The sequence below is a fragment of the Lissotriton vulgaris genome, chromosome 10 (genome assembly GCF_964263255.1).
Source record: "Lissotriton vulgaris chromosome 10, aLisVul1.2, whole genome shotgun sequence".
NCBI lineage: Eukaryota > Metazoa > Chordata > Amphibia > Caudata > Salamandridae > Lissotriton > Lissotriton vulgaris.
The window spans coordinates 31,824,997-31,936,239 of record NC_141698.1 but is presented as its reverse complement, the minus strand read 5'-3'; the positions used below and the strand labels follow the sequence as shown (position 1 = coordinate 31,936,239).

General features: G+C 47.7%; 1 protein-coding gene across 1 annotated transcript; it reads right to left on the bottom strand.

The window, feature by feature from the left end:
- Positions 1 to 19,075: 19,075 nt before the first annotated feature.
- On the bottom strand, positions 19,076 to 85,868 carry SUV39H1 (SUV39H1 histone lysine methyltransferase). The gene is made up of 7 exons (XM_086940346.1): positions 85,679 to 85,868; positions 60,102 to 60,341; positions 56,255 to 56,400; positions 50,212 to 50,877; positions 22,605 to 22,751; positions 22,069 to 22,198; positions 19,076 to 21,112 (listed from the first exon to the last, which is right to left on the bottom strand). The coding sequence occupies exons 1-7, from the start codon at positions 85,695 to 85,697 to the stop codon at positions 20,979 to 20,981; spliced, it is 1,482 nt and encodes a 493-aa protein (XP_086796472.1). The 5' UTR covers positions 85,698 to 85,868; the 3' UTR covers positions 19,076 to 20,978.
- Positions 85,869 to 111,243: the final 25,375 nt, after the last annotated feature.

Sequence of the window (111,243 nt, the reverse complement as noted above, 5' to 3'; positions counted from 1 at the left end):
CAAACTCAGCAGTTGAATATGTGTCTTCTTTTTTTGTTATGAGCTTCAACCACCATTTGATGGTAATTACATCTCCCTGTGTGACTTCAGAAAGCATCCCAGAAGTGTGATCGCCATCTTCAGATCGGTTTCTTTTCCTTCATTCTATCTATATTTTTACTGTTATTTCCCTTGGCTTGAAGTGTTGTTCGCCTCACCTGTTTGCTTTTTCCAACATTTCTAGGGAGGAAGGAAGGTTGCATGTGAATCTAGAACATTCTTCAGGCTGCAAAACTACTTTTACTGGTAAGTAACCATTTCACTTTGCAGCATGAATCTTTTTCTGGATTCGCACGCTGTGCATCTGATTACAGTGGCATTTTGTTTCTTGGGTAGGCCAGGTTGAATTGAAATGTGGGTGTGTTGCAGTACTATGTGCAATCTGTACTTGTTCGCCTGGAAGGTCCACAGAGTAGTGTTTGGTGAAGGTGTATGGGGATGACCAAGCCACAGACCTGCAGATGTCATCAATGGGTAAATTTGCTAGAAACACAGGGGTTGCACCCAATTGTTCACTAGTGCACCGGTGTTCCCTTGCATGCCTGCTCAGACAAAGGCTTGGCTTCCTTTCCGCAATGTCTTTGTCTCCTGCCATAGTACATTAGTTCTTTTCACACAACCATTGTGTGAGACACCTTCTTGGCCCACAACTCTGATTCCCTGAAAAAAGGCCAGTAGCTGGATGCTTTGGTTGACATGGAATTGAGATACACCTTTAAGAATTGTGGATCCATTTGTAGGACAACCTTGTCCTTGTGAATTTGCAGGTATGGTTCTTCTATTGTCAATGCTTGTTTGCTGGTAGCATGCTGACTCTGCATAGAGACTTACTCACTATTAGGAAAGCGGTCTTTAGGATCAAAGACTTCAAGTCCAGCTTTTGCATTTGTCCAAAAGGCTCCATCGTCATATTGTGCAAGAACCATGTGCAGGTTCTCGCAGGAATCTTTTTACCGCCAGGAGCATGAAGAAACTGTTCCCTATGGTACCTCTAGTGAACACCACTATTGCAGCCATGTGGACCTTTAGAGATGCCACTTTCTGGTAGGTTAGTACAGTCATGTACTCTGTCCTCACTTCTTTCTTCTTGTTGTTGTTGTTGTCCCTGCTCCAGTTTCTGTACCGGCTCCACTTCTCTGTGTAGCACTTCGTGTTTGGTTTTCTATCCTACCTCAAAATTTCAATTGTCCTGGGAGGTAGGTGTACAAATTCAGGGTATTCAGGAACTACACTGCTAGGTGGAGTGTGGCTGGATCTAGAGGGCACACTTTTCCATTTTGTATGGTTAGCAGGTCATATGTTGCCCTTCGGACACATCCAGCAGGTCTGACTAACATGATTGTCTGGCCTATTGTGGGTTTATGAGAACAAGCGAGGTCCCTGGTAGTCTGGTTTGTCCTTTGTGCTTGCAATTAGAGGAAATTCGTGGAAAGGCATGTCCAAACCTCCCCGATGAACAAGTTACTTACCTTGGTAGAGACATGATCTAGCCACAGATTCCTTACCTTTAAAATTCCCAGGTGTCAGACTGGATCCGGAAGATTTTTCAAGCAATACATCCCACACCAGTAGGTGGCATCAGTCAGCTCCGCATGAGTTTATCAGTGCTGTAGTGACAACTGCATTATCTATATAGGCACCACCTCAGCACGCAGATGTCCGATACTTTACCGACTTTCCACACCAGCTTTCCACACCAGAAGCGCTGAGCCATGAAGTGCACTGGCAGTTTCTTAAACAACTAGGGACCAAAAAAAGATAAGCCCAAACACAGAAACCTGTCCAGTGGAGGAGGGGTAGGTCGGTAATTAATCTGCCGCTAGGTCATGTCTACAAGAGATTACCAACAGTAAGTAACTAGTTCATCTGATCTAGCTGCAGATTCTTTACCTTTGAATAGCTACCCAAGCAATACTATCCCTGGAGGAAGGACTGCTGACAAGTTGAGGCTAGTAAGTTCTGTAAGACAGAACAACCAGAGCGGTATTCCCTGCAGATCTGACCGTTGAGGCAGCAATTCTTGGTAAATGTGTGCAGGAATGCCCACGTTGTTGCCTGACAAATGTAGATGCCTGGAACTCCACGATGCAGCCTTCGCTCTGGTGCAATGACCTCTTAAGCCTTTAGGAAGATGTTTCTAGCCAGAGTGTAGCAAATCTATATGCAGAGGACTACCCATTGTGAGATCATCCTCTTCTGCACCGCGCAACCTTTATTTGACCCAAAGAAGAGTTTGTCGTCCACCCAGAACTCTTTTGTGCGGTCAATGTACAACAACAACAATGCTCTTTTGATCCAGGCAGCGAGTCGCTCCTCTTCCTTAGAGGAACACGGCAGAGCATAGAAAGTGGACAAGGAGACAGATTGCCCCATTTGGAATGGTGTTACCAAGTTTGGAAGTAAAGAGGCCCTAGTACAAAGCACCAACTTGTCAGGGAATATGGACAGTTAAGGTGGTTTGGATGACAGAGCCTGCTATTCGCTCACCCTCCTGGCAGATGTGACTGCCAGTAAAAGGGCAGTTTTGATGGGAAGCAACCGGAGGGGGCAATTAACAGAGGTTCAAAATGCACAACTTCAGGAAGGTGAGAACAAAATTAAGGCCCAATAAGGCATAATGAAAGGGGGAAGGTGTACAAGTCCTTCGAGGAATCTATTTAAAATGGGAAATGTAATTAATGTGTTGGTCTGGCAGCCTCAAAAAAGGCAGACAGGGCTGAAAGTTACCCTTTTAAGAGTGTCCAAAGCCAAGCCCTGCTGGACTAGGGTTAAAATAAAAAGCAAATCATCAGAAAGAGGGTTAGTCTTTTCTCTACAATGTACTGCAAATGTGATCCATCGGCAGGCTTATACAGTCTTGGTGCAATGACACCTGACTGCCAAAATAACATTAGACTTCATGAGGTTGTTTCCACACAGCCTTATTTTGAAGGCTTGGAATGGAATAAGATTTGGAGGGGTCATTGGAACCTTTAGAAGACCAGCCTGACCATGATAGACTTGTATGAGAAATTGTGTGAGGCCAGCGGACTGGATACCTCTCCAGATTATGGCCAGCCTTCTTCCCCCCTACTGTGGTTACAGAGGAGAGCGCTTCTCATACTGTGGTAGTGTGAAGGGCAGCTGAGGTCGTAGACCGCCAGCTCCCTTCAATGGCAGTCAAGTCTAATATCTTGACAGAGGTCCTACAGCCAAGTGTCTCCTCTTCGGAATCCTTGCTGCCCTTTAATGTGCGCCTCTACCTCCCATGGCGTGTTCCCTTCTTCCTCCGGACAGGGAATCCAAGAGGCTGGGCAGTTGGAGTGAGAATTTTTGTGGTTGGCTGCATGCTTATTTGGCCGTAATTCCTGTACCCTGCGGGAAACAGGTGTAAAAGTGTTGCCACAGGTCACAGAGAAGGCCCGGGCCATCCTTTCCCAAGCAGTTTCCAATGGGATGGATGCAGCAAAGTTCACCATTCGCTGTGGTCTCAACTTGATTGGCTTGCTGGGCAGAGCGAATTCATCAATGGTGGCTGTTCACCATCACACCTGGTTAAGAACAACAGGCTTTCCAGGGGCTGTCCAGTTAGTAATAGATTCCTTACCCTAGAATAGATACCACCGTAATAACAGCACCGGAGGCGGATCTGCAAACTTAGTTCACACCAAAAAGTCCTGGAGAACAAAACGGCCAAAGAAGACATCTCTCCAGACTTGGCTGTACAGGCAGTAGTGTTTGGTGAACGTGTACAGCAATACCAAGTAGCTGACTGACAGTTGTCATGTAGGGGGACACCTCGTCCCATAACAGTAGTAGCCCCTGTCGCCCTGGTGGAATGGGCACGAAGCCCCACTGCAGGCTACTTCTTTGCCAAAAAAAAAGCATGCTTTGATGCACAAAATGACCCACCCAGAGATGGTCGGTTTCTACACAGCACAACCTTTCTTAGCGCCCCCGTAACCAACAAAGAGCTGGTAGTCCACCCAGAATAGTTTGGTGCGATCCAAGTAGAAAGAAAGCGCACGTTTTGGATTCGGACAGTGGCGCCTTTCTTCCTCTTTTGAAGGATGTGGAGGCCGAAAAAAAGTGGGTAAAGTGTTCGTTTGGCCAATGTGGAAAGAAATCACCACCTTGGGAAGAAAGGAAGGTTTAGTTCTAAGTGCAACCCTATTTGGATCGACAGCCAGAAAGGGAGGCTTGGCAGAAAGAGCGTGTACCTCAATCACCCTGCTTGCAAATGTGATGGCCACCAGAAAGACAGTTTTCAAAGTGAGAAGTCTGAGAGGACAGTTCTGTAGCGGCTCAAAGGAAGCACACAGATATGCAAGAACCAAGTTCAAGTCCCACTGGGGCATTACAAAGGGAACAGGAGGAAATGGGTGAGTAATGCCCTTAAGCAATCTATTTACAACAGGGGACCTGAAAAGAGAAGGCTGATCAGTAAGCCTAAGGAAGGCTGAAATGGCCAAGAGGTAGCCCTTTAGGGGGCCTAGAGCAGAGCCCTGCTGGGCCAAAGAAAGGAGGATCAAGAGAACCTCAGAAAGCGGGGCAGACCGGGGATCCACAGCCTTTGCTGTGCACCATGCCACACATTTGTTCCAGCGGCAGGCATATATGGTCTTAGTGGAGGGACTCCTGGCTGCCAAGATAACATTGCAGACTTCGGGATACAGGTCGTATGACAACTGCCTCCGATCAATCTCCACGCAAGGAGGTGGAGACTGGACAGGTTCGGGTGGAAGATAGTCCCCTGCTGCTGCGACAGAAGATCCTCCCGAAGAGGCAGTCGGATCAGAGGGTCGATGGCCATGCTGAGCAGCTCGGGATACCAGACTGTTTGTTCCCAATCCAGAGCCACAACAATGACTTTGGCCCAGTCTCACTCGATCTTCTTCAGCACTCTAGGCAGAAGTGGTATAGGCGTATAGAAGACCGCAACTCCAGTTCGACAAAAGGCATCACCTAGCGAGTGCTGCCTTGGAAATTCCAACGTGCAGAACTGCAGACATTGCTCGTTCTCTTCGGTGGTGAATAGATCTAACCAAGGCCCCACTGCTGAAAGCGACCTTGCACCATCACAGAGTGATGGAGCCATTCGTGTGTTTTGCTGTTCGCCCTATGTGGGAAGGGTATGCCCAGACGTGGGTCCCATGCTCACTACGCCACTGGAGTCAAGATATCCTGACTGATAGCCAGAAACCGGTCCTAGGATGCTTGATTCCGGTCCACAAAAGACATGGCTTGGCAGTTCAGGCTGGACTGTACCCATGAGGCACAGGGTCAAGAATAGAAGAGTATTTCTATAGCGCCTAACTACCCGGAGGCCTCGTAGCGCTGGTGGAACAGAAAAGCAGCACAGCATCAGTCCGCAGAGCTAAGGAAGCATTCCAAACAGATGTGTTTTTAACAGCTTGCAAAAGGTCAGCAGGTTGTTGCTCCCCCGCAGAACTTGGGGAAGGGAGTTCCACAACTTAGCAGCAGTGGATGAGAAAGAGCGTCCTCTCCATCTCACCTTCCTTGTTTTCTTAATGGTGGCCAAATATAAGGAACTGGAGCGTAGAGTCCTATGCGGAACATATGGTGTTAATAGTAGGTGTAGAATGGGTGGACCAGTCTTCCATATGGCTTTGTGTGCCAGACACATAGCTTTAAATTGTATCCTGGCAGCAATTGGTAGCCAGTGTAGCTGTCGCAGAGCTGGCCTTGCGGATTGCCAATGTGGAACCTGCAGAAGCATCCGTGCAGCACAATTCTGAACTACTTGCAGTTTATTTATTGTGGCCTGGGGGGGCTTCCAAGTACAGAATATTCCCATAGTCCAGGCGGGACAATATAAGAGCTTGGACCATCATCCTTCTTGCCTAGAAGGGGAATAATTTTGCGAAGCATTCTCATCAATCCATAACAGATTGATGAGAGCACAGTAGCTTGATACACAAAGTTGAGGGAGCTGTCGAGCCACATGCCAAGGCTCTTAATTTGTGGCTTCGGGGATGGTGCAGGACCCAGGCAGGACGGCCATATGGGGACAGAGATTGTGGGTGATGAATTTCCCAGCAGCATAATCTGTTTTGTCCCCGTTGAGGCAGAGGTAGGAGAGCTCCATCCATCGCTCCATCCATCCATCCATCCATCCGGCCACTGCTTCAAGGCAGGGCGCTAGGTGAACCCTTATCGTGGTGTAGGGTCCCACTAACTGGGTATCATCTGCATAGCTGCTGATCTTGATGCCAAATGGGTGGATTATCCCTGCCAATGTTGAAATTGTCCTACCCAGTGAGTTGGCAGTGTCTAGTCCACAGCAGATGGTAACAAATATGCTACTTACTAGTATGCATCTGTTCTTGGCATGTAGGGCTGCTGACATTCATATCTGTGCATAGATCGCCGCCGAGTGTTGGATCCGGATGATTGCACATTGTTGTCCTGGAAGAGTCTTCGAAGTATCACGAGATAAGTGGCTCCTCCCCTGGACTACAGTGCGCATGGGCATCAACTCCATCCCCAGATTGTTTTTAGCCATTGTGGCCAAGATGGAGTGAAACTCAGTGAATGATGACCATGCCATGAGTATATATGTGAATACTGCAGCTGCTACAGGCGCCGGGGAAGAGGGCGGGCGATATGAATGTCAGCAGCCCTACATGCCAAGAACAGATGCATACTAGTAAGTAGCATATTCGGTTCGAGGCATGTGGGCTGCTGTATTCATATCTGTGCATAGAATACATAGCAGTCCCTCCATCAACGGCGGCCGCCCGTGCCAGCTGCAGCAGTTTGGAAAAGTGTCTTGAGAACAGCCTGCCCTACAGCTGCCTGCTGTTTGGAGTGCACATCAACACAGTAATGCTTAGTAAATGTGTGTGTGGTAGACCATGTGGCTGCTCTACATATGTCCTCTAATGGAATATTTCCAAGGAAAGCCACAGAGGCCCCCAACTTCCTGGTGGAGTGGGCTCTTGGTGGAATGGTAAGAGTGTGTTTTGCTTTTGCATAGCAGATCTGGATACATTTAACGATCCACCTAGCAATACCAGCCTTGGAAATAGGGTTACCTTTGTGGTGTGGCGCAAAGGCGACAAAGAGTTGTTTAGTCTTTCTAAAATCCTTGGTCCTATCAATGTAATACAATAGGGCCCGCTTAACGTCAAGGGTGTGGAGCATCCGCTCCGCCAGTGACTCAGGATTTTGAAAGAAAACAGGTAATTCGATTGTTTGGTTGATGTGGAACTGAGACACAACCTTGGGCAGGAACTTAGGGTTAGTGCGGAGCACCACCCTGTTGGAATGAATTTGGATAAATGGCTCTTGGATTGTGAGGGCTTGCAATTCACTGATCCTCCGTAGCGATGTAATTGTAACGAGGAAAGCCACTTTCCACGTCAAGAACTGAATCTCGCAGGAATGCAGTATTCAAAGGGAGGACCCATCAGTCTGGTAAGAACCACATTGAGGTTCCACTCAGGAGCTGGTGGAGTCCGTGGCAGAATGACTCGCTTGAGTCCTTCCAAAAAAGCTTTGATGGCAGGCACCTTGAAGAGCGAAAGGTGCTGTCTATTTTGGAGATACGCGGCCATCGCAGACAGATGAATGCGAATGGAAGTATAGGCCAGATTACACTTGTACAGATGGAACAGGTAACAGATGATGTCTTGAATGGAAGCATCAAGCGGGTTAATGTTGTGGTTTGCACAATAAATGGCAAACCGCTTCCATTTTGCCGCGTAGCAGGCTTCCTTGCCAACCAAATGATGTCCATGCAATTGGGAGGTAAGTTTAGGTAGCCAAACTCTAGGACTTCAGGAGCCAGATCGCCAGGTTGAGCTGTTGCGGATCTGGGTGCTGAATGTCGCCATGGCTCTGCGTCAGAAGGCTGGGTGTGAGACGTAGCCTCTGATGCGGTACCACGGAGAGTTCCAGAAACGTGGTGTACCATGGTTGACGAACCCATGTTGGAGCAACCAGGATGAGAGTCATCGAGTGTTGCCTGAGTTTGCGTGCCACCAGCGGTATCAGTGGTGCTGGGGGAAAAGCGTACGCAAATTTGCCTGACCAGTTCATCCATATCGCATTGCCCTGCGACAGTGGGTGTGGGAATCTGCCGGCAAAGCTTTGGCATTTTGCGTTCTCCTGAGTGGTGAACAGGTCGATCTCTGGATGACCCCACCTTCGGAAGTACAACTGGAGTACTGATGGATGTATCTCCCACTCGTGCATTTGGTGGCTGTGCCTGCTGAGCAGGTCCGCCATCTGATTGTCTTTGCCTGGGAGATGCTCCGCCATGAGGAAGCTGTTCCTCTGAATGGCCCACTTCCACATGCTCTGAGCCAGATGAGACAGCTGCGGAGAGTGTGTGCCTCCCTGCTTCTGAATGTAGTACATCGCAGTCATGTTGTCCGTCCGGATCAACACAACCTTGTTGCATAGATGTACTTTGAAGGCCTTTAGTGCCATGAAGATTGCCATCAGTTCCAGAACATTGATGTGCATCTTCCCCTGTTGCTGTGTCCATAGTCCCTGCACAGTGTATTGGAGTACATGCGCTCCCCATCCCTGGAGAGAAGCGTCCGTTGTCAGGATAATCTGTGGCACAGGCTCCTGAAACGGTCAGCCCTTGCAAAGGTTTTGTGGATTCCACCAATGCAGAGAGTTGTATGCCCGACCGCTCACCAACACTAGGTCTTTCAACTGGTTGTGAGCCTGAGTCCACTGACGTGCCAAGTACTCCTGAAGCGGACGCATATGTAGTCTCACGTGCGGGACAATGGAGATGCAGGAGGCCATCATGCCTATCAACTGCATAACCACTCTCGCTGGAAGCGAGTGTTGAGGTCTGAATCTTTGGATCAGCGATTGAATGCTGTCGACTCTCACTGAATTCGGCTGTGCTGTGGCCGCCAGAGTGTTTATAGTCGCACCCAGATACTGCCGTATGTGGGCGGGCTGGAGATGGGATTTTGGATAATTCAGCGAGAAACCCAGATCGTGCAGAAGATGGTGTTGGACACGTGGTCGGCACACTGCTGGGCCGACTTCGCCTGAATGAGCCAGTCGTCCAGATAGGGGTAGACGTGAATGTTTTGACGTCTGAGATGTGCCGCCACCGTCACCAGGCCCTTTGTGAAAACCCTGGGTGCCGTGGTGACCCCAAAAGGCAAAACCTTGAACTGGTAGTGCTGGTCTTGTATGGTGAACCTGAGGTATTTTCTGTGTGAAGGATGAAGTGGAATGTGGAAGTACGCATCCTTCAGGTCCAGAGTTGCCAGGAAGTCCCCCTGTTGAAGCAGTGGGAGAACCTGCTGCAGTGTGAGCATGTGGAAATGCTCTGATAGGATGTAAAAGTTGAGGGGCCTGAGATCCAGGATGGGCCTGAGGGATCCGTCCTTCTTTGGAATAAGAAAGTACAGGGAGTAAACTCCCGTACCTCTTTCCTGCACGAGCTCTATTGCCCCTTTTTGCAGCATGACTGTGACCTCCTGCTGCAATAAGTGCAAGTGCTCGCCGGACATAGGACGGTGCCTTGGGGGTATGTTGGGTGGAGTGGATGTGAGCTCCAGACAATAACCGAATTGGACAAGTGTTCTGACCCACCTGTCCGTGGTGATGGACTTCCACACGGGCAGGAACTGCTGGAGTCTCCCCCCGACCGGTGTTGCGTGGTCGGGGGGCAGTGACAAGGCGTCACTGTTTGTTGGCGGTGGAGGACCTGGAGCTGGAGCTGCTGTTGCCACGTCCTCTGCCCTTGGTGTTGTTGCCGCAGTAACCACCTCGACCCTTGATGTTATAAGAAGTTTGGGTGTTGCTTTTGTAGAACTGCGCTGACTGCGAGATTTGACCCCCTTGAGGTGCCCCTAGTATTAGAGCGACGAAAGGACCCACTCCGAAACAGCTGGGATTGCAAGGCACCCATAGATTTTGCCGTGTCGGTGTCCTTCTTCATCTTTTCAAGGGTGGTATCAACCTCAGGGCCAAACAGGTGATCTGGGTTGACCGTTTGGTTCAAGATGGTAGTTTGAATGTCCGGCTTGAACCCAGATATCCTTAGCCATGCATGTCTACGAAGCATAACGCTAGTGTTAATTGCGCGTGCGGCGGTGTCAGCCACGTCCAGTGCGCACTTTATGGAAGCATTGGAGATAAGCTTCCCCTCCTGTATTAACATTTCTGCTGCTTCCTTATATTGATCGGGCAAATGCTGTAAAAGGGTCTCTAGAGTATCATAGTGTGCCCTGTCATAACGCGCTAGTAGCGCCTGCGTGTTGGATATGCGCCACATATTGGCTGCCTGCGCTGCCACCCTCTTCCCTGAAGCCTCAAAGACTTTTGATTCCTTGTCTGGGGAGGAGCATCACCCGTAGTCTGCGAGTTGGCTCTTTTGCGGACATTGGAGACAACCAGGGAATCCAGAGGCAACTGTCCCTTAATATAAGTTGGATCAGTGGGCGCCGCCTTTTACTTCTTGTCGATTCTTGGACTGATGACCCTCGCCCGGGTGGGCTCTTTGAACACCTCAGCCGCGTGCTTCAAAACACCCTTCAGCATTGGCAGAGTCTTTACAGAGACCAAAAAGGTGTCAAAGAGGAAGTCGACGTCCACCGGGTCAGCATGGAGCTCGACGTTGTGATTGGCTGCTGCCCTCTCAATGAGGGCATTGAAAGCCGCAGAGTCCTCAGTGGGTGAAGTTTTGGCTGAGAAAAGCTGAGGCTCCTGTCCAGAATGCGGGTCCCCAGGATCGCCACCAGCAGACCATGGTTCAGTCACATCCTCTGGGTCTGTGTAGATGGGATAGCTGTACTCATCCTCGTCGTCGCCTTCACCTGCCTCGACATTGAAATGAGTGGGCGAGAGTTCGTGAGCCTGTGGCGAAATGGGCTCTATCAAGGCAGAAGTACCAGCAGAGTCCATCTTCCTTTTGAGTGGAATCTTGTACGACTCCAATTGTGGTTCAGGGGTGATTTTCCTCTTCAGGAGGGAAAGTCTGCCCGTGTTGGCGTCGATGAAATGCTCCTGACGCTCCTCCTCTGCAAGTGGTCGTTGCCGTGGTCCGGGGACCACCAACGACTGTTTCGGCGGCGAAGACACCTTCTCGGGCACGCCGGCCCCCAGTTTAGCCGCGAAAGCCTTCGGCGCCGTCTTAGGCGGCAAGGTGAAAAGGATCGGCGTGGGCGCCTTTGCCGGTTTCTCCAGAGGCCTGGGCGGCACAGGGTCCTTCGGCTCGACTGCTGCGGCCCCTTCCCTGATTCGTTGTAGGGACTCCGTAACCTTTTTAGTGAATGAGGCGGATGGACGCGCCTGTTCGACAGAGTCTTTAGCGGCTGGTTTTGGAGCGGAGACCGACGATGCACCCTTCGGAGTCGACACACTCGGCGTTGCCCCCTTGGTCTTGTCGAGTGGAAGCGAGGCAGAGAGGGACTTCGGGTCGTCCTGCCGCTTCTTCGGGTCGAGAGTGGACTTCTTGAGGTCGACGACCGTTTTCTTGTAATCAAGTCGACCCTTGCCGGCGTCGACCATCTTCGGCGCCGAAGCAGCTGCGTCGGACCCCTTAACCTTTGATGTAGTAGCCTTCGGGTCGGCCATTTTGGCGTGGCTCTTCGGCTCGACGGCCATTTTCGATTTCTTCAGCGCCGAGGCCTCCGAAGTCTTCGACCCGACCAGCGCGATCCGCGGTTTCGATATCTCTGGCGTCGAGACCGTAGGTTTCACTTTCGGTTTCTGAGGTACCGGGAGTGATTCGGTATTAATGTCCGTGGCCGGGCGGCAGAGCCGTGGAACGTACATCAAGGTCTCGGGTAAGGCCCGAAGGCGATCCCTCGACCTGGGCCTCATGAATTTGGACGGCCCCGGAGCCAGTCAGAGGAAGCTCCTCGTCCGAGCTATCCTCTACGGTGGCAAGGGCCCCGTCGTCGTCCCCTACCTCCTCGACGACTTCATCGAAATCCTCGGCCTCTGCGTCGTAGTCGTCCTCCGACGCGGGGTTAGATTCCGTGATCTCCTGGATATCGTCGTCCTCGACATCCCCAGCATCGAAGATGTCTGTAGGCAGTGGTGCAGATTGCTGGGCCTCCAGGCGCGCAGCTCGACGGAGCTTGAGTGTTTTTTTGGACCGGAACCTGGAACAGGCCATACACTTGGCCTCGTCGTGGTCCGGTGACAAGCACTTGTTGCACACCGGGTGTACATCGATATGTGGGTACTTCGAGGCACACACCGGACATAGTTTGAATGGACTTCGTTCCATGATGTGAAGAGGCTGGAGCGTCGACAAGGCCCCTCCGCGCCGAAAGCACACGGAAGAACAATGTCGGTTCGGAGCCGAGAAGTTACGAACCTGAACGAAAGACAATACTGACGCAAGTCCTAGAGACCTTTTGGTCTCAAGCAAAGTTAAGAACTATCGATTCCGACAGGAGGGAACCGAACACATCCGAACCCAATGGCGGAAAAAAAACAATCTGGGGATGGAGTCGATGCCCATGCGCACTGTGGTCCAGGGGAGGAGCCACCTATCTCGTGATACTTCGAAGACTCTTCCAGGACAACAATGTGCAATCATCCGGACCCAACACTAGGCGGCGATCTATGCACAGATATGAATTCTAGCAGCCCACATGCCTCGAACACTACGCTACGTCTCTCTCCTCTGGCAACTGCACGGACAGCATGGCCCGGGCCTCCTCCGGGCACTAGAGCAGCACTGCGCCACTGTGTCCCACAGAGTGGGAATAACGGCCCAACAAACATGTGGTGTTTACCAACCGCAGTCCCTAGCTGGAGGAAGAAAACATTTTCTTCCCAGGTTGGTCCAGCTTTTTTGGATACCCCATCGAATGGAGCGTTGGGGAATGCGCCTTTGGATGTCAAATCTTTGACCACCAAGGTCTCAGGGGAGTGGTGTCGCCCAGGCCGGGCAGTGGCGTCAGGCAATCATCCTATCCACAGGAGGCCCTGTGTTGGTCCTTGACCAGGTGCCCAAAAGGATGTCGGTTAGGGCTTCATTGAACAGCAGCAGGGACTCCCAAGAGCTCGCTGCCAGCTGAAGCACCTGTCAGGAGGTTAATCCAACTGCCACCATAGGGAGCACAAGGTGGAGAGCCTTGGTTGCCCTACGTACCACCACAGAGTAAGACGCTCCCTTCTCCGTAGCCACAGTAGGAGGAGACAACATGCCACGGTCTGGTGAAGTATCCAGAACACTGGCATCCCCCAGTTTCCAGTCAGGATCATAATCCAACTGGTCGGTCAAAGGGTCGCCAGCTCCCTCCCCGTCTTACTCACCCTCCTCTGTCTGCCAATCTGGCTGAAAAGGGCCAATGTGGAACACAAGTACAAATGGACCCATCTTCACCGGATCCGGCGGTGGTCCGGCTCAGTGTCCACATCGGGGCAGAAGCCGACTGGAGGTCCAGCCCGAGTCTGCTGCGGACGTGGAGCCGGTGGAATCTGCACCAAGAGAGGCGTGATCAGGTCAACCGGTGCCAATTGGGATTCCAGGCCTGGATCCAAGGGGTCCCTGCGGTGCCAGAGCCATCAGCGTAGAAGGCCATGGGCCCCCAGCCAAGTCTGCGGGCCCCGAAGGCGCGCCAGCGGAGTCAGGCTGCGCAAAGATGGCATGCATCTCTTCGTAAAACTGACGAAGTTGGGCAGGAGTTGCTTCTGGTCCCGTGAAGGGAAGGAAGCCCAGAGTCGACCCTGTGGGCTCCGCAAGCAGAGCCGCAAGAGAGGCACCACCCGCATCCTTCGTCACCTCTGCAGAGGAGAAGCCGAAGAGCAACAATGCTTCGCCACCTTCTTGCGCTTTTACTTACCTGACCCCAAGTGCGAAGACTTGGAAGAGGAATGATGATGGCGACCGGTCCCTGGATCTCCCACAGGACCTAGAGTAACGCGGAGCCGACTGCCAGGCCTCAAGTAGCTTTCGGGACCCCTCCTGCAAAGACTTTGAGACATGATCCAGCAGTCGGAGCACGACTTTGGGTTATGGTCGCTCTCCAGGGAGTGGAGGCACACGTGGTGCGGATCTGTCCCTGACATCAGTCAGTCACAGGAACTGCAGGCCTTTAGGCCAGGCATCCCTCGTGCACCAGGAGTCGATGGACTCAAAAAAAGTCGAGAAAAAGTCAGTCAAAAAGCGACTGGAGGTACCGCTCTCTCCAGATCTGCGCTTGCTGGCATGGAAAAAGAAAACTGATTTCAGCGCATGAGGGCGGTGTCTATGTAGCTACAGTGATGTCATCCCAGCGACCGGAACGCGTTGTCGACATACGCCACCTTCCAACACGCAGGGGTACTGCTGACAAAAGTTTCCGGATCAAGTCAGACACCTGGGGTAATTTATAACTGTTTCTTTCAGATAGTTGGTTTCATGGTGTTCGTGGGCCTCCAGAGTCCTGAACAGTCTCCCTATCCCCACATTTGTCAGGTTCCACCATTCCATTTCCTTTTGCAAGCTTGCTGTGACAACAACTAAATCCCATCGATTGCAGATCCATTCTTGTACGGGGCACATGTGCAGTCTTGCATGTGGTATGAGGGGAATACATGATACCATTATGCCCATCAATTTAACAACAGTCCTCACGGTCAGACTAACCCTACTGGTAAAGGGAATTTGCTCTAGAATTACTGCAGTTCTGTTGGTGGCTGGGTATACCCATTCAGTTCTTAATTTTGGGTCCCTACTAGGAATACTTTCACCTATTCTGGTGAAGATTTCTCATGGTTTATGGTGATCCAAAGGTGTTGTACCATTGCAATTACTGCTTGTAAGTCTTGGAAGCGTTTTGACTTTGCTTTAACCAGCCAGTCATCTAGGTATGGGTAGACATGGATGTCCCATCTTCTCAGTTATGATGCCAATGCCGCTAGATATTTTGCAAACACTTGGTGCATACGTTATGCCAAATGGTAGCACTCTAAATTGGTAGTGTACCCTGTCCAGGACGAATCTGAGGTACTTCTTGTGGCTCTGGTTTATTGGTACATGCAGGTAGGCATCCTTAAGATCCAAGGTGGCCACGTAATCTCTCCCTTAGGAGTGGTGTTACCTCTTGTCGCAATGTCATTTTTAAGTGTCGAGTCAATCGAACAAACTTTATTTGGTTTTCACAAAAGCAACCATCAAAGTATTCTACAATACCATACACAATAAAAACAGCTAGATTGGGTTGATTGAGTCAATATGAACTTGTTTAGATGTCTAGGGTTGGCTTCCCTTTTAAGTTTCGTTTTAGTACCAGGCAGTATGTGAGTAGATCCCACTGCCTGCCTCCCTCGGGGGGGGGGGGGGGGGGGGGGGGGGGGGGAAGTGGCACGTTTGTTGCTCATTTTCAGGATGTTCACTTTCATAATTGTGCAATTTCCTGCACCCTTTAGGTTTTTGTTTTACTCGTGGAGGGGCGTTTGGGGAGTTCTATTTAGTAAACACACAAGGTGAAGGAGGAATGCGTGCACTTTGTCTAACCACTGGCAACTGCTCGGTGTAGCACTCCACTCAAGCACTTACTCATCATGCCACCTCAGTGTGGACCCAGCCACACTCAATCATGTTTGACCCTTCTCTGCAAAAGAGCAATCCAGCATGAGCTTCCGCCAGGACCTTCGTGAACTGGAACACAAGCAACCCAGGAATGGTTTTCCCCTAGATGTGGTCTCATCACCCGGGTACAGCTTGGTTCCAGTGAGCACGGGACATACCCATGCCACTCAAGGCAGCATGCGAAACAAAAGGTGATGGTGTGAAAGCTTGCAATTTGTCTAACGACTGGCATTCACTCAGAGTAGCATCCAAACCCACTCTTCTTTTGCTCACCATATCACCTCAGTTTGGACTCTGGCATGGTGAGCAAAAGAACGATTGGTTGGGATGCTACCACGAGTGATTGCCAGTGGTTAGACAAATTCCTCTCATCACCTGTTGTGCTTAGAGTGCTATGCAGTAGCCGTGTCTTATGAATCCAAGACAATTGCCTGAGGCAATTGATCTCCACTCCTGGAAGAACCCTCCTATTCTGCCCAGCCTAGTGTTTCGTGGTGGGGCTGTGTGGCAAATGAATCACCTATTGTTGATCCTCCTCCCCGGAGTGGGTCTGGCCTCTTCCACTTGGCCTTCCCTCAAAAGGGCTGCCTTGCTGGATGCTGCCACTGCTGGTGTGCCTGTCGTGATAATTGATGAGTGAGGCTGTTGTTGCGGGCACCGTTCGGTTGGAAAGCCTACCCTACACCTGTTAAGTCTTAGGCGGTCATTCATCTGCAAAAAAGATCTTTTGCACTGCAGTGGTCCTTTTGCAGTGTCTTTATTTAATTTTCATTTGTTGCACCGCCTTATCTGCTTGTCCAAATAGGGTTTCACCAGTGAAAGGCATACAGATGACTGAAGTCTCCGCTTTCGGTTTGAAGTGCGAGACTCTCAACCAGGTGTGTCTCCTGAATGGGGTCCCCGTAAACATGTCTGCTTGCCATGTCTGATGTATGCGGCAGGAGTTGAAGTTTTTTACCTTTCTGGACCACTGCCATGTACCTCTTGCGGAACTCCTCAGGAAAGTGTTGCATCCCTTCTATCTCATCCCACTGCTGGTGCAGATAGCGGTTAATGAGCCCATTAGAGTTGGCTATCCTCCATTGTGTGGCCACCACTCCATCATTCTGCACACCAGATCAACTCTTCCTCTCCTCTGGTGGCGGCGGCAATGTTTCTCTTCCTTGCAGCAGTCACAATGATTGAATCAGCATGGATATTGCCCTTTACGTAATTGGGGGTCCTGTCAGAAATGCTTGCACTTCTCCACACGAGGGGTTATTGCTCTTGCCATGGCTGGTTCTATGAAAGCACCTTTCCCCTCGTCCAGGTTGCTTGGAAGCATGGGCAGATAGAGGTTGGCTTTCTGATTAAGCATCAGTGTTTCCAGTAGGAAAAATTACTTTTCTTCCTCTAATTGTACCCCATACATGCGAGTTTTTGTACAGGGACAGGTCACCCGGAGTTAAAGGTTTGGAGGGGTAGTTATCATGCCCTCAGCATAGAGGTGGTGCCATGTATCCTCGAACTGGCTGTGCTCCAAAAACATTGCCGCCTCTTCATCCTCAAGTTAGTAGAACTCCTCCAGTTCTCCCTCATGCGGCTCTAGAGTCCTCAATGTCTGGTTGCTCCTCATCCTCAGATCCAGACGGCCTTGATTGGATGCAAAACTCCGGGATTAAAACTCCTTCCTACTCTGGAGAAGTGTGCCATTTCTGCTTCAAGCCTTTGCTATTTCCACTGCACTTAGAGCGCTCTTTGTTCAACAGCATGGGTGGAGTCTTACTATTCGGCATCAGCAGTTCCCCATACCTCATGTTTTTGGTCTTCTTCTTTGTTCCCCCTAGAGTACTCATTGCGTCAAAGGTTTCGTCGAAGGTTTGCCCAATCAGTGTCCTTTGGTCAGGATCCTGCATAGCTCCTTAGGTTTGTGCTGTCCTTCAGTCATCAGTTGTTTAGGTGTGGAGGCTGCTCACCCAAGTCTTTCAGCAGTTTTATTACCTTTTGCTGTCTTTCAGCATCTTTTGCTGCCTTCCAACGCTTCTTTCCTGTCAGATGTCGGACTTGCGCCTGTTCAGCCTCCAACATTCTTAGCCTTTGCTGGATAGGCCAAGGTCGTTCAGGGAATCCTGTGGGTTTTGGGTGCAAGCCGTGGTGTGGTGTGGTGTGGTGTGCTGGTCTTTGTCCACATCGTACCTAGTCTTGCTTTAGCACAGGCTTCACCATCTTCGTCCTCCAGGTCTTTCACCAGGCTGATAGCAGACCTTGTGTGGATCCCTCTGCACAAACCTGTTGTGACAGTTTAGGCATAATTTACAAGCAGTATTTTCTGTGACCCTTAGCGGTCTCTCCTCTTCATTCTCTGGCCACATGGGTTTCACCGGCAAGTCCCAACACCAGGGATCTAGAAGGCTCCTTTTTTCTGTTTAGACATTCTTCCAGTGGCTTTAGGTGTTCAGTGCTTTTCTGGGGTGTTTCCCCCCGCCATTTCTAGGAAGCCTGAGCTCCTCGGTCGTACTGCCAGAAGTAACTGAGGAAAAAAAATATATCAGATATATATATATATATATATCTCTCTCTGAAGATGGCAACCACGCACAGGAACTTCCGCAGCGCTGTCCGAGGTCACACAGGGGATGGACTTGCCCTCAAATGGTGGTGGACGACCCAAACACACAGGAGAGCAGCATGTTTTCAGACCCAACCACTAGATGGCAGAATAGATGCACAGCATGTGAATCCAGAAACGGATTCGTGCAGCAAAACCGCAAGTAGGTTTAAAAAAAAAAAAAACACAAGTAAAGATTAATGATCCATAAGTTAGTACCTACTCCCCACCTTTCATTCATCTTGCCACGGTAACCTGCTGGTCTAATAGCTTGATATTTCATAGAAAATGGGACAGACAAGCAGCAAGCGTGCAAATCTAGACACTTTCCTGCTCCAGTCCTCCCCTACAGTTGAACACACTCATGATGATTTACTTATGTCCTGCTCCACTGTAATTTAACCCCGCAGTCTATAACTACAGCATCATTTTCTGCAAGCTTAACATTTCTTACAGCAGGATACAAGCTTTGAAGCACGGCAGAAAGTAGGAGTAGTCAGAGCTGCACAAAAGAAATGGGGAGGGATTGTCAGAACTTGGATCTAGTTCCTTGCAGATGTCACGTTTGAGTGCACTTAATGACGAAGAAAGAATACGACATATGGGGGGTGTTCGGGGCGCTATCTTCAACGTTGGGCGTGTGACTTACTGTAATACCAACTGCGAGTTGTATGCTCAGCTACAACCCCCTTGATATTTGGCACCTTTCAAAACTTATGTTATCCCAAACATCGGTGAGCTCACAAACCGATCCGGAGCCCTCCCCAGAGCAGTAACGTCATTGTTAACGACCTCAATTGGAATGCACTCAGGGCAAATTGTTGTATTAAGGCTGATCTGTATAAATGTGGATCTAAGATGTTCTGATTGTCATTCAAGGGAAAACATTAAATAAAGATTTGAAAGAAAAAAGAAAAAAAGAACACAACACATTAGAAAAAAAATTCAGTATAGTTTATTCAAAATAAAAATAAACGGAAACGCAGACTGGCAATTGCATGGCTAATAGATGAGCTACCCAACAGCTTGTATGTGGAAAGGGACAACCAAGGGGGCCATGCTCCTTTTGTAAAGTCAGGTTCCTTAACATGAATGGGATTAAAATAATTTTCAAATAACTGCCATTTTAGTTGCCTTTAAAAACAAACCTTAACTGCTCCCATTGAGAGCAACTCAATCTTCTTGCAAAGCCTCCCGAGTTTGTAAATTAATCTGGCCGGTGTTAATCTTCAGGCATCTATTTTTGGTACCTAATATTCGCGTTACACACTAGTGGCACATCTGATAATGTATAAATAGAAAACAAAAAAAACATACCAGCCTATGTGGGAGAGGACAAGCCATCTACTCGCTTCCAATTAAGAGCACTTGAAGAGGTAATTATAGAAAAAGAAAACCATGGCACAGAAGGTTGGGAGGAGAGAAAACCTCACCCCCCCCAAAGTAGGAAAAAATATAAAACCAAAAATATAACACCTCTGCTCCTAATTTCTGTTCAAGTCTTAAATTTGTAAAAAATTTATATACAAAAATGAGGTAATACACATACATATTTACATTCCAAGACAGACGTGAGGTCTGGCAGTGTATGCCGCAATGTAGCAAGCCCTTATTCAGGGGGGCCAACCACTCAAAATAGTGAACTGGGGCACTGCTGGAATCAACAGATGAAATAACAGCAGAACCAAGGAGGTTTCTGGCTTTATCAAGCGCACACTAATGCATATATGATCTCACTCTGGTCACTAAGCAATCGGCCACTCAAAAATGGCGAAGTGGTGAACATAGGATAAGCGATAGGACCAACACATGACTTGCTACCACATTTAGGGGACAGCTAAGATTAGTGTGACGTGCATTGGCATACGTGTTACCAAACCAATAATTTCAGAGACATCTCTGGCTACCTTGCAAATGCCACCCTACCAGACTACTACAGTTCTCATAAGACACCCACTATAAACAAAAAACTGAATCCTTACCCACCAGTCACTTGATGCTTTAGTAAAAGTATCTAGTCTTCCTCCAAAATACACCCAGGGAAGCGCACCCCCACTCCAAAGGTTCTACTTTGAAAGGCAATAGATTTTCAAGAGAGCAATGTGGCGGTGTGAAATTCCCCATGAAGGGCCATTCTACTTTGAGACAAGAGAAAGCTCATACCTGGCAAGGTTACACATCATCTCGGGTAATTATTGCAGTTTCCCTGGACAATATGCCAAACCCGCCCATCCCCATTCTATTAAAGATTCAACTGGAATAGATATAAAGACTTCTTCCTACTACACAAACATCACCTCCGCTCTTAGAACGCGAGATGCCGCAGTTGTATACCTTCATGGAATGACAGGTTTACTAGCCAAGAATCGTGTCACGGCAAGTTGGATTCTGCTACAGAACTGGGATGCCACACCCCATAAAAACAAGAAAAGAAAAGAAATAAAAAGGGAATATAAAAATTGTAAAAACCATTTGATAGGGCAGAACCAAACTCCAGTTCTCAAACGATCAAGGACGGGGAGCATGAAAACATTGTGGTGTATGGCCTTAAAGTGACCAGGAAAAAGGGCACCATCTCCATTGTGAACCACAGAACAACCAAGAGTGGGGTGCGAGATGGTTTAACCAGAAGAGCTGTTCTATGGCTTTGCTGCAGGCACATGCTTTTATACCACAACTCATGTTCCAGCCTCTATTCAGACTTGGCCAGTAATTTCCATTCACAAGTTAACTTCCCCAGTCTGTCTTTAACACAGTACACAAATAAAAACCAGAATTAAAAGAGCTGTAAAACTTCTTGTGCTGGGCTGAAGAAAGTGCATCCCTTGAGGTCTTTTAGAAGAGGTACTTCCGGCAGCCCTCTGTCCCACATTTGCACTCTATCCGCAACCGCTTCTTCGGAGACGCCGCCAGGCCTGCTAGTCCGAAATTGGAGTCCATCCGAGTACTTTCAGCATCCACAGGATCCACTGCAGACAAGAAGGTGACAGAAAAGAACACTAGTACCAGACTACTAAAAGTACCACCCATCTCTCACCTTACAACCACACAGCTATAATCATGAGCATTGTAAACAACTCCGATAGCACACCTCATTCATGGTCCTAACATGGCACAAGCTAAGAGTGAGCAACCAGGTTAGCCTGGGAAAATGCATCATAAATGCTATCGAGTAGTGAAACAAATGACCAAAGCACTTTAACTGTTAAGAAACCGGTCCTCGGAAGCTTGTTTCCGGTCCAGGGAAGACATGGCTTGGCAGTTCAGGCTGGACTGTTCCATGAGGCACAAGGTCAGACTGATTTGCATATAGCCATGTCTGAACTGGGGTGGCAGAGTGGGCTAAAGAACAGTGATGGATTAAACCCAGATATTTTGACTCGGTATGAGTTTGATTCAGATGCTCCATCCATCACCAACCCTCTTTTGTACCGCTTTTGGCCGCCATAAGTGTGGCACGGTATGCTTAGACGTGAGTCCCTTGCTCACTTTGCCACTGGATTCAAGCAAGCAGGGCTGAAGACGGCTGGAATGCCAGAAACCGGTCCTCGGAAGCTTGTTTCCGGTCCAGGGAAGACATGGCTTGGCAGTGCGGGCTGGACTGTTCCCATGAGGCACAGGGTCAGACTGATTTGCATATAGCCATGTCTGAACTGGGGTGGCAGAGTGGGCAAAAGAACGGTGATGGATTAAACCCAGATCTTTTGACTGGGTGTGAGTGTTTGATTGATTCAGATGCTTCGTCCATCACCACCACCTTTTGTACCACTTTAACTGTAAAAGCAGGACCCCATGCATGGCTTATACTGGAGCAGACATGCTGCATCTCCTGAAAACTCCAACATACTTAACAGAGCGCCAAGATGCACTCTAACAGGATCTCACCACTCGTGTAAGGAGGCTTTACAACTCAGTAACTGTATACCTTGCATGTTGTAGTCAAAGGTGAGCTCCTCCCCGGGGCGGATGGTGCGTGTAGCAAAGAAAGCAATCCGAGGTAGCCTTTCATCGATGTTTTCAATGAAGACATTGTAGACCTGGAGATTTGGGTTACACTGGGGAAAAAAAGAGGACATCATAAGAAAGGCAAAGCAGAAAGCATGGAGGAAAACTACCAAGACTATCCTCACAAACGAGAATCAAACACATGCCTCACACAATATTCTTATATGAAGGTTAAACATTAATCCAGTACAATTTTCACAACAAAAAGCGGGTGTTATTGTTCAGCTCAACCCACATACCACTGTTGCTTTCTGTGTCAAGTCTGGAAACTATCACACACCTGTAAGACTGGCTTCCAACACCCAATCAGTGACCACAGCACCAACAAGTTGTGTCAAAGCACAACACCTCACCACACCCACCCACCCACCCACCCACCAGGATACATCAAGGTCCCTCAGGGTCTGATAACACAGACCGCCCCAATAAGAAAGGAATGCTTTCCAATTTGCTTACACTGTGGTTGACGAAGTGGGAGATGTTGCCATAGTAAGCAGCATCTACTGTGTACACATCCTCCACATAGTCCAGATCGAAGAGATAGGTGGCACCCTGGCGGTCATAGACCTGCCCCCGGCGCTCTGCCTCCTCCGAGGTGATGATCTTTCAGGAGAGAAGAAAAACAAGCATGAGGATGGGCTGTGAATGGAGGGAGACATGGTCTATAGTAAGATTGACAATGTCCCTTCAGGCGGGGACGTGGAAGAGGGGGAAAGCATTTAAAGTGGAACGAAAGAGCGTTAGTCAACAGACAGAAAAGAAGCAAAAGTGTATTAAGGAGAGCAACTCGGTACTGGACCCCAGCAAGGAATTCCTTTCATGACATTCTAAAACCTGGATTTGGAGTAATAGTTCTATGAAGGTTAGAAAGAGTAAAAAAATACATACATACATATTTTATATCACACACACACACACACACACACACACACAAGAGAAACACTTCACCGCTCTGGGTAACTGTTTGGGTGTTAAGGACAGTTTAATTGGACGCAAAGGACCATCAGGATTTCACATCGTGTCTCGATAGAAGCTCTATTGGGAGTGTCATGCTACAGACACCCATGCAGATAACGGGGAATGCGAACGCAGAGACTGCAGGGTCTGTTATTTTGAGTTTCATATAGCACTAGCTAGACCTGAAGGTATCGTAGCGCTTTGCACGGTATGAGAGTAAGTTTACAAAAAGGTACATGAGGGATTCCCAGGAAAGGTAGTTGAATACATACAGCACTGAGTGGTTACCAAGCCTCCCAAGCAGATACTATACCCGCTGACGTGAGAGCACAGCACTGATGATTTCAGGATCTCAGCTGGTCACATCTCTGCAACACCACACTGAGGACAACTCGAGGGCTGATGAAGGAACAGCTGACCTCCACATCCAGAAGTATCATTAACCAGGTACACTGCTAGCTGCCAATGTCCCAGTCCAGTGTTGGTGACTTTCACACTGGAGCGCAAGTCACCTGGCGTACCCATTCCCCCTTGTAAGCCAAAAGCAGACGCCAGACGGCCACGCCGCACTGAATTATTAATGAATGATTGCCCTAGCAGCAATAATCGGGCAGCTCAGAGTTCCTTCAAAGAGCCAGGTCTTGAGGTCTTTTCTGAAGGCTTCCAGGATGAGGCTGCCTTCATTCCTTCCTGGAATTTTTGCCAGGTGATGTTGGGTTCCTTGGTGAGGGAGAGGGTGCCCTGGGTGTCGTCAGCGTAGGATTCTTCCGAGTCCGTGGTTCCTAACGATGGTTACAAGGGGGTCCATGTAGCTGTTGAAAACCGTGGGCCAGAGGGAGGATCCTTGGGGTGCTCTGTATCTAAGCTCTGTTCGGAGAGGAAGGGCTGGAGTCTTATTCTTTGTGTTCTGCCGGAGAGGAATGAGCAAATTCAGTCTAAGGCAGTTCCCTGTATGCTGGCATCGTGGAGTTGGGCAACTAGTGTGCGACTGTTGAAGGCTGCTGAGATGTCTAGTAGAATAAGGGCTGCAGTGTGGCCTTGATCGAGGTGGGTGCGGAGGTAGTCAGTGGCAGCTGGGAGGGCGGTCTCGGTGCTGTGGAATCCAGATTGCGATAAGGATGTGGTTAGTTTCTATGAAGTGTGTTAGCTGGGTGTGGACGAATTTCGCGATTACTTTGGTGGCGGAGGGGAGAGATGGCCCTGTAGTTCTTGAGGTCCGTTGGGTCTGCAGAGGGGTTTGACTTCGGCGGGTTCCCAGTCGTATGGGAACGTGAGCAATTGATGGTCAGTCGTGGTTCTGGTGCAATGGCAGAGGTGGCCCTGTGGAAGATGTGTGGTGAGCAGTGGATGTTCCTCATAGTCTTTGCGGTGTCTTCTGTAGTGACAGGGGTCCAGGTGAGTAGGGTCGGTTGGGTGGCATAGCTGGTGGATGGTGTTGGGTCGGTGCCTTGGCATTCGAAGTGGTCGTAGAGTGTCCTGATTTTGTGGTGGAAGAAGGAGCTTAGGTTTATTGCGGAGGTCCTGGGAGGGAGGGACGTTGGTGGTGGTTTCACTGTGGAGTCTGGGGAATTCTTGTATGATGGTGAAGAGTTTCGTGGAGTTGTGAGATTTGAAGAGGATCAGCCCTGTAGGGGGTGCGTGCTTCCAGGATTTTGCGGTTACTTCGGTCGTCAGCACGAGACTTAAATTCTCAGAGGTCTAAGTGTGTGTGTGTGTGTGTGAGAGAGAGAGGGGGGGGGGAAAGGGGGGAGAGTGTGTTGGCGATCTATTGGTGGGTGTCATTGGCTGCTGTGTTGACATATGTTGTGGTAGAGGGAGGAGCACGGCTGAGGTGCTCTTCAGTGATCCGGTCCAGTTTCTGCATGGGAGGCTTGGAGTCTGCTTGTGTGCAGTGGGTTGTGAGAAGGAGAAGTGGACGCAGTGGTGGTCCCTACAGAGCGGTTCCGTTGTGCGATTGAAGCAAATTTTGTTTCCTCCAACAAAGATAGGGGTAGAGTGTCCCACCGTGTGGGTGCGGGTGGAGACTAGTTGCTTCAGTCCAATGTTGGAGATGTTCTCTAGGAGGGTGGTGGAGTTTGGGTTGCTGTTGTCAAGGTGGAAATTAAGGTCTCCAAGCAGTACGTAGTCCGTGGAGTCTAGGCCTTGGGGTGCGATGTAGTCTGCGAATGTGTTGGTGTACAGGTTCCGGGTGGTCTATAGGAGAATGTTTCGGAGTGTGGTTCTGGGGGCTTGCCCATCAGTTCTTCAATGTCATCCCATTGTTAGTGGCCATACCTGTTGAGTAGAGCACTGGAGTTTGCAATGCACCATTGTGTTGCTGCCTCTTTCTCCATCTTTATCACTACCATGGCCATTCTTTTGATTTATCTCTGGAGGTGGGCCAGTAGAGGCGTGGGTGTTGCTCCTTCTTGCCGAGGTAACAATGATGGAGTCTGGCACTTTGTTTCCCTGAATGTATTTAGTGTTTATTGTGGAAGGTTTATATATTTTTTCACCACCCTTGGGGTTACCCTTTTACTGAGGCAGGCTCCTTTAAAGCCCCCTTGCCCTCGTCCAGGATGCTTGTTATCATTGAGAGGTACTGTGTCCCCTTGGTGGATGGTGCCAAAGTCTCTAGGAGGAAGCAGAAGTGTCCTTTCTACTCCTCTAAGGGGACACCAAAGTTATCAGCTGCTCTCTTGATGAGGCGGTTATAGAAGGCAGTCGTTGGGTGGTGAAGCCTTCGAAAGATTGCTACTACTGGGCTCTGTGTCAAGGTCGTCCTATTCTTAATCGCAAGTCCCAGAGTCTTCCTTCTCTTAGGCATACCCTTCGTGCGGTTCGGGGGTTGGGGGAGCGTTGAGGTTATCTTCCTCGGAGACAACAGCGGGTTTTGTGGGAATTTGGAATTCTCTCAGCTCCTCAAAACCTTCAACTGACGGAGTGCCACCATTTCCGCTTTCGGGCATTTTTTTCGCCACCTACAGGGCACTTTCAGCATCTGAGGCCGGGGAGATACTCTTCTTGTGTGTGGTGGTTTCTGGCTCAAAGGGTGTGGTCCTTCCCTTCACAGGCTTATGTTCGATGCTCGCCTTCATCGATTTTGACGATCTTCCATCGTCCGTATTCCTGGGGGGGGGGGTCTGTAGGTTTCTTTTGGTCGCGGCTGAACCTCTGTCATAGTTTTCTTCGATGCCTGGGCTGCTTTTTGCAACTTCTTTTCGTGGCCCTTAGTTTCAGACGGTTGAAGGTGTCTTGCCTTATCAGTCTTGTGTCCCTTATTGCATTCTTCGCGGTACACTTTATTTTCAGCGTCCCTTTTAAGGATCCAAACGTCTGACACCCCGCCACCCCTCCTCCCAGAGTGTCAGTTCTGTAGGCACTCCCTGGTCATCCTCATCGCTTGAGAGGCCCAAGTCCCTTAGCGATAGGTGTTTCTGGCACGTCTGCGCAATGGTCCTCCCTCTGCTTCCGGCGTACCTCGAATATCTACGGCACAAACACCCCGCAGGCCTCGCAGTCTCTATCCTTGTGATACCTCAGCAGGCATAGGTTACAAATGCAGTGTGGATTGCACTGTGCAAATTTGCAGTGGCACTTTGGGTACAATTTAAAAGGGGTATTTTCCATGGTCCCTACTTTGCCTTTCTTTGATCCATGTGAGTCGTTGCTCTGTCGTCGTGCCTCAATGGAAAGGTGTCTGTCTGGAGGTCTCTCCCTCTCTGGTGTCTTCTCAGTCAATGATTTTATTTTTACCCACTACAATTCCTTGATTCTTTCAGGGATTTCATCAAAAACTTTGGAGCATATCTTTGCTTCCAGGCCCAACGGCAGAAAAACAATCTGAAGATAGCTTAGCACGCACAGGACTCAGTTTGACGTCACACCAGGGTTGGACCTAGCACTAAATGGTGGTAGACAACGCCTCAAGCAAGCCAGGGAAAAAATAAAACCACATTCTGGACCCAACCACTAGATGGCGGAATAATGCACAACATGGGAATCCAGAAAAGGATTAATGTAAAACGAAGAAACCCATTGGAGAATATGGATTCATAAAGGTGAGTAGAGGTAGTTTGATTTAAACTAAGGCACGAAGCCACCTTCAGAAGAAAGATGGGTTCTAAGACACCTTACATTATGTGAGAACAATTTCGCCATCTCGGCCATTAGTGATAAATACCCACTAGGCATGCAGCTTCCAATAAAAGCCACAGGACATCAGACTTGTGTACGAGCAAAAGGAGAAAGATTGTCACTGGGAAAAGGAGTCCCATGCAAAAGGTATAATCAAAACAAGCACCATAGTGCCCCGTTACCCTACATACAGATCACTAAATCTGCAATTTCCTTTACTACCAACAGATCGCTTTTTAAAGTCTTACCAAAGTTATCTACTTCTGTAATTTGACTTTAACATACATATTCCATGTTTTGATACAGGACACTAGTTAATTTGCAGCTGTGTATATACAATATTTGGATTAAGGAACCAATTCCTCCATTACCATAAGTGGCATCACCAACGTTTAATTTCTGTAAAACAAGAGTCCAGTGCTTAATTTGTAAAATAAGAGCCAATATAACCTCTTAGCCTTTATCATTCATCCCTGCTGCTTCTTTTTCAGTTTTTCCTTTCTCGTCTTCCTTCCCTGCCTTTTGCAAACAAACAGTCCAAGAAGAATATGGCAAAACTACAGTAAAGTATCCTTGAGCGATTCATGAGATGCAAAAGCATTTAAATATAAAGGTACAGGATTTTACATATATTTGGAAATACAAAAAAAGACCAGGGCAATCCCAGAGTGAACTAGGCAAAGAAAAATTAATGGTAAAAGGTACTCTAACAGGAGCTCTTTTAACAAGCAGGTTGAGAACTTTACTTAACTTCAGACAAGACCAGGGCAGATGCACATGAAGGTTTGATTGAAATCTTTAGCAAAGGCCACAGGCTTGCAACTCGCCATTTAGTAGTCTCCCTCTAGGGTCAATTTTTCATTAAGGAATACCATCTGCCACAGTTACTGCTTTAAGAAAAGTTCAACAGGGTTAATGCTTTTAATTGTAGCTAAATGAAGTGACTGGATGATAGTTAAGTACTCAACACCCAATACTAGCCATGCTGGCTAGTTCAGGATTAATTTTCGTGTGGTGGCTTGTACGGGTCGTGATAGTGGTTCCAGCCATTCAGATGTTAAAGCAACAGATCTTCAAATACATCAATCACCTGGGGGACATGACCAGTTTTTATGTCCCAGCAGGTGGCTTCATTAAAGTACTGCTTTGGAGATTGTAATATTAAAGTCCTAGATCTCCAATCAATAGAAAAACCCAGCGGTTTAGTAGACGCAAGTAGGTAAGGAGCACGGCCACATGGACGATTGTTATAACCAAACTGAAAATTGAATTTATATAAATGCAATCATAAATTCCTTCATGCTGAGATGATTGTGCAGGACAAGGAAGGTTTTCAGATGTTTGTCCACAGAAGACATCCAAAGCAATGTTGAGGAGGTGGGTTATTTTACCGGTGTCACCTTATAAGTCCCGGAACCTCCACCGAGTAGGTTAAAAATCGTCCGAGCCACTCCAAAAGACAATAGGTTATGTGATCTGGATCCTGTGACCATCTTTCTAGGAAGTATTTGGACCAGTCCAAAGTAGACCAATGTATGTGTAGGGTGCCTGGTGTGATAAACCTGCATTAAGAAAGCCAGGAACAATGCAGCTCCTTTGTTCAGAATATACAGTACATCACTAGCAGAGTGGCCGCCCTGCACCATTTAGTGCAAGAACCAATCTGGTCATTTCATAAAAAGATAATGGCTGAAAATGTGCTTGTAGTAGAGTACAAACTGCAATCAAGGTTTTCCCCAAGGAATGGGAAAACATGTAGCATACTTTTCCAGTTAGGTTCATAGGGTTCAGAAAGAAGGACTGCACAAGTTTATGAAGGCTGCAAACTGGAGATTTAATTCAGCGTTACCTTCAGTTGAATTGTAAATGAGCGTCTCCAAAGACTTCACCAGGAACAGTGGGGAAGTTAGTGTGGTGACATCAGCTATTCTGGTTATAGACTTCATAAATGTCACAGAAACAAGGACATGCATTGCTCACAGTAAGGTGATGTGAGAAAGAGCCATCTTTCTTGCATTGGTATGCCCCCACTGTTTTTTGAACTGCTGATGTGCTTTGACTTAGTGTGCCCTGGGTACCTGCCAACCAGGTACCCAGGGCCTGTGTTCCTTCCCTGAAACTGTGTTGAAACTAAAACCCAATTGGCATCTCTGGCCATCTGTTCGCCCCTAGTAAATGGTATCCTAGGTACCCAGGGCATGGTGACCAAAAAAGTCCCCCGAGGGCTGCAGCACTTATTGTCCTACCCTCTGGAGCCCTGTACCCTGACACCCACACACTGCCTTTGCAGGATGAGTGTCTAAGTACAGCACTAAGCAAAGAGTCAACATGGCACACATCCCTGTGTGCCATGCCCACAGAACCCACTGCCCTGGCATACCTCAGTCACCCCTCTAGCTGGGTGCCCTATGCCAGAGGAGTGGGCACAGGTGCGTGAGCCCTGTACCCCTACAGAACCCAGGGCCATTCCTGGGCGCTTTAAGTGCAGTGATGCCATTAAGAGTATATGGTGCTGGGAGGTTGTCATTACGAACTCCACAGCACCATAATGGCTACACTGAAGACTGACAAGTTTGGTACAAAACTTTCAGCACATTAAACCCGCACTGATGCCAGTGTGGGATTTAAAGTAAAATGCACCAGAGGATCTTAGAGATGCCCCCTGATAACCTAACCTACAATCCACGTCTGGGCTTAGTGGCTGCCACACAGCAGACATATTGCTGGACCCCTGGGTGGAGAACCCCCCCCCCCTCTCTACTGGGCCTGCAACAATGCACATCCTGGGCGAGGTGCTAGGTCTCCTCCCCCAGGATGGGCAGGGGGAAGCTTCAAAGGCATGCCATGCCGCCTCTGTGAGCTTCTCCAGTCCATTTGCTGTACCCAGCAACTGCCCCCCACAAGTCCTGACCCCCCACTCTGGCGGAAAAAACTAAGCCAGGAAGAGGGGTGTGCCAGCCAGTGCCAACCCCACCCCTCAGGTGTGGGAGACGAGGTGAAGCACGACCATGGGCTCCGGCCATCTTTTAGATGGGGAGCCCTGCCCAATCACAGCTGGGCTCCTGCCCCCCTCACACAGGAGAGGAGCAGGCTAGGGGGTGTACCCACCCCAGGACAGGGACCTATTGGTCCCGGTCCCGGTCCTTGCCCTACCTGTAACGCCCCTAAATTCAGTATTTAGGGGTTCCCTGAACCTTCCTTCGATCCCGAAAGAAAAAAAGAAGATAGTAGATCAAGAGGAGAAAGCTGCTAACGGGACGACAACAACTGACTTGGCCCCAGCCCTACCGGCCTGTCGATCCTGGAACCTGCTCCTGCCTAAATCCCGGCGACTCATGATGACAGCAACCTTGGGACACCTAAAGGACCTGCCTGCCTTGACCCTCCTAAAGATTGGGACTCATCAGCAGAGGCTCTGCTGCAACAACCCCCCTGGCACCAGGCAGGCAGCTCTGGACCAGCCCACTCTGCACCCACCGAACCTGGGCCGTGCCCAAGTGAACCAAGACCACGAGGACGTTCCCCCGGCGACTGGGACCCCAAGTCCAGTGCCCAAAGACCCTCCTCGACGAACCAGACGACTCCTGCAGACTCCGAACCAGGGGCCACCCCAACGGCAACCAGCTGAGGTTAAGCTTTTTTGACACCCAAAGACACCCCTGCACCCAGAGCCCTACAGCCCCATATGCCTCCCCTTGGGGTACCTACTTGTGCTCCAAGACCCCAACCTACCTCTTGAAGTGCTGGTTGCCCCTGGAGAGTCTCCGTCCCAGAGCCTGCAGCCTTTGTTACTTTTTGACCTTTCCCATTGGATAACATTTAGCGCCCGACGGCTCAAAAGAACCCTGAACCCAGCCACCAGTGTCTCGCTGGCTATGCCACCTTTGTCCCATCCTACTTCCCCCTTTGCCCTGAAAAAAATGACCAGGAGTCCAGCTCCCACAGCCGCGTGGCCTGCTAGCCAGCAGCCACCAACCAGTGGCCCCCTTTCCCTCATTGGATACCATTGGGCCCAACTACCTCTGCACCTGTCCGCCCCTGTGACGCTGAGGGTGAACTAACTGTACTTACCTGACCCTGGGGGGCCCCGAGTCTAAGCCCAGAACTCTAACTTCACCAGCTAAGTACTAACCTGGAAACCGTTAACTCACTTACCTGCCATTGGATAACATTTACTGGTTTTAACTGCCATTGGATAACATTTACTGGTTTGATTCGAAAAATATTCAAAGTGTGAAGTTTTAGAAACTAAAAATATTCATATAAAATCACCCGAATTCCGAAGTACTCACCTGTGATCAGGGGAGAAGCCAGTACTGTACCTTGTAGCCCAGTACTGAACCGCAAAAGTAATCCTTGCCGGATTTACTAGTAATCTGTATTTTCTCCATAGGAATCCATTGTCTGCTTTTCTATGAATTTTCTTGCAAGTGTCTACTTTTGAAAGCTTGAAGTATTCTCTAAAAATCATACGAAATACTGAAATGCAATTACCTACCGGTTTTAAATTGAGACCCCCAGTGCTGGCCCTAGGAGTCCATTACTGGATTACAAAAGCAACAAGATCGTACTTTACCTGCAACCTGAATTTTCTCCCATTGGATAACATTGCCAGATTGTAATTGAAAAGTTTCTAAGTGTGAACTTTTAAAAACAGCTTTATATTCATGAAAATTCACTACAGTAACTAAAACGTTTTTGCTAATCTGGTTTCAGCTTAGACCCCAGAACTGAATCTAGGATCTAGTCCTGGAACTACTAAAGTAATCTATATGGCAATCAACTAATTACATGATGAAAACCCATTGAGCTCAATGCTATAGTGTTTTTAGAAGTGTGTTTACTGCAACTCCTATATCTATTGTGTTCATAAACTTTATTGCTCTTTGCAAAGTAATTACATGAGAGTACTCATATTGAGAAAAGTATATTTTGATATCGGCTGGTTCTAAAAATAAAACTACTATCTGTGGATATAAAAACAATTGGCCTGGAGTTCAGTCCTTGAGTGTGGGAAACAGTTTGCTGACTGAGTGTGTACACCTGGACTGTTCCCATGAGGCACAGGGTCAGACTGATTTGCATATGGCCATGTCTGAACTGGGGTGGCAGAGTCAGCAAAAGAATGGTGATGGATTAAACCCAGATCAGTTGACTGGGGTGAGTGTTTGATTTGCTCGTACGCTCAGTCCATCATCCCTTTTGTATCGACAGTGTACAACAAATGCTTTACACTGTCCTCTGGTACTGCCTTACTGCTCGACCAAGCTACCACTATTTGGAGTGTAAGGTCAGCCCTGACTTTAACCTCTGTTATACCTCTGGGATTTGTGGACTATACACACTGTACTTTATTCTAGTCCAGTATATATAGAGCCACTTTCTCACAGCTGAAAATAATTTTTTTTAGGGTTAGACATTAACCCCTTCACTGCGGCGGCTATTCCGCCGCATTGCTAAGGGGGCAGGGCGGCCGCATGCTGGTGACGGAACCGCTTCGTCATCAGCCGCGGGTGGGCTGTGCTCATGACGGAGCGGTTCCGTCATGGCCCGTCCGCTCAATAGAACGCCCAGCGCAGGCGCGGCGGCAGGGCCATGACTGAGCTGCTCGTCATCAGCACAGCGCCTCCGCAGCTGATGACGGAGCGGTTCTGTCATCAGCATACAAAGGGGTAATTTGTCTTTTATTGTGCCTTTATAATTTGCTAAAGTAACCCCCTTCCCTTAAAAAAAAGTGGGGGGCAACGGACAGTATAAAAGGTAAAGGCCAGGACAGGTGTTTGTAAACCACGTTAAAATACTCAAATAGGTTGATAGAAAAGCTGGTCCAGTCTCCAGACGATTTACTAAAAACAGCTCAATTTACGCTCAATTGGAGGGCATTAATGTAAAAGTTGAGGGGCGTGGCCAACCGCTAACGAAGATGGCTGCTCATCAACTAAATCGCAATACATCAAATATTCAGCTACCACAGCATTAAATGTCTGCTTCCCAACTCTTCTTCCCTGACCCAACCCAACTCCCTCCCCCTCACCTATATGACACCCAACATGCGACTGAGGAATAAGAGTGGCCTGCTGCTAGATATCGTAGGTGAGGCCTGGATGATAAGGTGTAGCAGGGACCTCAAATAGGCAGACGCCTCAGGTGACATGAAAGCTGCCAAGGACACCGTGCAGCTGAAACTTGGAGGCCCCGCTTCGGAGGATAGTGGAAGCAGCCAAGAAGTTGTGTTGGCTGAACCGGTTTGACTGGCTCGCTAAAGACAGATTGTCTTGAGTTGCCAGGGGTTGTAGGCCGGGCAGCATGGGAGGGCCAAGACCTCCGCCATCGCTGCTGCTGGGCGTAGACTGCAGGCCACAGAAGGAACGGAGTTGCCCCCAGCTGGTGGCCCCTCGTGGTCGCACACCAATACATTCGTGCACTGTCATTGATCTTGGGAGGCTGGATTGACCGCTGCAGCCCTAAACTGGGAGCCCCCGACACTGCAGCCAGTAGGTAGCAGCTCATAGGCTAAGTGTTAGACGGAGCCCGGGCCCCACTGCCTGCAGGTGACGCGCCCTGAGGCCCCTGGGAGCCAGACTCTCCTAGCTGGGATCTGTCAAAGTGGCGCCTCGAGCATGTATATAAAATCGGGGCCTTTCACGGTGCTACAGCTGCTAGCGTCCTAAACCAGCATAAATCTGATGCAGTGCGGCACCCTTTATATTCGCGGCACCCTTTATACTGGCGGCACTGCATGCAAGGGCTTCTTACTCAGAGTGAATCAATAGACTTCTCCCAAACGTGAAGCAAACTGCTTACAGCCGCTTTATGAACTGAGGCAGCCCAAAGGGAGACACCTGAGCACTGCCATACGGATGAAGACCTAAAAATAGAGTCACTCTGTACAACATACTCGCCCATATGCCATTCTCTCTGGATCTACTTGTCCTGGATCCCGCCGCCAGGTTATAAAGTGTCCCAGTGGGCCCCATGTCATACAAGAGGAGCCTTTACCACTCAATGCAAGGGGGCCAGGTGTCATTACTGGCAAGACCCATTGCATGAGGGGATAACGCTGCCTGGTGTTAAGGAAGAAAACAGGAAAGCCAACAGGCAGCGAGTACTCCCTTCTCCCCACCCCATTCTTCAAAGCAATGGAGGCGCCGTGGCGGGAAGCAAGGAGCCCCATTGGAAAGGACTAGTGGCAGACGTATGCAGTCTACCAAACCCAACTCGACAAAATGTAATCAACCGAGACAGTGCATCAGTGCCAGTGGTGGAGGACCAACGGGCACGCCAATTGCCCCCATACTTCGCCCATAAAGTACAAAAACTTTGCTGGTCCTTTCTTGAAGTCAAAGAGAGGACTCCATGATATGCCTAGTGAAACTGCGAGTTGTAACAGATGGGAAAACCTGGAACTTTACCACCCGGAGGTGGTTTGGGCCTGGTTGGAGAGTGGTGGGAAAGACCGGTCGCAGGTCTCGGCATAAGCGGCAGCAAACCGGGGATGAGAACTAGACTGCACCATGAGATGATACAGGCTAATAGCATTGCCACAAACTGAAGTAACTCTGTTACTACAAAGACTGTGCAAAGAGCCATTTCGGAGTTTGCATGGATGGCCCCAGAGTATATGTGGACTTGGTAAATTTTTCTATACAGAGACTTACTGTGGTAACATTTACATGTTTTATCTGGGTGGTGGTGGGGTGACATCTGGGTGATTACCACATTCATCAGTTGGTTTCATGTTTTGGAGGAGACGGGCACTCTGCACAATTAGGGCTGCAGGAAGTTCTAGGTCCGTCATGCAGGGAGGGGATATTATGTTGGTATTTCTGTTGACATGCTGTTTTGCTACAATGTAGGAACTCTTGCACTTCATCACCAAACAAACACATTAACGTTGCATTAGGGACATGTCCCCAGCCCATCCAGAGGTTCACATTGGGGGGGGGGGGGAAGGAAGAGGACAGAACACAGCAGTCATGAATAATCTGCACTTATGGCACCTGGGGTTAGAATGGCACATCTTCGCCTGATGTTCTGGGTGACAAATTAAGAATGGGGTTGTAATGCAATTCATCAAGCGTCACTCCCCAGATTTGCTCCTCCAACCATCACTTAGTGGGCACAACTTTTAGCGCCATAGACCGTTGGGGGCATAAGATGCTCGCAAACGCAGGGTACACTTCGGGTTCCAGGAAAGTAAGAATACTAGTTAGAACATCTTTGCCACTCAAGGTTCACAATACATGGGCAGACACAAGCGGTCTGTATGTAGCTCTTACTGGTACCTGAGAGGGGACAACCCTGAACATACTGGATGTACATGTCCCTCCATGACCATAAGCTACCTACTGCTTAATCTCCCTGAAGGATAACCATTCGTGCATGGAGATTTAATTTATGACTTTCAGTGATGTGGAGGACTGTTGCACGCCCCCCCCCCCCCCCAACCCCACCCAGATGGTTAGTATCCATAGGTCACCCCATAGATTTTCCCTCAGCGCTTGGCCTCACGGCACACAACTAACCCAAACACTACACTGTTCACTTCGGGCGCATGATAGGTTTTCCTGAATTGATTTTTTTAATTTACTGTAGCTTACAGACTCGCTAGATTTCATGAGGTCCAATACTTGGTCAGAGGCATCTCTGACCACTCACCGCTTTGGGCTGTTTATTGTCTAGATACTACACTAGAGTGCTTGGAGGTCACGCTCAGTCACTGGATTCTAAATAATCAGCATATGGGAGAGACTTTTATAGGCAACAGATTCTACTTCACAGAGACTGTAGACTCAGCAGACTTTGTGGAAGCCTATAACGCAGTTCAAGGGCCGGTTTACATTATTAGTTGGCTACAAGAAAGATATAGGGGGCAGAGTTGGATGCACTTTAGCACGAGATCTTTGCCAGAGACTAAATCGACAGGTCCAGATCAAGAAGATATTAAAAATACACCCTAACATTTAAGAGAATAGAGAGACATGGCAACTCAGGCCGGCATAGGGCGACCCTGCATTGCATCTATGAGGTGGGAGGCAAAGTGGGGAAGGATCATACCCTGGTTGGATAGCAGGGAGCAGGCAGGCCACTGGGTCTTGAAAATCTGCAGAGGACGGGCACTGGGCGACTGATAGGCAGGGGATTACTGAAGATTATGCCACCTATTACGCCCAGCTTTATTCCCAAAGCAGAGCACTATGCAATGGGAGGACAACATTTCGCTCCATACTGATGACCTCCTGCTATATGTAGAGGAACACCAGTTCTCCCTTAACAGAATTATGAACATAGCATCTTTGAGATATGATTAATTAGGCAAAATCGCTAATCTACATTCTGTAATGTAATGTAAACTAGATTTGCATACCGCGCTGTCACCCGAACGGGTATCCTGGTGCTGAGAGAGTACCTTGTTATAGTGCATAATTGATCGGCCACCCTAGAAATAGGAACACAGTTAAAAGTTATGGGAGGGAAACAGAATAAGACAGCAAGATGGATCAATGGAAATACATCAGTGTATTATTCCTCCCTCGGAAACAGCCAGGATTTCAACTTCCTCCTGAATTGCATTAGATTCTCACTTTGCCTAATGTCGATTGGAAGTTCATTCCACAGCCGCGGAGCTAAAGGCTCTCCCTCCTGTCCTGGATCTTTACATTTTTTTATTAGTGTTCACAAAGTTTGCTGTTGATTAACGAAGGTTTCTCGGAGAAGAGTATGCCACGTGAAGTTTCTCTGCAGTGGTCTAGGACCAAGACCATATACTGCCTTAAAAACAATGCAGAGAGACTTAAATTGTATCCTCTGCCGAATCGGCAGCCAATGAAGATCTTCGGGCCAGCAATGCAGAGAACCTGCTCTGCCGGTTCAAAGCTAGCTTTGCTGCTATTGTTTGGATTCTTTGCAGCTGCAGTATCAAGGAATTTGGTGCTCCAAGATAAATGGAGTTACAATAGTCCAACCTGCTTAGATTAACTCTCCTCACTACTTGTATTCTGGCAGAAATTGGCAATAAAGGGAGAATCTTTCGTAGAGCTCTAATCAAACAAAAACAGGTACCAACTATTTTGTTTACTTGTGAGTCCAGTTGAAGACTGTTATCCATCAACACCCCCCAGATTGCATACTGTTTTATCTGGAATTAAATGTGTATCTGTAGAGGTGAGCCGGAAGTCAACGGGAAGGGGAGAGTTATTTTACTTGTAATACAATATACAACTTCTGTTTTATCTCCATTGAAATGGAGTAAGTTATTTCTAAGCCAGTTTGTAGTACTTTGCATGCACGTACAAAATTTATTCATGTAGATTGTTGGAGTTCCTTCCAGCGAAAACAAGCTGTGTATCGTCAGCAGAGTGGACATTCTACTCCAAAGGACTTAATTATAGGAATAAGTGGACGCAGGTATACATTGAATGAAATCGGACTGATTGCTGATCCCTGCAGGACCCCATGTTGGACGGAGGTCTTCGTAGATGAGAAACGTTGAATACTCACTGCCTGTGTCATGTGCGATAGATAGGACTGAAGACATTTTAATGCCTGACACTTAACTCCAATGTTTAAGTCCTTTTAGCAGAATGCTGTGGTTCACCATATCAAATGCGGCTGACATGCCCAGCAGCACTAATACGACCGATTGTCCATAGTCCGCTCGAATTCTCAAATCATCATACAGTCATTAGGGCTGTTTCCCATGCTCAGGACGGAACCCCACTTGCAGCTCATCCAGTAGATTATCCTCTAAATAACGGGACACTGATTTACTAACTACTCGCTCAAGAATTTTTACCAAGTAGGTTAACCGGGAGATAGGTCTATATTTAGACGGGCAAAGAGGATCAAGTGTTGGTTTCTTGCGTAACAGGGTCACTATTGCCTGTTTCCAGCATTCTGGGACCTCTACATTTATTCAATGATTGGCAGCAGATTTGATGCAGCCAAGGAAAGAGTTCCAACTTTGAATCCTTCCAAATACTCTGCGGGAAGGGGGTCCAAAGGTGACCCAAAATAAACAGTCAAAGCCATTTTAGTGAACATTTCCTCTGTGGGAATCTGAAACCACTCCAGAGTAGGCCGACGGTTTCGGTCTATGCCCTCATCCTGTTTCTCCAACATAATTGGCGCGGACAGATCATTCTCCTCATTCATAGGTAGGTTGTTACATCATCCGCCCCAATCTGGTTCTTTAAATTAAGGCTGCCAATGATTTTATGGATCTTTTCATCAAAATAAATTACCAGATTTTCACACCTTCAGTCCGAATAGGACATGAATAAGACTCAGCGCTACAGATACCTGCAGCTGACCCATGCGTGGCGAGCACAAAATATAGACACCACGGACATCCCTGAGTTTGCACCGCTGGAGGGGCGACTTCTGATGGGGAAGATACCGGAGAAGGCTGTCTCATGGACATATAGGACATTAGTTAATAACAAGCCAGACACTTTGCAGAAGTTGAGAGCCAAATGGGAGTCAGAGTTGGAAAATAGATGACATTCACTGGGAAATGGCGCTGATGCAGCCCCGCGAGGTAGCCATTAAGTCTAGGCTCCGACCGATTCAATTCAAGTATTTGCATAGAGCATGATGAAAGAGCGTGATTGAATCGCAAAGGGAGGGCGGATACCCCAGATTGCTTGCGCTGTGGGGCTTAGATAGGCACATTCTTCCACACAGGGACTGCCATCAGATCCAAAAGGTATTGGAACACTTTGGTGGGAGAGCTAGGTGCGGTTCTGGGTGTGACGGTTCCGCTCAGCCCGCAGTTTGTTTTACAGGGAATAGCCACTGAAACTGATCTCCCCAAACCAAAGATAACCCTACTTCAATTAGGATTAGTGGTGGCAAAACGTAACTGGCTAAGGCGTGGAGGCAGTGGCAAACCCATCTTTAATAGAATGGGGAAAAAAAGCATGGACATGTATATGTTGGGGGAAAAAGACTACTTCTAAAGGTACAGGGTTGTCCCAAAAAGTTGTGGAAAATATGGAAACCATGGCTCACACATTATGGTCTTTCACTCTCAGATACAAAGTGATTTCCTATGGCGGGGGTACGAGCCGCGAAACAAGAAAGTAACTGCAATGGTGTATAAGTATATGATGAGGCTGCTGGATTGTCGAAAACTGTTTTTGTATGATGCTGCTGTTGTAGGGATGGTGCTGCTGCGTTTTGCTACTGCGAAATGTCTTTGCAATGTATTTAAGAAAATGTTACTATATTTAAAAAAATTAAACAATAAATAAATTGCCAGATTGTCACATAGCTTCTGCATGGCTATGATCTTTTTACTTACACATGCCGGCTTAGATGGATCCTTTACTATGTTAAAACAAGCACTGGCATAGCCAACTGGTCTTACGTTTTGGACCATATGTGTTTAGCCAAAACGTTTGGCTATGTTGTAGAGCATTGTGGCTGATGTGTGTCTGGTCCCCATGCATGTCCCCTCCACAAGAGTGCGCGTAGTTGAACTCGCACAGAGTAAACAAAAGCAACGCAAAGCTTGAAGCACAAGTTACTTGCCTTCGGCAATGATCTATCTGTAAGAAACAGTAGTTAGTATCAGATTCCTTACCTTAGAATATCCCCAGGCGTCAGACTGGATGCGGAAAGTTTTGCGTAGCAGTACCCCTGCGTGTCGGTAGGCGTCGCCCGCGGCTCCGCGTCAGTTGTCACCGTGATGACGGAGTACTTAGACGCCGCCCTCGCGCGCTGACGTCAGTTCTTATACACAGCTTTTCCGTGCCAGAAACGCAGAGCCATGATAAAAACCAACACTGGGACCATGAAAACTAGGGCCCTAAAAGGGATGAACCTTAACCCTAGATATCGGTTCACAGAACGGGGAGGATAGGTGGGGCGGTAAGGAATCTAATACTAACTACTGTTTCTTACAGATATATTGTTACCGAAGGTAAGTAACTTGTGCATCTGAATGAAACAGGTTAGTATTAGATTCCTTACCTTAGAATAGATACCCCAGCAATACCAACCCTGGAGGCGGGTATGCGAACCAATAATCACACCAGAAAGTCCTGGAGAACGGAAGAAAAAGCCATCTCTCCGGACTTGGCTGTCCAGGCAGTAGTGTCTTGCGAACGTGTGCAGCGAGGCCCACGTAGCTGCCTGACAGATGTCCTGTATGGGGACTACCCGGCTCAGGGCCGTAGTAGCCGCCTTGGCCAGAGTGGAATGGGCCCTCAGCCCCACAGGAGGCTCCTTTTTAGCCAAAGAATAGCATGCCTTGATGCACAACACGACTCACCGAGAGATGGTCCGTTTGTGCCCGTAACTTGTTAGCGCCCATGTAACCAACAAAGAGTTGGTCATCCACCCGGAACAGGCATGTGTGATCAAGGTAGAAGGAGAGCGCACGTTTTGGGTCCAGACGGTGGAGCCTCTCTTCCTCTTTTGAGGGATGCGGAGGTGTAAAGAATGGGGGGGGGGGGGGGGGGCAAGGTGATGGACTGCCCGATGTGGAAGGCCTTGACTACCTTGGGCGGGAAAGAGGGACGCGTTCTCAACACAACCTTGTCCGGATGGACAGAAAGGAAAGGAGGCTTGGAAGAAAGAGCCTGGAGCGCACTAACTCTCCTGGCAGAGGTGATGGCAACCAGGAAAGCAGTATTAAGAGTAAGAAGACGAAGAGGGCAATTGTGAAGTGGCGCCAAGTCCAGATCCGCTCTGATGAACAGGAGCTTCTGAGAGGGGCACATGTGTAACTTCGGCACATTGCTGGAGAACCCCAGCAATGGCAGGAGGTCGGCCGTAGTCTGGAGGTGGCCGACGACTGTCTGGGGCGAGCCCACCTTCAACAACCAGTCGTCGAGATAGGGGGGAAGACTGAACCCCTAATGTGCGCAGATAAGCTGCGTTCACCGCCATCACTTTCGTGAACACCCGAGGGGCGCTGGTAAGGCCGAAGAAGAGCACGGTAAACAAAGTGCTCGTGGCCTACCGTGAACCGCAGGTAGCGCCGGTGGGCCGGCAGGACAGGGATGTGGAAATATGCGTCCTGCAAGTCCAACGCTACGATCCAGTATCCTGGGTCTTGGGCAGCTAAGACCGGAGCCAAAGTCAGCATCTTGAACTTATCCTTCCGGAGGAAGCCGTTGATGTTCCGGAGGTCCAAGATGGGGCTTAGGCCCCCTTTGTCCTTCTTGGGAACCAGAAAGTAGTGTGAATAGCAACCACACCCCACTTCTGGCCCAGGAACACGCTCGATGGCCCCCTTGGCCAAGAGGGCCGTAACTTTCTCCTGCAGAAGATTCAAGTGATCCCCCGACACGGTGGTATTGCGGTGGCATGGCTGGAGGAGTCGACTTGAAGGGGAGGGAGTAGCCCCTTCGGACGATTTGCAGCACCCACCTGTCTGAAGTGATGGTGCGCCAGTGGAGGAGGTCATGTTGAACCCTGCCCCCCACTGGCGTCGATCGGTCCGGAAAGCTCGGACTAGGAGGGCTTTGAGGCAGATGCTGCAGGGGTGGATGTTGACTGGCCTCGCCGCTGTCCCGGCCACCGCGGTTACCACGTCCGCCGCCGCGCTGGATGTTAGTCAGCGGCCTGTGGCTGGCAGGACGTGTGGGGACGCCCCTTCCTTGGCCACGAAAGGCAGACTGCTGCCGACGCGGGCCGACAGGCCCAAGGACTTGGCCGTAGCCCTCGAGTCCTTGAGCCGTTCAAGCGCATGATCTGGTTTGCCACCAAAGAGGTGGCTGCCATCAAACGGCATGTCCATGAGGGTGCTCTGGACATCAGTCGATAAGTTGGCGGACCTCAACCAGGCGTGGCGCCGAGCCACCACCGTCGTGGACATCGCCCTGCCCAGTGAGTCTGTGGTACCCAGCCCACATAATATAGAATGCAGCGCTGCGTCTCGTCCCTCTGCGAAGGCTTGAGCGAGCTTTGCCCGGGTCCCTTCCGGGCACTCTGGCAGCACGGCCGCAACCGTATCCCACAGAGTGGGTATAACGGCCCAAGAGGCGGCGGTGTTGACTGACCGCAGTCCGCAGCTAAGGGACGAGAACAGTTTCTTACCAAACTGTTCGTACCTCTTGGATTCCCGATCTGAGTCAGAAGAGCGGTGCTGCTGCTTTGACTTCTTGTGCCTCTTACAAGAGTACTTGGAGCTCGACGAGTGGTGACGGCTCTACGAGCTGCGATGACTCCGGCCCCGCGACCGGTCCCTCGACCTCCTCCTAGAACAGGACTTCTAACGGCGCGGGGCAGACTTCCAGAGCTCGAGGGCATACGGGACCGCTCCCGCCTAGCCTTTTGCAACAAGGCCAGGCAGTTGGGGCATGACTTATCGTCGAACCCCAAGCAGTGTAGGCACTGGCGATGGGGGTCGGTAACCGACATCAGTCGGTCGCAGTCGGCACAGGGCTTGAACCTGGACATCCCTACCGGCACCGATTGAGTCATTGGACTCAAAAAACAGATCAAAAAGATCGAAAAAGCTTAGTCAAAAAATGAATAAGTGCACCACTTTGTCCGGATCAGCGCTTGCTGGTGCGGAAAAAAGAAGAACGGACGTCAGCGCGCGAGGGAGGCGTCAAAGTACTCAGACGACGTCATCACGGCGCCAACGACTAACGCGGAGCCGCGGACGACGCGCAGGGGTACTGCTACACAAAACCTTCCGGATTCAGTCCGACGCCTAGGGATATTCTAAGGTAAGGAATCTAATACTAACCTGTTTATTTCAGATACATGCAGCCACTAAGTAGAGTTGTGCTAATCAGCGTGAGGAAAAGCTGCACAAACCAACAGAACAGAGCTGGCGAAAACAAGGAGAAATCAGCTGAAAATATGCTGTGCGAGTCAGCATAGGACGACCCAGTTGAAAAACGACACTGCCTTGGTACGAAGAGCAAAGTTATGATTGACTGGGCCACGTGAAGAAGAGAAAAACAGCCAATGACCTGGAGGAAGCAGACTAGGACTGCCAATGAGGCTGGAAGGAGCAACACTACTTGCCTGACCTGCACGTAGTACCAAGAGGCAACAGGCAGGCGATGGTAAAAGGAGACAGCAGAAAACTGCCAATAGGCGGAAGTCAGGAAAGCTCCGCAGTGAGGAGAAAGGGTGACGATCAGGTTAGTCAGGTTTTTGGAGTTCACTTGGGCTTAGACTGAATTTCATAGAAAACATTTAAGTGACCGGTCAGGTGAAAATGAATCATTTTAATAGGACGACTAGAGACTTTCCAATTCTATTTTCTGAGTTCTAACTCTGTTTTTGGTCAAAGTGAAGGATTAATCATAAGATCCTCTTCTATTAGTGATTAGATCAGACTGAGGGCCACTTTCCATGTCTGGGCAATGGTTTAGGGAAATCTCCACTAACTGATCAAAGGGCGTTAGTCCCCCTTTAGCCCAGAACCTAGGTCCCATAGACAAAGCATGTGCCTTACACTTTTGCATAATGCCACGTCCCAACGCTAGGAAAGAACTTGAGGCAACTTTTGTAATTTTCTGTAATTTTACGCCAAACATATCTGCTTCTTTAAGTTGGACCTCTGAAAAATGAACGGCTATTGTAGGTCAAAGTAAAATAGTATTCACCCATTCCTCAGGCAATCATCTACCTTCGCCCCACTATGATGGTTAAAGTATTTCACATGATTGCAGACTCCGAAGTGAAGTAGAATTTCATTATCTAAAAAGAAAGCATTTTAAAAATATCCTGGTAAGCATAAACACATTCAGTCCGTGTTACAGCATTCTATTACTAAAGGTTGTAGAAATTGTATTATGTGCCTTTTCAAGCCAGTAATACAACTATTGGGTAAATGTAGATCCCACTTCCATGGATCTTTGCTCCTGCTGCAGTGTTAGGACTTCAGAAAGACCCATGCAAGGACGGTCTGGGTGAAATATACGGTGGTGGGGACTGAAGGTACAGGAAAATATTCAGAAAGGAGTTGAATCACTCATTTAATTACAGTAAAACATCTGCCATCCTAGAATGGATAACAATTGGGGAACGAGCAATGTGTTCCACTGCTGCGGCTTGAGGACCACTACTTCCTTGTGCTGCCTAATGCTTTGGTAATGCTGTCCATAATTGAGGGTATTGCGGAAACTAGGCTTGTGATAATGCCTTTTTCTAGTCTCACAACCATCCAGCTATATGCTTTATTTTTATGCAAGATCATTCAATATAAACTCTACAATAAGAGTGCTGCCAACTCAGAAACATGGACATTTTTCCTGAAGATAAACAAACTTGATGTAGAACTTTCTAATATACTAGTGTACAGTTGGTAAGGTATCCTGAGGCTGAGAATTCACTTGGCGCCTCGCTGTTGGTCACGCTGGTCGCGTTTCCTTGTGCATTGCACTGCTGCATTTTAAAGCACCGTTTTTGGCATTTATTTTTATTTTATTTGCATTATCCCTCGTTTTTAGCTCCCCTCCTGCCCCCTACCTTGCACATAATTTCTGGAACAACCACCGCTGTTTGGCGGGTCCGGTTCTGGGGAGGTTGTGGTTGACAGCGGACATCTTGCCTTGGGTAGTGGAGTGTGAGCGCCATCTTGGAGCGTCCAGGTGAGCTGGGACGCGGAGAGCACGCTATTTAGGGCGAGCATCACGAGGGGATTACCTGGTAAGATATCCGGAGGCTGAGAATTCACTTGGCGCCTCGCTGTTGGTCGCGGTTCCTTGTGCATTGCACTGCTGCATTTTAAAGCCCCGTTTTTGGCATTTATTTTTATTTTATTTGCATTATCCCTCGTTTTTAGCTCCCCTCCTGCCCCCTACCTTGCACATAATTTCTGGAACCACCACCGCTGTTTGGCGGGTCCGGTTCTGGGGAGGTTGTGGTTGACGGCGGACATCTTGCCTTGGGTAGTGGAGTGTGAGCGCCATCTTGGAGCGTCCAGGTGAGCTGGGACGCGGAGAGCACGCTATTTAAAGCTCGCTTGAATTCGCGCAGCGGTTACGCGCAGCAGTGGCGCCCTCACTGCGCCTGAGTCGTGCCAGAGTCCTGCCCGTCTGCACCCGTCCACGATCCGGAGGCGTTTGAGGCGGGACTCTGGAACTCGTCTTATCTATCTAGCAGGTAGGCTTTTCATGATTGTAGAGCCGGCGCTTTGACCCGCCTTGCCACGATGATCTCCTATAGCGCTGCTGCCTTGTTTGCTCTTCGTCCCCCTCGAGTGGGATGTAATTCTCTTTTCCCGGAGGTCGCCTTCTGGGTAAAGGCTGTCCCGTCTGTGGGTGGCGCGCTTCGCCTACGCCAACACCTGTCCCCTCTGTCTTGTCATAGTGCCCTCTTGAACACCAGGTCCCTGGCCTGTCACTCTTCGGATATCTGGGATCTTTTGGCACATTCTAAACTATCATGTCTATTTCTGACTGAGACGTGGTTAGGGGCGGGCTCGGAACCGGACATTGCCTGTGCCCTGCCTTCTAACTATACCATCTTAAGGAAAGACAGAGTTGGGGGCAGAGGTGGTGGAGTGGCCTTGATAGTAGACAAGGCCTTGGGGTGTTCGTCCTTCCCGGTGGACAATATCACAGGATGTGAAGCCCTTGGCTTCAATCTCCATCTTTCGGCTACACAGACGTGTACTGGGATTCTCATCTATAGACCACCGGGTCCCATTGGCTCTTTTTTTGAGGACCTGCAGTCTGCTTTAGCTACACCCTGCATGCGAGTAGAGCACTGCATGCTGCTGGGCGATTTAAACTTGCACATGGATTCAATAACAGACGCTGAAGCGTCCAAACTGGGGGACATCACTACACTGCTGGGCCTCGCCCCTTTCATAGATAGTTCCACCCATGTCAAAGGCCACACGCTTGACTTAATTTTTTCTACGGTGCCTATCGAGGTGTCCCCGCCGCTCCCTGTTCTCTGGTCAGACCATTTTATAATAAATTTTGTTATAATACATGAGTCTAGGACCAGCCAAAGATCACAGAGGGAGAAGACTCGACAGTCTAGAGCTTTTCACTTAGTGACAGCTGACATGCTCTCTGATGCGCTATATCAACACCCATGTCAACTGACAGGGCACCTAGAAGTTGATGTAACTTTGGTGCAGAACTGGTTACAAACAAGATTTGAGAAGTTAGCTCCTTTGAAGGCAGTTAGAACAGCCCCTTGCCATGACTCCGCTCCTTGGTTTACCCCCACACTACGTACAATGCGCCAAGATTGCAAAAAGGCGGAAAGACTCTGGCGCCGTATGTACGATCCTGTGGAGAAGACCAAGTATCGTGATGTTATGAAACTGTATCACAAACAGATTGCTGTAGCCAAAAAGGACTACCTCGAACATAGAATAGACCAAGCTGATAACACGAGCAGGGAACTGTTCAGAATTGTGAAGGAGTTTGTAGATCCGGCTGCAGGCGCCCTCTCACACTCACACGGAAGATTGGATTAGGCAGCTTGCTGACTTTGTCACAAAAATCATAAAGATTCAGGACTCTTTTCCCCGTGGCTCCTTTTGTGGATGCCGCTGCCCCAGTTTCCAACTGGAGGTCGGCTTCTACCTCAGAGGTAGAGCCAGGGCCCACACTATCGGTTTTTCCCCAGTTGTCCTGTGAAACCTCACTTGAGCTACTATCCCGGCTTCAATCCGGTTCACCTTTGGATGCCTGTCCAGCTAAGTGTCTGGCCAAGGTGGCTTCGGCAGTGAACAGCTTGCTGAACCCCCTGCTCAATTTGTCACTGAGCTCCGGGGTGGTACCTCGAGAATGGAAAAATGCACTCATTCTGCCGCTGATCAAAAAGCCTCTGTTAGATCCCCTGCAGCTGGCTAACTATAGACCGATCTCCCTCCTCCCTGCTCTGGCGAAGGTGGTTGAGAAACATGTTCAACACTCACCACCTTTATCGAGAATAACAACCTGCTCCATGATTCTCAATCTGGCTTCCGGGCTAATTACAGCACGGAGACAGCCCTCGTGGAGGTGACCGACGCCATCAGGGAGACGCTCGATCTGGGGGGAAAGGCTATGTTAGTCATGCTCGACCTGTCGGCGGCGTTCGACACCGTTCCCCACGCAGGCCTCCTTTTAAGACTCAGGGAGATAGGACTGAGGGGGACGGTGCTGGACTGGTTCCAATCCTTCCTAGCCGACCGTCGGCAGGTGATCTGGGCTCCACCGTTCTCCGCGGAAATGCCATCGCTAGAGGTGGGGGTGCCTCAAGGGTCCATTCTGAGCCCCACCATCTTTAACATCTATATGGCCCCTCTGGCGAGGGTAGCGGAGGCTTATGGGGCCCGGGTCATAACATACGCTGATGACACTCAGCTCCTGTTTACATGCAGGAAGGGAGAGGTGTTTGACGGCGACAGAATTAAAGACTGTTTGAGTGCAGTTTTCAAGTGGTTTCAGCGGCACAGCCTGAAATGCAACTCAGATAAGTCTGAGCTGCTCTTTTTCGGCTGTGCCCCTGATCCTGGTTGGAAGTCGTGGTGGCCCCAGGATATGTTTCCTCCTGAGACGTCATCTTCCCAAGTGAAAAACCTTGGAGTTGTATTCGATGACGATCTCTCTTTTCGACCTCACATTTTGGGGCTATCGGGGAAATGCTTCGGCATCCTTAAGATGCTTAGGAAATTCCTTCCACTGCTTTCCCTACAATACCGTAAGACCGTAGTCCAGGCGCTTGTGGGATCTAGATTAGATTACGCTAATGCGCTCTTTGCAGGTCTGCCAAAGTACCTCTTGTCCAGACTGCAAATCGTCCAAAACTCGGCGGCTAGAGCCATATTTGGCCTGCCAAGGAGAGCCAGTGCCTCAGTGCTGCTTAAAAGGCTGCACTGGCTACCTATTTCGAGTAGAATTAGGTTCAAAATCCTCACGTTGGCATTTAAAGCCCTTCATTCTATTGGCCCCGGCTACATTAGGAAGCGCATTGCTCCCTATGTTCCGGAGGATGTTGCGGTCTGCTGATTTGGCAAAAATGGTAGTTCCTGCTGTGAAACGAGTCCGGATGGGAGGCCGGTCCTTCCAATATGTGGCGGCTCGTTTTTGGAATGAGCTCCCTCTCTCCCTCCGCAAAGCCAATAATCTTCTGGCTTTCAGGAAGGAGCTGAAGACCGTGCTTTTCTCTACATGATCTCTGTGACTGCTGTGTCTCTGCTTTGTTGTTTTCTGAGTTTTTCAGGCCTCTTTGCTAAAGCGCCGGGACACCCCTCGGGGTAGCCGTGCGCTCTAAAAGTACGGCTATAACATAACAGTTTCAGGTAATATTTACTGGATGCAAACACAGATTCCAGGAAGTTCTGACGAATATGAAATATTAGCTGTTGCATCCAATCTGCACTTTATTTCACAATCCTTCTCTTCTGATCCAGAGATGTAGGTTAAGTGCCCAGAGAAAAGATGGCAGATTCGAAACTGCATGAACTCGTGTGCAGCTTCTGAAAGGGAGCAAATTGCACCGGTCACTCTGCTCTGTGTTTTAGTGTCTGTCCTCCAGGTAAAACAGATGCTACACTGATCAACACCAACTATGCAAGCAAATCAGCAGTGAACGTGGGTGGGCCAATTAAAACTTCCCTGCGTTTCTCCATCGTTACAAGCCCCTACATTATCTACAGAGAACAGAAGAATGAGGCACATCTACCAGCCAAAAACCTCTTGGTTGACGTCAGATTGCACTTTACTCTGGCATGATCCCATAGTTACAGAAATGTCAAGGACTCCGAACAGGGTGAATCCAAGAGGGAATGAAAACCAAAGGAGGCACAATCTGGTAAAGCAAGAGCATGCTGATACATCCACAACCCTTCAGGCTGTGGGCTCAGCCAAGGGGTTGAGGAGGGGTGCGAGACAGACCGTGTGAAAAATCAATCTTTTCCTCATGAAAGTGTAAAATGTTACAGGCAATGGGGAAAGTAAGGCAGTTAAAAAATTGTTTTCGCACAAGGAGGCACAAATCCTACCGAAATCATTTCCCAAATTTTCTATAAATTATTTATATTTATGTAGCGCGAACATGATCCTGAGGGATATCAGAGCGCATTGCAAAAACTGTATATGTTCAAGGAAGTTACCCAAGTTTTAGGGGCATAAGAAGGAGATAAGACATCGATAAAAAGGAGGGAAGTCAAACTTTGCACAAAAAAAAAAGAGATCCAGATATTTGGAGGTAAAAGGAAATTCCACACTGCACCCTCTATAGGCAGCAGAGCCATGTAAAGTGCAGGAACTAGGTACACCACACCATGCCACAGTCTCTAGCGGCTAGCCATTAACCTTCTAAGTTCCAAGAACCGGGCGTGCGAGTATGCATAAATCAATTAGATGAGATCAATAAAATACAAATGGGACCGGAAAGCCCACACTGGAGCAGAGGATAGGACACAAACCAGAAAACAACACCTTTGTCACTTCTAAGCAACCTCACCCCCCCCCCCCCCACTCCCCACCACCACCACCACCACCACTTTCAGAAGAAAGTAACTTTTCTAGCATTCAGTGAAGCGTTTCACCATCTATTCCAAAACATCCAGTGACTGGAGAATGAAATTATATTACATTCACGAAAATCGTGCTCATACAAAACAATCCTCTAGTTGCCACTGTTTAGTTACATGTGAGGCTTCCAAACAGGAACTGGGACAGACACTCTAGAAACAGAATGAGGTGACTGAATCATTAAAGTGCAAAGCTGCCATTAACCCCCAATCCCTCCCCCAGTAACCGAAAGCCACATCCCTCCACCTAGAACGCGATCAGCTTACTTCAGCCAACAAATTAAGACAGCTGGGAATCGAAGTACGCATGTATGTAGCAGGTCATTCCAGAATTTGTACAAATCAAGAACTAGAACATACAATTGGAATAGTCAAGAAGCCTGCAAGGTACATGCAGAGATGTGGTCCACGCTACGCAACATCAGATTCCTGTTCCACCTTCAGAGGAAGCACCTCTTTATAGAACAAGGCCTGCCAACATAATGGTGAAGGCGAATATCACTGACCAACAAGACAAAATAAAACTCCTACCTCTCCAACATACTCCATGACAAAACTGTTCTTCCGAATCTTCTCCAAAGTGCGTACACCCCAGCCTCGATGGTTGGGGGTTCGGAATATACACATGTCGTACTGAATGCCCTTCTGCACCACCCGGTTGGGGCAGTCCATGCCACACAGGCAGCGTTTGTTGCACTCGTAGATAGGCTTCCCAGCCCTAATCTTCACCTGGCCCTGGTCATTGTAGGCAAAGCGGTTCTGGGATGCACCAGGGCAGCAGCCGTCTACTGCTTTAACGTAGCAGTCCTTGCATTCACAGCCCACTGCCACTTCAGTTAGGTTGATGCCATCACCGACCTTATACTCATTAATGTATACAAAATCTTTGGGTGGGCCCTCCAGATCGACTTCGTTTTCCACCTTGATTATGCCGTTGTGGTTGCGCTTGACATTGAGATGGTGCTCCCACTGGCGCAGGGCTTTGCGTGTTTTAGCCTTTTGCACCAAGTAGCTGGAGAGGCTCTGGTCCAGCCGACGCACACCCTTTCGTAGCTTGCCTTCCCGGCGGATAACTTCATTCTCAAGGTCTTTGTGGAACTGCTTTAGTAGATTGAAGCACTTTAGGTTCTTGCGGGGCTCCCAGGTATTTTGCGATTCAGGATACCCTTTCCACTTCACCATATAAAATTCCTCGTCCTGCAAAACATGAAGACACGATGAGGATAGCATTCATGGTTTTCGTGAGACAAGAGTTCAAACAATGAAGCTCTGGTTTCTAAAAAGTGTAGTCTTTACAGACTTTATTGGGATTTCACACTAGTGACCAACCTGTACAGTAACAGGTAGAGCCAATATCTCTACCATCACTATCTCCTCTCAAATGCATGTAATAGTCTTAGAATAAGAATCTCCCTTAGTCTGAAATAACAAGTAGCATTGGCAAAGCCAACAGGTCTCGCCTCTGAAAGGTATTGACTTTGTCAAAGTTACTTACCTTTAATAAGACCTTTCCTGGGAGAGCATATACCGCAGACTCTTCAGTTTGTGAATTGCCCTAGGTGTCAGACTGGATCAGGCAACATTTTGCTAGCACTTCACTCACAAGCCTCCAGGTAACATTTGAATCTCTTCATCAAATTTATGCAACACCTCTGAGTGCAAAAGTAATCTTTCTGATCTCTATCCGCAATGTCAGATGAAGAACCACTGGAATCAGAAAAGCAGTGGGCAACAGAAGTCCTTCCCTATTGCTTGGGGAAATACCCTTTTGTATGCCGGCATTTTCAGGGGAACAGTCTTTCCCTTCCACAAGAACAGAGTTACTCTGCGCTCTGGGAAGTCAATCGGGTACTAAATTTATTCTTGTCCTGTCAATGGAACAGGTTTGTCTCGAAAGGAGCTTTCAGCAAAATTGGCCATACCTGGTGTTCTGCAGACAGGTCGGACATGCGGGCACTGGCTACTACAGGTAGAGTATTCTCCCCAGGAGGAGTGTCTTTTACGGTCAATAGACGGACCAAGTTATCACCTCGTCAGCCAAGCTGTGTGTGGTGCAGTGCCTCAAGGTATATGAGGAGATGTCAGAGTTATTTTGACCACAGGGTAAACAGCAACTTCTTATTGCCCTGCATAACCCACTCAAGGCGGTTTCTTCTCCCACACTAGCCCACTGGGTTGGGTGGGTCATGCAGAAAGCTAATATAGACTCCAAGGTTTTCAGAGTACACTCTGTAAGAAGGTTGATGGCCTTAAAGGCTTTTAGCCTAGGCGCCAGTTTGAAGGACATCATGAGTGCAGCAGACTGGTTCTTAGATTCCATCTTTAAAAAGTGCTAGTCATGGCTCATTTGGTTTCACGCAAGCTTTGCACTAGCATAAACATAGATCCGGTCCAGACATAGAATGTAAAATTTCCTAGCTATCATAACTGGACTCTGAGGCGAGGATTATACCGCCTGGCAAGGAATCTCAACCATATTGCCCTCCCAACAGCTAGTAAGTATTGTATTTTCTGCTAGTTCCAGACGGTTGTATACAGATGTGATGACCCAAGTGGGTTTGTAATGTGATTGAAACTATGTTTAAGTTCATGTTACAGCTTTTTAATTCGGAACCAGCGGCTTGTGGCGCACTTTTCTTAGGTACTGAAGTAGGTAAAAAGACCTGCAGTGGCATGGTTCGTGCGAACAGACGGCATTCGAACATGGACAAAGGACTTTATCCGGGCAACATTAACAGCCAATCAATAACCAGCAGTCCGGATAAAGTTCTCCCCAGTGCTGGAAAATGCTCAATGCCACCTCCAAGTGTAACCATCATTCAGGATATGCTCAGCAACATTGGCTGAGCTTGTCCTCTGGGGTTTAAAGAGCCAGTCAGGTGTTAGGTGATCTGGGATATGCCCCAACCATGGTCACTCCAGCCTCTCTGCACAGGACCCACAACACTATGCCAGTCTGTTTGTTGCAATAACCCATTGCAGTTCGGGTTTCCATGAGAACCTGTACCCATTCTCCAATGGTCAGGAGGAATGCCTTCAGTGCCAAGTGAATAGCTAGAAAACCCCAAAACTGGCTATGGATACAAGCCTTCGCAGAGACCAGAGTCCATTGATCTACACCCTTAACCCAGCAACAATGCATCCATCTCAACCATTAACTCTGGGTAGGGAGATGGGTCTGCTGCTGGTCCAATGGTGGTTCAGCAGCCACTATTGCAGGTCATTAGTGGTCTCCTTCTACACCAGGGCAGACTCAGATAAGTCCCCCTGGCACCAAACACCGAGATGGCTCCAATGACAGGTGATCAATTGGGAGTAAAGTGTGACTTCTGCACATTGCTTGAAAAACCCAACTATGTCAACAAGTTAGCCGTCGTCTGGAGGTGGCTTAAGAGTACTTGAAGAGATCCAGTCTTCAGTAGCCAGTTGAGGTATGGGAAGACCAGCATTCCCAACCTTCGCAGACGGCCTGCAGCCACCACTATCACCTTGGTGAACACCAGAGATGCATTGGTAAGGCCAAAAGGGGAGTATCTTAAACTCAAAGAGCTCTTGTTTCACCTGAAACTGTAGGCAGTGTTTGTGGGACAGGCAAGTGGCAATGGGTGTTGTTGCAAAAACTTGTATGGAGCAAAATCTCACTCTCCGAGTAGTATCCCAGTGCATTATGGCAGTCTAAGGGTAAAGTAGCAGATGATACTTTAAAAGGTCAAGTTTTCACCAATTTTTTAAACCTGCCAAGATCCTGACAGGAGCAAATTAGAAAGGTTACACTGTTCCAATGGTGGAAAGCTAGGTAGGAAAACAAACCACCTCCGCACCCGGGTGTACATATGTGCTGCAAGTTGAATACTGCTTTATTCATAGATCAAGTCTCTACCCGGGCAGTACCATGAAATCCTGGTACGAAGATATGTAGAGCCAATTCCGAAAAGTGCCTCAGAAGTAAGGCACTTGAGTTAACAGATTACATTTTAACAGGTAGCCAGTGCAAAGTTCTTGAAATGGGTGCAGGAGAACTGGAAGGAAGTTTACAGACGAAGAGACTGCTGTATTTTGTACGACCTGTAGTTTGGAGTGTGTTTCATATCCACTACCAAAAGTGTGATCCCAAAGTCCAATTGTCTAATTATGAGGGCCTGGACCATCATTTGCCTTGAACTCATTGGGAGTCAGTGGAACATTTTCCTGAGCAGTCATAGGGTGCTGAAACTGAGCAGTCATAGGGTGCTGAAACAAGTACTGTAAATGAAAGTCAGCAGTTCCTCCATGGAGAGCTTCTTGTCGACCAGAAAACCAATGTTTTTTTACTACTCCCTCAAGACAGAAAATTGAACCTAGTTTTTTCGGCCACCAGCCTTCTGACCACAATTCTTGCGCCTTCCCAAATAGGTGGATTTCTGGCTCTCCTCAGAGACTCAGACTAATCCAAGCCGCCACCTCTCATAAATCAATAAATCTAGCTTTGTAGGCTTATGGGTATTGTCCTAGGAAGACCACCAATAGGGCATTATCCACACAGGATAATATTTCAAACCCACAGTACTTGACAATCTTCGCAAGTGGGGCAACGTAAATGTGAAAAAGTGTAGGACTCAGGAGAGAAAATGTAAACGATCCAAGATTTGAAAGGGTGCATCACGACCACATGGGTTCTCTCTATTAGGAAGTCACTGAACCATGCTTTATAACTTTGGATAGACCACCATATTGTAGTCTCTGGATAAGGATGGAATGGGAGACCGTATCCAAGGCTGCTAACAGATCTAGAAGTACCAGCTTTATCCAGCAAAGTCCTTGTAGAATCTAGAACTGCCAAAAAACAGATTATGAGAGATACAATATGAGATTATTCTCTAGGTGTGTGGAGGATGGTTTATTAAAAACCTTACCAAGAAGTGGGAGAAGCTACATCTGCCGATAGTTAGCATAATCGGTTGGGACATACATACATACAAAAAGCTAGGGAAAACAAAATGCTTCTGGCATCTTGAATAGTTCTGCGATATGTGGGTTGCCTGAAAATCCAATGCACCATGCAGTCTCTGATCCAGGGTAGACAGCCAGGGTAGACAGCCTTGTCAAGGGTATTTTGAGTTTGCCCTTCTGGAAGATGAAGTTCAGAAGGAGGGGACAGAATATAGAGCCAAGGCCTCCATCCTTTTTCAGCACCAGGAAATGACTATACTAACAGTCAGTTCCAATCTTTGATGTCAGCATCCTCTGTATTTCTCCCTTTGGAGAGCACCTGAACCACTCTGAGGATAGACAAAAGATCCTCTGGGAGGTGTTGTGGTTTGGGAGGCATATCCAATGGGTGGGACTAGAAAGGTAGGGACTAACCATGTTCCACAAACTGAAGCACCCATTGGTCAAATGGGATACTCCACCAAGCGAGGTAGAAGGTGACAAGTCCTCCCACCAAGTCATTGTGGGCAGCAAAGGGATGTCCAAGTGGTTTTGCAACAGCTGCCGGGTGGGGGACAGAGGGCCAAGTAGGATGTTGCCCCTGGATCACTGTCCAAAAGTACTGGGAAGAACTGTTGCTGCCGAGTTGTGTATGGATGCTTCCTCTGTGGAGATCACTCGCCAAACCTTGAAGCCACTGAAACCTACCGTATTTTTCGGCGTATAAGACGACCCGGCGTATAAGACGACCCCCTACTTTGCTTAATAAAATGTAGGTTTCGTGCTATACTCGCCGTATAAGACTACCCCACTTCCAGTGCAGTCCAACGCAGTCCTGCATAGCCATTTTGAGAATGTATTTTATTTTGGCTCGTACTTTGTATGCTTTTGTAACCTGCACACTTATCACTTTTTCTCCAGGAATGTACCGATTGCTACCTCATGTATTTTGATTGCTCGCTATTGTCACTTTTGATCCATGTAACTCAATGTTTGCTTTTGTAATTTGTCCATTGTTATTGTTGCTCACATCAGCCCATTTTTTATATAATGCAAAAGCAGTCTGACACCTTCGGGTGTAGTCCGCGCTATGTATAAACGCATGAAAACATTCCTTCAAATTTAGCATCCGGCGTATAAGACGACCCCGACTTTCCAGAACATTTTAAGGGGTTAAAAAGTCGTCTTATACGCCGGAAAATACGGTAAGTAGTAAATGCTTTGCCACTGGTTAGCAAGCGCACGTGGAAACTGCCAGTACCGTCTAGTTCAGAGTCTGGGAGGGGAGGGGAAGGGGGGGCATCTGAGGGTCAAAATAATCTATATTTCGGTCGATCCGTCCATAAAAGCCTAATACAATATATCACACATAAAAATCATCATGAATAATTACAGAAATCGAACATTGGTCAATTAAATGTTAACAAGGAGCAGCTAGGCACCATAAAAATCCAGTAAAAACAAGGTAAATTAAGAACCATACAGAAGTAAATAAATTAGCAATAAAATAAAAACCATCCCAACATTAACAGTATTAGCCCTCCGTACTTGAAATGGGGCTTTTACAAACATACAAGCTAGAGCAAAAGGAATGGCTTAAAAGAGTGCTTAGGTGCATGATTAAAATAAGAACAGAAATACAAAGTGCGGGAGCAGCTCTGCTTACCTGTACTTTTTTATAATCACATAGGTACTCTACTTCAAAGTCACATAGGTTCTTCTTATTGACATCAAGCAAAGTACATGACAACTTCTCCAAACGGCACAGGTCCTGCAGTCGATCCCATGAAGATTTGCAAGAGACGACACAACCTAAGGAAAGAACCGAAATTAATCACAAATTGCATACATTAAATAACACTTTATATCCAAGCAGACAAGTCAGTGCTACTATTTACTTTAGACGCGGATGAACAAGCAGAGAAACTGGACATCCTACCCCACTCATGACTGCTATTACCAAAGTTTGAATGGAAATTTACAGGAAATGTGTTATTTTCAAAGGTTGCCCTACAGGCCATCTAAACAACGGTTAAACAGTTTCCCCTTCCCTTAAGAGGCCAAACTCCTCTGCAAGCTAATAAAATATTAAGTTTGCGAATTTACTGGATAATGGATCTAGCAGATTTCTTTATACGCACAGAAACAACTGAAAAAATGAATCTAAAGAATACTGCATCTCAATTCACCAGTGAGTGGTAACTTGACGGGGTTTAACTGTTCAGAATTTCCATTAAAAACCTTAGTGTGAACCTTGCCACTCACTCTGGTCCAGGAGTAATGCCATCACCACGCATAGGTTGCACATTATCCCTTATGCAATGAAATGTATTACCATAAACACTTGAGAGAATGACCTGGGCAACCAGGCTAGCAATGTCATATAGTCATTCTACTGAAGGTAGCAAATGCGTTCTAGTTGGACCAGCAGGTAGTCCTATCCATCAACATGACCGATGTACCTTTAGAGGCAAATGAGCCCCTAACCTAGAAGGTGACCGAGGTACAAAGCTACTGTAGTGTCTTTGACCCAGCTTTTACTAAAACCTTTCCCATTTCACCAGGTATGAGCCTGCTCCACTCCTCACTCTAGCACTTCTTTGCATTGGGATTTCTGGTCTTAGACCAGGATGGCCTTCATTAGTAGACTCAGGTAACCACTAGGTCCTCAGGAGTCATGTCATTAGGTTCCGAATAACATTCTATATAACGGACATTCCCCTGGCACAGTTTGAAGGATGTCGCTCTTTCAGGAACGTCTACCAACAGTTGGTCGAAATACAACATTTAGTAACTCCACTGCTCTTTTGAGCGCCCATCCCCAAAAAAACCTTCCCTTACACCTTGAGCTTCAGAGCAGTTAGCACTACTTAGAACAAACAATGGAAAAAAGAATCTTAAGATGGTGACCATAACAAAGCACTTACAGGCATATATCAGACATCACACTAGAAGGTGCAGAACATCAAATGTTCGAAAGGGACTACAATAACTCCCGACAACCACTAGATGGCTGATTAATACCCAGCATGTGAATCCAGGGGGGGTGGCCTCAGGAATTAAGAAATAGCAATTGACAGGCAGGCAAGAGAAGTAGGGAGGGGGCAAAAAAAAAGAAATACAATCGTAAGTTAGCTCCAAGTCATGCACAGTTTTAGGTGCGTTTTTTTCCCCCACAGAGATTTCAATAACCCTGATCACTGGTAGAGTCCTCCGCTTTGTCAAGTCAGAGACACTTGTATAGCGCACAAATCACCGCTAGGTCTCATGGCGCTTGCAGAGGCTCCAGCAGCCTGATCCAGTTCTTGATTTGCATAATTATTGGTCAAACATCCATGTTTTCAGTTCTTTACGAAAACCCTGGTGGTCCGCCATAGAACGAAGCTGGGATGGTAACTTGTTCCAGAGATAGGGAGCAAGAAAAGAAAAAGAAAGGGTGTGAGAAAAGGTTTTGCACTAGATCTTAATGTTCTGTTAGGCTGATACTATGTTTTTTCACTAGATAGCCGGTACCAGTACATATATACTTTTAGGAGTGAGGCACAAGATTTTAAAGTGACCTCTTTTCCTAACTGGAAGCCAATGGTGGGACCGCATATTTGGGGCAGAGGGAGATCTAGGTGAAAGGTTTAAGATCAATCTAGCCGCCGTATTTTGCAAAACTTGCAATTTGGAGAAGAGGTCTTCATTTAGGGAGGCCAATAAGGCATTCACCTAATCCATGCTACTCACAAATAGGCATTGGATCAGCGGCTTCCTGGCTTCAATGGGTAGCCATTTAAAAATGTTACACAACTTCCTCAGAAGCCCATAACAAGTGCCTAGAACACTTCTGACTTGGTTTTTCATGGATAACTTGTTATCAATTGTTATTCCTAGGTTGCAGACTACTTGTTTAGGGAACGGGCAGAGGCCTAGTGCCAGAGGCCACCATCTGCTAGACCAATACCCCTCGGCCCTGCCAAACAGAATGATCTTGGTTTTACTGCCATTCAGCTGCAAGTTTGTTTTTGCCCATCCAGGTATTGATATGGGTCAGGCAGTTTTTAAACCGGACCATAGTGTCAGCAGGGTCGGGACCAAAAGTGATCAGCAGCTGGGTGTCATCAGCATATCACCTGGCCTCATACCCGTATGACCCGATTATCCTGGCCAGAGGAGTTACATAAAGATTAAACAGCATCGGGCTCAGGGTGAAACCCTGAGGAATTCCGATGCTTACTGGTCTATTACAATTTACCATGATATCTATGTGTACAGTAGTGGTGCGGTCTTTTAAATACCTTTTAAACCAGCCCAAGGCTTTCCCTCGGACTCCCATCTCCCAGATCCGTTGTTCTAAAATGCCATGGGAGATGGTGTCGAAAGCAGTGGACAAGTCCAAAAGAACCAGCATAGTCGATTCTCTTTTATCCAGAGCTAACCGAATGTTATCCCTCATCTCTACTACTGCTGTTTCAGTGATTTGTGCTGCCCAAAATCCTGATTGTGATAAATTAAGTAATCCGTGGCTTTCCAGATGGACGGTAAGCTGTTTGTTTACCAAGGATTCAAGCACCTTCTCGAAATAAGGCAGTAGTGAGATGGGACAGTAATTGTCTGGTTCACTCTGATCTAAAGATGGCTTTATCAAGATAGGACTAACTTGGGCTGCTTTCCATCTTTTGGGCACCGTCGCTTGATTTTGGTTTCCTTAAATGACCCTGCCACATGTCCTGTGCTGCTACAGATCTCACAATCATTAATGGAGGAAATTCAGCCAAAGAGTTTATACTAGAGTATGCAAGAAACATTTGGGGTCACAGGGAGACAGTGGATTTTTCATATCGTATCAAAACATTTGGCATGAGTTTGAAAGAGGGGAGTAGTATACTCGCGTGTGTGTGTTCGAGTGTGTCTGTGCGTGTGACTGTCTGTGTGCGCGTGGGTCTGTTTAAGGGGGGGTGTGTGTGTATGCAGTGTGTGTGTGTGTCTGTGTATGCATGTGGCTGTGTATGTGCGCATGCATGAGTGTGGCTGTGTGAGTGTTTGCGCACGGGAATATGAGGCGCGAGAGGGGCACGGCACCGTGCGCGCCCACGAGGTAAAATCTCCGGCAGGAGAAGCGCGTGTCAGTCTGCTGTCCACATTCCCCCCCAGAGTGATAACATAAGTTGTCGAGCCCTAGACAGCAAAAGCTTCGCTTTTGCTTTAGTCTAGGCTCGACCTAAAAAGTCTGGAGTGAAGATGAGCCAGCTGAGAAGCACTATGATGTACTGTATAATGGCGAAAAGCAACAGTATATTGTATTATAGTAGCCCTAGCTTCAATACGTCAAGCAACAGGACTCAAGCACCTGGCAAGACAGGGTAACTAGTTACAATAGTTTTACAAGTTGAAGTTACAGTACCAACTACATGAACATTTTATTTATTGGCATTTATAAAGCGCTCTGCAACCCTGCGGGCATCCTGGCGCTGAAAAGATAGCAAGTGATCACGAGTGAGCTGTCAAAGAATAAAATGAGCGGTCACCTGGTAATTTAAGGGCCCGTTCCTTTTCCTGTTGGAGTGACTGTTGAGTCTCACATTCTAGCTTTCTATCCAAGGTCTGGAAGTCCTTTGCTGGCTCCATTTCAGGTGAAGACAAAGGTACAGCTTCAAGCCTCAAGGCAAATCCTTCTTCTGTGTAATGGAGGTTAAGACTAGTGGTAGGGTTCAAACTTTTGTCGTGATAAGGCCCTCGAAGTGGCCCGAAGAGATCTCTCGGCCGACCTGAGCAATTGAGAAAAAAAATGTACAAGTAAAAAACCCTGAACTACAATTTGAGGCAGGTTTTAATTATATTCAGTTATTTTTATCTCTATTCCTTGCCTCCTGAGAGGCTTAAGACTAATAGGATAATTCACCTACCCACACCAAAACCTGGAAATCTGCAACGCCAGAAAAGCGACCCCACTACATAACAAAAAGCCTAGTTGACAAAGCCCATTACATAGAAACTTACAAAAAGTAGACCAATCCATTGAATACGCTTCAAACTGTAACAGCTGTTGAAGATTATACTAAGAAAGGATACATTCGGCCTCGGGTAACGAACAGCAATCACCAGACCCCTCAGGATATAGCGCCATGGATTAGCAAATTTAGCGGCACAAATATGGTAATTTAGCGTACAGGTTCTGAGAAGCCCATCAAAGATGGTCTAGTAGCATCCCATAGAACATGGCATTCCAGAACCTACCTAAGTGAAATTAAATATTTGCCCAAGATCACACAATTTCAGCATGGAAGCCACAATTGTATCCACATTATCTGGTTTCACTCTGTACAAATCAGCATGTAAGTGGGTATTAAGGCGTCTTTCCTTATGTTAAGACTGTTTTTATTTTTAACCTCCTAGTGCATTCTTCTGTAGTTTTTAGGTCTCGCCTGTCGATGCGCATGCGCATCGAGCAAGCGAGACTATAGGGGCTCATCCACTCTTTATCCAACTGCAAGGAATCGTGGCGATTCCTTGCAGTGCCCGTGACTTTTAAGGTCAATGCGCATGCGCATTAAGCTTATGCGCATGCGCATTGACCTTAAAAGTCACGGGCGCGTGCACGTCCGTGTTTGTTTACCCTTGCCTACTCTCTCTCTCTCCCCTCTCCGCCCCCGTTCCGCCCCCTCCCCTTCCCGCCGTGTCGCATTTCTCCTCCCCCCTCCCCTCTCTTCCCTCCGGCTTTTTTTTTTGTTTTTGTTTATTTTACCCGCCGATTTAGTGACAACAGATGCCTGCACTGTCTTTGGCAGATCATGCCTGCACTCTGATTTGAAAGCCTGTATTTTATTAGCTAGGTCTCCTCTCCTCCTCCCGAGGTCTGACTCAGGCTCCATGGCAAACAACTGTTCTTAAGCTCTCTGCCAAGACGTACACTTTGGCTGGATCCTGCATTTACGGCATACTGAAGCTCGCCCCGAAAGCATGATACCGACGGGCCCAACCTGTAATCTTCAGACACTGCTAATCATGGTAAATACCTTCTCCCGTCGATGGAGCGGCCTCCAACACAAAGCCGCCGCAACCTCTCAGGAAACAAAGCGGCCAGTAATCCCGCCATGCAATATACTACTGCGCCCGCACCAATTAATGAACGCGACCGAACAGTCTCTGGCATGCGGCTGGTTGCAGGAGCCCTTGGGTAACGTTGCTGAGGGCACCAAGCGCACGTGAGAAGCGTCGGCCATGTTTATTATCCCAGTAAGAAGGCAGTTGTGCACATTTCACGTTAGAGGATGCCCTGGGACAGTACCCAATATGCTGAACCATTTAATAGCCCTCACGGCAGGACTTTACTAACTAGCGTTAGCTGTGAGATTTATCTGGGGGGTACATCGTATGACATCGTAGATCTTTACCACTCAAGAGAGGCTGGTTTTGTGGACCACTGGCAATCACCCATCGTGTCGCCCCCGTTCCGCCCCCTCCCCTTCCCGCCGTGTCGCATTTCTCCTCCCCCCTCCCCTCCGGCTTTTTTTTTGTTTATTTTACCCGCCGTGTCTCCGATCCTTTCGCTCTCCTCCCCCCTCCCCTCTCTTCCCTCCGGCTTCTTTTTTGTTTCCCCAGCACACTTCATTTTTACCATCAAATAGCACATTTAGTGACAACAGATTGCACTCTCCATATACACGAGGTGCAGGAGGTAATGTGCTCTGCAGACATGCCAAATAAATTCGTCCACACCCACTCTCCCCTGCACTTACATTTCTCCACCCCCTCCCCTCTCTTCCTTCCGTCTTCCTGCCGTGTCGCACCTCTCCCCTCTCCGCCCCCTCCCCTGCCCGCCCCCTCCCCTGCCCGCCGTGTTACAATGCTGCATTCGGGCGCCCCCTCTGCTTCCTCCCCCCACCTTGCTTTGATCTCCATGTCGGAGCCGGCTCCAATGGCGAGCAGAAATATCTGTGCTTCTGATGGCCGCGATGGAGACAACAATGACGCGATTAAACCCCAAACCGCACAGGAATGTCACCCCCGGCCCTCATCTAATCCTGCCTGGCTGACGGCCATTACTTGACTACCCGAACACGGCTATGGTCATGAGCCGTGCCTCCCCTACTCTCCTCCCCCCTCCTCCTCTCCTCCCCTGCCTGCCTGCCGCTAGTTTCCATTCGCTGCTCCTTTCTCGTCTCCCTGGCCCCACCGCCCTTCGATGTGAAAGTCCTCCCCCCCCCCGCCCCCCGTCCCCCGTCCCCTCCTCGCTCACCCTCATCTCCACCTTGTTAATATACCTTCTATATCCCCTTTTCGCCCTTCGCTCCTAGCTGCCTCCTGTAGTCCCCGAAGCACCTCATCCCGGTAGAAAGCCTCGGAACAAGTACGATGCCGCACGCCACGGTAACAGCTCAAGCCACAGTAAGACATGTTACATCGGGGGCAGGTATAGCGCGAAGGGACTGTCATGCACAGGGCACACGGGCCACCCCCTATAGGGGAGGACATCCCTTCAAAATTAGGAGCGCGATTATTAACGGCAGGCTCCATTACTCATCAGTCCTTCCTCAAAAGTTTTGTATTAATGGCACAGCTGCTCATGGAATATTGAGCCAGTCACAAACACAGTAGCAAAGCATATTTAATTACGCACAATGCCAGCAAATCGGATAGCCGGACAGTGAGCGCTCGCTCTACCACAGCCAATCACAAACGCTTTCAGTTTTATAGTACTCCCCGAGCCACATGGATTGTGTCTTACTCGATCTGAATGGATTGCAGATAGAGGGAAGGCGCGGTTGAGGAGAGGCTAAAGTTGAAGTTGATAACCTGTGACGGCCGCTTCGAAATGCTCTTGATTGCATAAACATATATTAACTAGGAATACAAAGGTTGTACTTCAATGAGCCTTAACTGAGATAGAAACCAATTTGATGTTGGTTATCGTGGGTTTGATGACCGAAAACTGCAAATCTAGCGGCCATTTTAGAATGGGGTACTTCTTGAGCACATTAGCGTAAAGTACTACAAACGTTACTAAATCATTGAAATTACTCTTAAGATCTTAGTTAATAATTGTTAGGTATAACAGTAAATACATTATGTTAAAATAGTAGGTTTCGCCTCATATGTATTACGTAGTGCCGAGCCCTGCCGATAGTACGAACGTTATGCTTTTGTGATGTAGACCCGAGAAGTAGGCGTACTTGTATTGCAGCTCATCGGAATACACGACAATTCAAGATGGCGGCCAGGCATGTCACCCGCAGTCAAAGTGTTGACATGAGGTACTGATCAGTGCTAGAATACTAGCTGAGCTGCTTGTTTGATCTTCTAAGCGTTTTGTGGCAGAGGAGGCCCCATTTCCCACGTGTGAGCGCAAACAGCTGCTGACCCTCTTGGGCTGAGGACGTTGAACAACCTGTCCCGTGGGATGCCTTCATCGTCCTCCAACGGCACATAAGAGGCTGCAATTGACCGGGGTCCCCACTTTTGGGACGCCCATGTCACCCTCAACCCCTCACCCTCAACCCCTCACCCCCTCACCCTCACTCACCCTCAACCCCTCACTCACCCTCACCCTCACTCACCCTCAACCCCTCACTCACCCTCACCCTCACTCACCCTCAACCCCTCACTCACCCTCACCCTCACTCACCCTCAACCCCTCACTCACCCTCACCCTCACTCACCCTCAACCCCTCACTCACCCTCACCCTCACTCACCCTCAACCCCTCACCCTCACTCACCCTCAACCCCTCACCCTCAACACCTCACCCTCACTCACCCTCAACCCCTCACCCCCTCACCCTCAACCCCTCACCCTCACCCTCACTCACCCTCAACCCCTCACCCTCAACCCCTCACTCACCCTCAACCCCTCACCCTCAACCCCTCACTCACCCTCAACCCCTCACTCACCCTCACTCTCACTCATCCTCACTCACCCTCAACCCCTCACCCTCACTCACCCTCAACCCCTCACCCTCACTCACCCTCAACCCCTCACCTTCACTCACCCTCAACCCCTCACCCTCACTCACCCTCAACCCCTCACCCTCACTCACCCTCACCCTCAACCCCTCACCCTCACTCACCCTCAACCCCTCACCCTCAACCCCTCACCCTCACTCACCCTCAACCCCTCACCCTCAACCCCTCACCTTCACTCACCCTCAACCCCTCACCCTCAACCCCTCACCCTCAACCCCTCACCTTCACTCACCCTCAACCCCTCACCCTCACTCACCCTCAACCCCTCACCCTCACTCACCCTCAACCCCTCACCCTCACTCACCCTCACTCACCCTCACTCACCCTCAACCCCTCACCCTCACTCACCCTCAACCTCACTCACCCTCAACCCCTCACCCTCACTCACCCTCAACCCCTCACCCTCACTCACCCTCAACCCCTCACCCTCACTCACCCTCAACCCCTCACCCTCACTCACCCTCAACCCCTCACCCTCACTCACCCTCAACCCCTCACCCTCACCCTCAACCCCTCACCCTCAACCCCTCACCCTCAACCCCTCACCCTCACTCACCCTCAACCCCTCACCCTCAACCCCTCACCTTCACTCACCCTCAACCCCTCACCCTCAACCCCTCACCCTCAACCCCTCACCTTCACTCACCCTCAACCCCTCACCCTCACTCACCCTCAACCCCTCACCCTCACTCACCCTCAACCCCTCACCCTCAACCCCTCACCCTCACTCACCCTCAACCCCTCACCCTCACTCACCCTCACACACTCACCCTCACTCACCCACACTCACCCACACTCACCCACACTCACCCACACTCACCCACACTCACCCACACTCACCCACACTCACCCACACTCACCCACACTCACCCACACTCACCCACACTCACCCACACTCACCCTCAACCCCTCACCCTCAACCCCTCACCCTCAACCCCTCACCCTCAACCCCTCACCCTCAACCCCTCACCCTCAACCCCTCACCCTCACTCACTCACCCTCACTCACCCTCACTCACCCTCACTCACCCACACTCACCCACACTCACCCACACTCACCCACACTCACCCACACTCACCCACACTCACCCACACTCACCCACACTCACCCACACTCACCCACACTCACCCACACTCACCCACACTCACCCACACTCACCCACACTCACCCTCACTCACCCTCACTCACCCTCAACCCCTCACCCTCACTCACCCTCAACCCCTCACCCTCAACCCCTCACCCTCACTCACCCTCAACCCCTCACCCTCAACCCCTCACCCTCACTCACTCACCCTCACTCACTCACCCTCACTCACCCACACTCACCCACACTCACCCACCCACACTCACCCACACTCACCCACACTCACCCACACTCACCCACACTCACCCACACTCACCCACACTCACCCACACTCACCCACACTCACCCACACTCACCCACACTCACCCACACTCACCCACACTCACCCACACTCACCCACACTCACCCACACTCACCCACCCTCAACCCCTCACCCTCAACCCCTCACCCTCAACCCCTCCCACACTCACCCACACTCACCCACACTCACCCACACTCACCCACACTCACCCACACTCACCCACACTCACCCACACTCACCCACACTCACCCACACTCACCCACACTCACCCACACTCACCCACACTCACCCACACTCACCCACACTCACCCACACTCACCCACACTCACCCACACTCACCCACACTCACCCACACTCACCCACTCACCCTCACTCACCCTCACTCACCCTCACTCACCCTCACTCACCCTCACTCACCCTCACTCACCCTCACTCACCCTCACTCACCCTCACCCACCCTCACCCACCCTCACCCACCCTCACCCACCCTCACCCACCCTCACCCACCCTCACCCACCCTCACTCACCCTCACTCACCCTCACTCACCCTCACCCTCACTCACCCTCACTCACCCTCACTCACCCTCACTCACCCTCACTCACCCTCACTCACCCTCACTCACCCTCACTCACCCTCACTCACCCTCACTCACCCTCACACTCACTCACCCTCACACCCACTCACCCTCACACCCACTCACCCTCACACTCACCCTCACTCACCCTCAACCTCATGCTAAAGATTTACAAAAAAACCCATTAACAATTCTAAAAGCACTAACTCTAATGCTGCGAGACCTATTGCATTTCTAATGCTTGTTATTTTCTGCAGTGGGTCTGTCTTGCAAAGGTGAGATGCTACACTTTCATCTTAAGATGACCAGATACATTGATCATGTCGCCTTTCCTATTATATTGCTTTTCTTTACAACTTAAAGAAAACCTAGTGTTTTTTTTTAGGAATAAACGGTAAAGATAAGACTGTGTTATTTTATCAAGGTGATGCCTCTCTACAAGGGATCTGGTGAGTCCGAAGACCTGTAATACAGTTAGTGTAATATTGCGACAATAAAGTAGATTGGGTAAAATAGTTGTATCTTTAGTTATTGGAAGAATGTTCCTTGAAATACCGCCAGAAGGTGTAATAAGATGGAAATGAAACGTTACTGTATGAAAGTTGTCTGCGCATCATTAGCAGTGTTACAGGCATGTAACTCAATCACTGTAGATAGTAACATTTTTAGGTCTCGCCTCTCAATGCGCATGCGCATTGAGCAGAGCGAGACTATAGGGCTTTAAACAGACTTTACCCAACTGGCGATTTGGTGCTGTGCCCGTGCGGTTTTAGGTCAATGCGCACCAAATCACCGTCTGTTCCCTCAGCCGCACTCCTCCCACACCCCCGCTCCACCCCCTCCCCTGCCTGCCATGTCGCATTTCTCCTCCCCCCCCCCCTCCCCACAGCAATGCCCTCCGTCTTGGCTCGTTTTGCTTGTGGGAGCGTGCAGGGCGGAAGCTGCAGTGCCTCCTTGTGTCCCCTGCACCACTCCCCCCTTGTCTCTCTGTGCCCGCCCCCACCACTCCTATTGAGCTGCTTGTTTTCATTTGCAGTACACCATGCGCGCATTTACTTTGATAACGGTGGCTCACCGTTTTAACTTGTTTTAATTCCCCAATCTGACCGACCAGTTTGCCGATGCCTGACGTGCTACTGACCTCTCCACAGCCATGACTACCTAACTGAGTACATGCTTGTATATATGTATATAGCCAGGCAAATATAAAGTACAACAAAAAAAAATTGTCGCATTTCTCCTCCCCCCTCCCCTTCTCTGCCTTCCCTCAGTCTTTTTTTTTTTTCTTACCCGCTCCGCCCCCTCCCCGCTGTGTCGCATTTGTCCACCCCCCTCCCCTTCTCTGCCTTCCCTCTGTGTTTCAGTTGCTTCATGCCTTTGCTTGACCTCTTTTCCTTCATTCTTTTCGTAACCTCTCCTCCTACTCCGCCTTTCAGCATCCTTTCATCCCCTTCCTCCTCCCCCTCACTTCAGCCCTCCCTTCTCGTTTCCTCTCTTCTAAACTTGTCATTCGTCCCTGCCTTCAATATCCTCTCTTCTTTCCCTCATCCGACCCCGTCCATGTCCATATTTACCCTTGCACCCTTCGCCCCCTCCCCGCCCCTCCCCATCACTGTTGGCCACACCATTGAATTGAATTAATTCCGCCATGCTGTTCGCAACGGGCCCACCCCTGCAGCAGGCATTGCTTAAAATGAAAGGCGCTTGGAGGTCTCCACGCGGGGGGTTCTCTTTGTTTTCCGCCCAGGCGCTGCTTTGATCGGTGGCTGATTATTATGAGAACCCGGAGGGGCTCCGGGACCCCGGCGTTAAGGGCTCCTCGTCTGCAATCGGATACTTTTAGAGTCTCGGATAAACCAAAGCTGCTCGTGCATTATTAATACGCAAGGTTATTGTTATTTGTCCACTACCATGGTGGTCATCCGTGAGCAGCAGTCTTATTGGCGCCATGCTTTCAGATTTTTGTTCTATTTTTTCTGCATTAAAATACGTGATTCTACAGTGCCATATGTAACAAGTGTTTTAGCATTTATTTTCTTAGGATATATTAAAGGCCATGCGTTCATTAGGCGCGAAGCAGGAGGCTGCTGTTTGGACTCTGCCAAACACTTCTGTATTATTGTAAGGTAATACCTTACAAGCTATTCGTGCTGCCATTGTAAAAAATAAATACACTAAAAATTGGGCATCTTACTGTCGTCAGCACCACGCATTCATTAAGCACAGAGCTGAACGCCACGCGTTCATTAGACTTGAAACTCGAGGCTGCTAAACTGCGAGTCTCTGACTTTTTTATCCAGTCATGTGTACCTCTGCCATGTGTTCTTTCAGGCCTTTTGTAGCCAGTTGGTTCCTAGTCACCCACCTGGGGTTGCTTGAGTTTTTCCTCATGTACATCACGTACATACAAAACATGTTGCATTACAAATGCTATAGGTGTCACATTTGAAAAAGTTAAAAGTATTGGCATTGTAAATGACAAAGCTATTAATTTTGCTATTTTCAAGACAAACGCATAAAAAAAATTGTCATTTACAAAATCAATAGCTCCAACTTTTCTAATGCGAGACCTATTGCATTTCCAATGCTTGTTTTTATTATAGCTCTAAATGGACCCAAAAGGTATTGAAGCTCTTCACATGTGCACCAGCCAAACTAAACAATTACAACAAACGCATTCATTGTTTATAGGCATAGAGAGGTTAAGTGACTTGCCCAGAATCACAGGATGACGAGCCACAATTTCCAAGTGTATTAAAGCAAATCTAACTCTGCAACTGTCTAAACTGGTTAACATCCTGGAAGAAATGCTCTCTGCCCAGTCTGCCACACAGGGAGATCTAATACCTCCTCTGACACAAGTGCCCCTAGTCGTCCTTGTACCTCCATTGTAACCTATGACCTCATTCCGCCACCTAACCCCACTCAAAGCACTCACACAGTCTCAAGTCCATCAAATGTCTTCTGGTGACTCAATTCCTCCACCTCCTTCAACTATTCCGCATCTCCCCGAATTATCACATCCCCCCCCCCCCCACAAAAACAAGCATTGGAAATGCAATAGGTCTCGCAATAGAAAAGTTTGAGCTTTTGGTATGTTAAATGTAAATATTTTTACATTTTTGTTTAGGTTTTCCAAATTATAAAAGTATTAATTTTGTTATTTGAATTGGCAATACTTCTACGATCGATACACAGTGCAAGACCGCTTCCTCTGTATTTTAACAAAAGTGCACATTTTAGGCCAACGTGTGAAATAAGTCTAGAATGTTAGCATAAATATATGCAAACCAATTGCATTTCTGAGGAATGTGAAACAGGCAGTTACAGCTGCCCTGAATAAGCCGAGCCCCAGCTAACACAAGTGTGAGAAAGCATTCATCTAATCATGCGAGCACACTGGCTGAACATCCCCTGCTGCTTTACAATGCAAATGTAAAAAGACACGGCCATTAATACACTGGACTCATGTCCAACGCCAGCGACAATACATCACCCTCATTAAGCATCTTCTCGTTACATTAATTCCTGAATTTTTCATAAAGTATACTCTATTTTCTCCAGTACGGGTCTTCTATTTTCTGCTCCCTACCTTGCCACAACATACAAAACGCTGCAACCTTAGCACTTCTAAAATAGTATCGCTCCAACTAACCGTGCATTGCATGCAAATTAACATGCAAGGGTAAAAATAAAACGCGCGGTCAAATGTGGGAACGGCGTACGCTTTTTATCTAAAACCCGCAAATTGTCTTTTTTTAACATTCGTTTCGCTTCAATTACACTTTCCTCCATTTGCTTGCAATATCCTTACATCCAGAGTGAACTAAAATTGCAACCAACCTCGGCTATCTAAATCTTAAACCGTGCTCGTTGCTGTGCATGGATCTCTTTATGAATACGCTGATATTTCTATACGTCCACAAATGCATACACAGGCACGTGAGCGGGTGTATTTGTATTGCAAATTGTTTGAACGCAGCATATGTTCAGTGAAATCCAGCTCTTGCCATTGTGGTTCATGGGTTCAAACACTACACAGGTACAGATCCTGTGACAATTACAAATGTTCCTGAAACAAGAGCAGAAACAGGAAGACATGAAATGGCTCCCAGAGGCAGGCATCTGTCTTAAATGATCATTTGTCAGCGTTCCAGCATCTTGTGGTTGCAAATACAAAACAAGTTAAAAAAAAAAAAAAAAAAAAAAAAGCATCAGAGCATAAAGGGAGACACGGCCGTGAAACTGAAAGTACGGCCGACCGTGAATAATTAGGGGATGAGAGCGCACGCTGAGAAGCTTGTGGGAGGGAAAATGGGCTGCCTTTGATGTGCTAATGCGAGGCAGGCAGCTGTGGCATTGTGCACGCGCTTTTTAGGGCTTGCGCTATGACCTAAAAAGCGCACATGCACTGCATGGAATCGCCAGTGGTTAAACTCTGGATAAGCCACTATAGAGCTTCGCCAGCTATGCACAAGCGCATCAGCAGGCGAGCCCTAAAAAAAAAGGGGATCAACTCCGAGACTATAAGGCTTCATTTACATACCTTAAAAGTATTTGAATATTAATAAGTTCCCTCTTTCAAAGCCTACGACCGTTTAGAACATTTATGTGAAGATTGTGCTTTTAAATGCATTATTTCGCAGCACTTTTTTAGGTTTCACAGAAGACAGCGCATGCACGATCTTTTGTTTACTATGGAGTGGGCTTGCAGCCTGCCCATTAATTACCATTGGTTGGTTTCATTGTCACTCTCATATTCTTGTTACTTATTGGTCAGCTGCTATAAGCTTTCTTCCTCTTAATGTGTTTATTTGTTCTCTGCCCCCACCGTCCCTCACGTTGTCGTTGTTGGGTTTATCCCATCCGTTCTGCTGTCAGCATAGCCTTTCCCCCCCGCCACCCTCCCTCTTGCTGTCTGTGTTGCCTTTGCCCTCTGCCACCCTCCCTCTTGCTGTCTGTGTTGCCTTTGCCCTCTACCACCATCCCAACCGCTGTCCGTGTTGCCTTGCCACCACCGGTCCTCCCTCCCACATGTCCGCGTTGCCCAGCACCCACCATAAAAAAGCATCATGAATAAGACAACTGACCAGGTCATAGCGCTTTCCACTTCCCACCCACTCTTTTTGATGCCTCAAAGCCCTCCCTCCCCTCCAGCAATACAAATTTAACAAGCACTGGCGTTGCCAATAGGTCTCGCAGTAGGAAAGTTGGAGCTATTACAATTGCAAATAACAATGCCTTTTATTTTTGTTTTCATTTTAAAAACATAAAGGGCTTTGTCATTTACAAAACCAATAGCTCCAACTTTCCTACTGCGAGACCTATTGTGCACTGCACAGTGTGGGTGTGAGTGGCGTTGCGTGGATGAGTGGCGTTGCGTGGATGAGTGGCGTTGCGTGGATGAGCGGCGTTGCGTGGATGAGTGGCGTTGCGTGGTTGCACGGCCTGCGGGGTTTCATGGAGGTGGGGCACACAACTTGTCAGTGTTCTCCCACCAAGAACATAAGGGAATGCTAGCAAACATCTTTTGAGTGTATCAGCGTTTCCCACCTCTAAGTCCCCCTTCCAAAAACATGATGGTTTCCAGTAGATAACAGTCAAGGTGTGCCAACATCATTAAGCATTCTGGTATCCTACAGCGTGACCTAGACTAAGGGACGACGCCTGGACATGGCTCCACAAGAAGGATTTGGAGAAATAGACATCGGTGTTCTGTTTTCACATTACTGTTGCAATTTTACAAGTTGCTCTACTAATGTCCGGATTGATCCTCAACATTAACCAGCAGGACATTGTATATATGCTTACCTCAAGAGTCTACAGGTCCATTTAGCGATGCTTAGTAAGCACCTCACCCCCACCAAATTACAAACTCAGAGCACGGTGGCGAGGACGAGCACATGGCACCACAACCTCTTCCTTTGCCCGCAGGGTTCGAATGCGGATAGCACCGTGAGTACCATAGGTCGTGGCCATTCAGAAAAAGGACACAGAGGGTAGCTATCTAGTGCTGGAGGGACAGCCACCCCCCTCCCAGCTCTTGCTGCGATATATGTTCCCAACATCCACCATTGCGATATATGTTCCCAACATCCACCATTGCAAGTTCCTCAACGCCCTGACCCCGGCACTTTTTTGCCACCGGTCCTCCGCCACCGTTTGGCCAGAGATTTGAATTGTATCTTGGGCATAGTTTTAGATTGCTCAACGCCCCCGTTCAGAGTGACCATCTGAACAAGATGCTCGCCATCTTTGAAGGGGTTGATGCACATGCGTCTATATGATGCCTGGTGGCTCATATACCAGACAGGCCATGAATACTTTTTCTATTCTCCCGTACATGATGTTCATACCAGAATTGATCTCATATAGCCACAATGGGATGGGTGGATGTTATGTTGCTGTCCAAACAACTGGATATCAATGGGGCCTTCCGGGATTACTATAGTGGGCTCAACTCCACCCAGGCCTGAGCCCGCTTGGTTTGAGGATTTGCACCTGGTGCATCTTAATGTACTACAAAGAGCTAGGCTGGATGAACCCCTGCGGTTAGGAGAGGTACGCACTGCTGTAACCCAGATCGCCCGATGCAAGACCCCGGGCTCTGATTGTCTACCCATTAAGTACTATGCTACATTCCCCACCCAGACCACACAGTGCCTCCCGGATGTCTTTAATGAGGCCAGGGAGCATGGTCGCTTGCCAGACACTCTACGCAAGGCTCACTTAGTGGTCCTGCCCAAACCTGGGTATGGATCCCCTGGATGTCAGCTCATATTGTCCCTAATCCAGATTGCAAGACATTTGGCATGATCCCGAATAACCGTCTTCTTCCCATTGTACAGTCGTTGGTCCGACCAGACCAATCTGGGTTCATCCCAGGTCGCAGCACATTTTTAAACTTACACCATCTCTGGCACCTCCTGCATAATACCCCACTGGATGCCCACGACCGGGTGGCGGTACCGTTGGACACTGATAAAGCATTCAACACCCTAGGCTGGGGATACTTATTCTCAGCCCTTACAGACATGACCAGGGCTCACAAAATCCACCGGCATTGTCGAGCAAGATTTAATCAAGGCAAGCTTTTTTTTTTTTATCAAGGGCTACTCAACCTTTCTGACGAGCTGAAAATCCTCTAACTTCAGTCACAGAATAAAAAGTAAATAAGGGGAGGCAAACTGCCTTTTGACCTCAGTCTCTGAAAGCGGAGCAAATGGGACAAGATAACAAGATTTAAAGGCATCTTTATTCCTCACAAAGTGAAAGGGTAATAAAGATGCCTTTAAATCTGGTTCCCTTGTCACATTTTTTGGCTTTCAAAGACAGTTCAAAAGTCAGTGAAGTAAGAGGTAAGCCAGGGATCATGTGTACCCTATAACAGCCTCCTGGAATCACACTGGACTTTCCATGCTCGTGCGCGCGTTTTGTTTTGAGCTTTTTTTCTATTGGCTTTGCGTGCGTCTTTGTAAAAAGACAGCACGCAATTGGGCAAAGGCAGGTGCATGTCCCACCTTTCCCAGGAAATGTATCCGCCTACGGTTACGAGCAGTGGCGCACAGTGTGTCATCTGTTGTATCAGATTTCACATGCACGCGGGTACCACTGCAGCTGCACTCCTCACATCCCACTGTGTTTTGCCTGCGGTAGCGAGCAGCTGCAGTGCCTTCCTGTTTTTAAACATGCAGCAATATCACTGGTTTCATTGAATGCTCCCCAGCTACACCAGACAACAAAATAGAACACAAACGAAATGCGGTAGTCTGTTAGAAAAAAAAGATACAAGAGGTGTTAAATTCAAGTGCCTTTTTCCAATACTGAAAGTCCAAGATGTGGCTTCCTGCAGTCCTTCACATCCGGCTGACGTTTTAAAAGCACTTTAACCCCTCCCACGCTAGTGACGGAACCGTCCCGTCACGCCCCTCGGGTGGGCTGTGCTGGTGACGGAGCGGTTCAGTCACAACCCGCTCGCTGCGCTGATTTCGCACCTGCGCGTTCTATAGAGCGGGCGGGGCATGAAGGAACCGTTCCGTCACAAGCACAGCTCACCGAGGGGCGTGACGGAGCGGTTCCGTCAACAGCGTGGGAGCGCCGCGCGCCCCCACCGCCCGCCCCTTAGCACTGCGACGGAATAGCCGCTGCAGCGAAAGGGTTAAGTAACCAACGATACCACCATTCAGGTAGGGCCATTGTTTATATAACGGACGACAATCAGACTACGGTGAAAGGAACTCCTTTTTTGGCCTAAAACAAATTCACCATCGCCAGGACGTCGAGCTACTTTGTGCAGAGAAACAACTTCCTGTGGAGTGGTGTCCCCAGGTCTCGGAGTTCAGGGCTTGGTCATTACCGCGTCACAGTCAGCAGAATCAGTCATCATAGCTCAGCACCCTGCCATAGAGTGGGGAGCAAACACCTTTCAGCCTGCCTTTAGAACAATCACTGGCAACGAAAAAAATTCCTGAACCCCGCTGTGCACACCCACACGCAGGGGCTTTCTGTAGGTCTTGAGACCTTTAATGTACAAAAAATGGCCAGCATGAAGGACACTTGCTAAGCAGGTTTGTATGACTTAATATGCAAATTACGGTACAAAAGGGGGTGGTGATGGACGGAGTATCTGAATCAAACACTCACACCCAGTCAAAAGATCTGGGTTTAATCCATCACTGTTCTTTAGCCCACTCTGCCACCCCAGTTCAGACATGGCTATATGCAAATCAGTCTGACCCTGTGCCTCATGGGAACAGTCCAGCCCGAACTGCCAAGCCATGTCTTCCCTGGACCGGAAACAAGCTTCCGAGGACCGGTTTCTGGCATTCCAGCCGCCTTCAGCCCGGCTTGCTGTGAGCAAGGGACTCGCGTCTGAGCATACCCTGCCACACTTATGGTGGCCAAAAGCGGTACAAAAGAGGGTGGTGATAGACGGAGCATCTAAATCAAACACTCACACCCAGTCAAAAGATCTGGGTTTAATCCATCACCGTTCTTTAGCCCACTCTGCCACCCCAGCAGAGTGGGTACAAAAAGGGGGTCCTCTGCAGCTTGTTTTCGGTCCAGGGAAGACATGGCTTGGCAGTTCGGGCTGGACTGTTCCCATGAGGCACAGGGTCAGACTGATTTGCATATATCAGTGTTTGAACTGGGGTGGCAGAGTGGGCTTAAGAACGGTGATGGATTATACCCAGGTCTTTTGAATGGGTGTGAGTGTCGGATTGATTCAGATGCTCCATCCATCACCACCCCCTTTTTGTACTGAATATGCAAATTAGACAATAGCACATTGCCCCACTGCCGAGATCCATTAGATATTAGCTTTAACACAAATTCTACCTATAAACAAGCATTGGCATAGCCAATAGGTCTCGCCTTTGGGACCTTATAAGCGTTTAGTTATCCAGCACAATATCCTTGGTGCAACATCAACTGTTGCATGGCTAAACACATAAGGTCCCAAAGGAGAGACCTATTGGCTATGCCAATGCTGGTTATGATTTTGAGCCCTGATTGCATTTAGCCTAAGAATCCCACGGCAAACCCAGACAGTCTATGCTGATCCAGGTGTGCATGTTGAACCGGGGCAGGTGGTCTTTGAAAAGTTAATCATCCACAGGGGCACGAGACACGGCTGCCCCCCCCCCCCCCCCCCCCCCCCAATCTCATGTTTGCCCTCGCTATGGAATTGCTGGCCAGTCGCCTCTGCCAGCAATCAGTAGACTGGGGTATACACAAATATGACGTGTACCACATAATTTGTTATACGCCTACGAGGTCCTGCTTTTCCTACGCAATGTAGAATCATCCCTCCTGGACCTTATGCAGAACCTGGAGGACTTAAACCACCCTCCAGTTTATGGGTAAACTGGTCGAAATCTTGTGTGTTACCCAAGATGCACATACCGCTCACCCACCATCTGCAACAACCGGAGTCACACCTGCGGTGGAGTTACACCTTCAATACCTGGGCATACAGAGGGAAATCTAGACCGAGCTATTGGATCCATACGCCGCTATTAGTATTACTTTGCATCTCTACAGATCGTGATCCCTAGAGCCCTCTTTTGCAACTTGAATGGACTGCTGCTGGAGTTAATCTGGGGCTTGGACCTCAGTCTGCTAGCTCTGTCTGCACTGCAGCATCCACTCATGGAGGGCGGGATAGGGTGCCCAACTTTGAGCAGCATTACACCACAGCACAACTACAGTGGTATATATCCTGGCTGGGCACCCCTGCCCGCCTAACTCCTTGATTATTTGCAAAGTCCAGCAAGGAACGGCCATTTACACTTAACTATCTGATTTCACCATCCGTCCTACGATGGTAGACCGCACCTTCTGGTGTAGAGATCAGCACCCCAAAGGCCCAGTCCTACCGTACTCTCTTTCGATCCCCATCTGGGATTTGCTGATTACAGCAGACACAGAGGCGTGTAGACTCAAATCTGTGGACCAAAGTTACAATTACACAGGCAGAGGGGGAGGGGGGGGGGGGGAGGATCTCCATAACAAGGGGGCGTGGAGGTCATTCTCAACATGGTTGGGCAGATTGAGTGCATGCTGGTCGATTCCGATCATATCGTACTCTACGACAGGTGGCGCATGAGGCGTGGGGTGCTGGGGAGAGCGAACCATTAACATCCCAGGCTCTGTCCAGATCGTTGACGACTGACTCCACACGCCATACCATCACATTTTTTGTATTCCGCTCTTAATACCATGTCCCCCGAACAGGACACGGTTTCGTGCCAGATGGGACACAGTGCTCAAACACCCTCTTACTGCTGCAGCATGGGCTCACGCCCTACAGAGGAACAAGGACGTCTACCAAGGTTACCTGTCACCGAGTTTAACTACATGCACCACACTTATCTATCGCCAGTCCACATTCAACACCTGTTCCCAACACTCCCTGGAATGTCCCGATTGCAAACAGAACGCAGATTTTATACATATGATATTGACCTGCGCACTGTTATCACAGATGGGGCAGAAGTAACATCAACGATAGCGGAACTGTCCACACACCCTCTCTCCTGAATCCTGCCTACTGGGACTGCGACCCCGTGTGAAGGGGAACAAACATGTGGGTTGTCTCATCAGCCTAGTTGTCGTTCCGTTTAATGGAACATAACCATGGCGTGGAAATTTTCAGCTCCCCCAGAGATTCAGGTATTGTGGACATGGACCAATGCCGAGGCACTCCTCATACGGGGTGAATCCCCAGCGAACTCAACTACAGACGGACCTACCGGCTCCAGTTCCCGGAATTAGAAAAGGCCATCAACCTCCTAATCCAATCCTCCCAATCTGGATTCTGCAGCAACCACAGAACTAAGACAGCCTTCATTGTGGCCAACAACAAAATACAAGCCCACTTGACCAAAGAGACTGCGCCTCAACCTCCTAGACCTCTCCAGCCTTCAATATGGTCAACCACCACACACTCAACACAAGGCTGTACAACATAAGCATCCAAAGAGTCGCTCTCAACTGGCCCACCTCTTTCCTCAATGGAAGTACCTCAAAAGGATCCTCGGTCAGCCCCACCCTCTAACACTTATGACACTCCGGCCAGCATTGCCAAAACCCACACTCATATCCTATGCCAAAGACACAAGCCATCCTCTCCCTCTCCGAAAGACACCACCCAGACCAGATTCCACAACTGTATGACGGACGTCACCAACTGGATGAAGGACAACTGCCAAAAGCACAACACTGACAAGACAGAGGTACCGATTTTCAGAAACAAAAGCTCTCCATGCGACACATCATGGTGGCCCTCGGAACTCTAACCTACTCCTAGCCACACTGATCATGCTAGGAACCTAGGCTTCATTCTGGACAACAAGCAAACCATGGCAACTCGATTCAACCCGGTCTCCTCCTCCTTCATCCTCTGCATGTTTCGTAGGATATTCAAATGGCTATCCCAAACTTCAAGACGTATCATATACAGGTCTCAAAAAAAATCATAAAAGTGTTACTAGACCTGCAGGTCTAGTAACTTGAATAATCTACTGGACTTAACTGTAATGTACTTGACCCGTAAACAAGTCTCAAATGGTGTGATCCTAGGCAAATATGATATGGCGTTGCCTTTTTCTTCATTATCACATATGAGAGAACCTTCAAAATGAAAGTTCACCGTTTCTGCTGTACAAAGTCTTTTTTTAAATTAAAATAGACCAAACGTTTGGTCTTTGTATAATCAGCCCACATATATGACCCCTGACAACCCCTTAGTTCACTAATAGCATTATGAGGGCAGGAATATTTCGCAGTACATGTTTAAAAACTCATTTTTAAATGAATATATTACTAAATCATGATGTGGTTGCGCATGGTCACTTACACACACATTTTCCATTGAAATGGCAACCAACTTTCCTGCTAGCATGCAGTTTTTACTGATAAAACGATATAGCGTGTAAACTGTTTTCAAATGTAATCCATAATCCTATGAAAAGCTCGTAATTGTGGTTTCGCCCCTTTCTTACATACAAGAACTGCTATAGTCTCTTGAAATTGAGGACAATGATTATCTTGTTATGGTAGATACAATTTTATGTAAAGCAACTGTACATGTTTAGCTTTTCTTTACTAAGAACAGTGCCCAACTGTAGTGATCGCATGTTTCGCCACAGTCCTTTCTTAGTGTTCATGCTGTGTCCCTTTATATTCTGTGCCTTGCAACAGCATCTTGTGTGTTGTTGAAATTTGTGTTAATGATTGATTTAAGCCAAAGCGCTGCATGCCTTCTCCATGGCCTCCAACCACCTTTCACCAAGTTGAGGTTTGGATTCCATGGAGGCTGGACCTGCGGGACGAGGCCTCCTGCATTTGATATACTATACGTCCGCTTCTTGTGCATCGATGCCTTGTGGCATTTAATTTACAACCCTACATATTGGGAAACGAGTGACGAACCAGCAGAAGCCCACTGTCTAATTTGAGCCACATTACCTGGAGCTTTGTCTACTTTGGTTCACTTCATAAGCGGCATTACTCCAGAGCACCACTCTCCATTCTGCTCCTGGATATACAATGTTGAATGCAGGGGGCTTTCAGCCAATTGGAGCTGTGGTGAGTTTTCTATTTATTTGGGCCTTCTTGACATTTTCTGGCCACGACGCTTTAGTACGTATTCCCTGGACCGCAGTGCATATGCATCTATTTCTCCGTCCTCCGCAGCCGAACGTACTCAGACATGCCACGTCACCTCTACGTAGCAGCCATCTTGGTTTTAGCATAATTTCTGTAATCTGCTACATAACACTAGTTTGCAATTTTCACAAGCTGTGGATTTAGGTTGGCTAAAACGCATTTACACTAAATAAGACATGGTTTTACATCTTTAGTCATATCCAGTAACCCCATATCCACGGGAATTTTGAAAGTAAAGTAAACATTCCAGAGTGTTTTTTTAATACAAGAGTTGCACCCAAAAACAAACTGGCCCCTGATGGCAGTGTCCCCAGTAGATCCAAAGTTGCACTTCCCAGCAAGAATTCAGAGTGCAGAAACGTACTCCTCAATAGACTCCTGAGTCAGTTTACTTTTGTTAAAATTAAATTTTTCTAGAAGGACGCTAGGTTGTTCAGTAAATTTGTTTTTTAACCTTGTAATAGCCTCCATATATTGAGCGCGTTTCAGAAGTTGATGGATATCATTTTGGCTGACATACCAAGTAAACAAGCTTACCAGGGTGACGTTTTAATATGTTCAGATACAGTTACAGATCATAAGCTGCATTAAGTATTGGAGGTATTCAGGGAAGTATACATCACCCGTAAACCTGAAAAGTGTCATCTGCTTAAACAGGAGTTAGAATTTTTAGGTCATCATATCTCTGGCAGTGGTAAACATCCTAAATTTTCTTTGGTACAGGCTATACAGGAAGTAACTCCTCCCAATGATAAGGACACCTTGAAATCCTTTTTTGGTCTGACTGAATATTATTCAAAGTTTATTCAAGGATATGCCCTAATATAAATACCACTTAGAAAATTGTTGCAAAAAAATAAAAGTACAATTTATCCGGGATGGTGCAGCTGAACAAGCTTTAGACAGTCAAGATTGTGATCATGAAAGCACAAACTTTATTAGCTTTTAAACCGGACTGCAAATGCATGCTAACTGTTGATGCAAGTAAGATTGGAATATGGGCTTGTCACAAATTTGTGAATAACAGATTGTGGTCTTATTCTCCTCCTCGTTGAAAACATCAGAATCACATTACAGCACAATTGAGAGGGAGGCATTGGCTTGCTTTGGGCCATTGAAAAGTGTAAAACTTATTTGGGGCAAGAGTTTTAATATTTTCACAGACTATAAGCCCCTAGTTCACTTACTGACCTTATTGGATCAGGAAAACCTTCAGCAAGATTAGTCAGACTCCTTTCAAAATTACAGCAGTACAATTTCAAAATGTAATACATCCCTGGGGGAAAAAACACTAGGGCAGATTTCTATTTATTATCTAGAATGCCCCTTCAGAACGTTAACTCTATTGAAGATTGTGAGGAGGTGGAGTCGGTGGTGGCTACTGTGGAAGATATTTTAAGCTCCTCTGATCTGGTCTTCCGTGAAGAATGTCTGTCTGCTGTGACAGATGATAATGTATTATCCCTGGTAATAGAATTTGTCAACAATAGTTAACCAAAGGAAAGGTTATTAGCTGCTCCACTTAGACCTCTCTAGTATATAGCAAGTGGACTCCATTGTTGAGGGAATTCTCTTGAGTAACAACTTCACAGTTCACCGAGCTGCAGTCAGACGCAAACTCTTTCAAGCTGCTCAGCAGGGTAATGAGCTGGAGTTACTTGCAAAAACTTGAAGCAATATTTTTGGTGTCCTTCAGATTCCCAAATGGCTAAAAGGATGTTTACTTGCAATACTGGTTTACTTTCAGATAAACACTGGCTTGCCCACATAACTGTTACACATGTTGCCCTTTTCTGAGGAACTCTGGTCAAAAGTTGCATCAGACTTTGCAGGGTCATTTAATTTACTACCCTCAGAAAATAAATGTTTTACTAGTAGATTACTTCTCAAAATGAGTGTTTTGATTTTGTTCCAGCTGCCAGTACCTCATTCGTTATAACATCTCTAAGCAAGATTTTTGAAAATGAAGGGGCACCTAAAGACTAAACACTTCTCTTCCGGAATACCCTCAAGACCTGGCTGTTAGAATAAGACTCTTCTAAGATGAAGGAATTTGTTCAAAACCATTACATCAGACATTTAAGTGGCATTGTAATTGATGACCTCGAATGGTATGGTGGAAAGAATTACCAGATTCCTGAAAGAGGTGATGCAATCTGCATTGCCTATCAGGGTTCCTGTTGCAGATTTTTTTGAGAATTATTGGATTTAGTCAATGACCTACTAGGGTCAAAAAAATGAATATATTTTTTCTGGCCCTGTTCAAATTACCAGTTTCAAGAGGTTCAGTTTTGCTGAATGGCAGAGGTTGGTGGAGTAAGACTTTATTCCAGAACAAGCATGTAAAATGTGTGTGCACAAAAAGGTCAGAACAGCAAGGACTGGTTTGGCTTGGAAGGTAATAACCGTTTCTCTGATATGTCTCAACCCGCTTCTTTAGCTCATAATTCCGACTCAAGTACAGACTTGGATCTCACTGGGCCTACTTCAACAGGTATTTCAACTGAAAGCTTTGCATCAATCCGAGCCAGATAGTGATTCTGAACCGGTTAGAGATGAGTAAAAGATCTTGCATTGTCTCCATGCCTGCGAAGTAAAAGGATTTAATGTACACTGAAATTCTTCTGTTTATTAATTATAATAATGGTGAAGATGATGTAGTGATAGCATGTTTCAAAAAACACAGTTGATGGACAGAATGCAGAACAAAGTCATACATTCACCCCAGTACAGAGATCTGGGCCTAAATCCATCATTTTTTTGCACTCCACACCACCCCAGTTCAGACATGGCCATATGCAAATCAGTCTGACCCTGTGCCTCATGGGAACAGTCCAGCCCGAACTGCCAGGCTATGCCTTCCCTGGACCGGAAACAAGCTTCAGAGGACCGGTTTCTGGCATTCCAGCCGTCTTCAGCCCGGTTTGCTTGAATCCAGTGGTGTGGAGAGCATGGGGCTCACGTCTGAGCATAACCATCCCACTCGGGGTGACAAATGCAAAAACCACAGTTGATGGACAGAATGCAGAACAATGTCATACATTGACCCCAGTACAGAGATCTGGGCCTAAATCCATTGTTTAGGCCCAGATCTCTGTACTGGGGTGAATGTATGACATTGTTCTGCCTTCTGTCCATCAACTGTGGTTTTTGCATTTGTTACCCCGAGTGGGATGGGTATGCTCAGACGCGAGTCCCATGCTCTCCACACCACTGGATTCATGCAAGCCGGCCTGAAGACTGCTGGAATGCCAGAAACCGGTCCTCAGAAGCTTGTTTCCGGTCCAGGGAAGGCATGGCTTGGCAGTTCGGGCTGGACTGTTCCCATGAGGCACAGGGTCAGACTGATTTGCATATGGCCATGTCTGACCTGGGGTGGTGTGGAGTGCAAAAAAACGATTGATTTAGGCCCAGATCTCTGTACTGGGGTGAATGTATGACATTGTTCTGCATTCTGTCCATCAACTGTGGTTTTTGCACGTGATAGCCTGTTTCTCCAGTCCTTTGTTAGTGGACATGTTTTGTGTGCCCCTTTATATTCTGTCCCCTGCAACGTCTAGTATGTTATTTACATTTGTAAGAGTTAACTATTGATTCAAACTCACACATTCCTTCTCCATGGCATCCAACCAGGCATGAGCCAGTTGCGGTTTAGATTCCTCTGGAGCCTGGACCTGCGGGGTGTGGGCTCCTGCATTTATGACAAACTTCATCTTTGTGTGTATTGGATGCCATAGTGGTGTTACACACCTACAATGTTCTTGCTGTAAATTTGACGTTTAGGTTTGATTTTGCATTAAAACACTTAAGTAGCGAAATAATGTTGTACTCATACCATGTATGAGTGTCCTGACCAAGGATTTCGCCAATTAATGAAAAGCTCAAATTGCATCCAGACAGTTTTTTATTATCCATACCTATACTTCTAGATGTGCTGCTGGGAGAGTACTTCAATTTCTTTTCAAATATCTACAATAGACGTTATGCTGGTTATTTGCTCATTTTTAAACATAAGTAAGAGATGAAATCTATTGCTATCATACTTTCACAGCTTTGTTTTCACATGTAAATGTTTTATGGTCATTAGGGAGGGTCAACGGAATCATGCTCCAGGAAAGGACCAAATCATGTAGAACGTCCTACTAAATTACACAGCAAGACAAAAGGTAAGTTATACAGCACATTTCTTATATCACCATTACACAAGTCAACTCTGTATGGGGAAACACAGCAATCAAAAAGTGAGCTGCCTCCTCGTGACAAAAAAAGGCCTAATGCACTGCAACGTGTAGTATCGTTTTATGAAACTTTTGATCCGTTTGAGCTACAAACAACTTTTTGTTAATTTCTGCAAGCTATGCAGACGGCTAGTTTATGCTGCAAATCCATAATCGTTCAGAAAACGCGTCATCATTGCACAACTCCAACGGCGCTGAAATGAAACTGCCCAGTAACTCGAATTATAACATATGTCTGACAGCTCGGGCGACGACCATAATCAGGTGCAGTAAAGTGCGAGATAGGAGAGTCACAAAAAAAAAAAATCAGGTAGTACTAAAAGCAGAGTTGCTAGAAAATATTAAAGTAATCAAACAATGGAAATGTGAAGAGACCGTGAAGGGCTTTCAATTAGATCACCAGGCTGGCCAGTCGATTGACACTTGGTTCAATGTGGGGAGTTTAAACACAAAAATAAAAATACTGAAGCAGGATGTGTGACACTGGGTAAGGCAAACACTAAAGTACCGCAAGAAACCACTTAAGCCAAAAGTGATTTGGATATGACTGTGCAGTCATCTGATCATAAGATACTTAGAACAAGGCTTAAGACAGGTCAACATCTTCGGTTATCGTTGCTATGGAAGCAGGAGCTCAACATGACGTTGCGGCTAACATGACGCAAGATTTTACCGCAATTCACGAAAGCCACATACATGTGCCCGCTTTAAAGCCCTCCTGAGGGTTACACTGCAGATGGCCCGAGGAGACACAAGACAACTAGAGGCTAACCGCGCTCAATCCTTCAGCGGGGTCCCTGGTCCTTCGAACTGAGGTAAATAAATGTGTTGAGCAGGGTGCGCCACAAAGCCTGGAGGTTACTTGGCTACTACAGGGACGGAAGGCCTTTTAAACTCCAGGATCGTCAGTAGCCATAACGATGGCCGGTCACTCCTCGAGGTAATATATAAAGCGGTCTCTTGTTAAAGAGGGTTTTTAAAAAGTCCGGTAAGAGACATACCAAGAAGATATAAAGTTGGACCCTTCAGTCTGCATATCCCAAGTAAAATTTTGAATAATGAAAGGCAAAAGGGGAAAACAGATTGGCGACGGGAGCCCTGAGAACCGCGTGCGAGAAGCCTAGCCGTCCGGAAATCGCAGAGGTTGTAAATAACCCGAGGGCGTTAGGATACCCCACTCAACGGGTGGGCATGTTGGTCCACCAGAAGCAGCGTTGCGGCTTTCCCGCCACCCCTCAGTCTCAGAGATGCCTAATTCAACCGCCACGGGCTGTCTACATTTATATAGGCGAGCGCGTGGCCACTTCCATCCCAGAACTTTGAAAAATCACACAGAGTTCCAACCGCCGGTACAACCACCAATCGGAGTGCCGGTGTAATGCGCGTGCATATATACACAGAACCTACTGCTTTTTCAACGCGCTCGTTAGCCTATCATGCACAGAAGAACCAGCGCGAGGTTCGAACTTTCCCCCCGCCAATCAGCACGAATGAAGAGGAGCCTCGCGCCGTTCACTTGCACGCGCAACCAAAGCTGTGGCTGAACAGCTGCCACCGGGAATGTCACCCTCCAGCTTCCAATAGAGCGCGGCTCGGACTCTCCGATCGTCGAGTAGGGAACGAGGTTGGCTTCAACTTCCTCACAACAACGGTCCGAGTTTGGACCGTTCCAGAAACAGCTTGTTACGACTGTCCAATTGGCCACACACTGTGCCGCATATATCCTTTTATTGTACTTCGTGACAGTTGAGCTCCCCATGCTGCTCCGCTTACCTTTTAAATTTTCCGCCATCTTCCAACAAGCGCCAAATTAAGAAAAAAAAAACTTTTTCAGTTTTCCTGTACAAGCCTGCGCGGATAGCCTCTCTCCCAAGCTAGCGCGCGGGCAAGGAGAAGAACGATCCCGGGATTGGAGCAGAATCGGCTGCAAGACGTCAACATCAGCCAATGGAACAGACGGCTCAGCCGGGGAGGTGGGAGACAGCAAATGTAGATTCCTGGAACTCTCGTTGAGGCGGTGACCAATTAGGATGTTTTAGCAGGGGTGATCTGGGATTGGTTCAGTAAAAGATGACGAACACCCGAGTGGCCAATGGAGGAAGGCCATTAGGGACGTTGCTGGAGCCGACCAGGGGAGAGGCGGGGCTTTGAATTGAAAGGCGGCAGTTTAATCCGCCGATGGAGGCCGTGGGAGCCCGTGACGATAAGCATAGAAGACAGACTAACCGTAGTGCACTCTGACTGGACGCGGAGGGAACGGTAACCGCCTCTCTGACCGACAGCCGAGTCTGAGACACATTCATCGTGTCAAGGTCGCATAGCTGTTCCGATTTCAGCGTCATTTCCATTATTCCTGCGCAATTAACATTTCTTTGATATGTCTATTATGGTGACTCGTTTTAAAATGCAGCTTAAAATTCAGGCCGGTCAAAGCGGCACTTGACATCGCTTTTTGACAGCCACAGAGGCACAGGGTCTGGGAACAAGTCCCCACAATATTTAAATAACAATAGAAGGTGAAACGGCTAGATTACTGTAACCTTTTTGCATTTATAATCCTTTACTCCTACCTAAACGTCAGGGGTAGCAAAAACAACCGATGGGGTTATCATTGTTCAACATTCTGTGCTTTTATTGTTCTTTTTGCATTTGTCACCCCTAGTGGGACTGGTATGCTCAAACGTGCGGGTATGCCCAGACGTGGGTCTCCAGCCCTCCATGCCACTGGAGTGCTTTCCTCCTACATGCATGTCAATGTGTATTTATTTTTGCAATTTTACATAGAGCAGACATGGCCTGAAGTCGCCAGAGCGCTTTACAACAAGCAGGATACATTGGTCAAACCCTCCAGGATATTGCGGCATAGATTTGCAAATTTAGCAGCACAAAAATGGAAATTTAGCGGCACAAAAGTGGAAATTGAGCGGCATTATTGCGGCACCTTATTTTATTCGTAATCATTTCTTTTCAGCCTTAAATCAATGTAAACTGATTTAACATGGTATTCCCCTGTGAAACATGGTTAAAGTGTCTGCGGCTTTACGGAAGCACAGCTCCAATCTGCACCTCGTGAGAGGGGGCCCTATCTCTCCTTGTGATGTTCTAGCACCTGTCTATGCAGCCCTGCTGGGGCATCGCTGCCTCCTGGACCCGCCATTTTAAAAAACAGTAATTTCTATCACTCTTTTTAACATTGAAAATATATTCAATACAAATATGGCCCATAGAGGAAGTCCTGCTTTGCTGCTAGTGCTTTACTAGAAAGTAATGCAGCGAATTAAGTGTGGCAATTTAAGTGATACTTTGTGTGTGGACAAAGACAAGGAAATTCATTTAAAAAACTATCCTCTTTTCTGAAACCCAATGGTCTAAAAGATGCCTTAAAATATCCCCATCAGTTCTGAAGCTCTGCTGCAGGGTACACACTGCCAGGGTTTAATATTGCTTATGTGTGCCATTTTCATAAATTCACTGTAAATATGAGTGACATTCAATGGCTATGAGTTACAGTTTCTCCTGAGCAAAAAACCAAGCAATGAAGTCTAGGGAAACAGATAAATTTACCCCAATTTGAGCAATTCGAAACTAAGAATATCTTGAAACTACAGCAAAGTGCCAGAAATGAAAGGACACTAGCCTAGTGCCTTTGTAACCTGATTCACGGCCTTTGCAGCAGGCAAATATTCCTCTGCCCTATTTTATTATATATCACTGAGCTTGTAGTCTGTTGACCAGTCTAGAGAAGTTAGTTACAACGAAGCATGGCTGCGTTGTTAGCAGATATGATGTGTGGTTGCTAGTATCAAAATGAAAATTGCATTTGTTAAAAAGATTCAAGAAAGGCGCACACATGCAATGGGTCTGTAAAGCTGGTAACCCCAACAGCACCCAAAAAAAGAATTACCTCCTGATGTGGGATGCTGTGAATGGCTCAATGAGTGTGGTGCCGGTGGAACACAGACAGAGGATTTGGCAAAGAGTGATGTTTACCTATTAGGGTCCTCTGGAAAGAAAAAAAATGAATAACTGACCCAGCATTGGTAAATCTGGAAAAACATATAACTGAAGGAATTATGTTTATGTAATATTTATTTTTTTAATCAGCTTATAAAGTGCACTGTCACCTTACAGGCATCCTGGCGCCGGTGGCTACACAAGAGGCAAAGGAAAGTTAAAGCAGGCACAGGAGACTATGGCTTAGGAAACAACCAAGTCTTCACAGATTTCCTAAAAGGGAGAAGTTCCCTAATTTGCCTAACCTCCCAAGGGAGGCTGTTCCACAACTTAGCGGCAGCCACCCCAAAATATCTGCCCCCTGATCTAACTTTTCTAAATCTAGGTACTCTCACCAATCTAGCCGAAGAGGAGCGAAGCAGTCTAGAGGGAGAATACCAAGCAAATGTAGATTGCATTATTGGGGGTCCAAGCCCATGAAGGGCTTTAACCACATGGCTGCTGCAGGGATTTTTGCCCTGTGCTGCAGATTCTGCATTCCCATTGTTCATGACGAGCTCAGCTCGTCATCAGCACAGCTCCACTGTGCCTCATGACGAGCTCAGCTCGTCATGAGCATGGAAAGGGTTAAAGACCAGGCAGAGAGACTTGAATTGTACTCTCTGCCTGAGAGGAAGCCAGTGAAGTTCAGCCAATGCTGCTGACGCGGATGATCTTCTGGGCAACCCTAAGACTAGCCTTGCTGCAGCAGATTGAATGCGTTGAAGCCTATCCAACAAAAAGCCAGGAGAGTCAAGTAAAAGGGCCTTACAATAATCGAGCCTACTCAATATTGTACATCTGGCTACCAGAGCCCGTGCATGAGAGGGAAGAAGAGGCTTAATTTTCCGCAAAGACCTGATTATTGCAAAATAGCAGGTTGTAGTCTTTGTGACTTGAGCTTCCATAGAAAGTCTACTGTCCAACGTAATACCCAAATTGCGGACAGTTTCAACTGGTTGAACTTTGACCGATGTTTCAGGGGGGCCAAAAGTCATCAGGAACTATAGTCAGTGGTTGGTGTATCGTCCTAGGTTGAAGGGGAAACAAGTATATTCTTGAAATGTTTTAAATATATTGTATTTTGATCCAGGACAAAGAGGTTTTTGCTTCTCTTGCCTACCTCTGAACTGACTGTGGTTTCACAATCTATGAAAGTAAACTCAGCGACATGATGAGCTAGGAAGTTTGTTTTATGTGTTAAAAACATAACTTATTTTAACAGCGGAGGAGAGACACTGCAGCGTGCCAACTCTTACTTCAGCAGATAAAACGGCCAAGTACATGTTTTAGTGGTCCTGTGTTATTGCCTTTAAAAGTGAGAGATTTCTGATTTAGTGCCCGGAGCCAAGACTGGAAACTTAATTCTACAAAAACTTCATTCATTTGGGGGGACCAGGTGTCTTGCATTCCTCTGGGACCACCTGTAAGAAAGCGCTCCCCCCAAAAGCAGGTGAGATGATGGATTTGACCTCACTGCGGATGCTGAACTTTTACTGTCTCCCCCGACATGTCATTCTACAGACCACCACCTACGAATGAGGAATGGAAGCTCCGCGAAGCGCCGGGCCTTTATCCGGTGATTAATCACCCATCGCTTCCACAGAGCACCTGGGAGGCTGGAGAAGGCCTGTTCAATGGCAGAAGAGACACAGGGATGGACCCAGCTGACCCGGGTGCTCGTGCCTTCTGCATGTGTGTCAAAGCCTGCTGTGCAGAGGTCTTTCCGGATGTTTCCGGTATTTGATTAATGAAGCTTGGTCTGGGCGCACTAATATGGACATACAAGCCCGCCTGCAGAGGACTAGGGTTGAATACAGGCACTGGAACTCTAGTGCAGAGAGGACGTGATAGCATCGAAGCGGTGGGCTTTGCCAAAGCGGGGGTTGTGAAAAAATGTATTAGCAAATCTCAACAAGCTGGAGAAATTGTTCAGGAGGAAGCAGGTATTGGACATATTTTGGCAAATATTGCAGCGATAATTGTAAATATCGGGGCCATCGTGCTAGTAGGCCGATTTCGCGATTTTTTTCATGAATCGCGAAATTCTGGAGGGTCTGATTGGTTACAGTTATAATAATCGAACTTGGGCTTTTACATCAGTAGATGTGGGCAGGAGTTACCACAAGAGACAGTTAACAGCAGTTGGGCAAAGAACATACACAGTTAAGGCGTCAATTTAGATTGTGAGGTCATATAAAAAAAAGTAGTTCAAATCACAGTGGAGAGAGTACTTCTGTCTGGTCGAGGCTGATTAACTAAAAAGTCTGTCAGATAGGAGCAGCTTGAGGTCCTGTTTGAAGGTGACTAGGCAGGTGGTTAGGCAGAGGGAGGGAGGCAGAGAGTTTCAAATTCTAGAGGTATTACCAGAGAAAGACCAGTTCATGTATCATTCTCGATTGAAGGTTCCAGTAGCAGGGATAGGAAATTCCTGGAGCCCATGTTTGCTCCAGAGTTTTTCAGTTTCTCGTTTAGATAGGAGGGTGAAGATGAGTGTGGGAAATTCAAGCGGTTTTTAATTGGGCCCACGCTTCAATGGAAAGTCACAGGAGGGTTAGCAGGGCAGGAGTAATGTGGTTGGATTTCTTGAGACCTAAAACAAAGCATGCTGCAGCATGTAGAGTTGCTCCCAGTGGGCCTGGGTAAACTTTGGGAATGCCAGAGAGATGGGCAATTCCATTACCTACTCTGGAGAGAATAAGAGACTGCTCCACTGCTTTGAGGTCTTGTTCCGGAATTAATTATCTGATGCCCCAAAGCTGCCTAAGTTGGTGTAGTGCGCTTGTGGCCATGGCTGCGATGTGTCTGAAGGTTGAGAAGATTTTCAAGGGTGATGCTGTTTCTAGGTTCTATTTGTCGATGTGCATTGTACAGAATGTGAGCAGTTTGTTTATGAAACGTGCCTTCAAGGTCTTTCACAATAATACAATAGTATGGTTGATAACTAAATCATCGATAATCAAGGCTTTCCATCATTGTTCTTCCCTGAGTCTTACAGAAAAGAAACAGTTTATTACGCTACATTTATGACATAGATAAGGGCTACAACAGGCTACGAGCCTGATGGCTGCATATGACACACTCCAGGAGTCACCCAGTAACACTTCCCCTGAGTTCAAGCTCAATCTGTCCAATCCAGACCTTAATTTGCACAGTACGGACAGCGACTTCAGCGAACATCCCAAAAGGAAGAAGCTAGCAAAACCCTTGTATGATAGTAAAACAAAAAAGAAAGATGAAGCATTGCAAGATTGAGCTCCAAAGTCCACCAGTTTTGCAAAAAGAATCTAATACAAAGCGGTGCGGAAGATCCAGTGAGGAGGAAGTCACAGGGACAACCAATGCCCAAATGGATGGCCCTGGACTGCTAGGACAGGTATTTCAGGAATGGCTGGGTAAGATGAAGGAGACAATGCCTGCAGCTGTTGTGAACAAATGTGATCCTTTACACCTTTTATATTCACTTGAAAAAAGTTTGTTCTGTACATGTTCTGAAGATAAAGTACAACAGCAGCAGGGCCGCACATAACATAATACCCCAGCCAACACTAAATCAGAACCGTAAGCAGGTGAACTATCAACAATTTCACTTTTTGTCAAATTTACAGAGGACAGTGTAACATCAGTTAAATTACCATCAATATTTTTACATATCTTTCAAAGGATTTTGACTAGCAGAAAAGGTCTGACTCCAAATTTTCTTCCATACTTCAGAAGGTCCAAGTGCCACACTGTTGACATCCCACATTTTTCCATCCCTCAACCTGACTGAATTGTACTGTCCCTTTGGTAACACGGTTGCACCTCTCCCCCATATAGACACCACCTGGATTGTATAACAAAGTAGTCCTATGCTGAACACCAACTCTCTCAAAGTAAAATTTACCTTTACCAGCCACAAATTGCACCCCATTGTCAGTTAAAATGGTGGCAGGAATTCCCTCTGAAACAAAAACGTGATCATAAAACTCCAGAACAAAATTAGTATCAGCCTTGTCAACTACATTCACAACTGGCCATCTAGAAAATAAATCACTAAGAACAAAGAGCTAACACATACTTTTGTGGATCCCAATTGGTCCCAGTATATCTACTGCAACAGATTCCTAAGGATGAAGTGGATACGAACCCTGACACATTGGAGGTATGGCCATCTTTAACAATTTGTGTGCCATAACACATTCCAAGCATCCTCTTACAAATCTTCCGGCTGCAAGTTTTACCCCTGGCCACCAGAATAACCTTTTCACAGCAGATTTATTTCTAGCAATGCCAAAATGTCCCTCGTGTCCCAATATTTTGACCATTTCACGCAGGGAGTGTGACAATAACCATTTCACCTCTCGAAAACATACCATTGTCTTCTGTTAATTTTGGCTCTAACTTCCCAGAAAGGTCTAATAGAGGTGTCCATACCATCCTTTTTTTGCCACCCCTCATTGAAATACATGAGTACCATCTATAAGGTTTAGTCTTTACCACACTCCAAATTCCACTCATCAACTCTAACAGCAGAGCGCTGCGATCATGCACCAGTGCCACTAAAATCCATTCCACCGTTAATCCTCACATTCTTCCAGGCCATTCCATTCTTCTGGATAAAAAATCCACAGTGAGATTATTTGATTGAGCCACATATAATATCTTGTAGTCATAATCCCGCATTTGTCTTGATAACTGAGCAATACTAGCAGATGCTTTCACAGTGCCCTTCTTTGTTAGAATCTTCACTAGAGGTTTATGATCACATCTCCCCTAAACAAAAGGAAACTCAACAGTGGGGTAGTTTTCCTCTGAGTGACAAGGATCTGGAGGCATATGCAACAATACCTTTATTTTCATATTTATCACCTTGAGACAACACACCGCCTAATCCTTTGTTTCTGGATTCTGTGGCAATAATGCTGTCTGCACTAGGATCAACACTTTTCAAAGCAGAAGCTGTCACTATGGCAGTTTTAATAGTCCAGATATCATCTTCACGTTGCTTTGACCATTCAAATTAATTTTTGTTCTTTAACAATTGTCTCTGAGGAAATGTCCGTTCTGCAAATTTAGGAATTCCTTTGGCCCAGTATTTAAGAACTAGTGCTCTAGGCCCATCAGAGTATTTAAAACTTTTAGGTATTGGAATTATTTATAGGAAGGTTTTTCACAGGCTTTTTAAAAAGAAAGTAAATGTCCTAAGATGTGATATTTTGCAAGTCCTGAGCAAAGACAAAGCATCTCTGGCCCATGATTTAGAGTCTCCTTGGCAGGAACAGTTCGGATCTTTAGTAACTATGTAGACGGGCCTTGGTTTGGCTCACATTTGTCAGGTCGGATGATGCCAAAAAGGGCAGCAACTCACTTTACATTTAATGATCTGAAAATAACTTAAAATGATTGTTTTTTGGGTACCAATAGGACAGCTCAAGCTTTGTCAGATGGGTGTTGGTTGGTCTATGAACTCACTGTTGGATGAGTTGTGGACTGGACATGCCCCAGTGGTATATACAAATCCGGGTTTGTACTTCTCAAATCCTCTGGTTCTGCCTTCTTTTTCTTGTTCCTCTCTGTAGTATTTCTCTGTGAGTATTCCATGCTACCATTTTGAATTCTGAGAACTGGGGGTTCAAGAAGAAACAGTTGAAGTCAAACTGGTGAGGAGAGAGGTTGGCGGGCTGTGGCTGGGCTGTCACAACCTCTTTGTAACTGGAAACCTGCCTTTCTGTCGTTTGGGAGGATGTTTATTCTTTTTCATACTCCTCTTTGTTGTTCAAATGGACCAGATGTGGGGTCAGAGTCACTGGTGGCATCTGAGTAGGATTGCTTCTGAGAGAAATTGATGGAGCATCTTGTTCCCCACTGTTGCTGCTACTGTGTAAATGCCCTCCTGTTCTGAGGTGACGCACAGAAGTCTTTCTGTTGGTATGGAGAGGCCCTTTTGAGACTAAAAATCTAAATGTCTTTTTGCAACTTCTTCTATTTCTTAGCGTGAGTGTTGAGCTTAAAATACACAACCTCTTTGCCAATTTTATCAAAGGAGTTTTTACATTTTGATGATAGCAGTGCCAGGACACTCGTGTAGTAGCTGAGTCCTGTAGAAATACTTTCATTCATTGTTCCTTTTAATGTCATCTCCCAGCCCTTTAATAGTGTCTAATTCTTTTTCACTTGTTCTTTGTGCTGTCTTAATCGTAGGAACATCCAATCACAATTTGTGAAAATATATACGAAATCTCCAGTGTTTTCAGAGTCATCTTTTACGAACATAGGGATGGATGTTTTACACCTGTAGGCCATGTGGGATTCTACTGGCTCTTAAGATATTCTCATGAGACTACTCCATGTAAGTTAGGGCACATTTGTTTCTTTTAGAGTTGAGTACATTTTTCTCATTTGGATACCTGTGCATTAATCGGATCATGTACTGAGGAAATTAATGCCCAAGAAGAAACCTAGGGCCAAATGTACGACCAAGGAATTTGCGACTCTCAAATTGCATTGCAATAGCGACTCGCAAATTGGTATGTACAACAGTATCTGCAACACTGATGGCGATTCCCAATGGGGTCGCAAAGTGCAAGCCTCATGCATATTAATGAGGCGTTCGCAATTTGCGACTCCATTGGGAATAGCTGTCCCTCCTAGGTATGGTGGCCTGCTGCGCTCAGCAGACCTCCATGTCTGGGACTGCTTTTAAATAAAGCAGTTTTTAGGTTTCGCCTCGTCGAGAGCTGCGCACTGCGCAGCTTTTCGGCGCAGGCGAAATCTAATGTTAGAACAGTGTGGCTTGGGAATCCGCCCCTCTGTTCCATTGGCTAGCTCCATAAATGGAGGCTAGCCATTGGAACAGAGATCTGTCCATCATGGCCGGACCAGATTCGTGGGCGTTCCCGCGATTTCTTCCCTCTCCGCCCCTCTGTGCGCGTCATCTTGGCGGTGGGCGGGTTTTTTTTTTTTTTAAAGGTTTGTTTTGACCGCCGCTGGTAGAAGTCCAGGTGAGTGCCCGTTCCCGACCCGCTGACCGCGTGCCGTTCCCGCCCCCCCCCCTCCCTCTGTCCGTGCCTTTCCCGCCCCCCCCTCCCGCTGTCCGTGCCATTCCTTGTTATTGTTTGATGAACACAGCCTGCCTCCCAAGGGGCTGATGTATCACAGAGGATACTCCGTGGACATCCATCCCGACCCAGCTCATCCACTTCCAGGTCCCCCGCTCGAGAGTCGGATCACAAGGAACCTGCACCCCACGCAAAGTTGATTGTTCTCAACATCTCCAGTCTCCACAATCTTCCTGACTGGTCATGATTTCCTTTATGTTGAACATGCAGCTCCTAGAATTGGCATCAATATAAGGTGGCCAGTGTTAGTGCATATATTTTCTACTATGGCTGTTAACTTTCTGTGATGCCTCTGTCGGGTAGTCTGTGACTTCATGATAACGTGTTCTGCCTTATATATGGAAGTACGAGGGGGCGCGGAGGGGGGGCGCTCCTGGGGACGGAGGTAAGCGTGCTTTTGTGTAAGGGACGCACTCTACAGCGGAGAAGCAGATACAGAGCGGTGCTGCTGTGGAACAAGGTGCAGAGTGGCGCCTAGGTACCAAGGGGACGAAGATGGGCCCTTCTGTAGAATGGGAATGCCAAGAGTTGCCTATATACAAAGGGGTTCACATGAGCAAGGGGTTTTCTATAATGGATCCAGAGCATTGGCCACGTAGAAGAGAACACACAGGGCTTCCTGTGTACAGAGGGATTCATCTGTCTGCCCTTCTCTGGCGGGACTGGGCGAGCTTCTCTGCACAAGGAGCAGTGACTGTACAAAGGGATGTACACGATTACATAAGTGTACACATTACCTAAATAAGCGGAACTAAGCGGGCACATGCAGTTACATAATTGGCGTTCCCTTTTCCTCTTGTTTTTGTTAGTGCACAGAATTGAAAGGTTGTGTGTGGCACTGATTCCTAGCATTCCGTGTCTAATACGATTGCCTTGCACAGTTGTGTTAAAAGAAGTGGTTTTGTGTCTGGAGAGTAATGTGGTCAAGCAGTGTGTAGAGAAGTGATGTATGGAACAGAAAAAAAAACATCCAGAAGTGGTTTCTTTTGAAGCCTGTTAAAAGGACGGTCTCTTACACGATGGATGTGTGTGCCCCTGGGGCACGTGCAGGCCCTGTGTTTTGATTTCCTTGAGCATTGGTGTCGCCCCATTAAACAGTTGGCACATGAATGCGGCCCAGTTCCGTGTGGATGCGGCAGAGTGCATAGGGAGTGCAGAGTGCATAGGGAGAGCAGAGTGCATTGGGAGTGCAGAGTGAGTGCAGAGTGCATAGGGAGTGCAGAGTGCATAGGGAGTTCAGAGTGCAGAGTGCATGGGAGTGCAGAGTGCATAGGGAGTGCAGAGGGCATAGGGAGTGCAGAGTGCATAGGGAGTGCAGAGTGCATAGAGCAGAGTGCATAGGGAGTGCGGAGTGCAGAGTGCATAGGGAGTGCAGAGTGCATAGGGAGTGCAGAGTGCATAGGGAGTGCAGAGTGCATATGGAGTGCAGAGTGCATAGGGAATGCAGAGTGCATAGGGAGTGCAGCGTGCATAGGTAGTGCAGAGTGCATAGGGAGTGCAGATTGCATAGGGAGTGCAGATTGCATAGGGAGTGCAGATTGCATAGGGAGTGCAGAGTTCATAGGGAGTGCAGAGTGCATAGGGAGTGCAGAATGCAGAGTGCATAGGGAGTGCAGAGTGCATAGGGAGTGCAGAGTGCATAGGGAGTGCAGCGTGCATAGGGAGTGCAGAGTGCATAGGGAGTGCAGAGTGCATAGGGAGTGCAGAGTGCATAGGGAGTGCAGAGTGCATAGGGAATGCAGAGTGCATAGGGAGTGCAGCGTGCATAGGGAGTGCAGCGTGCATAGGGAGTGCAGCGTGCATAGGGAGTGCAGATTGCATAGGGAGTGCAGAGTTCATAGGGAGTGCAGAGTGCATAGGGAGTGCAGAATGCAGAGTGCATAAGGAGTGCAGAGTGCATAAGGAGTGCAGCGTGCATAGGGAGTGCAGCGTGCATAGGGAGTGCAGAGTGCATAGGGAGTGCAGAGTGCATAGGGAGTGCAGAGTGCATAGGGAGTGCAAGGTGCATAGGGGGTTCAGAGTGCATAGGGAGTTCAGAGTGCATAGGGAGTTCAGAGTGCATAGGGAGTTCAGAGTGCATAGGGAGTTCAGAGTGCATAGGGAGTGCAGAGTGCATAGGGAGTGCAGAGTGCATAGGGAGTGCAAAGTGCATAGGGAGTTCAGAGTGCATAGGGAGTGCAGAGTGCATAGGGAGTGCAGAGTGCATAGGGAGTGCAGAGAGCATAGGGAGTGCAGAGAGCATAGGTAGTGCAGAGTGAATAGGGAATGCAGAGTGCATAGGGAGTGCAGAGTGAGTAGGGAGTGCTAGAGAGTGCTGAGTGAGTAGGGAGTGCTAGAGAGTGCAAAGTGAGTAGGGAGTTCTAGGGAGTGCTAGAGAGTGCAGAGTGAGTAGGGAGTGCTAGAGAGTGCAGAGTGACTGCAGATATTAAGCTAATGGCAATGTAAATGACAATGCCATTTATTTATCTGTCAAAACCAACACATAAATACAAATTTTGTCATTTACAATGCCAATGACTCTAACTTTTCCAAAGGCGAAACCATTGCATTGTAATGCTTGTTTTAAATGCAGCCTCGTTCCCTTAAAGGCTGCACTTAAAAAAAAAATCATGAAACATTTTCGTTTCATTTTTTAAGGGCAGGTAGTGGTCCCTGGGACCACTGCCTGCCCCTTAAAAATATTTTCCCCCTGCATTTACAATGGGGAAGGGGTCCCCTGGGCACCCCTTCTTAGATGTGATTGCATTACCACCCTCTTGTAGAGGGCGATAAATTGTGAGTGTTTTGCGACCACAGTCTCGGTCGCAAAACATTCTTACATGGGGTAGCGAGTCGCAGTTTGGAAGGGACGCCCTTTTGAATGCCCCTGCCTAAATGCGAGTCACAAATCGTTTTTAACTAGTCACTTATATATAGTGACTCGCTAAATAGGGTTTGTACATGGCTCTGTAGGTTTTTGCATGCGCAAACGGGTCGCAAACCCGTTTGCGTATGCAAAAACGGGTCATACAGCTGGCTCCAAATCCGAAAATTATTTTAAAGTGGCTATCCTACGTAATAAGTTCTCAGTTTCACACCAATGGGTGTGCTGTGAAGGGTTATTTTCTGTATGGGACGTTTCCCTCCCTCAAGGGCCTCAACAGTCCACCCCTGTAACACTGATTTACGCTAGTAAATGAATTATGTCCTTAACACCAGGTTGCTGCTCAATGAGTGCCAATAGCAACCCATATCTGTGGCTCATTGGGTGCTTCTAGTAACAGGCTGATTCCATAGCATGGGCACTAGCAAAAACATAACAGTGCTGCTGAATGTGGGTTTAAGGTGCATCAAGTTGCTGGTCTCGAGTTAGTTATGAAAGAAGTATCACAGTGCTGATCAGTAGATGCAACCAGCCAATCAATCAATCAATCAGGATTTGTAGAGCGCTGCTGCTTCACCCGTGAGTGTCTCGAGGCGCTGTGGGATCATGTTGCGGGATCATGCTGCCTGTTCCTATTGGTTAAACATCCAGTTCTTGCGGTCCTTCCTGAACTGCTGGGCTGATGGTGAGCTCTGAGGTGCAGGTGGAGGGTGTTCCAAGTGATGTGCGCTGCATTCAAGCGGTTGCTGTCACTACACTACGGCAATGTTCATTGTGCTTTCTTGGAAACTTGGTAGCTGCACTTCATTGCTTTGTGATGGGCACCTCAAGGTGCATTTATAAACATTAGTGGGCTGGCAGCAATATTATAGAGTCGCTGCTGACTGATGCATGCTTTTAGGCTCATTATGGCGCTTCTGCTCAAAAGATGCGGGCAGTATCGCCAGGAGGATGTTGCTCTACACAAACATGCGTCACAGAGGGGCTGTTAGTGACTTTATATGACTCCTCAAAAATGTTTATAAGTGCAACAGTTAAGTGGGTGGGTGTGAGTGCCTTTGAGTGAGTGGCGTTGAGTGGGTGAGTGGCGTTGCATGTGTGATTGTTGTTGCGTGGGTGAGTGGCGTTGCGTGGGTGAGTGGCGTTGCGTGGGTGAGTGGCGCTGCGTGGGTGAGTGGCGTTGCGTGTGTGAGTTGCGTTGCGTGTGTGAGTGGCATTGCATGGGTGAGTGTGGCGTTGCGTGTGTGAGAGTGGGCTTGCGTGGGTGTGAGTGGCGTTGTGTGTCTGAAAGTGGTGCTGTGTGGGTAAAAGTGGCACTGCGTGGGTGTGAGTGTATTTGCGTGAGTGAGTGGCGTTGCGTGGGTGAGTGAGGTTGCGTGGGTGAGTGGCGTTGCGTGAGTGGCGTTGCATGTGTGAGTGGCGTTGCATGTGTGAGTGGCGTTGCATGTGTGAGTGGCGTTGCGTGTGCGAGTGGTGTTGCGTGGATGAGTGGTGTTGCGTGGATGAGTGTCGTTGTGTGTGTGAGTGGCATTGCATGGGTGAGTGTGGGCTTGCGTGGGTGTGAGTGGCATTGTGTGTCTGAAAGTGGTGCTGTGTGGGTAAAAGTGGCACTGCGTGGTTGTGAGTGTATTTGCGTGAGTGAGTGGCGTTGCGTGGGTGAGTGAGGTTGCGTGGGAGAGTGGCGTTGCGTGTGTGAGTGGCGTTGCATGTGTGAGTGGCGTTGCATGTGTGAGTGGCGTTGCGTTGATGAGTGGCGTTGCGCGGATGAGTGGGGTTGCGTGGATGAGTTGCATTGCGTGGATGAGTGGTGTTGCGTGGATGAGTGGCGTTGCATGTGTGAGTGGCGTTGCATGTGTGAGTGGCGTTGCATGTGTGAGTGGCGTTGCATGTGTGAGTGGTGTTGCGTGGGTGAGTGGTGTTGCGTGGGTGAGTGGCGTTGCATGTGTGAGTGGCGTTGCGTTGATGAGTGGCGTTGCGTGGATGAGTGGGGTTGCGTGGATGAGTTGCGTTGCGTGTGTGAGTGGGGTTGCGTGGATGAGTTGAGTTGCGTGTGTGAGTGGCGTTGCATGTGTGAGTGGCGTTGCATGTGTGAGTGGCGTTGCATGTGTGAGTGGCGTTGCGTGTGTGAGTGGCGTTGCGTGTCTGAGTGGCGTTGCGTGTCTGAGTGGCGTTGCTTGTCTGAGTGGCGTTGCGTGTGTGAGTGGCGTTGCGTGTCTGAGTGGCGTTGCGTGTGCTGCCTTCATTGAAAGGGATAATCTAACTCCTGAAATGTTCTTGATTATATAACCCAAGATCAAACAAAAACTAATTAACTATTGGAAGAAAAGCACGAGACCTTTAAAAAACACTTTCCTCCTTCACTAAAACATGAAGGTATACACCAAGTTCAATAAACTGGGTTCTAGAATATTAATTTAATGTAAATATAACTGGTGTGGCTCTGATTTTATACTTTGCTTATACTTTTTTGTTAAACAACTGTGTAAACTAAGTGTTCTGGCATCTAGATGCGACGGACCACACTGTAGAAAACCCCAAATCCAAAACCGTGGCATAATGTAAAGAACAGGAATTATTACCACGATAGCCCATTTTATTGGCTTTATAGCTAAAACAAGCAACTGTTAGATCAGTAAAAGCTAAAAACACATTGGGATTTTGACGAGAACAAAACATTAAGTGCCCACATTTTGAAAATCACTGGGATTGTTCTCGCTATACTAATGTTTAAGAGGAAAAAAGGTCAATGAAACTCTACTGCGTGTACCAGAGATGAGGAAGAAGAGCTGTTAAACTAAAGTGAAGTAAATAATTACAAGGGAGGACAGGTGACAAGACGCACGGAGAGCAGCAGCCTTTGATGTGCTGGCCGGCCGTGCAGTGAATAATTAGGGGAGGAGAAATGCTGGCATGAGGCCGCTGGGGTTTTAGGAAAAAAACAGAGGAGGTGGGCTTAGGATACGTGAAAGGAGAGACTGAGGTGGAGTGGACTGGAGGGGAAGGAGAGGCAGAGGGCAGAGAAAGGGCAAATGGAGGCAGAGCAAAGATGGAACGGCGAAAAGAGGAGGGGTGAGGTTACGTTGGGGATGGAGAACCCAGAACGGCGAAAGGCGAGGAGGAGCCTTTATGTAATATGGACTGCAGAGTGCGTTTGCTCCAATTTATATAACATAAGCAGCTAAGGGGTGCAAACAAGCATGTGCACTATTTTTTGCACCAGTGCCAAATGTATGTGATCTGGCCCGGAAGTTGCTTAAAGAAGAGACACGTGGCTACACTACTATAACAAGGGAGGATACCCGGGGGAAAAAAACGGCAAGCTCGAGGGACAGACAACACGGCATTTTAGGACAAGTAAAGCACTCCAATTACGTTGGTCGAGTTTGCGCTTATTATTCTTGGAATTAAGAGAAAAGAAACGATCTGCATAGCAGAATGATAGTGGGGAGGAGGGGGGGGGGAATGCGAAACACAGCCTGGTGACCGTGAGAAGTGTGAAGTAGGGGGCGGGGGGGGAGTGGATGCCTGAAGTGAAGCTGCTGGCGGCACCACGCTGGGGAAACAACAGATGGCTGGCTTTGATGTGGTGATGCAATGGGGAAGCCTGTGGGGAAATGGGCTGGCTGGGCTCGTTCACGAGAGGCTTGTGGTCACGTGATTCTCCCGCTTTTCACATGCACTGTGAAGAAACTGCAGTCAAAACTGCAGTGGTTTGACTAGTGGATCGAGCACTTGAATTCTCGCCATTTTCCAATGGAAAAGGCGAGACCTAAAAACACTTTTAGGGACATAACTTGTGTCACTAACACCCCCATTTCTCAGTACCTCTACTCAGACTCCTTATGTGAGCTTTTTCAGAAATGTTTAGCCCCCGGAACTGTTCCCGATCAATAAAATGGCAGTTGCATGTGTCGGTTCAGGTTCCGCCCAGCCAATCAGAGCATTCCCATAGGCGCGTGCATTCGCAAGTAATAGCGAAACCACCACGATACATCCGCGACCAGAGATATCTCTATAATTTTCAGCTTGAATGTCTCAAAAACTACTGAACAGATTTACACTAAATAGGTAGAAGGCACTTCCCTGAACCAACATTTACCTCTGTGCCAAATTTAGTGTAAGTCATTTCAGCAGTTTGGGCTTTACGTGTGGCTGAAGGTTCCTATGGGAATTAACATTCCTGAGTCCTCTCCATAATTGTTCTAATTTTTAAAAAGGGCGATAGATTGTCCCTCAAATGTTATAAGCCTAGGGGCCAGATGTACGACCTTTTTTGTATGCCCAGACGTGAGTCCCGTGCTCTCAATGCCACTGGAGTCAAGCTATCCTGGATGATGAGGGCTGAAAACCCGAAACTGGTCCTAGGATGCTTGTTTCCAATCCATGGAGGACCTGGCCTGGCAGTTCGGGCTGAACTGTTCCCATTGGGCGCAGGGTCAAGACTGATTTGCATATGGCTGGGTCCAAACTGGAATGACATGGTGAGCAAAATAACGATGGATTTAGGCCCAGATTTTTGTACTGGGATGAATGTATGACATTGATCTGCATTCTGTCCATCAATTGTTCTTTTTTTGCAAAAACTAATAGAACCATGTACAATCCCTATTTAGCGAGTCGCAATTTTTTTGCGACTCGCTAAATAGGAATTGCGAGTTGCTATTAGGAAGGGGCGTTCCAAGGGCGTCCCTTCGTAATAGCGAGTCAGAGGCCTATATAAAAATTGTTTTGCGACTGCAATTGCGGTTGCAAAACACTGGCAATTTACCACCCTCTTCAAGAGGGTGGTAAACCACTTGCAAATTGGAAGGGGTTCCCAGGGGACCCCTTCCCCTTTGCAAATGCAGGGGAATATATTTTTTAGGGCAGGCAGTGGTCCCAGGGACCACTATTGGCCCATAAAAAATTAAACGAAAACTTTTCTTTTTTTTAAATGCATCCCTTTTTCCCTTAAGTAAAACGGGCTGCATATTTTTTTTAAACTGCTTCATTTAAAAGCAGTTCCAGACATGGAGGTCTGCTGAGCCCAGCAGGTCACCATACCTGGGAGGGCCAGCCATTCCTAATGGAGTTGCAAATTGCGAGTGCCTCATGAACATTGATGAGACATGCAATTTGCGACCCCATTGGGAATCGCAAACAGTGTCTCTGTCACTGCTGTACCTGTCATTTAGAGACTCGCAAATTAGGACTCGCAATTGAGTGCAATTTGCAAGTCGCTAAATGACCTGTTCGTACATCTGGCCCAATATCCCTAATTGACAGTTCAGGGAAGATCCTTGGGAGAGTTATCTTCAATCGTCTGCAGTCCTGGATGAGTGACAATAACATTCTGTCCATTGTCAGTAAGGTTTTCATCCTCGGCTAGGTACATTGGAGCAGTGCCTGAACGTACACTAGATAGTGAGTAAATATACCATCATCAGGCGCTGCCTGTTGGACCTGGCTTTTATGGACTTATCTTCCAAGTTTGACTGGGTGAACAGGGCCAAGCTTCGAATGATTCTGATAAATTTGGGGACAGAAGCTCTTTGTACATTTATTGTACTCCCTACATGAATATTTAGGTGCCAGGTTGCGATACGGTCTAGCTGGAGAAGTTTCTGAAGCATTTCCTTTAGCAAGTGGGGTGCGCCAGGGGTGCGTTTCGCCACCCCTGCTTTTTCCACTTTTTCCTTTCTACCAGCGATGTACTGTAACACATTCGTCCCGGTATTACTATATGCCAGAGGTCTTCAAACTTTTTGATGCCGAGACCCCCTTGTAAAACCTTTTTAGGCGTAAGGACCCCCTTACGACAAAAGATTCTAGAAACTGGTACTCCTCATCATCAACAACTATCGACAACCATAAATGCGCCTGTTAGACCTCATCACATCCATCCATCCATCATTCATCCACCCACACTTTCACACATCCATCCACCCTTTCATCCTTCCATCCATGCGTCCATCCTTTACCTATCCACCCATCTATTCATCCACCCACCTTTTCACACATCCATCCATCCATCATTCATCCATGCAACCTTTTACCCATCCATCCATACATCCATCCTTCATCCATCCACCCTTTCATCCTTCCATCCATACATCCACCATTTCACCTATCCATCCTTCATCCATCCACCCTTTCATTATTCCATCCATACATCCATCCACCCTTTCATCCATACATCCATCCTTCATCCACCCACCCTTTCATCCATCCATCCACCCATCATTCATCCCCCCACCTTTTCACACATCCATCCATGCATCCATCATTCATCCATGCAACCTTTTATCCACCCATACATCCATCCTTCATCCATCTACCTTTTTGTCCTTCCATCCATACATACATCCTTCATCCATCCACCCTTTCATCCATCCATCCTTCATCCATCCACCTACCCTTTCATCCATCCATCCACCCATCATTCATCCCCCACCTTTTCACACATCCATCCATGCATCCATCATTCATCCATGCAACCTTTTATCCACCCATACATCCATCCTTCATCCATCTACCTTTTTGTCCTTCCATCCATACATACATCCTTCATCCATCCACCCTTTCATCCATCCATCCACCCATCATTCATCCCCCCACCTTTTCACACATCCATCCATGCATCCATCATTCATCCATGCAACCTTTTATCCACCCATACATCCATCCTTCATCCATCTACCTTTTTGTCCTTCCATCCATACATACATCCTTCATCCATCCACCCTTTCATCCATCCATCCTTCATCCATCCACCTACCCTTTCATCCATCCATCCACCCATCATTCATCCCCCACCTTTTCACACATCCATCCATACATACATCCTTCATCCATCCACCCTTTCATCCATCCATCCACCCACCTTTTCACACATCCATCCATCCTTCATCCATCCATCCACCCTTTCATCTTTACATCCATCCACTCATCATTCATCCACCCACCTTTTCACACATCCATCTATTCATCCTTACATCCACCCATCCATCCTTCATCCTTCCTTCCATCCATCCATCCATCCACCCACCCTTCATCCTTCCATCCACACATACATTCATCCTTCATCCACCCACCTTTTCTGTGCCTCTCTCATGGGGGTGGGGTCAGTATCTCTCTGTGTCTTCTTCCTTCTTCCTCTCTCATGGGAGGGCATCTCTGTGCTTCCCTGCTTGGGGGGGGGGGGGCAGACAGGCTGTATAAACACCTCACGGTGAAGAACAGTTTCAGGCACATTTCTCCTGCACAGGCGCCAGGTATGTGGGACTTGAACCAATGACTGTAATGTCCTTCTGCTGTTTGCTATGTGTGTTTGTAAAGCGCTCTGATACCTACGGGTTAAGCTAGCGCTATATAAAACGTTAAAAATAAAAATAAACCCCACAGCTAAGTCCATTGATTGAACTCAAAGGGCTACAGCCTCCTCCCCCAGACGCCCCCCCCCCCCCCACTCCCCAGCACGTGTAAGTGAGCCCGGCTGAAACAGCTTCGGGACACACAGAAAGGCACACCCGAGTACTTCACAGGTCTTCAGAAGACCTTTACTTGTTAATGAGGCGTGAATTAGGCCTCCACCGTGATCACCCGGCCTCAATCAGCCTGACGCCAGGAACTGCTGCACGCTCCAACAGAATCTGCGACCCCCTTCCCAGGACTCCACGACCCCCCTGGGGGTCGCGCCCCACAGATTGAAGACCTCTGCTATATGCTGATGACCCTGGCTTAATGTCAAGGTTGCACCGTGCCTGCTCATTCTGGTAGAACCTTTTTCGGCAATTTAGATATGGAACGATGTATGGGAAATCACAAATAATGGCCTGTGGACCAGGCAAGAGAAATTTGTTGTCCCTTAAAATGTCAGACCATTCTCTGTGTCAATACAGGACTTTTGTTACTTTTGATTCCTCAAATTCTTGGCAATCCCAAGTTAATGCAGTCGTAAGAAACTGAGTAGGGCGTATGGTTCCTTCTTTAACCTAGTTTGGAGGGAAGGCAGGGCCACCATATGCCCCTACATCAAGATTTTTTCTCTTCAGTGTGTTCCTACAGCTACATATGGAGCGGGTGTTTAGGGGTATCATAATGCTTCTCCCATGCAAGTGGAGGAAAACATGATTCTAAGGTGGTTACTGAATCTCCCGCCAGCCAGTCCCCACATTATTTTGCACTCTGAACTCAACTTAGCTTATGCTTATGATGCAGTTAAATTGGCAACGTCCTGTTCTGGGTGAGTGCTTGGTCAAACACTGAAGCAAGCTTCAATAGAGAAGTTACCTTAAATTGCCTTTGTTCCGACAATGGGCTTTCCATCCCCTGGCTGAAATATGTTAGAAAGTGTTTCACTGGCATTGGTCTCCCTGAGATGTTTACTGCCCTTGAGACATTATTGGGGAGAGGATGTGGTCTCACGGCTAGACTGCCGACCTTGAAGTTGGGAAACCAAGGTTCGAGCCTCGGGTCGACTCGATCCAAATCCTGTGATTCTTGGCAAATCATTTAATCTCCCTGGGCCTACCAGAACAAGCATTGGCATAGCTTGCTTTCCTCCTGAGGCTTGAGCCGGGAGGTCATGCGTTTTTAAAACCTTGCTACTTTTAAATTTTGCCGATGTATTGAATTTCCCCGTGTGTCCTTTCCCTCCCCCTCGCGCTGATACACCAGACGCGATCTTACCACGCTAGCATTTAGTGCATTTAGAGAATTAATTAAACTGCCACGCATTACACCCTCATCCACTTTGAGGAAAGGTGTACAGTACCTCTGAATATTTGTTGGTTCACAGTCACGAGCTGACTACTTGCTCGGACTCACTCTGGGGGCGTGGCCGATTGAAGGGCCGTCATCTCTAGGGACTGGGGAACAACAACAGCGGCCATCTTAGTGTGGGCTCGCTGGGAACGTCGCTCGGCCGACGTTATAAAGACCGGGTAAATCCAAATTTGCGCAGACTGCTTGCTTTCCTCCTGAGGCTTGAGCCGGGAGGTCATGCGTTTTTAAAACCTTGCTACTTTTAAATTTTGCCGATGTATTGAATTTCCCCGTGTGTCCTTTCCCTCCCCCTCGCGCTGATACACCAGACGCGATCTTACCACGCTACCATTTAGTGCATTTAGAGAATTAATTAAACTGCCACGCATTACACCCTCATCCACTTTGAGGAAAGGTGTACAGTACCTCTGAATATTTGTTGGTTCACAGTCACGAGCTGACTACTTGCTCGGACTCACTCTGGGGGCGTGGCCGATTGAAGGGCCGTCATCTCTAGGGACTGGGGAACAACAACAGCGGCCATCTTAGTGTGGGCTCGCTGGGAACGTCGCTCGGCCGACGTTATAAAACCAGACACACATGGCTCCGCGCAGCGGACGCGCATTGCGAGAGCGCCGATCGCGCGCCGGAGTCAAGCCAGAGTCCAGCCCATCTGCGCCCGTCCGCGACAGGACGGGGCGCGGGGCTGGACACCACAGATCCACCTCCCAATCTCCTATGCTACCCCAGAACAATCAAAGTCTACGATATCAGTACACTAAAGCACACCTGCTGAATCTCGGTAAGCCCTCATCACCTCATTGTATGCATGCTACAGATCCGTTATTTTTACCCGCACAATGCAACATATGCCACCAACTACTTCCCAACGCTACCTCCACCTTAAACAAAACTCAGCACCTAAACATGATACTACTGAACTGCAGATCTATGCCTAAGCATAAAAATGAAATTCACGACCTGTTGATTAATGGAGACCTCGACATCGTGTTTCTGACTGAAACATGGTTAGAGGAAGCCTCCTCCCCAGAGATATTAGAGGCTATACCGAGTAATTATTGCCTGCTAAGAATCGACCGCCAGAAACAACGGGGGGGAGGACTGGCAATGATTTTTAAAAATAACTTTGAGTGCACCCTAACTGAACAAAAAATCACGGATACGGAATGCGGAAGATTCACTATTAAATTAGACACCACCAATACCATAACTGGCTTACTAATATATAGACCTCCTGGAGCTGCAACATCCTTTTGTAACCAACTTATTGAACTGGCCACCCAACTAGCCGTAAGACATAAAAATATCATCATATTGGGCGACCTTAACATCCACCTAGAAGACAGCCACTCTAAGGAAGCGCAACTCCTTCTGAATGCTCTCAATACTATCGATCTGAAGCTCCTATCTATCCTACCTACGCATCAACAAGGGCATTTATTAGATCCCATATTTACAAACTGCGTGGGCATTGAAACTTCCCCACCAGTTCCATTGATATGGTCTGACCATAGTATGGTGCCATTCAGAATAACTAAAAACGTTATCACCAAGTCATATGCGAAAAACCCCCCTTACAGACGCCGAAACTTTAAAAAATGCACCCCTGAAATACTGCTGCAGGAACTTTCCGATCACCCCCTGACTGCAGCCATGTCCCTACAGGAGGAATGGGACAACTTTGAATCATGGCTAACAAAAGCGTTAGACAAAACTGCTCCTTGGACGACCAAGCCCCCAGCTCGTCAAACTAAAAGTGCCCCCTGGTTCTCTGAAAAATTGAAAAAGGCTAAAGCACAATGCAAAATCATTGAACGAATGTGGAGGAAAGATTACGCCCCAGAACTCAAAGAAAAGTATAGAACTGAGCTGAAAAAATACCAAAAATTGGTACGAGTAGAGAAGAGTCTCTATTACAAATGCAGAATTACGGAAGCTAAAAACCCCACCAAAGAACTTTTCGGTATCTATAAAGAAATCACCACACTATCTCGCTTGGATACTAAAGACACCTACTCCACGGAGATATGTGAACAAATAGCCGATTTCTTTGTGAAAAAGGTAGAAAATATTCACGCCACATTCACCATTAGCACCAGGTCAGATAACAATAAGGCAGAGACTCTAGACGTCCGCCCGCAAAAACCCCAGTTCACAAATTTCAGGACCCCCAACAAACAGGAACTGATGAATATCATAAACACCATTAGCTCTGGCTCCCCTATGGATGCCTGCCCTCCGGAACAATACAAAATGGTCATGGAAAGCGTACTACTGGATCATATAAGCAACATGATCACAATCTCATTCCGTGAGAGCATCGTCCCGAGTAACTGGAAATCTGCCCAGGTAATACCACTAAAAAAGAAACCGAACATCCCAATTACCCAGCTTCAAAATCTGCGACCAATCTCACTTCTCCCTTTCTGTGCTAAGATCATAGAAAAGGTGGCCAATCTCCAACTCATGGAGTTTTTGGAGAGAGAATCTCTCCTCCACCCCTCCCAATCAGGGTTTAGAGCAGGCCATTCAACGGAGTCTGCCGTTCTGTTCTCCACCGAGCAGATCCGGAAACTGGTGGATGAGGGAGAGACAGCAGCGTTGGTCCTATTGGACCTAAGTGCAGCATTTGACACCGTGCTGCACACCACGCTGCTGTCTCGTCTCTCAGACATGGGAGTTAAAGACTCTGCTCTCAAATGGTTCCAATCATACCTCTCTGACAGAACTTTCCAACTTCACTGCCCTCCCTTCAAGTCATCTCCTCGCAGTGTTAGCCATGGGGTTCCACAGGGCTCAAGTCTGAGCCCTACCTTATTTAACATCTACATGGAACCCCTGGCACACATTGTAGAGGAATTTGGGGTGGGCATTGTCAGCTATGCTGACGACACCCAGTTGGTGTTCAAAATAACACCAGACAGTAGAGACCTAGCCTCCAACTTCTCAAACTGTATGCTAGGGATAGCGACATGGATGAACGCCAACTGCCTCCGTTTGAACGGAGATAAAACGGAGGTATTGATTGTAGGGAAGAACCCTTCCGTCTGGTCCCACGCCTGGTGGTCTAGCGAATTGGGAGAACTTCCTGTGCCTGCAGAGAAGGTGAAGAACCTCGGTGTCATGCTTGACCCAAATCTCTCAGGTAGAGCCCAGGTAAATAAAGTATTTACAACAAGGGGTGGTGAGGGACAGAGTCTCTGAATTAAGCAGAAACCTCTCACCCAGTCAAGAGATCAGGGCTAGATCCAACACCGTTTTTTAGCTCACTGCACCATCCCAGTTTCAGAACCTGGCTGTATGCAAATTAGTCTGTTCCTGTCCCACTGCATGATGGGAACAGGGCAAACCAAACTACAAAAGCCAATTCTTACACTGGGAAGGAAACAAGCTCCCGGGGACCGGTTTCTGGCATTACAGCCGTCTTCGGCCCGGTTTGCGTGAATCCTGATGGTGCAATGAGCAAGGGTCTCACATCTGAGAATACCCTTCCACGCTTAGGGTGGACAAAAATATTTACAACAAGGGGTGGTGAGGGACAGAGTCTCTGAATTAAGCAGAAACCTCTCACCCAGTCAAGAGATCAGGGCTAGATCCAACACCGTTTTTTAGCTCACTGCACCATCCCAGTTTCAGAACCTGGCTGTATGCAAATTAGTCTGTTCCTGTCCCACTGCATGATGGGAACAGGGCAAACCAAACTACAAAAGCCAATTCTTACACTGGGAAGGAAACAAGCTCCCGTGCGCAAAGTACTTGACCTGCTTCCAATTGAAGCAAGAAAAACCATAGTCCATGCTCTAATATCTCCCCATCTAGACTATGGTAATGTTCTTTTACTGGGTCTTAATCAAAAGAGCCTGCACCAGTTACAATGCATACAAAACTCTGCAGCGCGACTGGTGCTCGGTCTCCCCCGTAGAGCATCGGCAAAAAATGCACTTGCCAAGCTTCACTGGCTCCCTGTTAAAGAAAGAATAATATTCAAAACTCTCTGCTACACACATCGCATTGCCCAAAACAAAGGCCCTAGCTATCTAAGAGGCCTCTTGACCATCCACAGGCCAATCAAAAATCTTAGATCAGCGGGCACGATGCTGTTTAAAATCCCTCGCATCACCAAAGCGAAGATGGGAGGAAAATCCTTCCGCTTTTTGGCCACCAAGCTTTGGAATGCCCTGCCAATTCAGCTACGTATGGAACCATCTGAAACAAGATTCAGAGCCAGACTCAAAACTCACCTATTTCCCAAAAACTAATCCCCGTTTGCCTGTTCTCTTCCTTTAGGTGGATTTTGCATTTGCAGTCAGCGCGGGGACACACAGTTTTGTGCAGCCAGGCGCTTAATAAATGCTTATTATTATTATTATTATTATTATAGCCAATAGGTCTCCCTTTTGGGACCTTATAAGTATTTAGTTATGCAGCACAAAATTCCTGCAACAACATCACTTGTTGCATGGCTAAAGACTTATAAGATCCCAAAAGCGAGACCTATTGACTATGCCAATGCTTGTTTTAAAAGGGGTGAACGTTGATGGGGTTGAGCTCGCTCTTGAAGAAGTGAGAAGGAGATAAGTCAGCTGGAGAGAACGAGAGAGAAAATGGTTTGGCGT

What these genes read in the sequence shown, in the direction of transcription:
- SUV39H1 (XM_086940346.1), bottom strand. An exon ending in TCATGGAGTATGTTGGAGAG is followed by an intron (nt 22,752 to 50,211) that starts GTAGGAGTTTTA and finishes CTCTCCTGAAAG; the next exon opens with ATCATCACCTCGGAGGAGGC. An exon ending in CTTTGACTACAACATGCAAG is followed by an intron (nt 21,113 to 22,068) that starts GTATACAGTTAC and finishes TCTTGTCTGCAG; the next exon opens with TGGATCCTGTGGATGCTGAA.